The 144179-nt window shown below is 36.3% G+C and overlaps 4 protein-coding genes and 1 long non-coding RNA gene across 13 annotated transcripts; 2 read left to right on the top strand and 3 right to left on the bottom strand.

The window, feature by feature from the left end:
* Positions 1–19231: 19231 nt before the first annotated feature.
* LOC107624553 (cation/H(+) antiporter 15-like) lies at positions 19232–24068 on the bottom strand. 2 transcript variants are annotated; one of them, XM_088510283.1, is made up of 4 exons: positions 23928–24068; positions 22113–23114; positions 20464–20792; positions 19232–20200 (listed from the first exon to the last, which is right to left on the bottom strand). In XM_088510283.1, the coding sequence occupies exons 2-4, from the start codon at positions 23046–23048 to the stop codon at positions 19297–19299; spliced, it is 2169 nt and encodes a 722-aa protein (XP_088366409.1). In that variant the 5' UTR covers positions 23049–23114; positions 23928–24068; the 3' UTR covers positions 19232–19296. The 2 variants fall into 2 exon arrangements, with proteins under 2 accessions (XP_088366409.1, XP_088366406.1); XM_088510280.1 differs by lacking the exon at positions 23928–24068 and adding an exon at positions 23328–23907.
* A 706-nt stretch (positions 24069–24774) lies between these two features.
* Positions 24775–25775, bottom strand: LOC107621835 (Heavy metal transport/detoxification superfamily protein). Its single transcript, XM_016323823.3, has 3 exons — positions 25648–25775; positions 25465–25540; positions 24775–25145 (listed from the first exon to the last, which is right to left on the bottom strand). Exons 1-3 carry the CDS (start codon positions 25654–25656, stop codon positions 25003–25005), a joined length of 228 nt encoding a protein of 75 aa, XP_016179309.1. The 5' UTR covers positions 25657–25775; the 3' UTR covers positions 24775–25002.
* A 13990-nt stretch (positions 25776–39765) lies between these two features.
* LOC107624391 (staphylococcal-like nuclease CAN1) lies at positions 39766–42331 on the top strand. Of its 2 annotated transcripts, none has more exons than XM_016326890.3 (9): positions 39766–39998; positions 40165–40220; positions 40311–40425; positions 40527–40622; positions 41185–41372; positions 41467–41523; positions 41606–41765; positions 41876–41944; positions 42029–42331. In XM_016326890.3, the coding sequence occupies exons 1-9, from the start codon at positions 39900–39902 to the stop codon at positions 42155–42157; spliced, it is 969 nt and encodes a 322-aa protein (XP_016182376.1). In that variant the 5' UTR covers positions 39766–39899; the 3' UTR covers positions 42158–42331. The 2 variants fall into 2 exon arrangements, with proteins under 2 accessions (XP_016182376.1, XP_088363288.1); XM_088507162.1 differs by having other exon boundaries at positions 39786–39998; positions 41585–41765.
* On the bottom strand, positions 40565–45312 carry LOC107622875 (uncharacterized). Of its 3 annotated transcripts, XR_001616291.2 has the most exons (5): positions 44934–45312; positions 44447–44516; positions 44292–44366; positions 43373–43443; positions 42437–42757 (listed from the first exon to the last, which is right to left on the bottom strand). XR_001616291.2 is itself a non-coding variant. In XM_021114288.2 (4 exons), exons 1-3 carry the CDS (start codon positions 45204–45206, stop codon positions 44305–44307), a joined length of 405 nt encoding a protein of 134 aa, XP_020969947.1. In that variant the 5' UTR covers positions 45207–45312; the 3' UTR covers positions 40565–40780; positions 44292–44304. The 3 variants fall into 3 exon arrangements, 2 of the variants coding, with proteins under 2 accessions (XP_020969947.1, XP_016180424.1); XM_021114288.2 differs by lacking the exons at positions 42437–42757; positions 43373–43443 and adding an exon at positions 40565–40780; XM_016324938.2 differs by lacking the exon at positions 43373–43443.
* A 5225-nt stretch (positions 45313–50537) lies between these two features.
* LOC110268298 (uncharacterized) lies at positions 50538–116404 on the top strand. Of its 5 annotated transcripts, XR_015907024.1 has the most exons (5): positions 50538–50988; positions 51102–51257; positions 53622–55456; positions 55570–55725; positions 58130–58490. It is a non-coding gene; the product is annotated as an uncharacterized LOC110268298 (long non-coding RNA). The 5 variants fall into 5 exon arrangements; XR_015907025.1 differs by lacking the exon at positions 58130–58490 and adding an exon at positions 116343–116404 and having other exon boundaries at positions 53622–55725; XR_015907022.1 differs by lacking the exon at positions 58130–58490 and adding an exon at positions 73027–73393 and having other exon boundaries at positions 53622–55725.
* The last annotated feature ends 27775 nt before the right edge of the window (positions 116405–144179 follow it).

Below are 144179 nucleotides of genomic sequence, written 5' to 3'. Positions count from 1 at the left end.
TTTCAGGTATCCCTAAGTCCCAATACTCTCTAGACCTGCTCACACCCTTGCTGACTTAGGCATCAGAGTGTCTTTGCAGGGACCACCCCCATTCGTTCATACTCACAAGTCGGACGGAGGCCCCCAAGGCGTAGACCCGCTCGAAGGCTTCCATCCTCAGACGATTGGGCCAACCCAGCGAGTTCAGCCCAACAATCTCCGGTTACCCATCGTAACATTGGCGCCGTTGCCGGGGACCCGAGAGATCAACCAATGATGGCGGACAGATCCCCTGAAGAGGGTCATGTAGAGACGAATTCCGAACAAGAGAATCTGGACACCGGAAATAATGACGTGGACCTAACCCTCCACCAGGGAACCAACGATCAACACAGAGAGGGTACCTCTGGAGTCAAAAATTCGAAGGTGAATTCCTCAGAAGGGCACGAATCGGAGAAGGACGGACAGTCCCATGCAACTGAACTTATGGGATTAATCCATGTCCACCAAAGCCGCCTGGAACAATTGGAACAGGAACGGGAGCGACAAAGGGAGACCGAAAAGAACCTAAAAGAGGAGATGGAACGGCGAAAAGAGTTGGAAAGAAAACTCTTGAAGTTAGAATCCTCCCTCAAAGGTCGGAACTCCCGCGACGATCGAGAAGAGTCGCCCCTAGGAGGGGAGGACCCCTTCAGTGAGGATATAATGAGGGCAAAAGTTCCGAGGAACTTCAAAAGCCCCGATATGGACCTCTATGACGGAACCACAGATCCGAAGCATCACCTAAGCAATTTCAAAAGTCGGATGTATCTGACTGATGCCTCCGACGCTACGCGATGCAAAGCTTTCCCGGCTACCCTGTCGAAAGCAGCGATGAAGTGGTTCGACAGCCTCCCCCCGAGGTCAGTCACCAGTTTTGAAGACCTCTCAAGGAAGTTCTTGATGAGGTTCTCTATTCAGAAGGACAAAATAAAACATGCGCCAAGTCTCCTGGAATAAAGCAGGAGGTCGGAGAATCCTTACGAGCCTACATGGAAAGGTTCAACAAAGCATGTTTAGAAATCCAAGACCTGCCCACCGAGGCAGTCATTATGGGGTTAGTCAATGGGTTTAGAGAAGGTCCCTTCTCACAGTCCATATCTAAAAGACACCCCACCTCCTTAAGTGATGTACAGGAAAGAGCTGAAAAGTACATCAACATGGAGGAAAATGCTAGACTGAGAGATTCGAGTTGGCGACCTGGGCATCTCCCCTCAACAAAAGAGAGGGAGAGAGAGCCCAAGAAGAAGGAAGAACTCGGTCTCGATAGACCAAGGAAATATCACTCTTATACTCCTCTAAAGGTTTCCATAGTGGATGTATACAGAGAGATTTGCAATACTAAAAGGTTGCCACCTCCCAGGCCCATTAAAAATAAAAAAGGGGGGAGTCGCAGCGACTACTGTGAGTACCATAAAATATATTGTCACTCGACAAATGACTGTTACGACCTTAAAAATGTGATAGAAAAGCTGGCTAGAGAAGGCCGGCTCGACAGATATCTCATAGAAAGGTCGGACGGTCATGGGAAGAGAAAGCGAGACGATATGGATAGAAGAGACCCACCACCGCAGACTCCGGAGAGACATATCCATATGATCTCAGGAGGATTCGCAGCAGGGGGACTCACCAAGTACTCTCGCAAAAGACATCTCAAGCGAGTCTACCAGGTCGGAGGAGAGTCATCCGACCTCCCCACCATTTCATTCACAAGAGAAGATGGGCAAGGAATAATCCCTGGGCATGATGACCCAGTGGTAATTACTATGATCCTAGCCAATGCCCATCTCCACAGAACCCTAGTAGATCAAGGGAGCTCAGCGGACATCCTTTTCAAGCCCGCTTTTGACAAACTAGGGTTGGATGAGAAAGAATTAAGAGCCTACCCCGACACCTTGTACGGACTAGGCGACACACCAATAAGACCACTAGGATTTCTACCCCTACACACTACCTTTGGAAAAGGGAAAAAATCCAAAACTCTGAGTATAGACTTCATAGTCATCGACGTAGGGTCAGCATATAATGCTTTGATCGGCAGAGCTACCCTTAATCGACTCGGAGTGGTGGTGTCAACTCCGCACCTTTGCATGAAATTCCCGACCCCAGCAGGAATAGCAACGGTGAGGGGAGATTAGAAGTTGGCAAGAAAGTGCTACAATGAAAGTCTGAACCTGAGGGGAAAAGGCAAAGAAGTCCACACCATAGAGCTCGGCGGTGCAAGGGCCCGAGAAGAGCTGCGACCACAGCCGGGAGGAAAAACTGAGGAAATACAACTCGGCAAAGAGGAAGGAAAAAACACCAACATAGGAGCCAACCTAGGGGAAACCCTAAAGCAAGGGTTGATTAAGCTCCTAAGAGACAATTCCGACCTCTTTGCCTGGAAAGCCTACGACATGCCCGGGATAGACCCCGAGCTTATGTCCCACAAGCTCTCGGTATACCCAGGGTCCCGACCTGTACAACAGAGAAGACGCAAGCTCGGCCCAGAACGAGCCCTAGCAGTGGAAGAGCAAGTGCAGGCACTCCTAGAAGCCGGCTTCATCAGAGAAGTCAAATATCCAACATGGCTAGCAAATGTAGTTCTAGTAAAAAAGCAAAACGGCAAATGGAGAATGTGTGTCGACTACACCGACTTAAATAAGGCATGTCCCAAGGACCCTTATCCACTCCCAAGTATTGATACCCTTGTAGACTCTAGCTCAGGGTAACAATACTTGTCGTTCATGGATGCCTACTCGGGATATAACCAAATCCCGATGCATGAGCCAGACCAGGAGAAAACATCATTCATCACGCACAGAGCAAATTTTTGCTATGTGGTCATGCCATTTGGATTAAAAAATGCGGGAGCCACATACTAAGGCTGATGAACAAAGTGTTTGCTCCCCACCTTGGGAGCTTAATGGAAGTCTATGTAGACGATATGCTGGTGAAAACCAAGAAAGAGGCCGACCTCTTAACAGACCTCTCGCTAGTATTTGACACCATAAGGTCACACGGGATGAGGCTAAAGCCCACAAAGTGTACCTTCGCGGTGGAAGCTGGAAAATTTCTAGGGTTTATGCTGACACAAAGGGGGATCGAAGCAAATCCCGATAAGTGTAGAGCTATCCTGGAAATGAAAAGCCCGACTTGCTTAAGAGAGGTCCAGCAGCTAAACGGCCGACTTGCAGCCCTCTCCAGATTCTTGGCAGGATCGGCACTAAAATCCCTTCCACTGTTCTCCTTATAGAGAAAGGGATGTCCGTTCGAGTGGACTCCTGAATGCGAAGAAGCGTTCCAGGAGTTCAAAAGATTCTTGAGTCAACCTCCAATTCTGACCCGACCTGTAGTTGGAGAAGACCTCGTCCTATACTTATCTGTAGCAGACAAGGTTGTCGCGTCAGCCCTGATAAGAGAAGACGAGGTCGGTCAGCATCCAGTGTATTTCATCAGCAAAGTTCTACAAGGCCCCGAGCTAAGGTACCACAAACTAGAGAAGTTTGCCTACTCCTTAGTGGTAGCCTCACGAAGGCTACGGCCTTACTTTCAAGCTCATACAATAAGAGTCCGCACGAACCAACCCATGAAACAAATCCTCCAAAAGACGGATGTTGCAGGGAGAATGATTCTGTGGGAAATAGAGCTCTCCGAGTTCGACTTGAGGTATGAAACTCGGACGGCAATTAAAGCCCAATGACTTACCGACTTCATAGCAGAATATGCAGGAGATGAAGAGAATAAGCCAACTACATGGGAACTCTATGTAGACGGATCCTCAAATAAGACAGGAAGCGGTGCAGGCATAATACTAGTGGACGAAAGGGGAACCCAAATAGAGGTTTCCCTCAAATTTGAATTCCCAGCTTCAAATAATCAGGCAGAATATGAGGCCCTGATTGCTGGGTTGAAGCTGGCAGAAGAAGTCGGTGCTACAAAAGTGATGGTATATAGCGACTCCCAAGTGGTGACCTCCCAGATAAGTGGAGAGTATCAAGCAAAAGACCCAAATATGAAGAGGTACTTGGAAAAAACTCTGGAGCATCTTGGGCACTTTGCGGAAACCGAGATCAAACATATAACTCAGGATCTAAATAGCAGAGCAGATGCCCTATCCAAGTTAGCAAGTACCAAGCCAGGAGGGAATAACAAAAGCCTGATCCAGGAAACTCTCCAGGAACCCTCAGCGGTAAAAACAGAGGAAAAGCAAGTGGTCCTTGAGGTAACCGGATTAAACCTTGGATGGATGAACCCCTTGGACGAATATATGAAATTCGACATCCTCCCCAAGGAGGAAAAAGAGGCTAAGAAAATCCGGAGGGAAGCACAACACTACACTCTGGTGAAAAATATCCTCTATAGAAGAGGAATATCAACACCATTGTTAAAGTGCGTACCGACCTCGAGAACCACTGAGGTATTAGAGGAGGTCCACAGTGGGATCTGCAGAAATCATCTCGGAGCCAGGTCGCTTGCCAGGAAAGTAATCTGAGCTGGATTCTATTGGCCGACCTTGCAGAGAGATGCCAGGGAATTTGTGAAAAAATGTCAACCATGCCAAATGCATACAAACTTCCACGTGGCTCCCCCTGAGAAACTAATCAGTATAACTTCCCCATGGCCCTTTGCAAAATGGGGGATGGACCTGTTAGGCCCTTTCCCCCAGGCCCCGGGACAAGTCAAATACTTGATTGTGGGAATAGACTACTTCACAAAATGGATAGAAGCAGAACCACTAACATCCATCACAGCCCAGAGAAGTCGAAGGTTCCTCTACAGAAATATTATCACAAGGTATGGGATACCATATTCCATCACTACAGATAATGGAACCCAGTTCACCGACTCTACCTTCAGAAGCCTGGTGGCCAGTATGAAGATTAAACACCACTTCACCTCGGTGGAGCATCCGCAAGCAAATGGACAAGCCGAGGCAGCCAACAAAGTCATACTGGCAGGGCTGAAGAAAAGGCTACAAGATGCAAAAGGAGCCTGGGCTGAGGAGCTCCCACAAGTGTTATGGGCTTACAGGACAACGCCCCAATCCGCAACTAGAGAAACGCCCTTCCGATTAGTCTATGGCGTAGAAGCCATGATACCAATAGAAATCAGCGAACAAAGTCCAAGGGTGATTCTCCATGATGAGATCGGAAACATACAGGGGCACAAAGAGGAGCTCGATTTGCTCTCCGAAGTCCGAGAAGAAGCCCAGATAAGAAAAGCAGCGCTGAAGCAAAGGATGACTACAAGATACAACAAAAAAGTCATTCGAAGAACCTTCACCCCAAATGACTTGGTCTTGATCAGAAACGACATTGGAGTTAACAAATCAGGGGAAGGAAAGCTCGCTGCTAATTGGAAGGGACCATACAAAGTCAATGAGGTCTTAGGAAAAGGTTATTATAAAGTGACCAACCTGAATGGCACCGAGTTACCAAGGTCGTGGCATGCTTGTAATATGAAAAGGTACTACAGTTAAAAGTAAACTCTACCCCCTGATGTACTCTTTTCCCAACTTCACGACTTTTTCCCAAAAGTAAAAGGGTTTTTTCTGGAGAAGGGTTTTTAACGAGGCATCATAGTAGAGGCTAAGGGAAAATAGGCTGTCAAAAACCCTTAGTAGCAATAAGGTACCTCCCCAATAAATAAAGATCTTTTTTTATTTTACAAATATCTCTTATAAATTCCTTCTAGTTTTCTCTTTCTACGAAACGCGTCGACTTAAGCTCGACAAAACGTGAAAATCCCATGAACCGACCTAGATGGTCGTAAGGATAAAACGACGAGGTACAAGTCGGCGTAAAGAGGTTATAAAAGTTGATCGTGAGAAACTCGGAGAAATTCCGACTCATAAGTCGAAATGAAAAACCGAGTAAGAAACAAAAACGCATCGCAAAAATAACCTAAGTCATAGGAACTCAATAAAACACAAAAGTTGATTATAAGGAATAGCAAAAGAGATCGAAAAAACCTATTAAAACATAAGTACTGTCCTGGAGTCCTTAGAGAAAAGGAACCCAAAAGGACAGACAGCCAGGAAAAAGGTTTTCAAAACAGAAAAGATCAAGGGGACTCCGAAAAAGCAAAATCAGAAAAGCATGCACACATAAGGTAACTTAAACCCTTATCCAAAAAAAGGGTATTTATTTTGTTAATTTAAACCCTTATTAAAAAAGGGTATTTCAAAAAAGTGTTTTGTTTACGGCCTTGAAAGTCCAGAAGAAATTGTTCAATCACCACCAACACAAACAAAGAAAGAGTTTAAAAAAGGGGGGACCCACAGGCCGGGCCCCCATATAGCCAATAAAGTTATTTTTTCGGAAAAGGAGTAGACGGATCACCACCAGAGCCAGGAAGAGTAGTCGGAAAGGGGTGGTGACCCTCTACAGCTTGCACTTTGAAAAAATAATTTTTGAAGTCATGGAAAGATTCATCAAAAAGGGTGAAGACCCTCCGACCTTGTATGGTCCGGAAGGACACCCATTGTTGTTTATTATTTTGCCCACTGAAGGGCTTAGTCATATGGAAGAGAAAAAAGAAAATCCTCAGGGAAGTCGGAAAGTCTAAAGCATGGCTGACAAATTGATAAATTTTCAGAAAACCTCAGATATTGGGATGAAGCTGGGTAGGTGCAACACGGCAGTGGCGTAAAACATCAATCTCAAAGTCAGAAAAGGGAAGGAAAACGCCCAGGCGGGTAAGCATGCTCTCATACATGAAAAAGAAATGAGGGGCTGCCTCCGAAGCCCTCCTAAAACAGACCCGGTCTTCTGGACCCGGGGCAAGTAGTTCATACTTTGGCTCATCCTCATCAGAGGTGCAGAGCCGGTTGCGAGTGCGAAGATCAGTAAGAAAATCAGTGTCGACCCAAGGTTCCTCCCCCAGGACTGTGACATCAACCCACTGATCAAGATTTTCAACAGAAGACATTTTCTTTCTTTGGAAAAAGGGTTGGTAAAACCTACAAAAGGAAAAAAGAAAATAAAATAAAAAACACGGTCTCTAAGGGGGAAGTACGAAATCAAACAGAGGTCTATGGATCAACCTATCCATCTAAAAAATAAAAGCATGCAAACAGAAAGCATGTCGTTAAAGGAAAAGAAGAAAAATCTAACCTTTATCTGAGATTAAGGTTGGAGAAGATGAAAGCCTTCAAATGCAAGAATACTGCACGAAGGGATGAAGAGAAAATTTGAAAAATTGCAGAAACGAAACAATGAAAGAGAGGGAAAGTATTTATAAACACGTTAGGGGCATAATGGTAAAAACAGGCAGTCATTAATGGATGCACCGTTACCAAGGTAATTAATACCTACGCGAACCTCTAACGGACGCGACGTTCGATTAGACGTAACTGTGAAAATCAAAAGTCACGAAAAGTCACGTCGGTTGCGCAAAATCACGTCGGTTCCCTCATAGGTCGGCTACGACCCCGAGTAGAATACTCGAACCCAATCCTAAAAGAGAAATTGGGCTCGAGTAGGGGCACTGTTCATACCCTGGCCCAACGTTAAGGCCCAGGATCCAAGTAAAAGGCCCAACCCAAAGGAGTTGAGCCTCACACTACACAAACCAGATGCCACGAAGTTGGCTATCTTCACGACTTGCTCTAAAGAAGTCGGTACGAGGATCAGCTGGCAGATAAACCCTCCCTCAAGAGGATAACTGCCCCTAGAATCTCTCTAACCACTTCCAAGAGCCATATCTCAACCACCCTAAGATAAAGGGACGGTTATTCCCCTTAAAAAGTGGCACTACTTCAACGGTGGTTATTGGTTCACCACTATAAATACACTGACATCTCTCAGGTATCCCTAAGTCCCAATACTCTCTAGACCTGCTCACACCCTTGCTGACTTAGGCATCGGAGTGTCTTTGCAGGTACCACCCCCATTTGTTCATACTCACAAGTCGGACGGAGGCCCCCAAGGCGCAGACCCGCTCGAAGGCTTCCATCCTCAGACGATTGGGCCAACCCAGGGAGTCCAGCCCAACAATCTCCGGTTACCCATCGTAACATATATATATCTATATAGTGAATTTAAAAAATAAACATCGTTAAGTAATTAAGATTTTTTTTTGAAATAAATAATAAAAAAGAAATAAATGTTATAAACCATATTCTTTCATAAGTAACCCTTTTAAGTTGTAGGTTATGTTTGGCATGGTTTATTTGTATATCATTTAAATTGGCGTTGTTTTTATAATGATCATTTATTCTTAATAATTGTTAGAGTTTTTGATACCTTACAATAATTATCTATAAAGAAGAAACATATATATTCTGAAAAAGTAATTAAATAAATTTATTCTTTTTGCCCTATTTTTATATTAAAAAAATTTTGTTCGGTCCTTTTTTAACTATTATCATGTTATTATAACTGGTAAATAATATTAGAAAAAAATCTTTAAAAATAGAAATAACGATGACACTTTGAATAATTAATTCAATAGAATTAAACTTAAATGAATAAGATGATTTAATTAATTATACAGATAATAGTATATTTATAAATATTAATAATAAAAATAGTCTTACTAATGTAAATGACCAATACAATAATTATATAAAAAAATAAATAATTACATAATTGCATAATTTTTAAGATCCTATATGATTGAATTTAATGGACAAATTCAAAAATACATATACGATAATGTCCTAATATTTTAGCATACTATAAATCATACTATAATTTTATATATCATATTATAACGTTAAGTCAGCTCCTTAAACACATAAAGTACACATGATAAAAGAGAATATTACAAAACAAAATTATAGTAAGTGTTACGGTGGGTAACATGAGATTAGTGGGCTGGACGGCGTTGGTTGGCCCAAACGTATGAAAGGGGAGGATTTCAAGTGGATCTGCAACTCGGTGCCCTCCGTCCGACTTGTGTGTGCGAAAGAATGGGGGGTGGTACCTGCAAAGACACTCCAATGCTTAAGTCAGCAAGGGTGTGAGCAGGTCTAGAGAGTATTGGGACTTAGAGATACCTGAAGGGTGTCAGTGTATTTATAGTGGTGATCCAATAACCACCGTTGGAGTAGTGTCACTTTTCTAGGGTGTTAACCGTCCCTTTATCTTAGGGAAGTTAAGATATGACTCGTGGAAGTGGTTAGAGAGATTCTAGGGGCAGTTACTCATTCAAATGAGTGCTTATCTGCCAGCTAACCCTCGTTCCCGACTTCTTTAGAGCAAGTTGAGACGAGTACCGACTTCGTAGTGGCTGATCTGGTGAAAGGTGAGGTCAACCCTTTGGGTTGGGCCTTTTTACTTGGATCCTGGGCCTTAATCGTTGGGCCAGGATATGAACAGTGCCCCTACTCGAGCCCAATTTCTCTTTAAGATTTGGGTTCAAGTATACTACTCGGGGTTGTGACCGACGTGATGTTTCGAAACCGACGTGACTTTTGTGACCTTTTGGTTCTGACAGTTACGTCTAATCAAGCGTCGTGTCCGTTAGGGATGTGCGTAGGGATTGATGGTCTTGGTAACGGTGCATTTTCATTAATGACTGCCCCATTTTTACTATTGTGCCCCTAACGTACTTATAAATACTTTCCCTTTCTTTTATTGTTTCGTTTCTGCGATTTTTCAAATTTTCCCTTCATTCGTTCGTGCTGCATTTTTGCATTTTCGAAGGCTTTCGTTTTCTCCAACCCTCATTTTCGGATAAAGGTTAGTTCCTTTTGTAACATGCTTTTCTATTTGCATGCCTTCATTTTGTAGATAGGTTGGTTTGTAGACTTCAGTTCCGTATTTCCTCCTTTAGAGACTGTGTTTTTGATTTTCCTTTTCTTTTTCCCTTGTAGGTTTTTTTGCTACCTTTTTAAGAAAAAGAAATGGCTTCCGTAGATATCCTTTCTCAATGGGTTGATGTCACGGTCCTAGGGGAGGAACCCTCGGTCGATACTGAGTTTATCACCAACCTTCGCACTCACCACAAAATTTGTACTTCTGGGGATGACGAGCCGAAGTATGAATTGGTAGTCCTGGGTCCTGAAGACCGGGTTTGCTTTGGGAGGGTCAATGAGGCGGCCCCTCATTTTTTCTTTATGTATGAGTGTATGATCACCCGTTTGGGTGTTTTTCTTCCTTTTTCAAACTTTGAGATATCTGTTTTGCATCACTGCCGAGTTGCCCCTACCCAGCTTCACCCCAACTCTTGGGGTTTTTTGAAAATTTATCAATTTATTAGCCAAGCTTTGGAGTTCTCGACTTCTTTGAAGATTTTTTTCTATCTCTTCCATATGACCAAACCCTTCAGTGGGCTAAACAATAAGCAACAATGGGTGTCTTTCCGAGCTATACAGGGTCGGAGAGTTTTTACCCTTTTTGACGAATCCTTCCATGACTTTAAAAATTATTTTTTCAAAGTTCAAGCCGTAGAGGGTCACCATCCCTTTTTTTCTGGATGATAATTCTTCTCCCCGATTTCCTTTATACTGGCTGGAGGCCTCCCCCTGCGAGAAATATGGTCTGGATGACCTGGATGAGGTAGAAGCAGCCATTGTGGAGTTCCTCCGAGAAGTGTGGGGGAGGGCCCCATACTTGGACACAAAAAAGTTTCTCCAGGGGTCTCCGACCTTTGTCCAGGCACAGCTAGGTAGCTTTTATTTGTTTGTTAGATTTCCGACTTGTCTGACTGACCTTTCCGACTTGTCTGATCTATCTGTTATTGTCTTTTCAGAGATGGCAAAGGCAAACGCTCAGGAGTCTTACCAAAGGGTCCAGGAGGCTAAAGCAAGGTCTCGCGCCAGGACTGGTGGTGCCAGGGCGGTTATCTCTCCTCCTCCTCCTCCTCGGAACGTTGGGACTCCCTCTCAGCCCATCGTGATTTCTTCTTCAACTTTCTCTCAGCCGCCCCCCTCTGCCCGACCTTCTCCTGAGCCAGAGAATAAGAAGCACAAGACCTTAGAGTCTGGCTCTTCTGGTGAGGTGAAGGCGGATGCTCTTGCATTCGTCCGAAAGAACATCTACCCCCAAGCTCGTATAAGCATGGATGATGTGTCTGTTCGTCACCACCTTACCACTCTGGTTGAAGAGAGTCTCAAGGCGGCGAGGGTTTGTGGCAAACTCTTGGATATTTTTGAGAAGACTCCTCTCAGCTCTTTAGGAATGACCTCGAGGGTCGAGGAGCTGGAAGGAAGGCTTCGTATATATCAAGAGCATGAGAGGGAGTTGAAGGAGGAAGTCGCCAAGCTGAAGGAGGAGAGAGATAACCTCCGGGAGAAGGGGAGAAAGTTGCAAGCCCAATGCAACATGGAGGTGAACTTGAGGAAAACAGCGCAGGGCAGCTATCAAAAGTTATTTGAAGATCTTGTGGCTGTAAAGAATGATCTGCTGAATTCTCGGAAGGCCTATGCCGAGTTGGAGGACTCTATCGCTGATGGCGCCGAGGAGGCTTGGAGGGTCTTTAAGGAGCAGGTCGGAGTCATTGCTCCTGACTTGGACCTTTCTCCTTTAGATCCCGACAAAGTCGTCATCGACGGTGCCGTTGTGGATCCTTCTACCCCTGTGATTGTTTCCGAGTCAGAATTGAAGACTCGGGGGCAGAGGATCATAGAGTCCCATCCTCGTCCTAAGGACGCTCTGAGCTCTTCTACTGTTCCTCCGACTTCCTCTCCTATGGATGCCTCTCTTCCTGGTCCTGGCGGCGTTCTTCCTGACTCTGGTGGTGGTGATCCGTCTACTCTTCTTCCTAAAAAGTAATTTGTTGGCTATTTTGGGGCCCGGCCTGTGGGTCCCCCCTTTTTTAAACTCTTTATTTATTTTTATTAGTGTTTGAACAATTTTTTGGCCTTTTAAGGCCGTAAATAAAACACTTTATAATACCCTTTTTCATAGGGGTTTTAATGCTAAAAAATAAGTACCCCCTTTTTTGGATAAGGGTTTAAGTTACCTTATGCGTGCATGCTTTTCTGATTTGCGATTTTTTCGAATTCCCCTTGATTTTTTCTGAAAGAACCTTTTCTTTGGCTTGTCTGCCTTTCTGAACCTTTTCGTTTTAAGGATCTTTAGGATAGCCTTTTAATCTTTTCTTTGGTTTTTTCCTATCTCTCTTTTGTTATTCCTAGTACTCAATTTCGTTTCATTGAGCTTTTATGACTTAGGTTATTTTTGCGATTCGTTTTCTGTTTCTACTCGGTCTTTTCATTCCAGCTTGTGAGTTGGAACGTTTCCAAGTTTCTTACGATCACCTTTTATAACCTCTTTACACCGACTTATACCTCGTCGTTTTATCCTGACGACCATCTAGGTCGGTTCATGGGATTTTCACGTTTTGTCGAGCTTAAGTCGGCGCGTTTCGTAGAAAGAGAAAAACAACAAAGGAATTTAAGAGATATTTGTAAGATAAAAGGATCTTTATTAATTGGGGAGGTACTTTATTGCTACTAAGGGTTTTTGACAGTCTATTTCCCTTAGCCTCTACTATGATGCCTCATTAAAAACCCTTCTCCAGAAAAAACCCTTTGGTTTTGGGAAAAAATCATGAAGTTGGGAAAAGAGTACATCAGGGAGTAGAGTTCGCTTTTAGCTATAGTACCTTTTCATATTACACGCATGCCACGACCTTGGTAACTCGGTGCCGTCCAAGTCGGTTACTTTATAATAGCCCTTTCCTAAGACCTCATTGATTTTGTATGGTCCTTTCCAGTTTGCAGCGAGCTTTCCTTCTCCTGATTTGTTGACTCCAATGTCGTTTCTGATCAAGACTAAGTCGCTTAGGGTGAATGTTCTTCGGATGACTTTTTTGTTGTATCTTGTAGCCATCCTTTGCTTCAACGCTGCTTCTCTTATCTGGGCTTCTTCTCGGACTTCGGGGAGCAAGTCGAGCTCCTCTTTGTGCCCCTGTATATTTCCGATCTCGTCATGGAAAATCACTCTTGGGCTTTGCTCGTTGACTTCTATTGGGATCATGGCTTCTACGCCATAAACTAGTCGGAAGGGTGTTTCTCCAGTGGCGGATTGGGGGGTTGTCCTGTAAGCCCATAGCACTTGTGGGAGCTCTTCGGCCCAGGCTCCTTTTGCATCTTGTAATCTTTTCTTTAGCCCTGCCAATATGACTTTGTTGGCTACCTCGGCTTGCCCATTAGCTTGCGGGTGTTCCACCGAGGTGAACTGGTGCTTAATTTTCATACTGGCTACTAGGCTTCTAAAGGTAGAGTCGGTGAACTGGGTTCCATTATCTGTAGTAATGGAATAGGGTATCCCATACCTTGTGATGATATTTTTGTAGAGGAACCTCCGACTTCTTTGTGCGGTGATGGTGGCCAATGGTTCTGCTTCTATCCATTTTGTGAAATAATCTATTCCCACGATCAGGTATCTGACTTGTCTTGGCGCCTGGGGAAAAGGACCTAACAAATCCATTCCCCATTTTGCAAAAGGCCATGGAGAAGTGATACTGATGAGTTCCTCCGGGGGAGCCACGTGGAAATTTGCATGCACCTAACATGGTTGGCACTTTTTCACAAATTCCGTGGCATCTTTTTGCAAGGTCGGCCAGTAGAATCCAGCTCGGATCACTTTTCTGGCTAGTGACTTTGCTCCGAGATGATTTCCGCAGATCCCACTATGGACTTCTTCCAACACTTCGGTGGTTTTTGAGGTCGGTACACACTTTAATAATGGTGTTGATATCCCCCTTCTGTAGAGGATATTTCTCACCAAAGTGTAATGTTGTGCTTCCCTTCGGATCTTCTTAGCCTCTTTCTCCTCCTTGGGGAGGATGTCAAATTTCATGTATTCGACCAAGGGGTTCATCCAACCGAGGTTTAATCCGACTATCTCAAGGACCTCTTGTTTGTCTTATACCTTTACCACGGAGGGTTCCCGGAGAGTTTCTTGGATCAGGCTTCTGTTATTCCCTCCTGGCTTGGTACTTGCTAACTTGGATAGGACGTCTGCTCTGCTATTTAGATCCCGAGTTATGTGTTTGACCTCGGTTTCTGCAAAGTGCCCAAGGTGTTCCAGAGTTTTTTCCAAGTACCTTTTCATATTTGGGTCCTTTTCCTGATACTCTCCACTTATCTGGGAGGTCACCACTTGCGAGTCGCTGTATATCATCACTTTTGTAGCACCGACTTCTTCTGCCAGCTTCAACCCAGCAATCAAGGCTTCGTACTCTGCCTGATTATTTGAAACTGGGAATTCAAATTTGAGAGAGACCTCTATCTGGGTTCCTCTTTCATCCACCAGTATTATGCCTGCACCGCTTCCTGTTTTGTTTGAGGATCCATCTACATAGAGTTCCCATGTAGTTGGTTTCTCCTCTTGGTCTCCTGCATATTCTGTGATGAAGTCGGTGAGGCATTGGGCTTTAATCGCCATCCGAGTTTCATACTTCAAGTCGAACTCGGAGAGTTCTATTGCCCACTGAACCATTCTCCCTGCAACATCCGTCTTTTGGAGAATTTGCTTCATGGGTTGGTTCGTGCGAACTCGTATTGTGTGAGCTTGAAAGTAAGGCTGTAGCCTTCGTGAGGCTACTACTAAGGAGTAGGCAAACTTCTCTAGTTTGTGGTACCTTAGCTCAGGGCCTTGTAGGACTTTACTGATGAAATATACTGGGTGCTGTCCGACCTCGTCTTCTCTTATCAGGGCCGACGAGACGGCATTGTCTACTACAGATAAGTATAGGACGAGGTCTTCCCCAGCTATAGGTCGGGTCAGAGTAGGAGGTTGGCTCAAGAATCTTTTGAACTCTTGGAACGCCTCCTCGCATTCCGGAGTCCATTCGAATTGACATCCCTTTCTCAATAAGGAGAATAGTGGAAGGGATTTTAGTGCTGATCCTGCCAAGAATCTGGAGAGGGCTGCAAGTCGGCCGTTCAGCTGCTGGACCTCTCTTAAACAGGTCGGGCTTTTCATCTCCAGGATAGCTCTACACTTGTCGGGATTAGCTTCAATCCCTCTTTGTGTTAGCATAAACCCTAGGAATTTTCCTGCCTCTACTGCGAAGGCACACTTTGAGGGATTTAGTCTCATCCCGTGTAACCTTATGGTGTCGAAGACTTGTGAGAGGTCTGCCAAGAGATTGACTTCTTTCTTGGTCTTTACCAGCATGTCGTCGACGTATACTTCCATTAGGCTTCCAAGGTGAGAGGCAAACACCTTATTCATCAGCCTCTGGTATGTGGCCCCTGCATTCTTTAATCCAAACGGCATGACCACGTAGCAAAAATTAGCTCTGGGCGTGATGAATGATGTTTTCTCCTGATCTGGCTCATACATCGGGATTTGGTTATACCCCGAGTAGGCGTCCATGAATGACAAGTATTGATACCCCGAGCTGGAGTCTACCAGGGTGTCAATACTTGGCAGTGGATAAGGGTCCTTGGGACAGGCCTTATTTAAGTCGGTATAGTCGACACACATTCTCCATTTACCATTTTGTTTTTTGACTAGCACTACATTGGCTAGCCACGTTGGGTACTTGACTTCTCTGATGAAGTCGGCTTCTAGGAGCGCTTGTACTTGCTCTTCTACTATTAGGCTCGTTCTGGGCCGAGCTTGCGTCTTCTTTGTTGTACAGGTCGGGACCTCGGATAAACCGAGAGCTTATGGGACATGAGCTCGGGGTCTATCCCAGGTATGTCGGAGGCCTTCCAGGCGAAGAGATCGGAATTATCTCTTAGGAGCTTAGTCAACCCTTGTTTTAGGGTTTCCCCTAGGTTGGCCCCTATGTGGGTATTTTTTCCCTCCTCTTCGCCGACCTGTATCTCCTCGGTTTTTCCTCCCGGTTGTGGACGCAGCTCCTCTTTGGCACTTCTGCCTCCGAGCTCTACTGTGTGAACTTCTCTGCCTTTTCCTCTCAGGTTTAGGCTTTCATTGTAGCATTTCCTTGCCAATTTCTGATCTCCCCTTACCGTTGCTATCCCCGCTAAGGTCGGGAATTTCATACAAAGGTGAGGAGTGGATACCACCGCTCCGAGTCGATTAAGGGTAGCTCTGCCAATTAAAGCGTTATATGCTGACCCTACATCGATGACTATGAAGTCTATGCTCAGAGTTTTTGATTTTTCCCCTTTTCCAAAGGTGGTGTGGAGGGGCAAAAATCCTAGTGGCTTTATTGGCGTGTCGCCTAGTCCGTATAAGGTGTCGGGGTAGGCTCTTAATTCTTTCTCATCCAACCCTAGTTTGTCGAAAGCGGGCTTAAAAAGAATGTCCGCTGAGCTTCCTTGGTCTACTAGGGTTCTGTGGAGATGAGCATTTGCTAGGATCATAGTTATTACCACTGGATCATCGTGTCCAGGTATTATTCCTTGCCCATCTTCTTTTGTGAATGAAATGGTTGGGAGGTCAGATGACTCTCCTCTGACTTGGTAGACTCTCTTGAGGTGTCTTTTGCGAAAGGATTTGGTGAGTCCCCCTCCCGCGAACCCCCCTGAGATCATATGGATATGTCTCTCTGGAGTCTGCGGTGGTGGGTCTCTTCTGTCCATATCATCTCGCTTTCTCTTCCCATGACTGTCCGACCTTTCTATGAGATATCTGTCAAGCCGACCTTCCCTCGCCAGCTTTTCTATCACATTTTTGAGGTCGTAGCAATCGTTTGTGGAGTGACCATATATTTTATGGTACTCACAGTAGTCGCTGCGGCTCCCCCCTTTTTTATTTTTAATAGGTTTGGGGGGTGGCAGCCTTTCGGTGTTACAAATCTCTGTGTATACATCCACTATAGAAACTTTCAGAGGAGTATAAGAGTGATATTTTCTTGGTCTATCGAGACCGAGTTCTTCCTTCTTCTTGGTTTCCCTCTCTCTCTCTTTTGTTGAGGGAGGGTGCCCAGGTCGCCAACTCAGGTCTCTTAACTTAGCATTTTCCTCCATGTTGATGTACTTTTCAGCTCTTTCCTGTACATCACTTAGAGAGATGGGATGTCTTTTGGATATGGACTGTGAGAAGGGACCTTCTCTGAGCCCATTGACTAACCCCATTATGACTGCCTCGGTGGGCAGGTCTTGAATCTCTAAACATGCTTTGTTGAACCTTTCCATATAGGCTCGTAAGGATTCTCCGACCTCCTGTTTTATTCCCAGGAGGCTTGGTGCATGTTTTACTTTGTCTTTCTGGATAGAGAACCTCATCAAGAATTTCATTGAGAGGTCTTCAAAACTGGTAACCGACCTCGGGGGGAGGCTGTCGAACCACTTCATCGCTGCTTTTGACAAGGTTGTCGGAAAAGCTTTGCATCGCGTAGCATCAGAAGCGTCAGCCAGATACATCCGACTTTTAAAGTTGCTCAGATGATGCTTTGGATCAGTGGTTCCATCGTAGAGGTCCATATCGGGGCTTCTAAAGTTTCTCGGAACTTTTGCCCTCATTATGTCCTCACTAAAAGGATCTTCCCCTCCTAGGGGCGACTCTTCTCTACTATCACGGGAGTTCCGACCTTTGAGGGAGGATTCTAGCTTTAAGAGTTTTTTCTCTAACTCTTTTCGTCGATCCATCTCCTCTCTTAAGTGCTTTTCTATCTCCCTTTGTTGCTCCCGTTCCTGTTCTAGTTGTTCCAAACGACTCTGGTGGACATGGACTAATCCCATAAGCTCAGTTGCATGGGACTGTCCGTCCTTCTCTGACTCACGGCCTTCTGAGGAATTCACCTTCGGGGTTTTGACTCCAGAGGTTCCTTCTTTGTGTTGATCGTTGGTTTCCTGATGGAGGGTTAGGTCCGCGTCATTATTTCCGGTATCCATATTCTCTTGTTCAGAATCTGTTTCCACATGACCCTCCTCGGGGGATCTGTCCGCCATCACTGGTTGATCTCTCGGGTCCCCGGCAACGGCGCCAATATTACGGTGGGTAACCGGAGATTAGTGGGCTGGACGGCGTTGGTTGGCCCAAACGTATGAAAGGGGAGGATTTCAAGTGGATCTGCAACTCGGTGCCCTCCGTCCGACTTGTGTGTGCGAAAGAATGGGGGTGGTACCTGCAAAGACACTCCAATGCTTAAGTCAGCAAGGGTGTGAGCAGGTCTAGAGAGTATTGGGACTTAGAGATACCTGAAGGGTGTCAGTGTATTTATAGTGGTGATCCAATAACCACCGTTGGAGTAGTGCCACTTTTCTAGGGTGTTAACCGTCCCTTTATCTTAGGGAAGTTAAGATATGACTCGTGGAAGTGGTTAGAGAGATTCTAGGGGCAGTTACTCATTCAAATGAGTGCTTATCTGCCAGCTAACCCTCGTTCCCGACTTCTTTAGAGCAAGTTGAGACGAGTACCGACTTCGTAGTGGCTGATCTGGTGAAAGGTGAGGTCAACCCTTTGGGTTGGGCCTTTTTACTTGGACCCTGGGCCTTAATCGTTGGGTCAGGATATGAATAGTAAGATTATTTAAAAATACCGTAAAAAAGACATATCTTTTGTTAATCAAAAGTTAGAAGAAAAAAAATATGTGCCTAATAATGAACAACTAAAATAGACAAAAATCTTTAAAAAATATAAAAAAAATGAAATGTATAAGTAATGATAAAAGAAATAAAAATTAAATAAATTACAAAAATTGTACCCTAAACACAAGAGAGAGAAAGAGAGAGAAAAGAGAAGGAATGAGTAAAAAATATATTATGATTTCGTATAAATAGATGATATTGAAAAAAATAAACTAATTAAATTAATTCATGTATTTTGTTATCATATTTATTATTTACTAAAATAATTTGATATTTACTCCAATCAAATCAAATCAAATAATTAATATAATTAACTAAATTAATTAATTGGTATAATTAATTGTGAAATTTGAATGTCTAATCGAATTAATTGATTGATATCATTAATTAGTTATAATTGATTTACTTTATAGAATTAAAAAAAATAAATCGAGAAACATTCTCAGAAGCATGCCACGTCAGCTCCATCATTAAGTGAAGAAATCCGATTTTTATATAATAGAATAGATAGATAGATAGATAAAAAAATTTTAATGTCTGATATTTTTAATTTTTATCATTGAATTTACTGTGGAATATTGTTAGTATTATCTATTGAATAGTATAAATTATAAAAAAATTACTTTTAGTATTTCCATTGTGTGATAAATTCTTATCTGAACCTCAATGTTTCGCGACATGAATTAGACTGGTTTATTGGCGATTTCCGATTAACTCGGTGGAACTAGTAAGTTCGAATCCGGTCTCACAACAATGCTTAATATATAAGTGGAAACCTCAACAAAGGAAGACGGAGAAAACGAGAGAGAAAAAAAAAAAGGTCGGAAGACTCAAATTTCTTTACACTATAATATACAAAGCAATATAATTTACAAAACTTGTTTGTTTTCTCATCTGTCCACTACTGAAATAGAACAAGAAGCTCTATTGACCTCATCATGAGGAAGAACAACATCAGGTACCATCATCATTTGATCCTTTTGAGGTGGCATAGGATTCACATTAGTGTTCTTAATAACCCTTCCTCTTACCCTCTGTTGTTGCACCACAAGCAACGAAGCCTTTGTCACAAAATCCTGTGAAGCTAACATGTCCCCAATTGTCCCTAACTCGGGACACTCGCTCCATTGATCATGCCCTTGAAGCAGAACAGATTCAGGGTGTTCTCTTCCAACCATCACAAGGTCAAAATAGTCAATTATCCTTCTTATACAAGAACTCATCTCTATCCCATCTTTAACCACTTCATCCATCACTTCAAAGTGGCGGTTCCCTGCATTATAGTATCTGTACTCATCCACAAGGTCGCTGTCACGCTTCCTCTCCTTCGAATTCTCCTCTCCGAAGAGCAGGAATCGGACTAACGTCACGTGGACTATCTCGTGCCGGGCCATTCTTGAGCTGTAAGCAAGCGCCTCCGCGTCGTCCGCGCCGCCGATGAAGAACACGGCGACGTGGTATGTTGTCCTAGAGACTAAGAGTGATGAGGATCCGCACAAGATTCCCCTGTCAATGAGGATTCCAACTGAGCATGGCGCTTTTTCGAGGACTCGGTTGTTCATAATCTGCATTGCTCTGTTAATCACTTCAACTGTTCCATCTATCTCATAACGCTTGTGAAATGGCACGATTAGAATGTGGGCTCTTTTGTCAAGTGCTATTCTGCAGACATCATCGTGCATTGTGTCCAAGTTTGAGATCGATGAGAAGGACTCAACTGTTGCATAACCTTCGTTCTGTTGTGCATATTGCTTCAATGCATTGTCTATTTGAGTTGAGCTGCATGGTTCTGACCTACGTTGTGTAAATCCAAATATAAATATTAAATATGCTTCGGTTATGCATCACATGTAACTATAATAATTTTATGGTAAAAAAATTTAACAAGTCTAATACAATAACTTGAAATGATAAATGACCAGTTTTAACCAGTAAAAAAACGAGGAAATACAAAATTGTATCCCAAATTCCGATCACATTTTCAAAAAAGTTTTGTATAGAAACAAGTTTATTGGTGAATAGAAACAAAGTATTTGTGTCATAAGTGCAGTGCTAACCTCAATGTTTCATGTTCTTGGTGAGCAACAAGAAGAGGCCTTGATCTTCCAAGAAGTTCTATTAGGATTAATGCTATGACTCCAACCATGCTCTCTCCGCTTGCATAGGAAGCTTCTAGAATGTTCATCAGTGTAGGGATGTTTTCGTTGTTGTGAATGCAGATCATGACTCGAAGCTCCGAATCTCGCCTTGTGTGCTGAATTGTGCATCTTCCTAAGGCATGGTATTGTTCTGAAGGATTATATAACATCTTTAGAAGCGGTGATATGATAGCATTTACAATCAAAATGAATACCACCATCAAAGAGAACTCTTGCTCCGTTAATAACTGTCATATAGAGAAGAGTTATATTATGTTAATGAATTAAAATTAAACAATCGCTATACATTCAAGTACTATTTTCTCTATTCTTTAAGTGATATGAGAATTTGTTCTGTGGAATTATGAGAATTCACCTATTTTGAGACTAAATGAAACAAAGGAAAATGTTATTTATAAATTAAGGATTAAAGCAACTCCAATAGAATATTTTTGGGGTTTTAAATATGTCAGCTATAGAAAGTCGTTTTTAAATTTCACTTTATATTAGAGATCATTAATAAAATAAGATCGATTTCAGTATAGAGATGCAATTTTATTTTAGTAGAGAATCAATTAAATTTTATTATTTTATATAAATTTTAAATTAAAACAATACTACATGTCTAGTAAATATTATTATTTTTTGTCAGTACTTAGCCAGTAATAATTTATATCCATATTTACAAAATTTTTATACACAAGAAACATATAATTTATATTTATATTTACCAAAGTTTGCACACATGAATCAATACAGTTTGAACTCATATTTTTCAGAGTTTGCATACATGAATTAGTAAAATTTATTTGTTAAAGACAATTTAGTGTTTGTACTGATCAAATAATAACAAAAAATACTAAAAATTACTTATCCCAATTTTTTTAAAAAATTAAATTGAAACCAAACATTAGAATGACAAATTTTGTATTTAGTCTCAAATTATTTTTTATAACTATTAGAATAATAGCATGACTTACATTGTAGTTTGTAGTTAGTAGTTAATAATTAATAGATAGTTGGTAGGTACTTATGATAGTAGTTGCCATATATATGTTGGATCTTGTATCATATCAAACACAATTTCAATACACACAAATGTCTTCTTTAGATCTCTATTTTTCTAACTTATTATTGGTTGATTTGTGTGTACTGAAATTGTGTTTGATATGATACAAGATACAACATATATATAGTGATACTGACTACTATTAAAAATATCTACTAATCTATTACTACCAATTGCTAACTATAAAGTACATCAGACTATTGTTCTAGTAATGATATTTAGTTCAATAAATATTGATGTAGCATTTTGAAGAACCCAAAATAAAATAGAATTAAAATCGAGTATGGAGAATGTTCTTAATGTTTTATGTGGAGATATCTAATCTATAACCATTTATTATAATATAGTTTCTACACATTTTTTATTTCTTCCAATTTCTATATTCTTGAACTCAATAAGCGTTTCAAATAGACACCAAATCAAGTGTGTAAAAAAGATAGAGTTGAAAAGAAAGAATGATTACATAAACAATATCCTAATCCAGAAAGAATGCACATACCTTGCTACCCTTCCACATATTGTAAAGGGTAAGTTCTGCTATGCCTCTTGCATTCAGAATGAGCCCAATCATACAACACTCTTTCATGCTCATATTACTACTATAATACCCTGGCAACATAACAGCAACAATCTTTGCAATGGAAGCCACAAAAACTACAACACCAACAATCCAAAAGGACTGGAAGCTTATCTTGAACACATTAGTTTTCAATCCACTAACAGCAAGGTAGATTGGATAAAAGAATCCAAGACATATAGTCTCCATTTTAGTTATCAAAGTGGTTCCCATGGGCGGCCCTTCGGGGATTGCCAAGCCGAAGAGTATAGGCCCCATGATGAAATGCTGGCCGATAAGTTCGCTGAGGAATCCGGCGATCAGAACAAAGATAAAGATACAAACAATGTACAATTCGTCGACCGGCTTCCCTTCTGATCGCCTCAGCATCCAGATGACGGCCGGCCTCATGACATAAATGATGAGGACTACCAATGCAGCTATGGACAGAATTATCCAAAGAAAGGACACAATGGTGCCACCCTTGTTCTGCATTATTGCAAACATTAGAACTGTCAATGAGAAGCCAACAATGTCGGCCGACATAGCCGAGGACATAGCTAGCCGGCCTATGTCCGTGTTAAGGATCTTGAGCTCTGTCAAGAGGACGGAGACCACTATGAAGACGGTCATGGCTTGTGACATGGCTATGACTGGTAGAGCTTCTGAGAGGCTTTTGTCCATAGAAATATAGTTCTTTAATAGAAATGATAATCCACCTGGGATTACCAATGTGATGAAGAATGTGGAGAGACCAATCGCTATGGCTTGTTTCTCTGTCCTTAACATTGTTGCAATGTCCATCTTCACCGTTACTATGAAGAAGAAGAACATTAGGCCAAAAGATGCAAGTGTTTCAAGCACCATGGCACCTTTCATTGGGAACAAAGCATTTGCTAGTGATTTCTTTTGTCCCAATACTGATGGCCCAAATATCACTCCACCCTGTTAATAACCATGATTTTATTTTGTTAAATTGAAGTTAGATTGCTATAGAGAATTTCTTTATTTTTGTAGAAACAATTGAATGGTACGTGGACTCTACCTAATTATAGTCTCTATCCAAATCAATGATGAATAAGTAAAGAGTCAACATGGTGTTTCATACATAATATTTAATGAATGATGATGGAACAAAGTTCATGAATGAAAGCTTACAAGAATCTGTGAAACAAGGGATGATTGTCCTAATGGCTTGAGACAAACCTCAATCACTTGTGATAGCATGGTGATTAAAGAAACCTGAACAAATAGAAGAGAAGTTGGAGAATCTAGAGGGTTGCCTAAGTGCCAAACATCCTTGTGACCATAGCTGTGTGGATTTTGACACACCATTATTGTCCTATTCACCTCCATGCATATATGTAATAATCCAAAGAGCAATTGGTGAATGTGGGAAGAACCTAAAAGAAAAGATTAGAAAAACACAGTTTTTCTTGTTGAAAGTACATTTTTTTTTTCTTGTCAAGTGTTTGAAATGTAGAGGAGGGACTTAGAGGCTAGCCTTGTATTTTGGGGTTAACAAATTTTAACGGTTTGCCTTCAAGTGAGGTGGTTATAGCATCCACTCACTCATCCTATTTATATTTGCATAATATTTGACACGAGACCTTTTAGCAAATCCACAAAATTATGCGTACTGGAGAAAATATATGAGCAAGGAAATCCATCGTAGTCAATAATGTCAACGTTTTATTAAAATCAAATCTAATACTTATTATTGGTTATACAGAGCAAAAACATGATATGCTTACTTACTTGACTAGTGTTGACGCCGAAACTGATGCATAATGACGTGTAACTATAACCTCAATTGCAGTATGGATGAGGATACGTAATCCGAGGCAGTTTCAAGATAAGGATGTGAATTTAGCTTTGCTAGGATCTGTTTCTATGTTTTTTTCTTTGTTTTCTTTTTTTCATCTTCTTTTAATATTTATAGAAATATTATTCGTCATCAAAATTTTATTGATTTTAGTTATTATTTAGTTATTAATTCAATTTTTTAATTTAATAATTTAACAACATATTTTATTCTCTATTTTTAAATATTAATGACCAATTAATAACAAAAACAAAAAATATTGATGACCTTTTAGTATTTTTTTAATATTTAAACTATTATTGTTGTTGTTTTGCCGAATATCATTTTTAATAGTCAATGTTAATGTGTTTTAAGTACTCCTAATACAAAGTCACATTAATTTCATCACTTGAATTATTATTTTGTTTTTAATATTACCATCGACAACTAAAGCAACCAGATATTTATCACTCTTCACAACTCACAAAAGATCTAAGTACCACTTTCTCTATTCTTGTTAATAAAAACTAAAAAAATACTCTGATTGCTACTCAAGTAAACATTTCAAATTACTGCATGAAAACTAATTATCCATCTCTTGCGCACTTTCTTTCTCATTTCAAACCTCGCCCAACTCTAAAAGTCCTCTGTAACAGACTATAGTAACACAAATAGCTGGCACAATTGATAGAGAATAAACTCAAGTCCTACAAATAAATTCAAGTTCACTTTCTTTTTAAATTCTTTTATAAGTACTCCTAAATCCTAATACAAAGTCACATCCCTGGCAAAATCTACCAGTGAAAAAAAAAGCGTAAAAGTACACTGGTAATATAAGCAAAGAAAGTTCAACAAAATACAAAACTGAAGTAGATATAACACTATATTCGTATATACGTTATATAATCTCACATCCATCATATATAATATAGCTACATATAGCGCAGTAAGTTATAGTAGAAGTACTATTACTATTAATATATTTTGTGCAGAAAAGGAAATAATTAAACTAGTTTGGTAGACTCAACTTCACTTGTTGGTTTTAGTATCATCTTCCCAAACAGCAGCATTCTTCCCAATCTTGTGAAGAACTCTGATCACTTCTTCTCTTGTAACGTTCCCCGTAACAGTTACCTTGTTCATCTCCGTGTCCACATTATACGTTTCAATATCTGATAATGATAACACCAAAGTATAGTTTTAGAACAAATGTCCTTTTCGATCCTTGATCATTTATGGAAAATTCTTAATTAGTTTCAACTATCCAAATACTTGGTCAAAGTAATTTCTGCTCTGAACGAAGCAGATCATTATTTACAAGAGATTACTTAAATGATTAAGAATGGTCAAGGATTTTCGAATTGTGTATGAGCATTTTTATCTTTGGAACAAATGATTAATGTAATTAATTGTAAGAAATTTATTAAAGTATATCAATTAAATGATTAATGTATAGTTTGGTCTATTTATAGTATGGAAAAATTAACAAACCTTCAATTTTCTTGATGGCCTTGAGGATCTTCTTGATGCACTCGTCACAGTGCAAACCAACTTTCAACTCCACCACCTGATTATGACAACAAAAATTTTGATTAATCGTTCAATTGATGAAGAAAATCTAAACAATAAATTATCGAATAGCATGCTAGAATTATTGTGGTTTTTGGCTCTTACATTTGCCATTTTGATTGAGGAAGAGTGTTAGAAAGCTGAATTGGTGTCTTAAAGCTTCAACAGAGAGGAAAGGTAACTGAGAAAGAGGAAGGGAAAAAGAAAAGTAGGGTCGTTTTTGGAACCGCGTGAAATGGATCAAGTATTTATATATGCAAGATGGAATTGGATTCTTTTCATCTTTCGTGAATTAAGGAAGCTTTTACTTTGTGCAAGAGAAAAAAGGTAAAACTTTATTCTTAATTTAAAGACTCTGGTTGACAAGCATGATATATCTGACAGGGATTTGGCCTCCAAACACTATTTATTTCTTTTTTCAATTTGATATTGTTCGTTGAAATAAAGTTCAAGAGGCAGTGAGATGGATACCAATGATTGTTCTATTAGAATTCATGATAAATTTGGATCTTCGAATCATCGAATGTGTTATTAGATATACAATAAAGATTATTTATCTTGGTATCAACTACAATCATGTGGAGGATTTAAAATAAAAATAAAAATTTTAGCTACCCATATTAACCTTCATGGTAAAAAAAAAGAAATTATTAGTATCATATCTAAATAATGATACATTTTTGCTATAAAATCTACAAAATTAATAAATAATTAGTCAATAAATTAATTACTATTTAAAAAAATAAAAAATTAAATTTTATAGTTTAATAAAATAAAAATAATTAAAATACGAATTTTAACACTAATTTCAAAAGTTTTGGTCCAAAATTAAGTTAAATAGACCAAAACAGTTAGACCAGGCCAAAATCGAGCCAAGGCCCAACATACAAATATTCAATTCAGCTCCCCTTCCTCTCATAATCTGAAAATCACGTTGAAGAGAGGGGGAAGAACAAGAAAAACACCTAAACCCTCACTCCAATTTCTATCCCTCATAACTTTTGATTTGGAGCTCCGATCGCCGCATTGTTTGTGACCACGTAACCACCGCGTCGAGCTCTACAAAACCCACCAAACAATTTGGTAGGTAAGTCTCAATTTCTCACCCAGCTGCTCACCCCCTTATTTTCAAAAATCTTGAACAATGGTATTGAGATTTAGTTGAATTTTGGTGTTTAGGATCAAACTAGCATAGTGGACTTGCCAAGTCTTGTCCCAAATTCCCGTTGACAATGTGAAAAATCTCTAACTCTTATGAATCATTAATAACTATGAATCCTAAGTAGATTTTTAGTAATATTGTTGGTATTAGATTAAATTATGAGTCTTTGGATCAAGTTGGTGGTATTGGAAAGTTGAATTTGAACCTTGGTGGCTGGGAGTTCGCGTTCGGTGTGGAGTTGGAGTGTCGGAGCTTGTGGAACGGTAAAATTTGAGGCGTCTTTGGCTTAGGGAGGAATCGGTCAATGTATGATTTTGTTTTTCGTAGATAATATATAATATTGCGTGAAAACTTAGGCTAATTGAACGTAGGATAAGTTGAACTAAGTGAAATTGTAAGGTTTAGCAAGCTTTGGTGAAAACGTTGTGTTGTGATAAAAATGAGTAGATTATGGACAATTGTTGATGGTTGTAATTGAATCGAAGATTTTGAGTGTGTTGATGAGGTTTGTATGTAATGATGATGAGAATGTGGTGAATCATTGTTTTTGATGAGGTCTGATGATGATTATGAGTAGTGATAATAATAGATTGATGATTTGTGAATAAAGTGGTATGACTAGGAATTTCTTGGATAAAAATTGATGGAATTGGATAGTGGTATGTTGAGAAAGGGGTAAAAAGGGTTTGGAATTGTTTTGGAAGAAATTTGGTGTTGTTTTGAGGAGTAAAATAAGGGTTTGAAATTAAGATTTTGAAAAGAATAGAATTTTGATGTTTTGTTAAAAAGTGAATTTTGACCAACTCTGCTGAGCCATAACTCGGCTTTCGGATCCCTAATTTATGTCAAACTTATTTAGAATGAAATTTGGTCCGTGAAGTTTATGCCATTCAAATATTGGATAAAAAATTATTTAAAACGAGAAAGTTATGCCCGTGCGAAGTTTGGTGCAAAAATATGATTTTCTGCAACTTAGTCATTTTGATGAAAAAGTGGGACATGCGTACGCGAGAACCTGCATGTGACACGGGAATTTGGCATTGTCCAGACATCTTGCATACGCGGAGCAAGGCCTGCGTTTGCAGAATCCAATTTTGAAAGCTCGCATATGCGAGAGTACGCACGCGACACAAGCACTCTCCCTGTTTTACAATCTCGCGTACGCGGACATAGTCTCGCGTACGCGAGCCTCCTATTTTAGCCAAAAATGATATTTTCAAGTGTTAAGTCAATCTTCTATCTTTCCAAACCTTTTTAACATCGGTTTAAAATCCATTAACAAGTCTTTAAGCTTTCGAAAAATGGTGGGCATATTGAAGAAGTTAAATGGAAGGTTGACAAGAGATGGAGAAGTGAATAGTTGAGTGGTAAGTGATGCGGAATTTAAAGTCCATAAACTAACCGGCAAGTGCATCGGGTGGTACCAAGTAATACCTTACGTGAGTAAGGGTCGATCCCACGAGGATTGATGGATTAAGCAACAATAGTATTTGATAAGCTTAGTTAGACAAACAGAAAATAGTATTTGAATATTCAAAGAGCATTAAAAAGTAAATTCAAAGTTGAAGACAGGCAAGTGAATAGGTGAGGAATAAAATATAGAGAAAGCAGTTAAGGCTTCAGAGTTATCTATTTTTCTGGATTAACTTTTCTTACTAACTATTTTAATTATGTAGGATTTAATTTATGGCAAACTATATGTGACTAGACCCTAATTTCTTAGACCTTTCTAGTCTTCTCTAAAATTCATTAACTGCTAATTCCTTGGTCAATTAATTCCAATTAGAAGCTACATGATCAAATTCCAGTTTATATGCCACAAAAATTCTAATTACCCAAAAATAAAAGGATTATATGTCATGTATCCCGTTAAATCCAGATAATTAAAATTTAGGAGAATATGATTTCAAGCTGTTGTTCAAGTAAAGGGCTTTTCCAAGTTTTACAAGAACTCAATTAGAAAGAGGATCATACTTCCGTTCCACCAAAATTCATAAAATAAAGAGCGAAAATAATTCTTAAATTATAAATCCATACATAAATTAAAATAGAAAAAGTAATAAAATCAATCCATACAAATAGACAGAGCTCCTAACCTTAACAATGGAGGATTAGTTGCTCAAGGTTCAGAGTGAAAATAAGGATTGTAAATTGTAAATTGGAATAATGTTGTGGTCCTGGAATCCCACCTGTTAACTAATGTTGGGATCCTTTTTATAACTAATCCTAATAAATTTAAAATTCAAATTTCTAAAACTAAAATCATATCTTTTCCTAAAAAATAATATTTGAATTTAAATTTGAATTAATTAACAAGTCTTCAGTTGATGGGTGGGGACCACATGTTTTGTTCATTCTGCAGCTTCTAATCTGTGTTTTCTGGGCTGAAAACTGAGTTAGAACAGCTCAGAAATCGCCGAGCGATTTCTGCGTTTTCTGCATGTGGCGCATGTCACGCGTACGCGTCAGTCACGCGTACGCGTCGATGGTCTTTTTCGCGAGTCAAGCGGACGCGTCGGTTACCCGTACGCGTCGATGGTCTTTTTCGCGAGTCACGCGGACGCGTCAGTCACGCGCACGCGTCGCCATGGATACTTCCAAATCACGCGCACGCATCAGGCACGCGTGCGCGTCGCTCCTCGCTGCCATTTCCTTTGATTCTTGTGCTGCAGAAACTCCATCAAATCCAGCCGAATGCTACCTAAAATAAACAGTATTGTACAAAACTCAAAATAGCATCCATTGTGGCTAACATATAATTAATTCTTAATTAAACTCAACAAATTACATGCAAATTCACTAGGAAAAAATAGGAAAGATGCTCACGCATCAGTAAGGCAATAAAGTGATAAATGATAACTGATCTATAACTAATAGCAATGATGATAATGTTGAATGAGTTGAGATGAAATGAGATTGATATTGACATTGATGATTTATGATTGAATGATCACATGATTTATGTATTTAAAGATTTTTGAGACATTTACTGACTCTCTGTACGTAGATCTGACCGGACACTTTAACTGCCTAGGTTCTAGCATGGGCATGTACATATATGTGAATTGAGCTTGGGGTATTGTCTCTCCCATATCAGCTTGGGATTCTTTCCATGGATAATTTTGAGTTTGGGGATGTGCATATAGAGGGACTGTCCACGGTTAGCTACCAGGACATGTCGGGCTGGCTACGTAGCCGACAGATGAGACTCATCAGTCATAGGGCAAGCATACATCATATGCATTTGTATGTTTTGATTGAGTGTGCATTATCTTGAATTGCCTAATTGTTTACTTATGTCTAATTGCTATTTTTCTAATTGTCGTACATGTACTCTATATGTGTTTGCTTTGTCTATATTGCTTATATTTGCAATTGAAAGACCCCTCATATGGCGGAGGCGTGACGAGGGTGGTTCCATCAGTGTTTCAGAGAGCTGGAAGAGGTAAAAGTGAAGTGGTGTGTTAGAATTAGATTCGACAATTTACCTAATTTGTAGTTTAGTTTATTTCTTAAATTTAATTTTTGAGTGCCAGAATTCTAGGATTGTCTCTGACTTTTCCGAGACCTTATATATTATATACGTTGGTACTTTTACCATACTGAGAACCTTTAGTTCTCATTCCATACATATGTTGTCGTTTTTCAAATGTAGGTCGAGATGCACCTCGCCGAGCGTCTGGAGTTCCTCTGCAAGCGAAGTTGGATATTTTTGGATATAAATATATATTTTATGTTTTGTCCTTCCTAGAGGCGACTTGGAAAAACAAGTTGTTAGTTTTCTGTTTTGGGATATCTTGATATTATATATATGTATGTAATTATACTCTGGCCAACTTTAGCTTCGCAGGTCAAGTCTGAAACTTGATATTCTGTTATTTTGGTACTCTATTCTATAGATATTCATGTCTTATCATTTTTTGTTTATCCAGTTTTTCGTCTTCGAGTGTTATGCGCTTTTTCTTTTTGGGATTTTTGCTTAAACTTTTCTTCAAGGCTCCTAGTTATGAATTCTTTCAATTATATCTACGTATATATATTTTATTTTAGAGGTCGTAATACCTCACCACCTCTGTTTTACGACTTAAGTGTAAAGCTCTGTGTGGTAGGGTGTTACATTATAGTATCAGAGCAGTTCAAACTTTTTTAACACCTGTTTAAAATCCGTTAACAAGTCTTCAAACTTTAGAAAAAGAGTGGGCGTGTTGAAGAAGTTAAATAGAAGGTTGAGAAGAGATTGAGAAGTGAATGGTTGAGTGGTTAAGGCAATGAATTGATAAATGATAACTGATCTATAACTAATAGCAATGATGATAATGTTGAATGAGTTGAAATGAAATGAGATTGATATTGATATTGACATTGATGATTTATGATTGAATGATCACATGATTTATGTGTTTAAAGATTTTTTAGACATTCGTTGATCCTCTATACGTAAAATATGACCGGGTACTTTAATTCTCCGGGTTCTCCCATGGGCATGCACATATATATATGAATTGAATTTGAGGTGTTGTCTCCCACATGTCAGCTTGGGATTCTTTCCATGGATAATTTTGAACTTGGGGATGCGCGTACAGAGAAACTGTCCACGGTTAGCTAGCAGGACATGTCGGGCTGGCTATGTAACCGACAGATAAGACTCATCAGGCATAGGGCAAACATATATTATATACATTTGTATGTTTTGATTGAGTGTGCATTATCTTGGATTGCCTAATTGTTTACTTATTTCTAATTGCTATTTGCCTAATTGTCGTACTTGTACTCTATATGTGTTTGCTTTGTCTGTATTGCTTGTATTTGCAATTGAGAGACCCCTCGTATAGCGGAGACATGACGAGAGTAGTTCCAATGGTGTTTCGGAGGGTTGGAGGAGGTAAAAGTGAAGTGTTGTCTTAGGATTAAATTCAGAATTTGAGAAACTTACATAGTTTACCTAATTTGTGGTTTAATTTATTCCTTAAGTTTAATTTCTGAGTGTCGGAGTTCTAGGATTGCCTCTACCTTTTTCGAGACTTTATATATTATATACGTTAGCACCTTTACCATGCTGAGAACCGGTGTTATCGTTTTTCAGATGCAGGTCGAGATGCACCTCGCTGAGCATCTGAAATTCCTCTGCAAGCGAAGTTGGATGTTTTTGAGATTAATGTATTTTGTTTTATGTGTTGTATATATGTATATAGATTCTCCTATGCTTATATTTTATGTTTTGTCCCTCCTAGAGGCAACTAGGAGAAACAGGTTATTAGTTTTCTGTTGTGGGATATTTTGGTATTATATATGTATGTAATTATACGCCGGCCGACCTTAACTTCACAGGTCAAGTCTGGAGCTAGATATTCTGTTATTTTAGTACTCTATTCTATAGATATTCATGTCTTATCCTTTTCTACTTATCCAGTTTTTCATCTTCGAGTGTTATGTGCTTTTTTTTTTTTTGCAGTTTTTGATTAAACTTTTCTTCAAGGTTCCTAGTTACAAATTCTTTCAGTTATATCCACGTATATATTTTTTATTTTATAGGTCGTAATACCTCACCACCTCTGTTTTACGACTTAAACATAAAATTTTATGTGGTAAAATATTACATCTACAACCTTCAACATTTTGTCTCATTGTTTTTTCCTTTCCTTTCTTTTATTTACTTGCATTGTTTTATTTTCTTAATTTTTTAAGTCACTACGATTCATTTTTAAATATATTTTGTCTATGGTAGGAACGAGATAAATGTATAACTATCTCGTTGTTAGTGAAGACATGATGCATAATAAAATTATTCAATTTTAATATTTATATTAAATTTTTTTTGTAGCTCACCTCACCTAGTAAATTATACTATTATGATACTTTATGTATTCGTTTATCTTTATAATCAAAAAATATTTTTAATACAAATATGATTGTTTTTCTTCCTCATTTTTAATTTGCTCCTTATATAGATATGAGTAATGAGCATTTAATTGATCAAAAATATTATTTATACATTAAAATTAGTCACTAAAATTAGTTATTATATATTTATTTAAAAATATACATATTGTTTAATTTATTTTTAATATGTAATTTATATTATAACATATATTTTATATTAATGACTGATTTTGATAGCTAATTTTAGTATATATGTAGCATAGTTGTTAATTGATATACCTTGTTTATTATATCTAGATTTGATAAATCTTCTTGGATGTGTGTGTTAAAGTTTGATAATTGAGTTGTTATCAATGAAGTTTATATGAACAAAAATACCTAATAATTCGATGTCTTTCAAACACACTCATATTGTGATCATGGAAGAAATATACTATGCTATTGTCTAAAAAATATGTATATAATTTTAACAGATTATAAGTATTTAAAAGAAGAGAAATGTGGCTAAGTAACTATAACTTAAATGATATAGTCTCTCTATTTTTATTTAGAGATTTTAATTTTAAGTCTCACTCCTAACTTTGGAAAAAAAAAAAAAAAAGAAATGCTATTCATCCTTTAAACCGCCTTTAAATCTAATCATTTAATTATAATAATTTTTTAATCACTAATTTTTCGATTTTTTAAGAAATCGTATCTATTGAGATTTAGTTTAACTTTTATATCTCTTAGTTCTCTTTTATTTTTGAACTTTCTACATTATTAAGTTTTTATTAGTTATTTTATCTTGGAACGTTAAAAACATATTTTAAAAAAAATACTCCAAACCAATTAAATACAGACCACTATCTTCTTATATGCACTTGGCTTTATAGAATTCTATTTTTATTTATTTATTTATTTTGTTAAATATTATTAGATATACGTCTAAATAATAAATAAAGTATTTTTAAAACACATATAAAAAATACATATAATATAATTTTTCTGGTAAAATTAAGTAAACACATTTAAAATAATAAATAACAAACTAAATACTTTGTAAAAACACATCTAAAATTATCAAAAATCATAAAAAGATGGATATTATCAAGCATAAAGATAACAGTTACTTTGTTTATTTAGCTATGATAGTTTTAAAATCATTCTTACAAGAACGAAGCTTTCTCCCTTAAATACAAACAAAAGCGTTATTTATAGTTTTTTAGTGGTGTCTTTCGAAAAAAAAAAAGATTTGATTTATGGTATAATTTTTAATTATATTCAAGATAATTCAAAATAATAAATAATAAATACAATATTTTAAAACACATTCGAAAATACATATAATATAAATTTCTTTGGTAAAATTATGTAAACACATATAAAATTATCAAAAATCATAAAAAGATGAATGTGAAGATAGCAGTTACTATGTTTATTTAGCTATAATAGCTTCAGAGTCATTCTTACAAAAATAAAACTTTCTCGCTCAAATACAAATAAAAACATATATTAGAAAAATAGAATCTTTAACTAGAAGAGGTGGAGAAGACGAAGAGCGCGTTATACATCCAAATTCTGGCAAAAGATTGGAGCACGGCACAGATGGGAGGAGCCAAGGATGGAAAAGAGTGCGGCGTAACGGAGGAGTACAACGAGGGAAGAGCGCGGGGCGGGTGAGGAGTGCTTCAACAGAGGAGGAGTGTGAGATACTGCTGATCTAGATTTTACGAATGGGTGAAAGGTTTAATTGAGTGTGTTTTGAGATATTTAAGGGGATGTTTTTGGGATGTGTTAAGGTTTAAAATTGAATAGTTGGATTGTAGTTTTACTTAAACATTTTTTGAATTTGTATTTTAAATTAAAAAATATTAATTCTATTTGGATGTGTTTGTGTTTAATTTTTTAAATTAATGTAATAAAAGGTTGTTTAAAGGATAAATTTAAAAGATATCTAATCGTATTATTAAAAGAATGATTTTACATGGATCTCGTATTGGGAATAAGTAGTATGACCATAATTCAATCAATCATGTGTCAAATAATTTGTTATTGTTATTATATTAAAATATTAATATAATAAAGTCCTTGATTAAATTTAGAGATTTATCATTGTGATAGTGCTCATAATATTGAGAGATAAATCTTTTATAATTTAATCTAAATTATTCTTGGTTATAGGATTATTAAAAAGAGACATTAATAATCCGAAAAGATCAATATATATAGTGGTCTTCATTGGATGAAGATTAATAGATCTCATTTATTAAATTATATATATAGATAGTGCATATAGAGATATGACAATTGAACTGACTCAATTTAAGAATTCCTAATAGTTATAATTACCGCATATTTGTTAATAGGATATTCTTAAGATGAACATAGTAATAGAGTTTTCTTTTGGCATGCGACTGTCATAATAATTAACAATGTATTTATTATACTTTGATTCTGGATACCTAATACCGTAGGATGCTGGTTGAATGGACATTTGGTATGATTTAAATACTTGTAGAATTAATGATTAGTCAATAAAGAATCTGTCAACTCTCGATAAAGAGTTTGAGCTCTATAATTATAATGATTGAAATAAATAAAACTTTGGCCAAGGGGATTGAATGAATAAAGAAATGAGTTTTTTAGGTCATTCACAGTTCATTATAATAATGGTAACAAGTTAGAGTTTGACAATTAAACCATACTTTAAGGGTTAACCAAGAGCTGAAAAGATGGAAAAAATTATACTTTATTCTTCTCAGGTTCTTAGTAAAAATATATTACTTTATACTATCAGGTCATTGAGAAGTGTTGGTAGACGTCAATTTTGATTAGTAAATTTAGTATGACTAAATTATCATCCGCTTAATATTGAATCTATGGGGTCACACACTAACGTATGTTCTAATCTTTGCTGTAAAATTATTTTGATTTGATCAAATAAATTATTGTATTAATTCAAATGGAATATTATTGTATTCTTTACTAGCACCAAGAATATAATAATAGTATGATAATTGAGAATACTAAATGAGATTTGAGAGTTATTAGTTATTCTATTTCTAAATTTGAATTCTAAGTTTTGATGAGATCTTAACTGATTCTGTTTTAAATTGTTATGATATGATTCATAAAATTTGAAAGATTCAAATTTGAAGCTAGTAACAAATCTCATACTATATATATGTATGCCAAGAATAGAGAAAATACATGAAAAGAGTTGCAAAGAGTTTCTCAATTTAGATCAGATATCCATTGGTCAAGGAGTTGACCACAAAAGTTAGTCTCAGTATGGATATGCATAGAGTCTTCGTACAATTGAAGAATAAAATTTCTACTAAAGTGTCCAAAAAAATTTAGATCTGATAAGAAATTAATGGGCCTTAGCGGTTTTAATTAAAATAGATAAGGATTATTCAGTAAAGGGCACACCCAAAAGAACATAGTGAAAACACAAAGGATAGATAAATGGGGTATTTTTCCTACTAGACCTCTAAGCAACATGTTCTTAGCAACCTAGGTCACCGAAAAGGTTTTTCTTACTAGACCTTCAAAGAACCTGTCCTTGACAACCTAGATCAGAAGGATGAAAATTGAATCACTCAATCTTCTCCATGCAACAAGTAAAGCAAATCACTCACTTCACTTAATCACACTAAAAAAAACGTGCATAAAGCACTAAGGAAATTTTATTCATCAAAGTTGTGTAAATTATCTCACCAAAAGTGTTTAAATAGCCCCCTAACAAACTAGCTAAAAAGATAAGATAAGATAACTTAACTTAAATCTCCTAAAGATAAGATAACTAATTTAAATCAGATTTGATTTTATTGGATTAAATTAGATTTGATTTAAATTTTAAATTTCTAAAGATATGATAGCTAATTTAAATCAAACTTGATCTTATCAGATTAAATCAGATTTGATTTAAATTTAAAATACCTAAAATTACTACTCAGCAAACTAAAAGTAAATCAAATCTTTCAACAAATTCTAACAGCAAAATAAATTAAAATAAAGGCCTAATAATTTCGAAAATTAATAATAAATTATGCCTCTCATTAAATTTCAAAAATATTGTTGGGCTTCTTGTTATCCTGCCTTACTCCAATGGTCTTATGAGTTGTCATTTCAGCACCTCCCGAAATCTTGGTCTTCTTGATATCCAAGACCGGCATGGTACAATTCCTCATTTCTTCTAGTATTCAAATCTTTGAACGTGACGAGATTATCATTCTGCCCTTTAGCTTTAAAATGACAAAAATGTCCTCCTGACCACGTATTAAGATCTAATCTATATATTATTTGAATAAAGTTTAAATAAAAAATAGATTTTTAGTATTATTTTTTTTTTCGACTGTATGTTATAAACACATAGCAATCCTTCATCTCGTCCTTACCATATAGCTATACATGTATCTCATTCTCACTATAGATGAGATATGTTTAAAAATAGGAAAAAGTTTGGTAACCAAAAATTTTCAGCTATAATTAGCCAAAATTTTCCATAATTCACTTCATTTATATCATTTAATATCAGTTTTATTTTTTATCCCACTCTCTTATCATTCTACTTATCACCGTTCTTATCAAATTTACTTATTAATGATATTAATTATAAAATCATATCCCTTTTTATTAGGCATTATTGTAATCAATACTTAATATTCCTTTTTATAATTTGATTTTTATATATAAAAATACAATAAATATTAATAATAGTTATATTTAAGAACGGTAATTATAATATCAATTACATTAAATAATTACAATTAATTCTTTGTCTAGTATTTATCATCAATTATTGGAGATATGAAACATGAAACCTATCCTAATATATACTTTATGTTAATTTAATAATATTCATTAAAAAATCACAAGAATAACACCATTGCAAGTACAATAGTGTATAAGCCAAGAAATTTTACAAGAAATTATTTTTATCATTGTAATTTGTATGGAAATTGATTTCGACCTTAATATAGTACCTGTGGTAGAAGGTGCTGAAGAATTTGAATAACAGACGAACACATCCGATGAAATTGTTGCTAGTCAATCAATTTCTGAGAATATGAAAAACTACACTAGCTCTGATGAGGTATGGTAATAGCACGGATTATTTTTTATGTATTTTTTAGCACTTTAATTATATGCGTAACATTCTTGATCATTATATGTTTGCTATTTATGTCTAGAAAAATAAATTTTTTTATTATTTTTGTTATATTTTTTTATTTTTAGAAATAGTTTTATGAAAATAGAAGCATTTAAAATTATTTTCGTAACATGTGAACGATATACTTTCACTTTTGATTTATTTTTACATCTTTTTGTCAAATTTTTATTTGTAGTATCCTTAATTATATCTTTGGATCTCTTATTAGCAAAAACCTAATTTTTATAGAGACTAAAAACTGGAAAACCAATAATTATTTTAGAAGAATGTTTTATATACCATTTTATATATGTTTCAAATGTACACCTTTAATTTTTTTAAATAATTTTATGATGTTGATCGCTAAAATAAGAAGCATTTTTTTTAATATTTAAACTTTCTTTTGGTAATTGGTATTTAAATCTTCTGATTTTGCTCACTAATTTTTTTTAGTTATATGCATAATATTCGTGTAAAGTTTATGCTTTACGCAATCAATAAGTTTATACGAATAACATCCATAATTACATGAAGTTAACATCCACATTGACATACATAATAAAACGAAATTAGCACCTAAAATTACAGTATTGTGTTTTATTTGTTATACTTGATAGTGAAATTAGCCACTTTTTGTATAGTTAACCTTTATGGTAGAAGGTGCTGACGAAGAATTTGAATAACAGATAGACTCATCCGACGAGGTTATTGCCAGTCAACCAATTTTTGAGAATATGAAAAATCACACTAGTTTTGATAAGGTATGGTAATAAACTGGTTTTTTTTTTGTTTTTTTATGTGTATTTATAATTACATTGTACTACAATGTTCATACACATAACATTCATACGTTTATATACATAACATCTATAATTACATACAACTAACATCTAAAAATTAAATTCATGTTTATTAGATATCACAACCATACACGTATCATTTTTTAGTTATTGCATAAGTAACTATTAAGTTAACACAAATATTTTTAAATTTTATCATAATTGAATTTAAAAAAATGTCAAAATCTTAAATTAATTTATTCAATTGATAAATTTACTAATGTCATCCATAAATTTATCCACATAACATCTATAATTTCATATTAATAACATCCATAATTTATACTCATAATATTCATAATTTCATACCTATGATGTCTATAATTAATAAATTTTTATAATTAATATTATCAAATTTTAAACTATACGTTTTATTATATTTTTCAAATTATTTCATATGTGCACTAGTAGGTCGTGATTTTAATTATTTTAATATATTTTTTTAATATTCATATGTATGCTTATTTATTGATTTTAATATGACGAGTTAATAATTATTTTTAAAAAATTATTTTTAAATTTTTGTTTATATTTTATATTTTATTTTTTATTTTTTAATAGTCTATATGTAAAATATAAGTTGTATAGTAGAAGTTGTTAAAATTTTTTAATTATTTAACTTTCATAATTTTTGCAAAGAATTATTGTATTTAATGGATAATAATGTGATTGAGAGATGTTAGAGATTTGATTTGAGAGAATCTGAAATTGATTTTGAAAAGAACATTAATGACTCTAAATATGCAGCAAAATGATAGGTGATAAAGAGGATAAATGATAAGGAAGATGTATATCACTTACTTATCAAGAAAATAAAAATTTTTACATGACATTTCTATATTGTAATTATTTTTTGGCTACCTAGCATTATCCTAAAAATAATGGTAGTCTCTTATTTAGTCGGTAGATTATATACGTAATTAGTTTTTTTTACTTATAGTCCTCACTAAGGATGAGATACGTTTGCAAAGAAATTGTCTTGTCTAAGGACGTGATAAGTAATAAGATATAAAAACATGATTTTTTTAACACGTCTCTATATTTATAATTTTTATATTTATTTTATTTGTTTAAAAAAATCCTAGTTTTAACCTAATTTATTTCAAATGAATTTAAAATCAAATTCAAAACTTTGAAATAAATCTAGTAAAATACTAATATTGAATCCTAATGTAATAATTAAAACCGATCCATGTACAGTACTAGTGGCCTAGTCCCAGTCAAAAGCAAAAGAAAGCAAAGGAAGCAACCAAGATCTTCTCTTCCTTCATTATCTGTTTCCTGTGCCTTCAGGCTTTCACCTGCTTTTAAAAAATTGTGAGCTTCCCATAGTTCAAGCATGGAAAATGCTGGCGACTATGACTCACTTGAGTCTGCCACCACCTTAGGTGTATCAGCACTTGCTCATGATCTCCTTCACTTTGGTGTTACCTCTCAGGTATATATACTTATGCTTCCCTATTTCGATGATGCATTGAGCCATTGATGCTTACAGAATATGCACTAGGAATTACTTGATGCAACTACGTTTTATTTTCTAGCACAAGTTTTTGAGATATCTCAGTTTGTTTATTTGTTTGCTTTTATTCCTTTAATGTCGTTAGGTCCCAGAAAGGTTAAGCAATCATGTTGTGTCCCCAAAAACAGATCAGGCTAAATGGTATTGACTATAAAAGGTTAACCGTTGACTTATAAACAATTCATGCAGTTTCTGTATTATTTTACAATATTTTTGGACAAAACTGTGAAGGTATAGAAAATTGTTAGATTCTTGCAAAGAAGCAAAACCCCTTCCCACCACATCTGAAGAAGCATCCACACTTGTCACTCACACCTTGAGGAAGTATCAAAAGGCAGATGTTGAGGTTTGCATCACTTATAATTACAAACTTTTTCTGAGGTTTGACACTATTTTTATTTTTTAATAAAAGAAAATTTTGTTTGATATGTCTGTTTACATTTATAGGGATTATTAGCATTCTATGGTCTTCCCCAACCACAAGATGAAGTCAAATCCCCTTCTATTACCAATGGAGTAAAATTTGAAATGCACACCTTGCCGGTAAGAATTACATTTCAATTCAGTCCATTAAATTAAAGGCAAATTATGTGGTCAGGTGACATTACATATAGTACCTCCTTCTAAAAGAAGTTATTCTAACTTGTTTATCCGGACTTGATGATGTCCTCACTAGTTTGATCCGCTCTGAGTGGAGGAACCTGCAAGAGACTCCGACTTTTCAAGAGGATGTCATTAATACAAATAGTTGAATCCCTTAAACTTTGTTAGGTCTTTTATTTATAGCTCATGCTAGGTCCTAGTACTATTTAGAAGTTAATGTCAAATTTTATAAAATTCAAATATACCAAGTATCATATAACTTAAGGAATAGATCTTTTCAATTGACATGTGAGAGAAATAGTTGAATGGTAAAATATCACACTTGACTAGATCAATTGAAAAATAAAATTGAGAAAATCGACTTCTTGTAACTTCTATAATATTAGAGATGCCATACCTAATATTGCCTTACTTCAAGGGAAATTGGTCTGCTTTATCCTTAAATCTAAATCATGTGTAAAATCATGATGAAAACGTGGTAGTTATATATCAATGGATCTAGGTTGATGCAAAAGAAGTGGAAGATGGTGATGGTATAACAGTTTATGTTAGCACAGAAGATCCCAGGGAATCACCATGTGTCCCTCCCAACGTGCTCACCGCATCATTGCGAAGATCGGAAGCCTGTGCTCTGAGGAACCATGCAGAGGCTGATGCATTCCATAGAGAGATTATCGATTCCGGATATAGGTTATCACACCACTAACTCACTCCTACTGAATGTGTTTCTAACCTTAGATAAAATTAGTATATTTCTAATGCAGTTTGTTGCTTTATGATTTAGGGTTCTTAATATTCAAAATGAGGAAATCCTGGCTAGAAAGTATCGAATTCGACTAAGGTAACATCAAATGCTGTAGTACAATTTGGACGCTATGGCTAATTTAAATCCATTGAATTAGCATTGTGTGTGAACAAAACAGGGGAATTGATGCACCGGAAAGTTCAATGCGATATGGAAAGGTAGCTAAAAAGGAACTAAGAAATGCTGTTCAAGGTAAATCTTTGAGGATCCTTGTTTATGGAGAAGATCGCTACGGTCGTTGTGTGAGTGATGTTTACTATAATGGAGTTTTTGTGCAGGTAATAAATTTATAAACTTCTATGTGAATCATTCTAGTTCTAGCTCTGTGATTGTAATACTCTATGCAGCTTAGTAACAATTATTTATGTTCGTGATTTATTATAATAAGGAATTGATGCTAAAGAAGGGTTTAGCATGGCACTATAAAGCCTATGACAAACGAGAAGAACTGAAAACAGTTAGTGCTCAGCTACTGTTTAAATTTCCTTCCAAAATTTCATTATTCATCAGAACCAATTATTTGATTTGGTTTTCCTTGTAGTGGGAAAGAGAAGCTAGAGAAAGGCGAGTTGGATTATGGGCTTTGTCAAATCCTGAGAAGCCATGGGACTGGAGAAAGGACAGAAGAGAAGCAGAAGCTAAAAGCATCAATTTTATCAAATCCACTTGATAAACTCAAATAGAAGGACTCTTTCTTTCCATGTTATGTTAACGAATTACATGTATTTGGAGCAACTATATTTTAACAAAATTATGTACTATTTAAAAACTTGATTAAGAAAACCACGTTTATAAACCATTTCTTAAAGATCAAGTAGTATTTCCTTTATCAAGCATTTTGAGACAAGTACTCTAAGATATTATGAAGTACTTAAAAACGTAGGGTAATTGGGTTGCACTGCTAAATTTGGATGTATTTGAAACAAGTAGTTGAACATTTCCTCTTCACTGGGCTGACAAATGAAAGCAATAATGTTTATTGAGTGCAGTTCAGTACCACCAGATACAAAAAGGGAAAAAAAAAAAGAAAAAAAAAGGGGGGGGGGGTGTTAAGGATACAATTGTGTTTAGGAAAAAGATATAAAAATAAGGTTTAGGGTTTAGGACTACAATTACAATTGTGAGGATTAACATAGATACTTACAATTTGAAAGAAATTGAGGCAAGAGTTATTTAAGAAATGGGACATGCAATAAAATATATAAAAATAAGCTGTGTATACACTGTATATCAGAATACCAAAATGTCTCATGTTGTTGACATCATATCACTGCAAAAATAAGAAGAATCCCATGTTAGAAGGGAAAACAGAAGGTTAAAAATGATCCTAATAGGCAAATGCTGCTGGTAGTTTCGAAGTAGCCCAAGAAAAGGCAACAGAAATAAATCCAATCATGATCTAAAGTCCCCTAGTTTCTAATTGGCAGACCTTGACTTAAGAACAACCATAAAGCATGTGAACCAGTTAATTTTGTAACCAATCAAAGCCTAACAATGATTATGGATTTGTTATTGTCAGATCAAGTGCTTATACTAGGCCAAAACTTATACTTGTTAGTAATGGTGCAATTTTATTTCTCTAATAGTTTCTCAGAACAGCATCTAGAATTCTAGCATAAGGCTACACCCATTACAGGCGCTATATGTCAACATGTTAACCCTGGATGGGATGTTATGCTCATCAAACATTAAAAGTGAAATTGGGTTAAATTAAAACCAACAGCTCTCATTAGCAATTATATATTTATATGTCATGGACTAATGGTGGTGGATGCCTCACACAAGATCATTCATAACATTCCATGAAGTAGGTAGACATACTCTAAAATGGTTCCAGTTAGGGCTCATAAATGCTGCAACTAGAAACATTATACATTGTGTCTACCTTCTTATTTATTCCTTTGTTTTGGACTTCTGGTGATGTCATTGTGACCATCTTGTAGCAATTATTGGTGCCTTGGCAGTAACAAAGACAATGCAATATATGAAGCAGATGGGACCAAAATAAAATCAGATTAGTGTTATTAAACTCATGAACATCGAAAGAGGAAGAACAACTAATCCAATCAATGCCTAGAAAGAAAGTGCAACTGCCTTCTTAACCTCGTCTGTCCAACACATTCAGGCAGTATCATTCGGAACAAGGATGAGCAAAATTCAAAGGAAGTCTAGAGCTGGGAACTAGCATCTATTTTGGATGTCTCATGTAAGTGAATTAATTTTTACCCATAGGCAAAACAACAAAAGGATCACCTAAAAGAATAAAATAAAATTGATTTCTAAAAGGATATAACATTTGAAGTCTCAACATGCAACTGCATCAATCTTCCTTGTTACATTCAACACAACCATGCTGGTTAGAATTTAGTATTCAGCATTGCCAAATAAGTTTGTCATAAGCAAGAGAAATTTGCAAAGAGACTCACTGCAAGAGATACTTTCATTGTGATAGAAGATGTGTAATTAATACATGGAGGACTGTGAATTAGAACTCAATATGCAGTTTTCAGGAAGAATACAAGACTGCTCTGGTCATTAATAAGCTATACAATAAGGCTTACACTCTTGACATTTTGGTTTAAGTTATATAACACCTTGAAAATGGACCACACAACAACATAACTAAGAAGATACAACAATAAAGTAGATTACTGATTGTCAGTTAACATGGTTTGACTAAATTTTGGGATGCTATAGTGAATATGCACTAGATATGGTGACAATAAGCTATCACAGCATATGCTTTATCATTGTAAAATTGAAACTCATCCCATAACTCGTAATTAATGAAGTTAAATCATTACCTTGTATTACAAATTAACGACAAGATTTCGTTTTGACCTCCGGTTCACATGAATCTGAATCACTTGCTCTGTAACCTATACATTAACAAAGCAGAGATCTCCAATGAGGAAATATAACCGTGCAATATCTCAATTCACAAGGGATGCTGAATTACCTGGACGCTTTTTGTTCACTTTCCAAACTGAGCTCCGAATTCTGGATACTCTACTAATCCAATCATACCCCTATGGACAAAGTTCCAAGTGTGGAACAGTATAAATCATAAATCATAAACCATAAGTCAGGGAATAACAAACAAATATACATATTCAAGTTCAATTAACTGCAGGCATGCAACTTGATTGCCAATTGTGCAACACTCTGAAGCCATATGATGTAATCTCGACTTCAAATTCAAAACTTATGCAATTTTTTTCCAAAGAAAAAAATAACAGAAACGAAAATATGAACATTCTAGTAAAAAAAAATTCATGCAATTTGTACATCTTCCAAGTTATGGAACCTACACTCAATCACAGCTTCATTTCCAATTTCTAAAAGCTAGGCTTCACTAACAACAATTACACAATAACCGCTTAGAAGGTGAGTCTAATTGTGCCGTTATAGTAGAATCAATTAAAGAAATAAAATTAGAAGTGAACCTTCTTCGGATTTCTAGGAACGCCATAGCCACTGTAATACATCTGTCCAACGAGAACCTGCATGGCGGCGTCGCCAGCCTTGGCCTCCTGGAGTGTCTCATGGAACCACCGCCTTGCACAGTCGGCAACCACCGCGGCGAGGGGCGTCCGTTGGTGCTCCTTAGTGGGAGATTGAGACGGGGATGGTTTGGGCGGTTGCGTCAGCCTTGGGCGTTGCGACTTTACAGATGACACAATCCGAAGAGGAGAAAAAGATTGAAATGATTTCCCCATCGCAGAGGAGAAAAAGAGAGTGACGGTTGCGACTGACTTTTGTTTTTCTAATTATTATTATTGATATTTGTTGTTCTATGGAAAAAGGTTAGGTTCAGTTCTGCAAAGTAGCGTGTTGGTCTCAACTATCTTTGGAACTAACCTTACTCTCTTAGAGCCCGTTTGGGAAGTAGCATAAGTTACTTTTTTTTACTTTTAGATTATGAAAAGTCATAATCTGCGTGTTTGGCACCATTTTAAAAAAAAGTTTTTAACTTTTCGAAAAGTTAATTTACAGCTTTTTGAAGAAGTAGAAATAGATGACTTCTCGACTTTTTGATAAGTCATTCTACCACTTTTTTTTTTAAATTAATTTCAAAACAAAAAAAAATTTACTCTGTGAAAAATAATTGACTCTTCACCACTATTTTCACTCAAGGTCTGCTAGAAGCATTGGCCTTCCACCATCATTCCACCATCATTCTCATGCAATGTTCCAAACCTCACTATCATTTTCACGTAATGATTCATCTGATGAAAGTATTGATCCTCTACCACCATTTTCATTTTCAGACAATATTGCATCTGAAGAACAACCTACTGCATATATTCCTTCTAAGTATTTTTTTATCATTTTATCACTCTATTTTTTATTATTAAATTTGTATTTAACTGTGGTATGAAATTTTAGTTTTAATTTTATTTTTTTCACATGTGATTTTATAGCTTGCTATTATTTTCATAGTTAATTATAGCAAGTTCTTGATCTCAATAAAGGAGAAGGGAGTTCTAATAGGAGTAAAATAAAAAACAACAACAAAATATACATTGACACATTTTATAGTTATTTTTTATTTTCACCTACCATATCATACACAATATTAGTGATTAGATTAGGTAAAATCAACATTCAATATTGGAAAATATTTGTTATTATCGTTATTTTAATATTCATCCTCTTTTGTAAAAAAAAAAATTATTTTTTGAGTTATTTATCCAAACACTACAACTTCAAAATAAGTACTTTTATAACTAAAAATCCAAACACAAAATAACTTATTTATAAGCTACTATTAATAAAAGTCATTATGCTTTAAACTCTTTTTCCAAAAAAACTTATTTAAGTTATTTAAGTTATTTAATAGTCTGATTTTTAATTTAGATTCTTAGACCATCTTTAATCATTCCAATTTTTATTTATATCTCATTTATTATAAAAAAAATAACTAAATTAGTTTTTGCGTCATAAATAATAAATAAAAACTCAAAGTATTTTTTTTATTAAAAAGAACTAACTTTAATTATTATTGTAATTTTAATTAATTAATTAATTAAAATATTTAAAATTAATATAATTATTTTTATAATAATATTATTTAAATTTATAAATTTAAAAATAATTTACTATTAAAATATATGAATATTAAAAAAATTTATATATAACAATAATACACAATATATAATTTAAAATTACACTAATTTGTAAAATTACTTAATACAAAAAAAATATAATTAAACTCTATCGTTGACGACAATCATTATAAAATTGTCATATGTGTTTAATCAAGTCCTCTTTCAGTTGTCTATACCGCTGTCTATTTGAATTGTCTCTTGCAACGGCTAATTTTAATAAAGTGGTTAGCATTTTAAACTTTAAAAGTAAAAATAACCAACCCAACCAAAAATTATTTTATAACGTGTAAAAATTAAATTTTTTTTAGAGTAAAGTATCGTTTTTGTCCCCAACGTTTGGGGTAAGTTCTATTTGTGTCCCTAACGTTTAAATCGTCCTATTTGTATCCTTAACGTTTATAAAAGTGATTCAATGTTATCCCACTATCAATTATACTAACAAATCAGATTATATTTTTCAATTATTCTCAATTAGGTCTCACTTGGATGTGTTCGATTTTAATATTAGACCCACTATTTGTATTTAGATTCAATTATGTCCCCAGAAAAGTGAATTATGTAAATGTTGTAGGAATTAGTTTCAACATTTGATGAGCTATTTTTCGGAGTAGATCATCGATTATATTCCAAATATTTGTATTCTAACTTCAAGAAGAGTTTTTTAAAACTCAAACTAGAGCGCTCATGATGTGTAATTGATGGCAGGATAACATTGAATCACTTTTACAAACGTTAGAAATACAAATAGGACGATTTAAACGTTAGGGATACAAATAGGATTTACCCCAAATGTTGGGGACAAAAACGATACTTTACTCATTTTTTTAATATAAACAAATTTAATTAATTATAATTTAATATAATAATATAACTATTGTTCAATATTAATTATGATATAAATAATTAATATAAATCATTAATTAAATAAAAATTTAATTATTTAGTCTAATTAATTATTATAATTATTAATAAATTAATTATAATTTAATTATTTAATTAATTATTATTTAAATAATTAATATAAATTATTAATTAAATAAAAATATAATTATTTAATATAATTAATTATTATAATTATTATTGAATTAATTATTATTTAATTATTTAATATAATTATTTATTTAATTAAGATTTTATATAATTATTTATTTTTATAATAACTTGCCAAGTGACAAGTTATTATTGGACACTATGAGTCTCCATTCAGAGGGACTCTCTCATTTCAAAAACTGTGCAGGAGCTTCTTCTATCTTCTTTCCAACGATAAGTTCCTGCTTCTATCCAAAATAGGGTATCAACTTCTTACCCGTTGGAGTTGCTTTTAGACCATTTCTAGTAGGAAACTCATTTCAGTCCCTATTTATAGTCCACTTGTCATAAATAGTTACTCCACATCAATATTTTTGTCATAAACAGTAATTAAGAACTCAAACCATCTCTCTTTTCTCCGTTAGAAGGAATTAACTTTAGTTCCTATTGTGGTCCCACTTAATTAATTAATTAAAATACTTAAAATTATGTAAATATTTTTTTAATAATATTATATAAATTTATAAATTTAAAAATAATTCACTATTAAAAGATATGAATATTAAAAAAAAATTCATATATAACAATAATACACAATATATAATTCGAAATTACACTAATTTGTAAAATTATTTTGTAAGGTATAAAAATTAAATTTATTTTTTAATATAAATAAATTTAATTAATTATAAATTAATATAATAATATAAATAATATTCAATATTAATTATGATATAAATAATTAATAAAAATTATTAATTAAATAGAAATTTAATTATTTAATCTAATTAGTTATTATAATTATTAATAAATTAATTATGATTGAGTTATTTAATTAATTATTATTTAAATAATTAATATAAATTATTTATTAAATAGAAATATAATTATTTAATATAATTAATTATTATAATTATTACTGAATTAATTATTATTTAATTATTTAATATAATTAAAATTTTATATAATTATTTATTTTTATAATAATTGGCAAGTTATTATTGGATACTATGAGTCCTTATTCAGAGGAACTCTCTTTTTTTAAAAGCTGTATAAGAATTCCCTTTATCTTTTCTCCAATGATAAGTTTATGCTTATGTGCAGTGGCGGAACCAGAAATTTCATAAGAGAGGCCAATTAAATATAAATATAACAAAAATTTAATAAAATATGATTTGTAGCATATATATCAAAAAAATAATTATATTATATAAAAGTCAATATTCAACTACATACTTTAAGATTTTGATATTTTTAAACTTGTTCGACGATGCTTCATGGAACTAAAATCATCAATTATCATCTCTGAAGTGAATTTTGAAGCAATTTCCTTTTCAATATATACAATCTGCTAAAAATTCATCTTCCATCTTGTTTCGAAGCCTTGTTTTAATAATCTTCATAGCTGAAAAGGCCCGTTCAGTTGTTGCTGTTGTCACAGGAAGAGTCAAAACAAGACGAATTAATCTATCAATTAAAGGATATATATTTGATTTTCCTGTCTCTGTCAATTTTTGACACAATTCAGCAAGAGTAGACAAATTCTGAAAATCTGGAGCTTTAACCACATCAAGTTCATAATGTTGTAACTCATAATCCAATTGAATCTTTTCTTGCTCAGAAAAATCTAAAGAATAGAAATTCTTTACAAGATTGCATATGTTGCAAACACTGAATAACTTGAAACCAAATTTGCGGACGCTTTCCGGGATCACGCATCAATGTATCAATATTAACTTGATCTATTTCAGTCCTTGTTATTTTGGAAGCAGGGGGTTGAATATCTTGCTCAACAAGTTGTGTCACAGGTTGTTCAATAATATTTTGAACATTACTCAAAGAATCTGAAGCTGAATTTTGTTCATCATATATTCTCTCTTTTCTCTTGAAAAATGAGTGAATTGTTTTCATCTTTGACATTTTTAACTTAACTTAAACTATCTAACAAAAAAAAAACAAAAATAATTGCATACATATTATTTTCTAAAAAAAAAATATTAAACCTATTGAGCAATAACAAATAATTTTAGAAACACAAATATATAATAACCAAAAATAAAATTATTGATTTACCTGATTATTTTTTTGTTCTAAGTATCACCAAAAAATAATTCTATTGAGTTTTGTCCTCACTTCAATCTTTGAACACTGTCCATTATAAAAAAAATAAATTAATTATTTTAAATAAATAATATAAATAATACTTGACATTGTTATTAACTTAAAAAAAAAATAAAATATACCTCTTTAAATCTTTGTTGTGCATTCAATGGTTAATATTTTGCTGTTCACTTCTCTTCAATGGTTTTTCTTCATATGTCTTGTTTTAGTATGGAAGGAAAATTAGAATGAGAAGAGTAGAAGACCAAAAGTTTGGGAACCACTAAAAGAGAGAGAAGAGTGGCGTTGATGCCTCTGATGGTTTGAAACAAATATTTGAAAAAAATACTAGGTTACTTTAATTAATAGTATGGGCTTGGGCTAGTATAATAGAACCATTTTTATTAATTATTAGAATAGGCTATTTGTTAACAAGAGCAACAATAATTCAAATATCCAATACATAGTGCAGTTTTTAGTTATTTTAATTTATAAAATTTTGTAACTTATATTTTTTTAATATTATATATAAAAAAATTTAATATTATTAATTATTACTATTTGTCTATTTACTATTTTTTTTAAAAAATTTTGGGGGGGACCATGGCCACCTTAGGTCCCCCCGTGGATCCGCCACTGCTTATGTGAGAAATAGGGACTCAACTTCTTGCCCATTATAACACCCCAATTCTCCATAGAGTTATTCTTAGAAATTCTGTGATGAGAAATTCGATAAATATCTGAGAATCACCTCATTATAAAATAATAAGGTGGATTTAGACATGATAAATAAAAAGAACAATATAGATATATCATTAGGTTTAGTTAACTATGAACCAACACGCATTAAACCGCTTTCTTTCTCTTGGTTCAGCCGAACCGGAATCAAAAGCCCATCATCAGGAGAAATTAACTATGATTAGCCTTAATTTTCTTACTTCTTCTTCCTCTGATGACCGAACCTGAGAAGGATCCCCAACCCCAGTTCCACCTCTTGGTTACCTCTTCCATTAAATGCTCATCCTTATGTGTCTTATTGAGAAGAAACCAACGAAACCTCTGCACTGCCTCATCCCACCTCCTCTTCCTCTATCTAATAAACCCAGTGCTTTTCATCCTCTTCAAAATTAAAACACGCACAAATGGAAGAAAGAACAGAGGAAAGAATGAAATGAAGCTGAGGGAGAAGGAAGGAGCCATCAACAGCAAGAAGATAGACTGCATTCCTCATCATTCTGAATCTTTGAAGTATCCTTACTGGGTGAGAACCGGCAACTCTGTTTCTCTTCTTCTTCTTCAAATTCAAAGAAAGAAATTCTCTTCTTTCCTCTTGTTCCATTTCTGCCATTCTAATTTCAATTTCTGCTAGAACAGTGGTAACCATAAGTAAAAGAGGAGTGAGAACTCTCTCTTGCTCAAACTTGAACCGGCCACTTGTTCGTAGGGAGAGTGACCGAAGCTTCAATTTCGTATGGTTAGGATCTCTAATTCAAGGAAGAAGCACAAACAGAATTTTGAACTTCAAAAGAGGTAAGGGTTTGAGTGTTTAGAAGGATATGTTTGTGACTGATTGATGGTGCTGTTGGTGAATTGTAGGCTTGATAATGTTATTTGGGGTTTTAAGTTGTTATGTGCAGAATTTACTTGAAGGCTAAAGGCCATGTTTTATGATTGAATTAGTTGGTAGTATAAGTTGTTGTGCTTGAGATGGGTTCTGTTATAACTAACCCAGTTGGATGATGATGAATGATGATTTATTATGTGAATGAACGATAGAAAGTACATGTGGAAATTCTGTTTTTAACATGATGCAGAAAAATGAATGTTCACTTGTGTATAAGCACTTGAAAACTTGGAAAATATTGACTCTGGATTTTTGGGACTGCGCTAATCACTCTAGCAACTTTGGTTAGTCACAAGAAAGTTGGAATTATGGTTTTAGGGGAGTTTTAGGTTTAAATATAAGATTTGGTATGTGAGGTTGTTGGAATTACTTGATGCAGAATTTCTGCATATTTGGCAGTGACTTAAAATAAATTCTGGTAATAGTCCGGACCACCTTTTTGGATAAAATTATTTTTTTGTAAAACTTAGGTGTGTCTTGAATGTGCCATAAAAATTTCAAGGGATTTGGCCAAGTAGTTTAAAAGATATGAATTTTTGAAAACAGTAGCTGCTACATAATTTTTCTGGTTTCCTGGTTCTGCAACATCGATTTCAAACCACTGGAACTTATGTTTTACGTAACATTTTAAGTTGCTACCAAAGAGGTTTTGAAGATCTGTATCTTCACTTTAATTGAGTACAAATTTCATATTCATATCTATTTTGTAGACTTAATTAAGTCACTTGGAAGCTGGGTTGCTTGCTGGAAATTCTGAACTGATTTATGAAAGCAGGGCATTACTTCCAATTGAGAATTAATTAATCAAATGAAGTGATATGAACTTAAAAAATGTTTGTTCTGAAACTTAGGAAAGTTGAGTGTAATCTACCCAAAATTTAGAAGTAACGGATTATAATTGAAATTATTATGGATTTTATGAAAACGCTGCTGCTTGCTGTTTTTCTGAATCTTTACAAGTGCAGTAGCAGAATTTTAAAACCTTGTATAAAATTCAATTCTGGTCCAAATGCGGTAAAATCTAATTCAAAGTAAAGGTTAGGATCTCTAGAATTACTTTGATAAGAGAGATAGTCCGTGCGTAGGCTTTCACAACATAAAAACCACATAACAAGACAGCAAGGTGCTGTTCCTACAAACCTAGAATAACAGTCTCGGTTTTTCCTCAATAGCTGGAGATAGACTGCCCAGAAAAATATAATTTCTAGACCTTTAGAAACTTGAGTTTAATACGAACATGTGGACATAAAATTTGTGCGAGTCTGAGTTCGTTTGTGATATTAATCGTTAGATAGAAAATCGGTCGCCAAAAGGGTATTAGGCTAAACAAGCTAAGAAGTGAATAAGAATGCAAGTTACCCCTAGGAAGGTTAAAGTTAAAAGGGTGATGCGGAGGTATGCTTAGTAATATGGTGATGTGGAGGTATGCTTAGTTATGTGGTGATGCGGAAGTATGTAAATTTATGAGGTGATGCGGAGGCATGATGAAAAGACAGGAAATAAGAAACAATGAATGAAAAGGATAGTTGAATGTTATTTGTTTGACTGGGCCTTTGTGCCAAACTGCTAATGCATAAGTGCCCGCCTGACTGATAGCCTAAGATTGCTAATGCGGAAATGTCTGCCTAATTGATAGCATATTGTATGTTGAATGGGCCTTTGTGCCAAATTGCTAATGCAGGAATGTTCGCCTAATTGATAGCACTGTTTCTTACTGTGATACACATTATTATGATGAGGCCTAATTGACACGGGTAACCGTGATGCCAAGGTGTCTAATTGACACAGTAAAGAAACCATATTCGGGGTTCGCTCCGAGTAACGTCGGGTTGCGGGTAGACAACCGACGCATGAGCTCATGGCCTGCACTAGGAACAGGCATGCATCATAAATTGTTTGCACATTTGATTGTGTTTGTTTACTGTTCATTCCTTCTGCGATGTGCATCTGCTTCTTGTTAATTCTCTATTTTCTGATTCTTGTCTATATATTAATATTATGACGTAACTTTCTCAAAGCTTAGAATAAGGTAATAGAGTTAGGAATAATAATTATAGAGAATAGCGTGAGAACGACATTCATCCCAAAGAAAGATGCCAAGAAAGAGTTATGTCAGAGCCCACGATACGGAAGTAGCCGAGAGACTTAGTAAACGAGTTATTACGATAGAGCCAAAACTCTAGGTTTCACGAGAGAGATGCGCTTTCACGATGTCACCTTACTGGGAACCATATAGGTTCTCACCCCTTCCTTTTTTCCTTCCCCCACAGATGAGAGATCCAGACTTGATCGCTGTCACAGGAGTTATATTCAGAGAGGTACCAGAGGAGCACGTGTTGTCGGACTCTGCAGGAGAAGCTCGAAACTAGTCTTGAGCTGATGGTTGCAAACTTGTGCCTCGACGGTGGAATGAATGTACGATAGATGGTATTCATTCCTTAGACTTTGCTTTCCCTCACTTTTGTAGCATTTTTGAGGGATAGGACTTGATATTTCCTTTTCTTTTAGCCCGGGTACCAGCTTAGGGGTTTTCTATATGAACTAGGTATCTGGAAAGTTGTTAGTTGTATATAAGTCTATATATATATATATATATATATAAGTGTGTCAAGTTTGTATGAATGCTTTTCTGTGATCTTATTGCTAAATTTAATTTTGCTGTTAGTTTGGTATTTATTTTATATTGTATATCTCTGAAGATGTTCATGGTTTTGTTAATAGGTTTGTTAAAACAACTATATGATAAAAATAAGTTGACATATGCGATCCCGTTAGTACGAAAGGCTCATATGTAGTAAATATTATCAAGTCTAGAATTTTAAAGGGCTACCGGGAAGTAACACCCGATGACTGGCAGTGATCCGGACCTGTCGGAAATTGGGTTGTTACAACTTGGTATCAGAGCAGTTCGTTCCTAATAGAGCCTGGGAATGGACTGACTATACTTCATTGCATACTCTGCTTTTTGTTTTCTCATGCTATTAGGGTATCTTCATTGATGCATTCAGCATGATCGTCTGCGAGCGCTTGTTCAGGAATTATTCATACTTGACCTGATATGTTAAGGCTGATTACCTTGATGTTGATTGTTGGGAATGAATAAGACCTAAATGATTGTGAGTGGATGAATTTATCGATATAGGATTTCTCGCAACACCTGCGATTATCAGATAGACCGCGATCATGAAACTTTTAAACGCCGATGACCACATTTGTGTGGCATGCTACTGCTGTATTAGAAGTACGGTTGATTGTTAAACGTTGGGATATAAATAGTACGAGAATGGTAACGATAAATCCAAGACGGCCCGATGTGGGTGATGCACAGTGCAAGCACGGTGACACGAAGTACGAATGTGGAGAATTTCCATCGATTTTGCTTACGAACACCTTTAGGATCAAACCTTTTCTTGCGTAAGATAGTTGTTGAGATAGTTAAGATAGGGTCTTCTGTGGTTTTATAACCTTTAAGATATACTCGAAGTTTCGAGGGCGAAACTTTTTGTAAGGTGGGTGGGATATAACACCCCAATTCTCCATAGAGTTATTCTCAGAAATTCTGTGATGAGAAATTCGATAAATATCTGAGAATCACCTCATTATAAAATAATAAGGTGGATTTAAACTTGATAAGTAAAAAGAACAGTATAGATATATCATTAGGTTTAGTTAACTATGAACCAACACGCATTAAACCGCTTTCTTTCTCTTGGTTCAGCCGAACCGGAATCAAAAGCCCATCATCAGGAGAAATTAACTATGATTAGCCTTAATTTTCTTACTTCTTCTTCCTCTGATGACCGAACCTGAGAAGGATCCCCAACCCCAGTTCCACCTCTTGGTTACCTCTTCCATTAAATGCTCATCCTTATGTGTCTTACTGAGAAGAAACCAACGAAACCTCTGCACTGCCTCATCCCACCTCCTCTTCTTCTATCTAATGAACCCAGTGCTTTTCATCCTCTTCAAAATTAAAACACGCACAAATGGAAGAAAGAACAGAGGAAAGAATGAAATGAATCTGAGGGAGAAGGAAGGAGCCATCAACAGCAAGAAGATAGACTGCATTCCTCATCATTCTGAATCTTTGAAGTATCCTTGCTGGGTGAGAACCGGCAACTCTGTTTCTCTTCTTCTTCTTCAAATTCAAAGAAAGAAATTCTCTTCTTTTCTCTTGTTCCATTTCTGCCATTCTAATTTCAATTTCTGCTAGAACAGTGGTAACCATAAGTAAAAGAGGAGTGAGAACTCTCTCTTGCTCAAACTTGAACCGGCCACTTGTTCGTAGGGGGAGTGACCGAAGCTTCAATTTCGTATGGTTAGGATCTCTAATTCAAGGAAGAAGCACAAACAGAATTTTGAACTTCAAAAGAGGTAAGGGTTCGAGTGTTTAGAAGGATATGTTTGTGACTGATTGATGGTGCTGTTGGTGAATTGTAGGCTTGATAATGTTATTTGGGGTTTTAAGTTGCTATGTGCAGAATTTACTTGAAGGCTAAAGGCCATGTTTTATGATTGAATTAGTTGGTAGTATAAGTTGTTATGCTTGAGATGGGTTCTGTTATAACTAACCCAGTTGGATGATGATGAATGATGATTTATTATGTGAATGAACGATAGAAAGTACATGTGGAAATTCTGTTTTTAACATGATGCAGAAAAATGAATGTTCACTTGTGTATAAGCACTTGAAAACTTGGAAAATATTGACTCTGGATTTTTGGGATTGCGCTAATCACTCTAGCAACTTTGGTTAGTCACAAGAAAGTTGGAATTATGGTTTTAGGGGAGTTTTAGGTTTAAATATAAGATTTGGTATGTGAGGTTGTTGGAATTACTTGATGCAGAATTTCTGCATATTTGGCAGTGACTTAAAATAAATTCTGGTAATAGTCCGGACCACCTTTTTGGATAAAATTATTTTTTTGTAAAACTTAGGTGTGTCTTGAATGTGCCATAAAAATTTCAAGGGATTTGGCCAAGTGGTTTAAAAGATATGAATTTTTGAAAACAATAGCTGCTACAGAATTTTTCTGGTTTCCTGGTTCTGCAACATCGATTTCAAACCACTGGAACTTATGTTTTACGTAACATTTTAAGTTGCTACTAAAGGGGTTTTGAAGATCTGCATCTTTACTTTAATTGAGTACAAATTTCATGTTCATATCTATTTTGTAGACTTAATTAAGTCACTTGGAAGTTGGGTTGCTTGCTGGAAATTCTGAACTGATTTATGAAAGTAGGGCATTACTTCCAATTGAGAATTAATTAATCAAATGAAGTGATATGAACTTAAAACTTGTTTGTTCTAAAACTTAGGAAATTTGAGTGTAATCTACCCAAAATTTAGAAGTAACGGATTATAATTGAAATTATTATGGATTTTATGAAAACGCTGCTGCTTGCTATTTTTCTGAATCTTTACATGTGCAGTAGCAGAATTTTAAAACCTTGTATAAAATTCAATTCTGGTCCAAATGCGGTAAAATCTAATTCAAAGTAAAGGTTAGGATCTCTAGAATTACTTTGATAAGAGAGATAGTCCGTGCGTAGGCTTTCACAACATAAAAACCACATAACAAGACAGCAAGGTGCTGTTCCTACAAACCTAGAATAACAGTCTCGGTTTTTCCTCAATAGCTAGAGATAGACTGCCCAGAAAAATATGATTTCTAGACCTTTAGAAACTTGAGTTTAATACGAACATGTGGACATAAAATTTGTGCGAGTCCGAGTCCGTTTGTGATATTAATCGTTAGATAGAAAACCGGTCGCCAAAAGGGTATTAGGCTAAACAAGCTAAGAAGTGAATAAGAATGCAAGTTACCCCTAGGAAGGTTAAAGTTAAAAGGGTGATGCGGAGGTATGCTTAGTAATATGGTGATGTGGAGGTATGCTTAGTTATGTGGTGATGCGGAGGTATGTAAATTTATGAGGTGATGCGGAGGCATGATGAAAAGACAGGAAATAAGAAACAATGAATGAAAAGGATAGTTGAATGTTATTTGTTTGACTGGGCCTTTGTGCCAAACTGCTAATGCAGAAGTGCCCGCCTGACTGATAGCCTAAGATTGCTAATGCGGAAATGTCTGCCTAATTGATAGCATATTGTATGTTGAATGGGCCTTTGTGCCAAATTGCTAATGCGAAAGGGCCCGCCTAACGGATAGCCTGAGATTGCTAATGCGGGAATGTTTGCCTAATTGATAGCACTGTTTCTTACTGTGATACACATTATTATGATAAGGCCTAATTGACACGGGTAACCGTGATGCCAAGGTGTCTAATTGACACAGTAAAGAAACCATATTCGGGGTTCGCTCCGAGTAACGTCGGGTTGCGGGTAGACAACCGACGCATGAGCTCATGGCATGCACTAGGAACAGGCATGCATCATAAATTGTTTGCACATTTGATTGTGTTTGTTTACTGTTCATTCCTTCTGCGATGTGCATTTGCTTCTTGTTAATTCTCTATTTTCTGATTCTTGTCTATATATTAATATTATGACGTAACTTTCTCAAAGCTTAGAATAACGTAATAAATTTAGGAATAATAATCATAGAGAATAGCGTGAGAACGGCATTCATCCCAAAGAAAGATGCCAAGAAAGAGTTATGTCAGAGCCCATGATACGGAAGTAGCCGAGAGACTTAGTAAACGAGTTATTACGATAGAGCCAAAACTCTAGGTTTCACGAGAGAGATGCGCTTTCACGATGTCACCTTACTGGGAACCATATAGGTTCTCACCCCTTCCTTTTTTTCTTCCCCCACAGATGAGAGATCCAGACTTGATCGCTGTCACAGGAGTTATATTCAGAGAGGTACCAGAGGAGCACGTGTTGTCGGACTCTGCAGGAGATGCTCGAAACTAGTCTTGAGCTGATGGTTGCAAACTTGTGCCTCGACGGTGGAAAGAATGTACGATAGATGGTATTCATTCCTTAGACTTTGCTTTCCCTCACTTCTGTAGCATTTTTGAGGGATAGGACTTGATATTTCCTTTTCTTTTAGCCCGGGTACCAGCTTAGGGATTTTCTATATGAACTAGGTATCTGGAAAGTTGTCAGTTGTATATATATATATAAGCGTGTCAAGTTTGTATGAACGCTTTTCTGTGATCTTATTGCTAAATTTAATTTTACTGTTAATTTGGTATTTATTTTATATTGTATATCTCTGAAGATGTTCATGGTTTTGTTAATAGGTTTGTTAAAACAACTATATGATAAAAATAAGTTGACATACGCGATCCGTTAGTACGAAAGGCTCATATGTATTAAATATTATCAAGTCTAGAATTTTAAAGGGCTACCGGGAAGTAACACCCGACGACTGGCAGTGATCCGGACCTGTCGAAAATTGGGTTGTTACACCCATTGGAGGTGCTCTTAGAGCACCTTCAACGACTGGGTTCCCATTTAACTTTTTCTGACATGTGACGGAACCTACCGTTGAAACATAGAGAGATAGAGTCTCTACACATAGTTTAAGAAGAGAGAATCTCCATTCAAAGGGACTCATATTAACCAATAATAACTTGTCACTTGGCAAGTTATTATAAAAATAAATAATTATAATAAATAATTATATCTCTATTTAAATAATAATTTATATTAATTATTTAAATAATAATTAATTAAATAATTAAATTATATTTAATTAGATTAAATAATTAAATTTTTATTTAATTAATAATTTATATTAATTATTTATGTCATAATTAATATTGAATATTATTTATATTATTTTATTAAATTATAATTAATTAAATTTACTTACATTAAAAAATAAATTTAATTTTTACACCTTACAAAATAATTTTTGGTTGGGTTGGTTATTTTTATTTTTAAAATTTAAAATGCTAACCACATTATTAAAATTAGTCGTTGCAAAATTAGCCGTTAAAAACTAGCCGTTACTATGTTATCGTTATTGTTAATAAATTAATATCTTATTACTTTATATATACCACTTACATACACTTCTATTCTCACACTTTCTTCTACTCTTCTTCATCTTCTTCCAAGTTTACGAAATCAAAGTTCTGCTGATATTATTTTTTATTCGAAAAAATGGATCCAAACCAACTCAACTCTTTTTTCAATTATTTACAAAATTTTTCTCAAACTCCAAATACCCAACAATCTCAAACCTTAAACTCTCAAGTTTCAAATCAAAACTTCACACTACTAAATACATTTCAAAATCCAAATTCACAAAATCTTCCTAATTTCAATTTTCAAGCTCTTTATAATAATCAATTTCCTATATTCCAACCACAAAATCATAATTCACAGACACCACATTTTCCATTTTCATCCATATTTAACCCCTCTATCGGAAATGTTACTCCAACATCTTTGCCGTTTCTAACTCAATTTAGTGCATCAAGACATAACTCATCTGGTGTTGGTAGCTCTTTTAATCCATCCTCTCAGACTCCGATACAATCTAGTCTAAATTCGCAATATTCAGATTTTGCCAACTCTCGTGGATTAGATGCTATCGACCTCAATGATGATGATATTGAAGATCGGAGGCAAGATAATATTCAACACTGGCATTAGAAAGAGGATGAGATGCTGATCAGTGCATGGTTAAATGTTTCAACTGACCCTATAGTTGGTACCGATCAAAAGGGAGAAATATTTTGGAGTCAAATTCACAGCTACTGTGTAGAATTTTACTCCGACATGACAAGGGAGGTAGTTGCATGTAAGAAACGATGGTATAAGATCAACAAGGCTATTGCACGATTTGCTGGTTGCTGCGATCAAGCTAGTTGAAACATAAGGAGTGGTTCGAACGCTGATGATATAAAGGAGTTGGCCTATAGACTTTATTCCACAAATTAATGTCAAAAATTCACTTTTGAGAGGCATTGGAATATGCTTCATTTGGAGCAAAAATGGAGAAGTCAACTACCTACACAGAGTGGAGGCTCAAAGAGAACTAAGGTTAGTGCAACTGGAGCATACTCATCCTCATCAAACCCAGATACATTGTTGGCAGACGAACCCAGTGTGGACTCTCCCGTTCTCCCATAAAGATCAAAGAAGAGCAAGCGAAAAGGTAAGGGAAAAGTACAAATATCTGAAGATCTTAGCGAAAAGAAATCATCAGTTGTTAAAAAACTATCTCTCATGGAAGATATTAAGAATGTTAGAGAAAAGAAACTAATGGATAGGAAAAAAGAAAGAGAAGAGGAGAGAGCACATAAGCAAAGATTATGGCAATAAAGGAGAAGGAGTTACAAATTCAAGCGGCAATGAAAGAACAAGAATTACAAACTCAAGCAGCAATGAAAGAACAAGAATTACAAACTCAGAGGTATATTAAAGAAATGGAGATAAATGCAAAAGAAAGGGAAATGGAAAGGATGGCTAAGGAAAGGGAAAGGGAAATGGATATGCAAATACTTAATGTTGATACGTCTACAATGAGTGAAAAACGACGAGCTTTTCATGAGATTACATGTGAGAAAATAATTGCGAAGTGGTTTACTTAATAGTTCCTTGTATTCGTAGAGTTACGTAGTATGTTCTTATTTTTATTGTATATTACTGGTATGTGATGTAGTCTGTTTTATTCATTTCTGATATAACTTTTCAAATTAGTCCATATTATTGTGCCGTTATTGTTCATGAAAGTGACTGTTAAGTAGCCGTTGCAAAACTAGCCGTTAAGTAGCCATTGCAAAACTATCTGTTAAGTAGCCGTTGTAAAACTAGCCATTGAGAAGTAGGTACTTGTTGCAGACACACTTATAAATATCAACTATCAATGATTCTGCAACTCCATTTCAACTTTTGTTTCTCACCTCGAAAGAGTACTAAAAATTACATTTCAAGATATGGCTAGAATTTTGATGATATGTTTAATGAGGCTTTGTATGGCAAAAGAAAACGGCAAGATAACACACTCATAGATAATTAGATCGATGAGTGTTTATTCGAAGATTCAGAAGAAGAGGATATCGATATATAGAAGCTCTATCCCAACTCTTCGTAGATGGATCAACAGAGATCGAGAAGTAGGACATGATCGTCTTTTCCAAGATTACTTTGCAGATGAACCGGTGTATAATGCTGACATTTTTCGACGGAGATTTCGAATAAGAGGACATGTGATCCTTCAGATAGTAGACGCTCTCTCAAATATTTATCTGTATTTCCAATAGAAGGTTGATGCAACTGGAAAAAGATGCTTGTCACCACTTCAAAAATGCACCCTGTGATACGGATGTTAGCATATGGTGTAGCAGGTGATGCTTTTGATGATTATGTGTGCATAGGTGAGAGCACTACAATTGAATGCTTGGAAAAATTTTTTGATGGTGTCATTTCGGTGTTCGAGGATGAATACTTGCGAAAACCAAATCCAAATGATGTACGACGCCTGCTATAAAAGGCGGAGGGTTGTGGCTTTCCCGGCATGTTGTGTACCATTGACTGCATGCATTGGTAATGAAAAAATTGTCCAAAGGCGTGGAAAGGTATGTACATGAGTGGTTATCGTGGGATTGAAACCATAGTACTTGAGGTTGTAGCATCTTCGGACCTTTGGATATGGCATGCGTTCTTTGGAGTTTCTGGTTCAAATAACGATATTAATGTGTTAGATCATTCTCCAGTGTTCGATGATATTCTAAATGACCGTGCTCCGGAGGTAAATTATACTATTAATGGTAATAATTATACTATGGGATACTATTTTAGCAGATGGTATTTATCCTGAATGGGTCACATTTGTCAAATCAATCTCAAAGCCACAAGGGGAGAAATGCAAGTTATTTTCACAATACCAAGAAGGGAAAAGAAAAGATGTGGAACGAGTATTCGGAGTGTTGCAAGCACGCTTTGCAATTATACGTGGTCCAGCTCTCTTTTGAAAAAAGAAGAAGGTTGCCAACATAACGAGAGCTTGTATTATATTACATAATATGATTGTTGAGGATGAAAGAGACACTTATGCAGGAAATTTTGCTCAAGGCTTAGAGTATGACAATGTCGAAAATGGCTTATCACAACCTCAGTTGGGAGAGGAAGATTTTGCACCATACAATCAATTTTTCCAAAGAAATGCCCAACTTCGAAATAGGCAGTAGCATAGACAATTGAAAGAGGAATTGATTGAACACATATGGCAATTTCACAATGCTTGTCGTCAACTATAGAGCTTAATTATGGTTTTCTTTGTATTAAGTAATTTTACAAATTAGTGTAATCCCGAATTATATATTGTGTATTATTGTTACATATGAATTTTTTTAATATTAATATCTTTTAATAGTAAATTATTTTTAAATTTATAAATTTAAATAATATTATTGAAAAAAATAATTACATTAATTTTAAATATTTTAATTAATTAATTAAATGGGACCATAACAAGGACTAAAGTTAGTTCCTCCTAATGGAAAAGAGAGAGATGCTTTGAGTTTTTATTTACTATTTATGACGCAAAAACTGATGTGGAGTTATTTTTTATGACAGTTGGACCATAAATAGGGACTGTGATGAGTTCCCTACTAGAGATGGTCTTAGATCATTTTATTATTATATCTAATGATATAGATTAAATACAAATTTATATATTTAATTTTATTAAATATTCTCTAATATTTAATATTTTTACAAATAAAGACTAGCGCAATAAAGACCAGCGCTAGCAGCAATTGCTAAGGTCTGAATCGAGACTACCCACAAACGCATGCAATTGATCGAGATTATCGCTCATCCTTACCCACGTCGCCTCTAAAATTTGTGATCTTCTTCTCGTATTTATATTCATCGACGTCGTGTAGTGTTCTCAAAGGAGGAGGTCTTCTTCATCAAAGCTGCTACACAGAGGTGGCAATGGGTAGAATAGGGTAGGATTTGAATCCAACCTTAACCTTACCCATTCTTAACCCGCGGGTATCTGACCCTATCCGCAGGTTATAAAAAAGATGCAACATTATTATATAACTTGGGTAGGGTAGGGTAAGGTTTGAATCTAACCTTAACCCGGGAGTGGATCCTCTCCAGTGGAAAAAAAACTGGATGGTATCCAGTGGAAGATCTCACCCTTCATTGCATTCTCTCTCTTATTTATTTCCGGTCCCACTTGTAGAATTAAAGGTGGGAGATTACACTTTATTCTCTCCAGTGACAAAAAAAATGGAGAAGATCCATTTCCCCTTAACCCTACCCGCAGGTTAAGAATATCTCAACCCTAACTTTACCCGTTTTTAACCCGCCGGTTACCAAAAAGATGTAACATTATTATATAACTTGATGATACTTTAAAATAGAATTGACTTTTATGTAAAAAAAAATGTATTAAATTATTAATTAATGATTTTTTTTGTGGCTAAGGATCTTTTGCATTTAGTGAGGGGTCTTTGGTTCAACATCCACTTGAAACATATTTTTATATAAATATATAACATATACATACATAGGGTGTGGGTTGGCCGGTAGGGTTGAGGCTTTACCCGAACCCCTATCCTACCCGCTGTGGATCGGATTGGCAACCTATCCGACCAGGTTAGGTATCCGCGGGTAGGGTGCATATTGCCACCCCTATCCACACATACATACATAGAGACACATACTTCCCACTTGAGACAGAAACTCAAAAAAAAAAAAAAAAAAAGAAATAAAACAAAGAAAAAAATATCCCCAAAAGAAAATGTTCTTAAGGGAAACCCAAGGCTTCTAGCCATTTCTCAAGCCATCAGAGTCGTTCCTCACTTCCTCAAACAAGATTTTCATTTTTGCTTTTTCTTTTTTCTTACAACATTTTTATTTTCATTTTTTAGAATAATAAAAAAGAAAAAATATATTCATTTGTTGCAATTTCTTTAATTTTTGAACCTTCTTCATCAACAAATATGTAGATATGGTTGTTTGGTTTCATAATATTTATATGTTTATTATATATTGCGCTCTTTTATTTTTAAATAATAGAAAAAAGAAGAATTTATAATAATATATATAATGGGAATACGAGAAATTTGGTATCCAATTCTTTTTTTCTATTTTACCCATATTTTTATAAACTAAAACTATATATTCAATCACGTTTTGTAAATTCTCCATTAATTGACGAGAGAGTTATGTAACTCCTTCACTTTCAATTGTGAAAGGAATTAAAATCAAACTACTCACTCTCAATCATGAAAAGGATTAAAATACTTATCTTTTAATAATATAAAAATTAAACATAATAAATATAAAAATTATTACCAAAATATTTTATTAATAGTAATTTAAAGATTATTAAAATATTTAAAATAATTATAATTATAAATATTTTTATAAGATAAATATTTAATAATAAATATAAATATTTTATTATTTTTAAAAACATCTACACAGAGAGTTAACATTATAATAGAAAAATATTTTATTAAGCATTTTGAATAATATCTTTATAGTTACAGGTAATATATAATGGGGATATGGGGAGTTTGATATCCAATTCTTTTTTCCTATTTTACCCCTATTTTTATAAACTAAAACTACGTACTCAGTTACGTTTTGTAAACTCTCCATTAACCGCGACGAGAGAGTTAAGTATCTTCTTCACTTTCAATCGTGAAAGGAATTAAAATCAAACTGCTCACTCTCATTCGTGAAAGAGATTAAAATACTTATCTTTTAATAATATAAAAATTAAACATAATAAATATAAAAATGATTACCAAAATATTTTATTAATAGTACTCTAAAGATAATTAAAATGTTTAAAATAATTATAATTATAAATATTTTTAAGAAATAAATATTTAATAATAAATATAAGCATTTTAATATAAGTATTTTATTATTTTTAAAAGTATCAACACAGAGAGTTAACATTATAATAGAAAAATATTTTATTAAGTATTTTGAGTAATATTTTTATAGTTACAGGTAATATATAATGGGGATATGGAGAGTTTGGTATCCAAAAGAGAGTTATCGGTTGGATTTATACTATTTCACCAATAAAAGGAGAAAAATTCTATTTGCGTATTCTGTTGTCAAATGTAAGAGGGCCAACTGGTTGGGATGACTTGCTAACCGTGAATGGTGTCCAATATTCGTCTTTTAAGCAATTCACTCAGCATCGAGGACGGTTAGAGAGTGACAGCAACATAAGAGCGTGTTTGGTTGAAGCATCTATTTCAAGAATGCTATGTGCTTTAAGAAGGTTGTGGGACGAGTATTTTCATATATAATGGATGACTATCCATCAACAAGTACTACAACATGCCATGAGTTGACAAATCGCATGCTCAGGGATTAAATAACATCTTCCTTCAACATGAAAAATATATTGCACAATATGATTTACCAGCTCTAACTTCAGACAACGACAATGACAACTTGATGCCTAGAATTATCCCAAAAGAGTTGTCCATCAAAGTACCTTAAGAATACATGTGCTCCATAGAAAGATTGAATCATGACCAGTTTGTAGTTTTCAAATGCATTATGAATACAGTTGATCAGAGAGAAAGTGGAGTGTTCTTCGTTAATGGGATAAGGGGAGTAGGCAAAACATTTCTTTAGAGGGCTATAATTGCAGATTTAAGAAGTAAAGGACATATTGTCTCAGTAACTACGTCATCTAGAATAGCTGCAACTTTATTGCCTGGGGTCAAACAACTTATTCTAGATTTAAAATTCCAATTAATGTAGAGCCATCCTCCATATGCAACATAAGTAAACAATCTGATCTCGCAAAACTAATTAGGCAAACAATAGCGAAATTTGGGATGAAGCACCAATAGCTAATAAAGAGACAATGTGAATCATTAGACCATACATTACGAGACGTATTAGAAAATAATAATCTATTCGGTGGAAAAGTGATGTGATGGGAGGAGATTTTTGCCAAATACTACTTGCTATGCTGAAAGGAAGTAAGTCGCAATTGATTTCAGGTTATATTGTTAAATTACATTTATGACATTCACCAAAATTCTCCACTTGCGACAAAATATGCGATCTCTTAATGATCATGATTTTGCGAAACATCTTATGCGCATAGAGGATGGAATTGAGCCTACCATATGTGAGGACTTGGTACAAATAGAAGAAAACATGGCAATACCATGGGAAGGTGAGGCATCATTACACAAACTAATAGAAGAAATCTTTCTAAATTTACAAGCTCATGAGTGGGATGCATCTTACATAGTGGAGAGAGCGATATTAAAACCCAAAAACAATGACGTACAGAACTCAATGATATAGAAGGAGATATCAATAATCTGTATCAACAAGAATATCTTAACTCAATCTCCACAGGTGGATTGCCACCTTATACATTGAAGGTAAAAAAAAGGTACTCCTTTGATGTTACTGAGAATCATAGATCCTAAGGCAGGCTTATGCAATGGCACAAGGTTACTGTGTCGAGGAACTTTTCAAAGCATGTTAGATGTGGAAATATTAACCGACCATCACTCTGGACAAAGAATTTTTTTGCCTCAGATAAAACACAAAACAACTGAGAACTCAGAATTACCCTTTGTGATTATTAGGAAGCAATTTCCTGTAATGTTGAGTTTTGCCATAACGATAAATAATCACAAGGACAAAATATTCCTAAGGTAGGAATCTATCTCCCTAAACATGTGTTCAGCCATGGTCAATTATATGTTGTTCTATCTCGAAGTGTTTCTCAGTCAACCACAAAACTCTTAGTCAAAGAAGAAAAAATAGATGAAAAAAGTGGACAATACACAAGGAATGTGGTGTTCAAAGAAATTTTGTTACCTACTCCTCAGGTAATTTATGTACTCAGGTAATTTATGTGCTTAGTTTAGTATCCAATTCTTTTCTCTATAATTAGTTCCAGAAAATGTTGACAGAAGAACGATATTACCATCGTCGTTTGTGGGAAGTCGTCGAGACATGACCCAACGATACGAGGATGGAATGGCTATTATTCTTAAAGAAGGTAAACCGAATATTTTTCTCACTATAACATGCAATCCATCATGGTCAGAAATAGCTTCGGAACTCAGTCCTACTCAAACTCCACAGGATCGTCCGAATCCAACAAGTAGGATTTTCAGAGCCAAATTTGAACAATTAAAGGAGGATGTTATTACCAAGGGTGTATTGGGAAAGGTGAAAAGTTATACTTATGTCACTGAGTTTCAGAAAGAGGATTTCCACATGTACATATGTTGCTAATCTTAGAAAACAATGACAAGTTGAGTGATCCTGACCAATATGATAGTTTGGTCCGAGCGAAAATACCATATAAAGAAGCAGAACCACATTTACATGAGGCAGTGCTAAGGCATATGGTTCATGGTCCTTGCGGAACACTTAATCAATCTTCACCATGCATGAAAAATGGTCAATGTAAACACAACTACCCAAAAGAGTTCGTAACAGAGACACGACGAGGTGATGACTCATATTCTCAATATAGGAGGCGATTTGATACTCCAGTCCCTATAAACCAAAATGTCACAATTGACAATAGATGGGTAGTTTCGTACAACCCTTGGCTATTACTGAAGTATGATTGTCATATCAATGTAAAGATATATAGCAGTATCAAGAGTATAAAGTGTCAATACAAGTATTGCTATAAGGGACCAGATCGTGTTGCAATGGAAGTTCACAGAAGTTCTCATTATGATGAGGTAAAACAGTTTATTGATGCAAGATGGATTGCCGCTCCAGAGCCATGCTGGAGAATATGTAAATTCAACCTTTACCGAATGTACCCATCAGTTGAAAGGTTGCAAGTTCATTTGTCAAATCAACATCAAGTGAGCTTATACGAGCACCAAACTATTTTTGAAATAGTTAATAATGACTAACAATCTAGACATCTTTTGTATAGGGAAAGCTTAGAATATTACAGTTGGCACAGCAAGGAAAAAGAATGGCATTGACGCAGGTCACAAAAGAGAGTTATCGATCGGATCTATACTGTTTCACCAACAGAAGAAGAAAAATTCTATTTGCATATTCTGTTGTCAAATGTAAGAGGACCAACTGGTTGAGATGATTTGCTAATGGTGAATGGTGTCTAATATTCATCCTTTAAGCAATCCGCTCAGCATCAAGGACTGTTAAAGAGTGATAGCAATATAAGATCATGTTTGGGAGGCATCCATTTTAAGAATGCCATGTGGTTTAAGAAAGTTGTTTGCCACCATCTTAATTTTTTGTGAGTCAACAGATGTAAGAAGATTGTGGGATGAATTTTTTTCATATATGGTGGATGATTATCCATCAACAAGCACTACAACATGCCATGGGTTGACAAATCGTTTGCTTAGGAATTTAAATGACATCTTCCTACAATATAGAAAATATATTGCACAATACGATTTACCAACTCTAACCTTGGACAATGACAATAACAACATGATGCCTAGGATTATTCAAGAAGAGATGTCCATCGAAGTTCTTCAAGAAGACATGTGTTCTATAGAAAGATTGAATCATGACTAGTCTATAGCTTTCAGGTGCATTATGAATACAATTGATCGGAGAGAAAGTGGAGTGTTCTTTGTTGATGGACCAGGAGGAGCAGGTAAAACATTTCTTTACAGAGCCATAATTGCAAACTTAAGAAGTAAAGGACATATTGTTTTGGTAACTGCGTCATCAGGAATAGCTGCAACTTTATTGCCTGTTGGTCGAACAACTCATTCTAGATTTAAGATCCCATTTAATGCAGAGCCATCCTCCATGTGCAATGTAAGTAAACAATTTGATTTCGCAAAACTGATTAGGCAAATGACATCGATATTTTGGGATGAAGCGCCAATGGCTAATAAAGAGACAATGGAATCATTAGACCGCACATTGTAAGACATATTAGAAAACAATAATCCATTTAGAGGAAAGGTGATGGTTATGGGAGGGGATTTTCGCCAAGTACACCTGTTGTGCTGAAAAGAAGTAAGTTGCAAATGATTTTAGCTTCTATTGTTAAATCACGTTTGTGGGCATTCACCAAAATTCTCCACTTACAACAAAATTTGAGCTCTCTTAATGATTATGATTTTGTTGAGTATCTTATGTGCATAGGGATGGGATTGAGCCTACCATATGTGAGGACTTGATACAAATAGAAGCACACATGGCAATATCAAGGAAAGGTGAGGCATCATTACACAAATTAATAGAAAAAACTTTTCCAAATTTGAAATCCATGGGTAGAATGCATCTTACATGGTGGAGAGAGCGATATTGACATCCAGAAACCATGATGTACAACAGCTCAATGATATAGTTATTAACCAATTTCCGGGAGACAAATGAATTTTAGCATCCTTTAATGAACTAGAAGGAGATACAAATAATCTGTATCAATAAGAATATCTTAACTCAATCTCCACAGGTGGATTGCCACCTCATACATGAAGGTAAAAAAAGGTGCTCCTTTGATGTTATTGAGAAACATAGATCCTAAGGAAGGCTTATGCAATGTCGCAAGGTTACTGTGTCGAGGAACTTTTCAAAATATGTTAGACGTGGAAATCTTAACAGGCCATCACTTTGGACAAAGCTTTTTCGCCTCGGATAAAACACAAAACAATTGAGAACTCAGGATTACCCTTTGTGCGTATTAGGAAGTAATTTCCTGTAAGGTTGAATTTTGCCTTAACGATAAATAAATCACAAGGGAAAACTATTCCTGAGGTAGGGATTTATCTCCCTAAACATGTGTTCAACCATGGTTAATTATACGTTGCTTTATCTTGAAGTGTCTCAGTCAACCACAAAAATCTTAGTCAAAGAAGGAGCAATAGATGAAAAAAGCGGATAATTCACAAAAAATGTGGTGTTCAAAGAAATTTTGTTACCTGAACCTCAAGTAATTTATGTGCTTAGCAAATACGTGAGTCTTTTTACAAGTATAATCCGTGTATTATGTAATTTTATCATTACAATATCAACATTAATGTTGGAATATATAGTTTTGTTCACTAATTTTAACAACTAATAACTAAGATTTTAACAGATAAATTGATATCAAAAGAGCTCATCAAGATATGTCAAGAGATAAAAGAAAAGAACTCGAACTTCTGCTTTACCCAACAAGTACACACTAACTAAGATTCACATAAATTATAAAAATTATATGATACATCATTGAAATATATTAATATTGATTTTTTAAGAAATTATGATATGCAATGTTTATATTTACTTTGAAAAAAATTCAAAAGTTTATTTCTTTAAATGTTGATATCAATTTCATAATTTTAGAAATAAAATGTTGATATCAATAAAAGGTAGAGATATGTCTTATTTGGGATGTATCATTATTTAATTCTAAAGTAATATATAAAATACTATTGAAATATATTGTGATACATATATGTAATAAATTACAGGAAGAATGATTCCAATCGTTATGGAGTATATAGAAGGATGAGCAATCTACAAGTTTTAATTGAATTCTTCTCTATAATAAGGAATCAATTTAATTGAATAAACTTAAAGTGTTTATATAGTTATTTTCATGGTAAAAAAAAACTGATAGTTTTTCAAGACGCAAGAAGTTATTGATAAGGAGATGTATGATGAATTACGAAGGATTTTTTCTAGGTACACAATCTTTATATTCTCCTATTTTTTTATTAATTATCTTATAGTTTGATATTTAAAAATGAAAAAAATAAGCATATTCATTTCTTTTGTCCTTCTACTATTTGTGAAAAAATGAAGGCCTCTTCAAATTTAAATCCATATTTTGGCCTACCACTTGAAAAAGATGAAGACAAACATAAAATATCCATGATATTTAAGCAAAATTAATCTTTTGTAAATAACTAACATGCATTTTGGTTTATATATACTCTTTTTAAATTAGGATAACATTTTTGTTGTTATTTTTTGAACTATATCTTTTTCCAATAATATATACATATCTTTATTGTGTGCTTTTATAATTTAGCATTTTAAAGGTTTTTTTTGGTAATTTTAATTTCAACAAAATATCATATAATTAAGGTTATGTTAAATTTGAAATGGTAAAAATACTTATCTGACAAATTTAAAAGGTGAATAACATATTAACAAAAAAATTAATTTGTTAAATAAAATAGAAAAGCAGCTGAACAGGCACGACAGTGCCTGTTGAGCCGCTAGTAAAGTGAATGAGATTATTATTATTATTATTATTATTTTGCAATTTGCAGAAATATTTAAGGACATAATGACGTTATTGTTGGATCAGTATCAATTGAAATTGCTCCTTCCTTAGAAGTTTGAAATTGATGATGTGCCACACAAAAGATCAATAAAATGACATGCATGAGATCAACTATAAGTTAATAGAATAAATCTAGCCATGGAACAAGAAAGGTCAATAAATAATCTTGTATTTTTTCTTAATGCAATATATTTGTTGAAACTTATGGTTGATGAGTAGGGCATAGTTGATGTTAATTATAGTGAGTGAGTGAAGGATTGTTGAGAAACTTTTTTTTAATAACTAATTGGTGTTAAAAATACATTCATGTGAACAATCATAGCTCTTTAAAAAGAGTTAATTAATGATAATAATTGAACTTACTTAACAGGGTAAATATATAAATCATTTAGTATCATGTCAGTTTTTACTCAGTTTAATCTCAAGTATGGCATATATTGTCCTATTTTATGCATCGAATAGCTTGTATTCGCTCATTTATTTTGTTTGTATGCTTACAGTAAAATGATTGTAAAACTAATGAAAAAAAGCAAAGAAAATCTGCTCATACATGAAAAATAATGTTAGCACTGTGGTTAGGATAACGATAAAGAAAATGTAGTTTTACAAAAATTGAGTGAGAAAAATTGTATTAAAAATTTGTATGTGTAGGGAGGTAGTTGTGATAATATAATATGTGCTTGTATAATAACAAAATTGTCATAGTTCTTTCTAAAGAGTTCATTAATGAGAATAATGAAACCTCTTTATTTATGAGTGAAGGGTGTTCTCTTTATATGGTAACTTGATTGATTTTAATAGTTAATTCATGTCTTCATGAAAAGCCCTAGAAATATTCCTAATTATTTTTAAATTTAGCTTATAAAAAAATTTAGAGTTGGTTTAAACTTACTAAATGGCTCAAATATGATGAAGATAGTATATATTAGCTCAAATAAGTAATATACACACATATATACATTAAGTCAAGTTATGAGCCAACGAGTTAAATCAGTCTTTATTCAAGTTTTATTCACTAATATATGGATCCAATTTCTTAAACTATTAATAAGTTGAGTTCAAAGGAACTCACGGATGTAGTTCCATTAAATTAAACTTATGAGTTAGCGGATCCAATTTCTTAAACTATTAATAAGTTGAGTTCAAAGGAGCTCACGGATGTAGTTCCATTAAATTAAACTTATGAGTTAGCCAAATTTGTCAGAATAAAGTTGTTAAAGTAGTTTGATATTTTATAGTAGAGTAAAATATTTTTTATATATGTGAGTTGAATTTATATTTGAGATTAAAGTAAAAAAGAGAAGTTACAATATTCGTAAGATATACTATTCAAACTATTATTACAGTGGAATAAGGTCTGTTTAAATTATTGTTATATTTTTTTATTATTAGCTAACAATGTAATTGTTACATTTTTAACTAATAATTTTTTATTAGATAAAAAGTTATTAATTGAAAAAGAATAATAAGTAATTTTCAAATTATGATAATATAGGAAAAGAAGGGAGTGCCACTAAACAGTGACAAAATTCAACATATCTTCAATGGAGAGAAAGAAAGTAACTCAAGGAAGCTTAACAAGACATAGCACCATGGAGTTCTTGCACGAACTTGTTAGATTCAGAAACTACATTGGCTGTGGAGACTACTTCCTTTTTTAAAATGAAGTGGTTGTAGCAGCTAATAGAGTAAGCTTACAGTGCAATCCAACTTCCACAACCACCCTATTTTTTATTTCAATTTTCTAAATTTAAAATTTGACATTTAGAGTAATGTCTAGGTATTTTCAAAAATTGAATGCTCATGAATGTGATAGCAAGTTTCTATATTTGACATTGAATTAAATGTGTATTGAATGACTTTATTACCACATTCCTTTTCCTATTTTTGATGAGTGATAAAATCTTGGGATACCTCAATTAATTTCACTCGATCTGTTTCCTGTAATTGTTCCTTTATAAAATCCATAGTGGTTAGCCATTTGTAAACCTTTTTCGTTGTCAACCAACCTAACGTTGTCGACAATACGTTTTACAATTTCAATGGCCGTTGCAAAGGATGTCACTGCAGTTGCACCTTATTTGGTCACAAATTCTAAGTAAATAAATTTACTTTTCATTGATTCAATATTCATTTTACGTATACTGCCAGTTAATTTTGAAAATATTTGGTTGCAAATTTGAAGTTAATCCCTTTATGCGTATCATTTTACCTTTTCACCTAGACGACCTCAGATCTAAAATTTTGTAGATTCTTAGGAAAAATACGATCCAAACCATCACCTTCAGCACTAACTTGCTTTTCTTGTTCATCCTCAATCTTGAAATATTTGATTAGGTTCATAACAGTGTCTCGAACAAGGTAGAATCTTTTCTGCCTTCGACTAACGACATAGGACAGTTTCCGACACCAATCCATCAAGCATCCATATTGACTCAATATTATAGAGTCCCAAGTAACGCCACTTGAATCGAAAGTGCTTGTCTTTGGCATTCTTCGACCACCTTACCAAACTCTTCAACCATTTCAAACCACTTCTACTCAAACACACTAATCTCATAATCTCCTAGGATACACTTCTTAAACATAGATGTGAATTTTGGGTTTTCAACCTTACTTGTAGCATTCCAAATGAGGTGCCAAGCACATAATCTATGATGTACATTTGGAAATACTGTCTCAATTGCAAACTTCATTGATGAGGCACCATCTGTAATCACAGATACAGGTGCTTTTTCCTTCATGGCTGCCAATAGTTGTTGTAATAACCATATGTAGACATCCTTACTCTCATCGGTAACTAGAGCACTTCTAAATACTACTGTTTGGTTGTGATGATTCACACCGAAAAACACTACACCGGACACAAGTACTTGTTCTTCTTGTATGTCGCATCAAAGGCAAGCACATTTCCAAATATTTCATAATCTAATTGGCTTATTCCATCACACCAAATTAGAGCTCGCAATACCCCTTTAGCATCAACTATGTGCTCATAATAGAGGCATGGATCTTCAGCTTTCTGGTTTTTGAGGTATTGTAATGCTGCTCTAGCATCACCTAGGACATGACGCCTTTGCCTAGCAATCTCATTATACATATCCCTTAGGGTGTGTGTGGTTCAAAGATTAAATTTTATTACCAGGAATGTCATTCCTAGGAATATAACGCCTAGGAATAAGATTACTTGAAATATAAGATACCTATGTTTGGTTATAAAATTTCATGTTTTAAAATGTTATGTAATAATCTAGGAATAAATAAATTTTTGTTTGGTTGAGTTTAAATTTCTTGGTCATATTATGTAATATGTCAAAATTACTTACTCATTCAAATTAAAATATTAATGACTAAAAATTAAATATAAAGCTAATTAAATATTATTATTTTTTTACATTGATTTTTTTAATTTACAAAATATCTCTAATAATAAATTTACTAAAATACCCCTAAAAATAAATATGTTTAGCTAAAATTATTATTGATTCTAATTTTTTTAGAATTTACTAAAATATCCCTAATATCAAATATCTTTAGCTAAATTGTTTATTGATTCTAATTTTTTTAAATTTACTAAAATACCCTTAATATTAAATATGTTCAAATAAAATTATTATTGATTCTATTTTTTTTAAATTTACTTAAATACCCCCAATATCAAATATGTTTAACTAAAATTATTATTAATTCTAAATTTTTTTAAATTACTAAAATATTCCTAATATCAAATATGTTCAACTAAAATTATTATTGATTCTAATTTTTTTAAAATTTACTTAAATACCCCCAATATCAAATATGTTTAACTAAAATTATTATTGATTCTAATTTTTTTAAATTTATTAAAATACCCCCAATATCAAATATCTATAGTTAAATTATTATTGATTCTAAATTTTACTTAATAAAAATATGTTTAATTAAAATTATTTCTTTTTTACATTTTGAATTTACAAAAATACTTCTAATAAAAAATTTACTAAAATACCCTTAATAAAAATATGTTTAATTAAAATTATTATCGATTCTAATCTTTTTAAATTTACTAAAATACCCTTAATAAAAAATATTTTTAATTAAAATTAACATTATCACAATTAAATTTACTAAAAAAACATTACTATTATCCAAATGAAAGTTACAAAGAAGTCTCAAAAGTAAAAAATTACTTGCACTAATAAGCATACATGCACAACTCTTATATAAGAACACAAATACATCAACAAAATGAAATCAATGTTACAACAGACAGCCTCACACATAGAAAAATGATTACAATTATCGAGCGTGATGTCTTCTCCTCCATTGGTTCCACATTTCTTGTGCAAGTTGATCCTCCATCTACCCCAAGCATCATTTGTCTCAATATAGTGGATCGTCTTACCATCTACTCCAAGTATATTTTGATCTTCTATCTCATCAATAGGATCCACAACCATCACTCTTCTAATATGATTATGCAAAAGGCAACAAGCAGTTATAATTCTTCCTTGAGTCTTAATAGGATAAAATGATCTTCCTCTTAAAATTTCCCATCTTGCTTTCAATACTCCAAATGCCCTTTCAATGACATTTCTAGCTTGTGAGTGTTTCATATTAAAAAACTCTTGAGCTGTACTGGGTTGATTATGTGGATTAAACTCACTCAAATGATATTTTTGTCCTCTATAAGGTGCCAAAAATCCTTCACAATTCATGTATCCAGCATCACATAAGTAGTAATGACCTAGTGTGATATATAAAATTGAACAAATTTAATGAAAGATCAAATAGACTTTGATAACATACTAAAGTCTCAATAAAAAATACTTTGGGGAACACTAAACCCATTGTAAAATAGTGCATCTCGGAATACCCTAGAATTCGCAGCTGAACCCTCCCAACCCGCCAGTACATAGATAAATTGCATATCGGGAGCAACCACTCCAAGCACATTGGTTGTTATGTCACTTTTTCTGTTTCGATATCTAGGCTTATTAGCCTCAAGGACATTGACTTTGATATGAGTACCATCTAAGGCTCCTAGACAATTCTAAAATCCAGAAAAAGAGATCAATTAACTCAATTCTAAAGCACACAAAGCATACTAGGTTTAATAACATTAGCAAGATAAATTACCTTGAACCATTTCCATCTTTCATCCATTCTATCTTGGATAAATGATTGATGTTTCTTCAGTAAGAGATTATGACATCTCAAAATAGCAAGCAATACATCATTAAAATCGCATACTAATTGTTTCTTCAGATCTCACAAATTGTCTCTTTATTACTCTAATTTTGACGTCATGTGCTATAATATGTAAAAACATGGGAACCATTTCTTCCACACCCATATTCCTACTTGGTTCTAACCTTCCAACCCTTTTAAGCATATTACACAATGCATGAAAGGCACATCTATCCATTCTTCTGTTTTCTATACATGCTAGATCACTAAAATAAATAATCCTATCGACACTAATATCCCTTATTACTTGCCTACTGTAACTATCATTCCATTTTCTTTTCTTTTTTCCAATTGCAATATAATCAAAACATAGCAAATTATCAACAACTTAACTATAAGGTCATTCATTAATTCGAAACGTAAAATCAAGCAGGCAATAACTCTCATCTTCTGTTTGGGATCCATTCTGTAAAAAAAAAAACATTAAAATATTTAGCTAGAAGACTTTACTATTTATTTATTCTATGTAAACTTTTTTCTATCATTTAATAAAAAATAACTAATCAAATTAGCAGGTAATTTATTCAATATCCATTTTTTAATAAATCAACCAAAAAATACTATTGAAGTTATTCAATATATTCCACAAATCCTATTAAAATAAAGCATAGAACATAATGATATCATTAAATAGAACAAGTCATCACAAACATCTCAGAACATAGTGATATAAAAGGCCATTGCATAAGCCCCAAAAGAAACACACCCATTGCATAAAAGGTTAACAAGGAAATAAAACATGTTTTCTTTTTTTACTTTTCTTTTTCCAAGTCCAAAAAATAGTTAACAATCCATGGAAAATTTTAGAAACTAGTAAGCACTACTGCATCATCAAAGACTACCTCCCTGTAACCAAAATCACTAAAGTGAAAAAGCAGAGCTGCGACAGTGCCAAAGCAAGCTGAGGCTGATTGATTAACATCATAAGTAACACAAAGCGAATCAATTGCTGTTAAGGAAGTAAAACTAGATCACTAACAAGTTTCTACAATGATTTATGACCAACACAGCAACACTCATATGTATGCCATTAGTTCAGTTCAAGCATATATATAATCACGGAATATCAATTAGAACACTATGGTGAAACCAACTCCACATTGAATATCCCAACCCTCACAATGAACAACATTATACATAAATTGGATAAGACCTAGATTAACCGTCCCCATTCCCCACAACAAAAAGACTTTACTTTATGCAACTTCTAAGGTCTAGAACTTAATCCACACAAAAATCTGTGCAGTTAAATTAAGAAGTTCTGCAAATCCAAAACCAAATCAAGAATGATCAATTAATTGAAACAAAATTTTATTGAGTAGTACAAAATATAGCATAGAAATAAAAAACAAGAAAATAGAAACAAAAGAAAAGGACCAGTGCCATAATTGAGTGGCTGAAAAGTATGAAGATGATGCAGACAACACAAGAATTCTTCCAAAGGAGTCAGACCTTACAATACGAGGTTGTTGAAATTTGTTGTGGACTTAACAACTATGAAATGAACAGTAGTGTCACCTTAGGAATAGAGAATGTGAGGGGCTTGTGGCTTTGGAGGGAATACTATGTTTGAAGATAAAGGGAAGAAGTGTTGAAGAATGAGTGAAAGTGAGTGTTTGAGATTTGGAAGCAATGTTTGCATGAAGTGTGTTGTGGTGTGAGGGAATTCATAGAAGAAGATGTGTATACATGTAACAGGATAGCATACAAATGTAAGATCAAAGAAAGTAAGGGGAAGAGAGGTTGAAGGAATAGAACCTGGTGGAGGACCAACTTGACATTGCTCTATGATTTTCACTACTGTGTCATCATGATTCACCTTGTTAGCCATGGAGATTTTGTGGATTGTGGTTAATTATTTTTGAAGAACTCAAGATTCAATATATGGTTAAGTATATAGAAAAGAAATCCAAGAAAGACAAAAAGACTTGCACAGACCTTAGATAATGCAGTCATACAAAATATTCCTTAGATAATGCAGCCAAACAACAGACACAGAGCTTTATAATAATAATAAAACCACAAATACTAATAAAATTCTAGCGAGTAATCTCCAATACCAGGATAAATTTTCTGCATAAAATTTATTGAAAGAAATTATAATTAAAAATGGAGATAAAGCATATATCAAGTTTCAATCCAATTCATCACTAATATTTTATCTATCAACAATTCATCACTGGTATTTTTATATGAAATGTGTAACAAAAGAATTAAGGATACTATAATCAATGAGGTCAGAATTGAAACTAAAATCACATTCCAATTCCAAACAAATTAAAAAAAAAATTAAAGATAACAATTCCAATTCCAAACAAATTAAAAATTGAAATCACATTCCAATTCCAAGTACATACATAAGGTTGAAAAAACCTAGAACAGACCTAGAACAATTGTTTAGATGAATTGAAATGAATCTAGAAAATTGTTTCAATTCCAATTTCATTGAAACAATAAAACACATTCCAATTCCAATTCCAAGTACATTCCAATTCCAATATTTCAAACCTAGAACAAACTGTGCTTGAAAAAGATCAACAGGAACCGAAAGATGCGAGGAGGGAGAGAGGCGAAGGAGACGACACGAACAGGAAGCATAACTCGAGCAGACACGGAGGTGAGAGATGCGCGAGCAACTAAGCTCAGACGAAGGAGAGAGGCCAGACGCGAGCACGAACACGAACGCGAATGCGAACACGAACGAAGGTGAGATGTGATGATAAACACGAACGCGAACGATTGATAGTGAATCTTCCTTCTAGAATAAGGAGCTCGGTGGTCATGCAAATCCAGATCAGCGGCGAGGCAGCGCCGACGTCGGTGGAGCCTCCATGAATTTGGAGAAAAAATTGGCTAGGGTTTGGTTTTCATGGAGGAGTTGTTCTGCTAGGGTTTGGTTTTTTGTGAAATAAGGAGTGAAAAATCTGAAGAAAGAGGGTTACAGTTGAAGGGCATTTTAGTCTTTTTACATTGTTATACACATTCTATTCCCATTGGAATTAAAGATAACCATGGAGAAGATGGGAATTAAATTGGTGGTAATTGAATTCCTTGGAATAAAATATACCCAGGAATAATTTTTTAAACCTTGAACCAGACATGGGATCCCATCTCAAAATTACTGGGAATACACTTGTATTCCCTCCAACCACACACACCCTTAAGGTATAATTAACATTCTCATAACCACCTGCTTGATTAGCTAACATAGCATATATATGGTGTAAAACCCAGTTAATTAATATATAATTAACCTATAAATCAAAATTTATTTAAGAAAATTATAAATGTAATTTTTATGATTTAATATGATAGAGCTCACTAAAATGAGAATATCGACATCAATTTTAAAGAATTCGGCCCAAGATTAGGCCGAACAGGCCAAACCAGTCAAATTGGGCCCAAACTGAACACATGGGCCCAACCCACTCAGTTAATAAAGTGATTTCAGCTCCTTATCTCCCAATTTTTGCATGTTGAACATGTTGAAACAACCATGGGAGAAGGAAGGAGAAGGAAACCCTTGGTTTGATTTAAAGTGCCATAACCTTTTATCCGGAGCTCCAATCGCCGCACTGTTTGCGGCCACGCGACCGCGGTGTCAAGCTCTATAAAGCCCATAACTTTATTCAAGAGGTAAGCTATGATTTCATTCCAGTTTTTCCAGCCCTTGAGTTCAAAAATATGGAGCAAAAATGTTGAGATTTTGAGTTCTTTGATGTTATAAGGTCAATTAGCTTGAACGAAAGGCTTAATCTTGCCTCTTTGATCCTTAGGTGTGGTAAGAATTCTCAACCCTTGTGGAATTCTCGGTTTATGGTATATGGGTATTAAGTTTCTATGTTTAAATGTGATATTATGGATTAGGTAGTGTGTATATGTATATTGGAGCTTGACTGAGGTTTTGGAAAACTTTGAAGTGGAGCTATATGCTGGAAAATCTGTTGGTGAGGTGTTGAGGCCTTGAAAGTTGAGGAAAAGTGGAATTGGAAGTGTTCTGGGTTGAGCGGAGAATCGGTCAATGTATGGTTTTAGTTTCCTGTATCTAAAATGTAATGTACTGTGAAAATTTAGGCTAGAGACCCTAAGATAGGAATTGAATTGTTGATGTGGCTGATTGGTTGGTATAGATTGTATTATTATGTATGTGGTTAGTGATGTTGGAAGTTGTAGCTTGATTGTGTGATGTGATTAACTTAATATCATGTTGGAGGCTAAATGGACGTGGTAATTGATATGAGTAATTGATGATGCTTGTTGTGTATTATTGAACTTGGAAAGATTAGATATTGTTGGATTGAATGAGGAAGCTTAGGATAGGAGTTGAAATATGATTGGTGATTAATTGAGAAAGCGTGAAAATATGCAAGTATGTCGGAGATGCATATATGAGTAATGAATAAATATAGTAAATGAATCATGATAGAAAATGTTGAGTGTGAGTTCGCTTGTATTTTTTCTCTGGTTGTAAGGGTGACAGGGCATCGATATCCTCTAATGGTGACAGGACACAGATACCTTCTAATGGTTTTAGGGCACGGATACCCTCTAATGGTGACAGGGTACGAATACCCTCTAATGGTATTAACATGCAACAGAGAGACTGTGTCCGGGTTAGCTACTGGACATGTCGGGTTGGCTTGATAACCGACGGATGAGACTCATCAGCCACTAGGACAGGCATGTATCGTATACATCATGTGTATTTGTTTGTTTTCTTTGGTTTGCATTCTTGGGTTTGCCTCATTGATATTCATGTTTAATTACTATGTGTTCTGTTAACTGTATCTGTGAACTACCTGTGTTTGCTTTGTCTGTTTTGTTTGTCAGTGTAATTCTACTGGTGTTTGGGATGATTGTGGAAAAGGGGGGAATAGTCGAGACTTTTAGTTAGAGTTTAGTTAGAATTAAGAACCTTAGAGGACCACCTTGATTATGGCTTTCGTCTTTAAATCTCCTAAGTTTTATAATCTGAGTGTCGGTATTCTAGGATTGCCTTCGGCTTTCCCAGGACATTATATGTTAGATATGTGGGCACCGTTACCATGTTGAGACATCTGGTTCTCACCCATACGGATTTTATGCTTTTCAGATGCAGGATGTGAGGCTCCTCGTTGAGGCATGCTGGAAGCTTCGTGAGTGTTGCGCTTTTCATTTTACCGATTTTGTTTTACCCTTTTCTTCAAAGGCTCCTAGTTAACAATCTTTTTCAATATTATATATATATATAATTTTATTTTTAGAGGTCGTAATACCTCACCACCTCTATCTTATGACTTAAGCATAAGATTCTATATGGTAGGGTGTTACATTATGGTATCAGAGCAGTTCGTTCCTGTAGAGCCTAAGGGATGGACTAACTATGCTTCTGTGCAATCTTTGTGTATATGTTTATGTGCTATTAAGATATCTGACTATCTGACTAATATAACTGGCATAAACGCTCATGGGCATGCATTTGAGTCTTTGAAGCACTAGACTTTAGATATTAAGACCGATCACCTTAATATCAATTGTTCGGTGTGGGCAAGACCCAAATGGCATCTCGTGGATGCGAGCAAGGTTATCCGGTTGATTCTTATGGCCATTCTGGAGAAGATGGATTCCATTACGTGAGCTACTATTAAGAGGATGATACATTCGAAATGGGAACGGTGATGAAGGCGGTAATGGACCTGATGGAGATCGACAGTTTCGAGAGTGAGGTATTCAGATTGTTCTCCCTTCTACTTTCTTGAGTAACTAGAATTTTCGATGGCAAAAATTTTTGTTAGGTGGGTAGAATGTAAAACTCGGTTAATTAATATATCATTAAAACGAGAATTTTGACACCAATTTTAAAGAATTCGGCCCAAGATTGGGCCGAACGGGCCAAATTGGTCGAACTGGGCACAAACCGAACCCATGGGCCCAACCTACTCACTTAATAAAGTGAGTTCAGATCCTTCTCTCCCCATTTTTCCATGCTGAGTGGTGCACGAAATTGGAAATTACAATTCTTCACAAATTCGCACAACTAACCAGCAAGTGCACTGGGTCGTCCAAGTAATACCTTACGTGAGTAAGGGTCGATCCCACGGAGATTGTTGGTTTGAAGCAAGCTATGGTTATCTTGCAACCCTTAGTCAGGATATTAATTTGTGGTTATTAATTGACTTGCAAATGAACAAGAGAGCATGAATTAAAGGTTACTTGTTATGCAGTAAATGAGAATATGTTGGAGTTTTGGAGATGCTTTGTCTTTTGAATCTCTGCTCTCTCCCTATCTTCTTCTTCACGCACGCACGTCCCTCCTATGGCAAGCTGTGTGTTGGTGGTTCACCGTTGTCAATGGCTACCATCCTTCCTCTTAGTGAAAATGGTCCAGATGCGTTGTCACCGCACGACTAATCATCTGTAGGTTCTCGATCATACCGGAATAGGATTTGCTATCCTTTTGCGTCTGTCACTACGCCCAGCACTCGCGAGTTTGAAGCTCGTCACAGTTATCCAATCCCAGAATCCTACTCGGAATACCACATACAAGGTTTAGACTTTCCGGATTCTCAAGGATGCTGCCAATGGATTCTAGCTTATACCACGGAGATCCCGATTAAAGAATCTAAGAGATACTCATTCAATCTAATGTAGAACGGAAGTGGTTGTCAGGCACACGTTCATAGGTTGAGAATGGTGATGAGTGTCACGGATTATCACATTCATCATAATGAGGCGCGAATGAATATCTTAGATAGGAACAAGCGTGATTGAATAGAAAACAGAAATACTTGCATTAATTCATCGAGACACAGCAGAGCTCCTCACCCCCAACAATGGAGTTTAGAGACTCATGCCGTCAAAGAGTACAAAGTTCAGATCTAAAAATGTCATGATCTCCTAAATAAATCTCTAAAAGTTGTTTAAATACTAAACTAGTAACCTAGGTTTACAGAAAATGAGTAAACTATGATAGATAGTGCAGAAATCCACTTCTGGGGCCCACTTGGTGTGTGCTGGGGCTGAGAGTAAAGCTTCTCACGTGCCTGGGCTGTTTTGGGCGTTCAACGCCAGGCTGTAACCTGTTTCTGGCGTTGAACTCCAACTTGTAACGTGTTTCTGGCGCTGGACGCCAGACTGCAACATGGAACTGGTGTTAAACGCCAGTTTACATCGTCTATCCTTGAGCAAAGTATTGACTATTATATATTTCTGGAAAGCCCTGGATGTCTACTTTCCAACGCAATTAGAAGTGGATCAATTGGACTCTTGTAGCTCCAGAAATTCCATTCCGAGTGCAGAGAGGTCAAGATCCAACAGCATCAGCAGTCCTTTTTCAGCATGAATCAGATTTTTGCTCAGCTCCCTCAATTTCAGCCAAAAAATACCTGAAATTACAGAAAAACACATAAACTCATAGTAAAGTCCAGAAATATGAATTTTGCCTAGAAACTAATGAAAATAAACTAAAAACTAACTAAAACATACTAAAAACTATATGAAATTAACCCCAAAAAGCGTATAAAATATCCGCTCATCACAACACCAAACTTAAACTGTTGCTTGTCCCCAAGCAACTAGACAAATAAAATAGAATACAAATAAGTCAAAAAGCAATAATATCTCAGAGTTTTTGAGTGAAGCTCAGATTCTAATTAAATGAGCGGGACTAGTAGCTTTTTGCTTCCGAACAGTTTTGGCATCTCACTTTATCCATTGAAGCTCAGAATGATTGGCATCTATAGGAACTTAGAATTCAGATAGTGTTATTGATTCTCCTAGTTTAGTATGTTGATTCTTGAACACAACTACTTTTATGAGTCTTGGCCGTGGCCCTAAGCACTTTGTTTTCCAGTATTACCACCGGATACATAAATGCCACAGACACATAATTGGGTGAACCTTTTCAGATTGTGACTCAGCTTTGCTAAAGTCCCCAATTAGAGGTGTCCAGGGTTCTTAAGCACACTCTTCTTTTTGCTTTGAACCTTGACTTTAACCGCTCAGTCTCAAGTTTTCACTTGACACCTTCACGCCACAAGCACATGGTTAGGGACAGCTTGGTTTAGCCGCTTAGACTAGGATTTGATTCCCTTAGGCCCTCCTATCCACTGATGCTCAAAGCCTTGGATCCTTTTTATTACCCTTGCCTTTTGGTTTTAAGGGTTATTGGCTTTTTCTGCTTGCTCTCTTTTTTTTTTTTGCAAGCTTTGTATTCACTGCTTTTTCTTGCTTCAAGAATCATTTTTATGATTTTTCAGATTACCAATAACATGTCTCATGTTTATCATTCTTTCAAGAGCCAACATATTTAACATTCCAGAACATCAAATTCCAAAGACATATGCACTGTTCAAGCATTCATTCAGAAGGCAAAAAGCATTGCCACCACATGTAATTAATCAAAATTTCTTGTATTAAAAACTCAAAAAATATTGCCTCCTTATCCTAAATAAAATCTTCTATTTTATTCATGTTTAATGATGATGAGAAAAATAAATTATAGCTTAATTGGAGATAAAATAACTACTAATTACTACTATAACTACTAAGGTAGAACTCAAATAAGAACATTTATCACAGAGTTAAGGCTAAGATTAGGGCTCAACAACCTTGAGTTTGGGATGTGGATGTTCCTCTAGTCTGTGGAGTGCTTGGTCCTTCAAGAGATAACTTCTGACGCTTCAGTTCCTTTAAGTCACGCCCTTGCTCTTCTTGTTCCTTGAGCAGTTTGCAGAGCATACTGTTTTGATTTTGCTGTTCTTCCTTTATTTGGTCCATAGATTCTTGCAACTTGGTAACAGATGCTTCAAGCTGTTCCCAATATTCAAATTGAGGGACTTCTGGGAGGAATTCTTGCGCCCTCCTCTTGGTGGGGTCATCCTGCATTTGATGTTTTTCCATTGTGATTTTAGTGATTGGTTGCTCCACTGAGATATACTCTGTTATTCCCATCTTTACTCCAGCATCTTTGCAGAGCATAGAGATTAAGCTTGGATAAGCCAACCTGGCATCCTTGGAGTTCTTGTTAGCAAGTATGTAAAATTCAGATGGGATCAGTTGATGAACTTCTACTTCTTTTCCCAACATAATGCAATGGATCATCACTGCTCTTTTAACAGTGACTTCAGAACGGTTGCTTGTGGGCAATATAGAACGCCCAATGAAGTCCAGCCAACCTCTGGCGACTGGTTTGAGATCTTCTCTCTTGAGTTGATTTGGGACACCCTTGCTGCTGGTGGTCCACCTGGCTCCAGGGACGCATATATCCTCTAGAATCTTATCCAGGCCCTTGTTTATTCTCATCATTCTCCTATTGAAGGAGTCTGGGTCATCTTTCAGCTGAGGTAGCTTAAAGATCTCCCTGATTTTGTTAGGGTGGATGTGAACAATCTTTCCTCTGACCAAAGTTCGATAGTCATAGAGGGCAGTTCTAGATATTCTCTGCCTGTCTGTTTGCCATAGATTAGCGTAGAATTCCTGAACCATATTCCTTCCCACTTTTGTTTCAGGATTAGCTAGGACTTCCCAGTTCCTGTTTCGAATCTGCTCTTGGATCTCCAGATATTCATCTTCTTTCAGATCGAACTTGACTTCCGGGATCACTGATCTTAGACCCATTATTTTGTAGTAATGGTCTGAATGTTCTTTGGTTAAGAACCTCCCTTGATTCCAAAGTGGTTTTGGAATGCTCTCTTTCTTGCCTCTTGGAGTGGGTTGTTTTCCTTTAGGAGCCATGATCTTAGTGGGTATGGTTTAGTGATCACGGATAAACACACCAAACTTAGAGGTTTGCTTGTCCTCAAGCAAAAGAAAAGAAAGGAGATGGGTAGAAGGAGAGCTTGTGTCGAATGGTGGATGAGAGGGGGGGCCGAATGTGGTTTTAAAAAGGGAAGGGGTGGGATTTTCGAAAATATTAAAAAGATAAGATAGAAGATATGATTTAAAAAAATATGATATGAAAAGATGTGATTTAAAATTGAAAAGATATGAAAGATATTTGAAAAAGATGAATTTGGATTTTGAAAAGGATAATGTGGAGATTTGAAAAAGATATTGATAGGTTGAAAAGATTTTAGAAGGGAAAGAGATAGATTTGTTTTGGAAAATTTAAAAAAGAGTTGGATTGAAAAGAATTCGTGTTTATGGATTAAGATACATTTGATATTTTTTTTAAAGTAGGATTTTTAGAAACTAGGGTTCTTAGAAATCAGGGTTTGTAACATGTTTATGCAAGAAATCATGAATTGCAACATGAAAATTAAAATTAAAATGAAAAATATGAAGTAAAAACGAATTTACCTCCTCCCCACCATCCTGGCGTTAAACGTCCAAATGCTGCATGTTTTGGGCGTTTAACGCCCAATTGCTGCTTCTCCTGGGCGTTCAACGCCCAGCTGCTGCTTCTTTCTGGCGTTGAACACCAGGAACTCCTTTGTCACTGGGCATTTTTCTGCCAGGACGCTGTAAATCTGGCGTTAAACGCCCAGAAGGAGCTTCTTTCTGGCGTTTAACACCCAGATAGCTATCCTTACTGGCGTTCAACTCCCAGTGGATGCTTCTTTTGGGCGTTGAACGCCCAAAACAGACTTTTACTGGCGTTTTCTTGCCAGTGAGCTCTCTTTCTCTGTTTTGTGTATTGAATCCTTCTGTAACCCTGTAGACTTATGTAATTGACTCTACCTTAGTATCAATGAACTTTATATAAACAAATAAAATCAAGAATAGGGCAAAATGCTAGAGGAAGTGATGCCAATGGCTGGGTTGCCTCCCAGCAAGCACTTCTTTATTGTCTTTAGCTGGACCTTGCTGAGCTTTTTAATCTAGCCTCAGCCTTGAGCATTCTTGCTCAACATTACCTTCAAGATAATGCTTGATTCTCTGTCCATTAACAATGAACTTCCTATCAGAGTCAATGTCTTGAAGCTCCACATAACCATATGGTGATACACTTGTAATCACATATGGTCCCCTCCACCGGGACTTCAGTTTCCCAGGGAATAGCTTGAGCCTAGAGTTAAACAACAGAACCTTTTGTCCTGGTTCAAAGATTCTAGAAGATAGCTTTCTGTCATGCCATCTTTTTGATTTCTCTTTATAAAGCTTAGCATTTTCGAAAGCAGTGAATCTGAATTCCTCTAGCTCATTCAGCTGGAGCAGTCTCTTTTCTCCAGCCAGTTTGGCATCAAAGTTTAGGAATCTGGTTGCCCAGTAGGCCTTATGTTCCAGTTCCACGGGCAGGTGACAAGCCTTACCATACACAAGTTGGTACGGAGAGGTCCCTATAGGAGTCTTGTATGCTGTTCTGTAAGCCCACAGAGCATCATCCAAGCTTCGTGCCCAATCCTTTCTACGGGTACTTACAGTCTGTTCCAGGATTCTTTTCAGTTCTCTGTTAGAAACCTCAGCTTGCCCATTTGTCTGTGGATGACATGGAGTCGCCACCTTGTGGTGAATCCCATACCGGACCATGGCAGAGTAAAGCTGTTTGTTATAGAAGTGAGTGCCCCATCACTGATTAGTACCCTAGGGACACCAAATCTGTTAAATATATGTTTCTAGAGGAATTTCAGTACTGTTTTAGTATCATTGGTGGGTGTGGCAATGGCCTCTACCCATTTTGATACATAGTCAACTACCACCAGAATATAAGTGTTTGAGTATGATGGTGGGAAAGGCCCCATGAAATCAATTCCCCATACGTCAAACAACTCAATCTCCAAGATTCCTTGTTGAGGCATGGCGTAACTATGAGGCAAATTACCAGCTCTCTGGCAACTGACACAGTTACGTACAAACTCTCAGGAATCTCTGTAGAGTGTAGGCCAGTAGAAACCACATTGGAGGACCTTGGTGGCTGTTCGCTCACCTCCGAAATGGCCTCCATATTGTGATCCATGGCAATTCCATAGGATCCTCTGTGCTTCTTCTCTAGGCACACACCTACGTATTATTCCGTCTGCACATCTCTTAAAGAGATAGGGTTCATCCTACAAGTAGTACTTTGCATCAGAAATTAATTTTTTCTTTTGTTGCCTTCTGTATGCCTTGGGTATGAACCTTGCAGCTTTATAGTTTGCAATGTCTGCAAACCATGGTGTTTCCTGAATGGCGAACAAATGCTCATCCGGAAAGGTTTCAGAGATCTCAATAGAGGGGGAGGACGCCCCTTCCACTGGTTTTATCCGGGACAGATGATTAGCCACTTGGTTCTCTGTCCCTTTTCTATCTCTTATTTCTATATCAAACTCTTGCAGAAGCAGCACCCATCTTATGAGCCTGGGTTTTGAATCCTGCTTTGTGAGTAGATATTTAAGAGCAGCATGGTCAGTGTACACAATCACTTTTGATCCTACTAAGTATGATCTAAACTTGTCAATGGCATAGACCACTGCAAGCAATTCCTTTTCTGTGGTTGTGTAATTTTTCTGGGCATCATTTAAAACACGACTAGCATAATAAATGACATGTAGAAGCTTGTCATTCCTCTGCCACAGTACTGCACCAATGGCGTGATCACTGGCATCAGACATTAATTTGAATGGCAATGTCCAGTCTGGTGCAGAGATAACTGGTGCTGTGACCAGCTTAGCTTTCAGAGTTTCAAACGCACTGCAGGCACTCTATGTCAAACAAAAATGGCGTGTCAGCAGCTAGCAGGTTGCTTAGAGGTTTTGCAATTTTTGAAAAATCCTTTATAAACCTCCTATAGAATCCTACATGCCCCAGAAAGCTTCTGATTGCCTTAATATTGGCAGGTGGTGGTAATTTTTCAATTACCTCTATTTTAGCTTGATCCACCTCTATTCCCTTGTTTGAAATTTTATGCCTAAGGACAATCCCTTCAGTCACCATAAAGTGACATTTTTCCCAGTTTAAAACCAGGTTGGTCTCTTGGCATCTTTTCAAAACAAATGTCAGGTGATTAAGACAGGAGCTGAATAAGTCTCCATATACTGAGAAGTCATCCATGAAGACTTCCAGAAATTTTTCCACCATATCAGAGAAAATAGAGAGCATGCATCTCTGAAAGGTTGCAGGCGCATTACACAGCCCAAATGGCATCCTTCTGTAAGCAAATACTCCAGATGGACATGTGAATGCTATTTTCTCTTGATCCTGGGGATCTACTGCAATTTGGTTGTAGCCTGAATAACCGTCCAAAAAGCAGTAATAATCATGACCTGCTAGTCTCTCTAGCATCTGGTCTATGAATGGTAAAGGGAAATGATCCTTCCTGGTGGCTGTATTGAGCCTTCTGTAGTCAATACACATGCGCCACCCTGTAACTGTTCTTGTAGGAACCAGTTCATTTTTTTCATTATGAACCATTGTCATGCCTCCCTTTTTGGGGACAACTTGGACAGGGCTCACCCAGGGGCTATCAGAAATAGGATAAATAATCCCAGCCTCCAGTAATTTGGTGACCTCTTTCTGCACCACTTCCTTCATGGCTGGATTTAGCCGCCTCTGTGGTTGAATTACTGGCTTAGCATTATCCTCCAATAAGATCTTGTGCATGCATCTAGCTGGGCTTATGCCCTTAAGGTCACTTATGGACCACCCAAGAGCTATCTTGTGTGTCCTTAGCACTTGAATTAGTGCTTCCTCTTCCTGTGGATTTAAAGCAGAGCTTATGATCACTGAAAAAGTATCATCTTCTCCCAGAAATGCATATTTCAGGGATGGTGGTAATGGTTTGAGCTCGGGTTTAGGAGGTTTTTCCTTTTCCTGAGGAAATTTCAGAGACTCTTTCAATTCCTCTGAATCCTATAGATCAGGTGGAACATCTTTAAAGATGTTTTCCAGCTCTGATTCGAGACTCTCAGCCATGTTGATCTCTTCCACCAAGGAGTCAATAAGATCAACTTTCATGCAGTCTTTTGGTGTGTCTGGATGCTGCATGGCATTGACAACATTCAACTTAAACTCGTCCTCATTGACTCTCAGGGTTATTTCCCCCTGTTGGACATCAATGAGAGTTCGTCCAGTTGCTAGGAAAGGTCTTCCTAGAATGAGAGTAGCACTCTTGTGCTCCTCCATCTCCAGCACTACAAAGTCAGTGGGAAAGGCGAATGGCCCAACCCTGACAATCATGTCCTCAATCACGCCTGATGGGTATTTAATGGAGCCATCAGCAAGTTGGAGACATATCCGGGTTGGTTTAACTTCTTCAGTTAAACCAAGCTTTCTGATAGTGGATGCAGGTATTAGGTTGATGCTTTTCCCAAGATCACATAATGCTGTCTTGGTGCAATTACCCTCTAATATGCATGGTATCAGAAAGCTTCCAGGATCTTTAAGCTTTTCAGGGAAGCTTTTCAGAATGACTGCACTGCATTCTTCAGTGAGGAGAACTTTTTCAGTTTCTCTCCAATCCTTCTTATGACTTAAGATCTCTTTCATGAACTTGGCATAAGACGGTATTTGCTCAAATGCCTCTGCAAACGGAATCTTTATTTCAAGAGTCCTGAGATAATCTGCAAAGCGAGAAAATTGCTTATCCTGCTCCTCTTGGCGGAGTTTTTGAGGATACGGTATCTTGGCTTTATATTCCTCAACCTTGGTTGCTGCAGGTTTATTTCCTACAGAAGTGGTTGAAGAAGCCTTTTTAGAGGGGTTATCATCAGCACTTGTGTGTGTCTGATCCCTCACTGGCATTTGAGTGCCAGGGTTGGAAGCTGGAGTGACGTTAGATGCCAATTCCTCATCTGCTCCTGGCGTCTGAACGCCAGAGCTGTGCTTCCTTTGGGCGTTCAACGCCAGTTCCTTGCTTGTCTCTGGCGTTGAACGCCAGTCCTGAGCATGGTTTGGGCGTTCAGCACCAGTCTTCCACCCAATCTCTGGCGTTTTAGCGCCAGAATTATTTCTCTCCGGGCTCTTACTGTCCTCGGATGGATTTTGGGTGGTTTGCTCATGTCTTGGCTTCCTGCTACCTTGAGGTGGGGTATTTAATGTCTTTCCACTTCTTAATTGAACTGCTTGGCATTCTTCTGTTATTTGTTTTGACAGCTGCTGCTTTGTTTGCTTTAATTGTACTTCCATATTTATATTAGCCATCCTTGTCTCTTGTAGTTTATCCTTGAATTCGGCTAACTGCTTTGTTAGAAAATCCAATTGCTGATTGAATTCAGCAGCTTGTTCTACAAGACTGAGTTCAGCAGTTACTGTTTTAGCCTCTTCTTTCATGGAAGGGTCACTGCTTAGATACAGATGTTGATTTATGGCAACTGTATCAATGAGCTCTTGAGCTTCTTCAATTGTCTTTCTCATGTGGATAGATCCGCCAGCTGAGTAATCTAGAGAGATCTGAGCTCTTTCTGTAAGTCCATAATAAAAGATGTCTAACTAAACCCACTCTGAAAACATTTCAGAGGGGCATTTTCTTAGCATCTCTCTATATCTCTCCCAGGCATCATAAAGAGATTCATTATCTCCTTGTTTAAAGCCTTGGATGTCCAGCCTTAGCTGTGTCATCCGTTTTGGAGGAAAGTATTGATTCAAAAATTTTTCTGTCAGCTGTTTCCATGTCCTTATGCTGGCCTTAGGTTGGTTATTTAACCACCTCTTAGCTTGATCTTTTACAGCAAATGGAAACAGTAATAGTCTGTAGACATTCTGATCTATTTCTTTATCATGTACTGTGTTAGCAATCTGTAGAAACTGTGCCAGAAACTCTGTAGGTTCTTCCTGTGGAAGACCGGAATACTGGCAACTTTGCTGCACTATGATAATGAGCTGAGGATTCAACTCAAAGCTACTGACTCCAATGGAGGGTATACAGATGCTACTCCCATATGAAGCAGTAGAGGGGTTAGAATATGACCCTAGAGTCCTCCTGGACTGTTCATTTCCACTTAGATCCATGATGGAGAAAGGGAGATGATGTAAAATAAAAAAAATTATTTTTATTTATTTATTTATTTATTTATTTCGAAAATAAAATAAATTAAAATAAAATAAATAAAAATGGGTGAAGATTTTCGAAAAATGGAGAGAGAGAGAGAGAAAAAAATGGTTAGGAAGTTTTGAAAAAGATATGGTTGAAAGGATTTGATTTGAAAAAAATATTTTAAATTTAAAAAAAAAATCTGAATTTTAAAAGTAAATTTCGAAAATTTGCTTTAAAATAGAGAGAAAAGATATTTTTGAATTTAAAGAGGAAAGAGAAAAACAATAAGATATCACAAGATTTAAAATTTTTAGATCTAATGCTCCTTGTTTTCGAAGATTTTGGAGGGAAAATACCAAGGAACACCAAACTTAAAAATTTTAAGATCAAGACACAAGGAAAACTCAAGAATACTTTGAAGACTCACAAGAACACAAGAACATGAAGAAAGAACACCAAACTTAAAATTTTTAGAAAACCAAACTAAAATTTTCGAAAACCAAAGAAAAATCAACAAGAAAACACCAAACTTAAAGTTTGGCACAAGATTTAATAGAAAAATTATTTTTAAAAAAGAAGATTTTGAAAAAAATATACTCAATTACCAAGAACATAGACCAACGCTTTAGCCAATTGGGCAGTAAATGTAACACTTGTTTTGAAGAAGTATTTTTTATAACTAAGAAATTTTTTTTTTGAAAACTAATGTTTTGAAAAGGCACACGAAAAAAATAAGAAAAGGAACAGAACAAGAAAAACTAAAAACTAATAAAGAAAAATAATATTTTTGAAATTTTTTTTTGAAAAGAATATAAAAGACTCTGGCCCAAAAGACAAAATTTTTCTAATCTAAGCAACAGGATTCACCGTCAGTTGTTCAAACTCAAACAATCCCCGGTAACGGCGCCAAAAACTTGGTGCACGAAATTGAAAATTACAATTCTTCACGAATTCGCACAACTAACCAGCAAGTGCACTGGGTCGTCCAAGTAATACCTTACGTGAGTAAGGGTCGATCCCACGGAGATTGTTGGTTTGAAGCAAGCTATGGTTATTTTGCAACCCTTAGTCAGGATATTAATTTGTGGTTATTAATTGACTTGCAAATGAACAACAGAGCATGAATTAAAGATTACTTGTTATGCAGTAAATGAGAATATGTTGGAGTTTTGGAGATGCTTTGTCTTTTGAATCTCTGCTCTCTCCCTATCTTCTTCTTCACGCACGCACGTCCCTCCTATGGCAAGCTGTGTGTTGATGGTTCACCGTTGTCAATGGCTACCATCCTTCCTCTCAGTAAAAATGGTCCAGATGCACTGTCACCGCACGGCTAATCATCTGTAGGTTCTCGATCATACCGGAATAGGATTTGCTATCCTTTTACGTCTGTCACTACGTCCAGCACTCGCGAGTTTGAAGCTCGTCACAGTCATCTAATCCCAGAATCCTACTCGGAATACCACAGACAAGGTTTAGACTTTTCGGATTCTCAAGGATGTTGCCAATGGATTCTAGCTTATACCACGGAGATTCCGATTAAGGAATCTAAGAGATACTCATTCAATCTAATGTAGAACGGAAGTAGTTGTCAGGCACACGTTCATAGGTTGAGAATGGTGATGAGTGTCACGGATTATCACATTCATCATAATGAGGCGCGAATGAATATCTTAGATAGGAACAAGCGTGATTGAATAGAAAACAGAAATACTTGCATTAATTCATCGAGACACAGCAGAGCTCCTCACCCCCAACAATGGAGTTTAGAGACTCATGCCATCAAAGAGTACAAAGTTCAGATCTAAAAATGTCATGATCTCCTAAATAAATCTCTAAAAGTTGTTTAAATACTAAACTAGTAACCTAGGTTTATAGAAAATAAGTAAACTTTGATAGATAGTGCAAAAATCTACTTCTGGGGCCCACTTGGTGTGTGCTGGGACTGAGACTAAAGCTTCTCACGTGCCTGGGCTATTTTGGGCATTCAACGCCAGGCTGTAACCTGTTTCTGGCGTTGAACTCCAACTTGTAACGTGTTTCTGGCATTGGACGCCAGACTGCAACATGGAACTGGCGTTGAACGCCGGTTTACATCGTCTATCCTTGAGCAAAATATGGACTATTATATATTTCTGGAAAGCCCTGGATGTCTACTTTCCAACGCAATTGGAAGCGTGTTAATTGGACTTCTGTAGCTCCAGAAATTCCATTCCGAGTGCAGAGAGGTCAGGATCCAACAACATCAGCAGTCCTTTTTCAGCATGAATCAGATTTTTGCTCAGCTCCCTCAATTTCAGCCAGAAAATACCTGAAATTATAGAAAAATACACAAACTCATAGTAAAGTCCAGAAATATGAATTTTGCCTAGAAACTAATGAAAATAAACTAAAAACTAACTAAAACATACTAAAAACTATATGAAATTAACCCCAAAAAGCGTATAAAATATCCGCTCATCACTGAACACGTTGAAACAGCCATGGGAGAAGGAAGGAGAAGCAAACCCTTGGTTTGATTCAAAGTGCCATAACTTTTTATCCGAAGCTCCGATTGCCGCACTATTTGCGGCCACGCGACTGCGGCGCTGAGCTCTACAAAGCCGATAACTTTATTCAAGAGGTAATCCATGATTCATTCCAGGTTTTTCCAGCCCTTGAATTCGAAAATCTTGAGCAAAAATATTGAGATTTTGAGTTCTTTGATGTTATAGGGTCCAATTAGCTTGAAGAGAAGGCTTAATCTTGCCTCTTTGATCTTTGGATGTGGTAAGAATTCTCAACCCTTGGGGAATTCTTGGTTTATGGTATATGGGTATTAAGTTGCTATGTTTAAATGTGATATTATGGATTAGGTAGTGTGTATATGTATTGGAACTTGATTGAGGTTTTGGAAAGCTTTGAAGTGGAGCTATATGCTGGAAAATTTGTTGGTGAGGTGTTGAGGCCTTGAAAGTTCAGGAAAAGTGGAATTGGAAGTGTTTTGGGTTGAGCAGAGAATCGGCTAAGGTATGGTTTCGGTTTCCTGTATCTAAAATGTAATGTACTGCGAAAACTTAGGCTAGAGATCCTAGGATAAGAATTGAATTATTGATCTGGTTGATTGGTTGGTATGGATTGTATTATTATGTATGTGGTTAGTGATGTTAGATGTTGTAGCTTGATTGTGTGATCTGATTAACTTGATATCATGTTGGGGGCTAAGTGGACGTGGTAATTGATATGAGTAATTGATAATGCTTGTTGTGTATTATTGAACTTGGAAAGATTAGATATTGTTAGATTGAATGAGGAAGCTTAGGATAGGAGTTGAAATACAATTGGTGATTAATTGAGAAAGCATGAAAATATGGCAAGTATGCCAGAGATGCATATATGAGTAAGGAAAAAATATGGTAAATGAATCATGATGGAAAATATTGAGTGTGAGTTCGCTTGTATGTTCTCTCTGGTTGTAAGGGTGACAGGGCACCGATACCCTCTAATGGTGACAGGGCACGGATACCCTCTAATGGTTACAGGGCACGGATACCCTCTAATGGTGACAGGGTACAGATACCCTCTAATGGTATTAACGTGCAACAGAGAGACTGTGTCCGGGTAGATATCGGACATGTCGGGTTGGCTTGATAACCGATGGATGAGACTCATCAGCCACTAGGATAGGCATGCATCATATACATCATGTGTATTTGTTTGTTTGCTTTGGTTTGCATTTTTGGGTTTGCCTAATTGATATTCATTTTAATTGCTATATGTTCTGTTTGTTGTATCTGTAAACTACCTGTGTTTGCTTTGTCTGTTTTGTTTGTCTGTATAATTCTACTGGTGTTTGGGAGGATTGTGGAAAAAGGGGGAATAGTTGAGACTTTTAGTTAGAGTTTAGTTAGAATTAAGAACCTTAGAGGACCACCTTGATTATGGATTTCGTCTTTAAATATTCTAAGTTTTATAATCTGAGTGTCTGCATTCTAGGATTGCCTTTGGCTTTTCCTAGGACATTATATGTTAGATATGTGGGCACTGTTACCATGCTGAGAACCTCTGGTTCTCACCCATGCGGATTTTATGCTTTTCAAATGTAGGACGTGAGGCTCTTCGCTGAGGCATGCTGGAAGCTTCGTGAGTGTTGTACTTTTCGTTTTATCGATTTTGTTTTACCCTTTTCTTCAAAGGCTCCTAGTTAACAACCTTTTTCAATATTTATAATTTTATTTTTAGAGGTCGTAATACCTCACCACCTCTGTCTTATGACTTAAGCATAAGATTCTATGTGGTAGGGTGTTACAAATGGGCTGTGCTAATGCCTGTGGTGCACAAATTGTGAATCACACTTTTCACAACTCGTACCACTGACCAGCAAGTGCACTGGGTCGTCCAAGTAATACCTCACGTGAGTAAGGGTCGAATCCCACGGAGATTTTTGGTTTGAAGCAATCTATGGTTATCTTGTAAATCTTAGTCAGGAAGTCAATTATGTTTATCAGTTGAATTGCGAATAAACAAGAGAGCATGGATTAAAGGTTACTTGTTGTGCAGTAATGGAGAATATGTTGGAGTTTTGGAGATGCTTTGCCTTCTGAATCTCTGCTTTCCTCTGTCTTCTTGTTCACGCACGCACGTCCTCCTATGGCAAGCTGTATGCAGGGGTTCACCGTCGTCAATGGCTACATCCCATCCTCTCAGTGAAGAATATGCTCACATGCTCTGTCACAGCACGGCTAATCATCTGTCGGTTCTCGATCATACTGGAATAGGATTCTTCGTCCTTTTGCGTCTGTCACTAACGCCCAGCACTCGCAAGTTTAAAGCTCGTCACAGTCATTCAATCATTGAATCCTACTCGGAATACCACAGACAAGGTTTAGACTTTCCGGATTCTCATGAATGCTGCCATCAGTTCTAGCTTATACCACGAAGATTCTAATTAAGAGATCTAAGAGATACTCATTCAATCGGATATAGAACGGAGGTGGTTGTCAGGCACACGTTCATAGTTTGAGGAAGGTGATGAGTGTCACAGATCATCACCTCCATCACATTTAAGCGCGAATGAACATCTTAGATAGGAACAAGCGTGTTTGAATGGAAAACAGAAATACTTGCATTAATTCATCGAGACACAGCAGAGCTCCTCACCCCCAACAATGGAGTTTAGAGACTCATGCCGTCAAAGAATACAAAGTTTTGATCTAAAATGTCATGAGATACAAAATAAGTCTCTAAAAGTTGTTTTTATACTAAACTAGTAGCCTAGGTTTACAAAAAGTGAGTACACTATGACAGATGGTGCAGAGATCCACTTCTGGGGCCCACTTGGTATGTGCTGGGGCTGAGACTTAAGCAATTCACGTGCATAAGGCCATTTTGGGCGTTCAACGCCAGGTTTGGATCCATTTCTGGTGTTGAACTCCAACTTTTAATCCTTTTCTGGCGCTGGACGCCAAAATTGGGCAGAGAACTGGCGTTGAACGCCAGTTTATGTCATCTATCCTTGAGCAAAGTATGGACTATTATATATTGCTGGAAAGCCCTAGATGTCTACTTTCCAACGCAATTGGAAGCACGCTATTTCGAGTTCTGTAGCTCCAGAAAATCCACTTTGAGTGCAGGGAGGTCAGAATCCAACAGCATCAGCAGTCCTTTTTCAGCCTGAATCAGAAATTTGCTCAGCTCCCTCAATTTCAGCCAGAAAAATACCTGAAATTACAGAAAAACACACAACTCATAGTAAAGTCCAGAAATATGAATTTTTCCTAAAAACTAATGGAAATAAACTAAAAACTAACTAAAACATACTAAAAACTATATGAAATTAACCCCAAAAGCGTATAAAATATCTGCTCATCACAACACCAAACTTAAACTGTTGCTTGTCCTCAAGCAACTAGACAAATAAAATAGAAGACTAATAAGTTGAGAAGCAATAATATCTCAGAGTTTTTGAGTGAAGCTCAGATTCTAATTAGATGAGCGGGACTAGTAGCTTTTTGCTTCTGAACAGTTTTGGCATCTCACTTTATCCATTGAAGCTCAGAGTGATTGGCATCTATAGGAACTTAGAATTCAGATAGTGTTATTGATTCTCCTATTTCAGTGTGATGATTCTTGAACACAGCTATTTTATGAGTCTTGGCCGTGGCCCTAAGTACTTTGTTTTCCAGTATTACCACCGGATACATAAATGCCACAGACACATAATTGGGTGAACCTTTTCAGATTGTGGCTCAGCTTTGCTAAAGCCCCCAATTAGAGGTGTCCAGGGTTCTTAAGCACACTCTTCTTTTTGCTTTGGACCTTGACTTTAACCGCTCAGTCTCAAGTTCTCACTTGACACCTACACGCCACAAGCACATGGTTAGGGACAGCTTGGTTTAGCCGCTTAGACCAGGATTTTATTCCTTTAGGCCCTCCTATCCACTGATGCTCAAAGCCTTGGGATCCTTTTTATTTTCCCTTGCCTTTTGGTTTTAAGGGTTATTGGCTTTTTGCTCTTGCCTCTTGGTTTTAAGAGCTTTTGGCTTTTTCTGCTTGCTTTTTCTTTTTCTTTCTATTTTATTTTTTTCGCCTATTTTATTATATATATATAATTTTTTTTCTGCAAGCTTTGTTCTTTGCTGCTTTTTCTTGCTTCAAGAATCATTTTTATGATTTTTCAGATTATCAATAACATGTCTCATGTTCATCATTCTTTCAAGAGCCAACATATTTAACAGTCTTAAACAACAAATTCAAAAGACATATGCACTGTTCAAGCATTCATTCAGAAGACAGAAAGCATTGCCACCACATGTTACTAATTAGAATTTTTCTTATTAAAAACTCGAAATTTTATTGCCTCTTATTCAAAAGATCTACTATTTTATTCATGTTTGCTCATGATGAGAAAAATAGACTATAACTTAATTGGGGATAAAATCAAAATAGACACTAATTACTACTAATGATCATGTAATGAAGACACAAACATAGATAAGCACTTAACATAGAGAAAACGAAAGACAGAGAAAGTAAGAACAAGGAACGAGTCCACCTTAGTGATGATGGCATTTCCTTCTTGAGGAACCAATGATGTTCTTGAGCTCTTTTATGTCTCTTCCTTGCCTTTGTGGCTTGATTCCTAATGATTTTTGGTATTTCTATCCTCAGTTGCTTCCAATAATTATGTGGAGGGAAGTGCATCCCCTGAGGTATCTCAGGGATCTCTTGATTTGTAGCCACATGTTCTACTACTGAGCTATAGATCCTTCACATAATTGTTTTACCACACCAAACTTAGAATTTTGCTCGCCCTCGAGCAAAAGAAGAAGGAATAGATGAAGAAGAAGATGTGGAAAAAAAAAACTAGGATTATGAGGAGGGAAGGTGGGGATCCTGTGGGGTCCATAGATCTTGAAATGATCCTGTGAGGTCCACAGATCTTGAGGTGTCAAGGCATTTACATCCCTGCACCAATTTAGGCATGCAAAATGCCCTTGCACACAACTCTGGGCGTTCAGCGCCAGGTTGGTGCCCATTTTGGGCGTTCAACGCCCATTTGCTAGCCATTTCTGGCGTTGAACGCCAAAACCATGCTTGTTCTGGGCGTTCAGCGCCAGAACCATGCTCTGTTCTGGCGTTGAACGCCAGACAGGTGCTTCCTCCAGGGTGTGATTTTTCTTCTGCTGTTTTTGATTCCGTTTTCAATTTTTAATATTTATTTTGTGACTCCACATGATCATGAACCTAATAAAACATGAAAAACCATGAAAATAAATAAAAATTGGGTTGCCTCCCAACAAGCGCTTCTTTAATGTCCTTTGCTGGACCTTGCTGAGCTTTTAATCTAGCTTCAACCTTGAGCACTCTTGCTCAACATTGCCTTCAAGATAGTGCTTGATTCTCTGTCCATTAACAATGAACTTCTTGTCAGAGTCAATATCTTGAAGCTCTACATAACCATATGGTGATACGCTTGTAATCACGTATGGTCCCCTCCACCGGGATTTCAATTTCCCGGGGAATAGCCTGAGTCTAGAGTTGAACAGCAGAACCTTCTGTCCTGGTTCAAAGATTCTAGATGACAGCTTTCTGTCATGCCACTTTTTTTATTTCTCTTTATAAAGCTTGGCATTTTCGAAAGCTGTGAATCTGAACTCCTCTAGCTCATTTAGCTGGAGCAATCTTTTTTCTCCTGCTAATTTGGCATCAAAGTTTAGGAATCTAATTGCCCAGTAGGCCTTATGTTCCAGTTCCACGGGCAGGTGACATGCCTTACCATACACTAGTTGGTATGGAGAGGTCTCTATAGGGGTCTTGAATGCTGTTCTGTAAGCCCACAGAGCATCATCCAAGCTCCGTGCCCAATCCTTTCTACGGGTATTTACTGTCCGTTCTAGGATTCTCTTTAATTCTCTGTTAGAGACTTCAGCTTGCCCATTAGTTTGCAGATGATATGGAGTAGCCACCTTGTGGCGAATCCCATACCAAACCAAGGCAGAGTAAAGCTGTTTATTGCAGAAGTGGGTGCCCCCATCACTGATGAGTACTCTAGGGACACCGAACCTGCTAAAGATATGTTTCTGGAGGAACTTCAGCACCGTTTTAGTATCATTGGTGGGTGTGGCAATGGCCTCAACCCATTTTGATACATAATCAACTGCCACCACAATATAAGTGTTTGAGTATGATGGTGGGAAAGGTCCCATGAAGTCAATTCCCCATACGTTAAACAACTCAATCTCCAAGATTCCTTGTTGAGGCATGGCGTAACCATGAGGCAGATTGCCAGCTCTTTGGCAACTGTCACAGTTACGCACAAACTCTCGGGAATCTTTATAGAGTGTGGGCCAATAGAAGCCACATTGGAGGACCTTGGTGGCTGTTCGCTCACCTCCGAAATGGCCTCCATATTGTGATCCATGGCAGTGCCATAGGATCCTCTGTGCTTCTTCTCTAGGCACACACCTACGGATTATTCCGTCTGCACATCTCTTAAAGAGATAGGGTTCATCCCATAAGTAGTACTTTGCATCAGTAATTAATTTCTTCTTTTGTATCCTGTTGTACTCCTTGGGTATGAACCTTGCAGCTTTATAGTTTGCAATATCGGCAAACCATGGTGTTTCCTGAATGGCAAATAAATGCTCATCCGGAAAAGTCTCAGAGATCTCAAGAGAGGGGAGGGGCGTCCCTTCTACTGGCTCTATCCGGGATAGATGATCAGCTACTTGGTTCTCTGTCCCTTTTCTGTCTCTTATTTCTATATCAAACTCTTGCAGAAGCAACACCCATCTGATGAGCCTGGGTTTTGAATCTTGCTTTGTGAGTAGATATTTAAGAGCAGCATGATCAGTATACACAATCACTTTTTGATCCTACTAAGTATGATCTGAGCTTGTCAATGGCGTAAACCACTGCAAGTAATTCTTTTTCTGTGGTTGTGTAATTTTTCTGGGCATCATTTAAAATGCGACTAGCGTAATAAATGACATGCAGAAGCTTGTCATGCCTCTGTCCCAATACTGCATCAATGGCGTGATCACTGGCATCACACATTAGCTCAAATGGTAACGTCCAGTCTGGTGCAGAAATGACTGGTGCTGTGACCAGCTTAGCTTTCAGCATTTCGAACGCCTGCAGGCACTCTGTGTCAAACACAAATGGCGTGTCGGCAGCTAGCAGATTGCTTAGAGGTTTTGCGATTTTTGAAAAATCCTTTATAAACCTCCTATAGAATCCTGCGTGCCCCAGAAAGCTTCTGATTGCCTTAACATTGGCAGGTGGTGGTAATTTTTCAATTACCTCTATTTTTGCTTGATCCACCTCTATTCCCTTGTTTGAAATTTTATGCCCAAGAACAATCCCTTCAGTCACCATGAAGTGACATTTTTCCCAGTTTAAAACTAGGTTGGTTTCTTGGCATCTTTTCAGAACAAGTTTCAGGTGATCAAGACAGGAGCTGAATGAGTCTCCATATACTGAGAAGTCATCCATGAAGACTTCCAGAAATTTTTCCACCATATCAGAGAAAATAGAGAGCATGCATCTCTGGAAGGTTGCAGGCGCATTACACAGCCCAAATGGCATCCTTCTATAAGCAAACACTCCAGATGGACATGTGAATGCTGTTTTCTCTTGATCTTGAGGATCTACTGCAATCTGGTTATAGCCTGAGTAGCCGTCCAAAAAGCAGTAATAATCATGACCTGCTAGTCTTTCTAGCATCTGGTCTATGAATGGTAAAGGAAAATGATCCTTTCTGGTGGCTGTATTGAGCCTTCTGTAGTCAATACACATGCGCCACCCTGTAACTGTTCTTGTAGGAACCAGTTCATTTTTTTCATTATGAATCACTGTCATGCCTCCCTTTTTTGGGACGACTTGGACAGGGCTCACCCAGGGGCTATCAGAAATAGGATAAATAATCCCAGCCTCTAGTAATTTGGTGACCTCTTTCTGCACCACTTCCTTCATGGCTGGATTTAGCCGCCTCTGTGGTTGAACCACTGGTTTGGCATTATCCTCCAATAAGATTTTGTGCATGCATCTAGCTGGGCTTATGCCCTTAAGGTCACCTATGGACCACCCAAGAGCTGTCTTGTGTGTCCTTAGCACTTGAATAAGTGCCTCCTCTTCCTGTGAATTTAAAGCAGAGCTTATGATCACTGGAAAAGTGTCACCTTCTCCCAGAAATGCATATTTCAAGGATGGTGGTAATGGCTTGAGCTCGGGTTTAGGAGGTTTTTTTTCTTCCAGAAAAATTTTCAGAGGCTCTTTCATGTCCTCTGAATCCTCTAAATCAGGCTGAACATCTTTGAAGATGTTTTCCAACTCTGATTCGAGACTCTCAGCCATGTTGATCTCTTCTACCAAAGAGTCAATAAGATCGACTTTCATGCAGTCTTTTGATGTGTCAGGATGCTGCATGGCTTTGACAGCGTTCAACTTAAACTCATCATCATTGACTCTCAGGGTTATTTCCCCCTGTTGGACGTCAATGAGGGATCGTCTAGTTGCTAGGAAGGGTCTTCCTAGAATGAGAGTAGCACTCTTGTGCTCCTCCATTTCCAACACAACAAAGTCAGTGGGAAAGGCGAATGGCCCAACTCTGACAATCATGTCTTCAATCACGCCTGATGGGTATTTAGTGGAGCCATCAGCAAGTTGGAGACATATTCGGGTCGGTTTAACTTCGGCAGTTAAGCCAAGCTTTCTGATAGTGGATGCAGGTATTAAGTTGATGCTTGCCCCAAGATCGCATAAGGCTGTTTTGGTGCAATTACCTTCTAATATGCATGGTATCAGAAAACTCCCAGGGTCTTTAAGCTTTTCAGGAAAGCTCTTCAGAATGACTGCACTGCATTCTTCAGTGAGGAGAACTCTTTCTGTTTCTCTCCAATCTTTTTTATGACTCAAGATTTCTTTCATGAACTTGGCATAAGAAGGTATTTGCTCGAGTGCTTCTGCAAATGGAATCTTTATTTCAAGAGTCCTGAGATAGTCTGCAAAGTGAGCAAATTGCTTATCCTGTTCCTCTTTCCGGAGTTTTTGAGGATAAGGTATCTTGGCTTTATATTCCTCAATCGTAGTTGCTGCAGGTTTATTGCCTACAGAAGTGGTTGAAGAAGCCTTTTTAGAGGGGTTGTTATCAGCATTTGTGTGTGTCTGATCCCTCACTGGCAATTGAGTGCCAGAGTTAGAAACTGGAGTGACGTTAGACGCCAACTCCTTGTCTATTCCTGGCGTCTGAACGCCAGAATTGTGCCCATTTTGGGCGTTCAGCGCCAGATCTTGTCCAGTTTGGGCGTTCAACGCCAGATCCTTGCCCATTTCTGGCGTTGAACGCCAGTTTTGCCTTGTTTCTGGCGTTGAACGCCAGTTTTGGGCATGGTCTGGGCATTCAGCGCCAGCCTTCCACCAATTTTCTGGCGTTTTAGTGCCAGAATTATTTTTCCCTGGGCTCTTACTGTCCTCAGGTGAATTTTGTGTGGTTTGCTCATTCCTTAGCTTTTTGCTGCCTTGAGGTGGGATATTTAATGTTTTCCCACTTCTTAATTGAACTGCTTGGCATTCTTCTGTTATTTGTCTTGATAGCTGCTGCTTTGTTTGCTTAAACTGTTCTTCCATATGTATATTAGCCATCCTTGTGTCTTGTAGTCTATCTTTGAATTCGGCTAATTGCTTTGTTAGGAAGTCCAATTGCTGATTGAATTCAGCAGCTTGTTTCACAGGACTGAGTTCAGCAGTTGCTGTTTTAACCTCTTCTTTCATGGAAGGGTCACTGCTTAGGTACAGATGCTGATTCCTGGCAACTGTATCAATGAGCTCTTGAGCCTCTTCAATTGTCTTTCTCATGTGGATAGATCCACCAGCTGAGTAATCTAGAGACATCTGAGCTCCTTCTGCAAGCCCATAGTAGAAGATGTCTAACTGAACCCACTCTGAAAACATTTCAGAGGGGCATTTTCTTAGCATCTCTCTGTATCTCTCCCAGGCATCATAAAGAGATTCATTATCTCCTTGTTTAAAGCTTTGGATGTCCAGCCTTAGCTGTGTCATCCGTTTTGGGGGAAAGTATTGATTCAGGAATTTTTCTGTCAGCTGTTTCCATGTCCTTATGCTGGCCTTAGGTTGGTTATTTAACCACCTCTTAGCTTGATCTTTTACAGCAAATGGAAACAGTAATAGTCTGTAGACATCCTGATCTATTTCTTTATCATGTACTGTGTCAGTAATCTGTAGAAACTGTGCCAGAAACTCTGTAGGTTCTTCCTGTGGAAGACCGGAATACTGGCAACTTTGCTGCACTATGATAATAAGCTGAGGATTCAACTCAAAGCTACTGACTCCAATGGAGGGTATGCAGATGCTACTCCCATATGAAGCAGTAGAGGGGTTAGAATATGACCCCAGAGTCTTCCTGGACTGTTCATTTCCACTTAGATCCATGATGGAGAAAGGGAGATGATGTAAAATAAAAAAAATTATTTTTATTTATTTATTTATTTATTTATTTCAAAAATGAAATAAATTAAAATAAAATAAATAAAAATGGTTAAAAATTTTCGAAAAAATGAGGAGAGAGAGAAGGTGGTTAGGAAGTTTTGAAAATGATATGATGATTTTTGAAAAAGGTTTTAAATTTTGGAGTAAAAATCTGAATTTTAAAGGTAATTTTCGAAAATTAGCTTTAAAACAGAGAGAAAAGATATTTTTGAATTTAAAGAGGAGAGAGAAAAACAATAAGATAGCACAGGATTCAAAATTTTTAGATCTAGTGCTCCTTGTTTTTGAAAATTTTGGAGAGAAAATACCAAGGAACACCAAACTTAAAATTTTTAAGATCAAGTCACAAGGAAAACTCAAGAACACTTTGAAGACTCACAAGAACACAAGAACATGAAGAAAGAACACCAAACTTAAAATTTTTAGAAAACCAAACCAAAATTTTCGAAAACCAAAGGGAAAATCAACAAGAAAACACCAAACTTAAAATTTGGCACAAAATTTAATAGAGAAATTATTATTTATGAAAAAGAAGATTTTGAAAAGAATATAAAAGATTCTAACCCAATTACCAAGAACACAGGCTAACGCTCTAGCCAAATGAGTTATGAATGTAACACTTGTTTTGAAGAAGTATTTTTTTGAAAACTAATGTTTTGAAAAGACACAAGAAAAATAAGAAAAATCACAAAACAAGAAAAACTAAAGATCAAACAAGAAACATTCAATAAAAATTACTTTTAGAAATTTTTTTTTTCTTTTTATTTTTTTGAAAGAGAAAATAAGGATTCTAAAATTTTAATAAAAAACAATAATAAGAGACTCTAAACCAAGAAAAAATTTTTCCTAATCTAAGCAACAAAATAAACCGTCAGTTGTCCAAACACGAACAATCCCCGGCAACGGCGCCAAAAACTTGGTGCACAAATTGTGAATCACACTTTTCACAACTCGTACCACTGACCAGCAAGTGCACTGGGTCGTCCAAGTAATACCTCACGTGAGTAAGGGTCGAATCCCACGGAGATTGTTGGTTTGAAGCAATCTATGGTTATCTTGTAAATCTTAGTCAGGAAGTCAATTATGTTTATCAGTTGAATTGCGAATAAACAAGAGAGCATGGATTAAAGGTTACTTGTTGTGCAGTAATGGAGAATATGTTGGAGTTTTGGAGATGCTTTGCCTTCTGAATCTCTGCTTTCCTCTGTCTTCTTGTTCACGCACGCACGTCCTCCTATGGCAAGCTGTATGTAGGGGTTCACCGTCGTCAATGGCTACATCCCATCCTCTCAGTGAAGAATATGCTCACATGCTCTGTCACAGCACGGCTAATCATCTGTCGGTTCTCGATCATACTGGAATAGGATTCTTCGTCCTTTTGCGTCTGTCACTAACACCCAGCACTCGCGAGTTTGAAGCTCGTCACAGTTATTCGATCATTGAATCCTACTCGGAATACCACAGACAAGGTTTAGACTTTCCGGATTCTCATGAATGCTGCCATCAGTTCTAGCTTATACCACGAAGATTCTAATTAAGAGATCTAAGAGATACTCATTCAATCGGATATAGAACGGAGGTGGTTGTCAGGCATACGTTCATAGTTTGAGGAAGGTGATGAGTGTCACAGATCATCACCTCCATCACATTTAAGCGCGAATGAACATCTTAGATAGGAACAAGCGTGTTTGAATGGAAAACAGAAATACTTGCATTAATTCATCGAGACACAGCAGAGCTCCTCACCCCCAACAATGGAGTTTAGAGACTCATGCCGTCAAAGAAAACAAAGTTTTGATCTAAAATATTATGAGATACAAAATAAGTCTCTAAAAGTTGTTTTTATACTAAACTAGTAGCCTAGGTTTACAAAGAGTGAGTAGACTATGACAGATGGTGCAGAGATCCACTTCTGGGGCCCACTTGGTATGTGCTGGGGCTGAGACTTAAGCAATTCACGTGCATAAGGCCATTTTGGGCGTTCAACGCCAGGTTTGGATCCATTTCTGGCGTTGAACTCCAACTTTTAATCCTTTTCTGGCGCTGAACGCCAGAATTGGGCAGAGAACTGGTGTTGAACGCCGGTTTACGTCGTCTATCCTTGAGCAAAGTATGGACTATTATATATTGCTGGAAAGCCCTAGATGTCTACTTTCTAAATCAATTGGAAGCACGCCATTTCGAGTTCTGTAGCTCTAGAAAATCTACTTTGAGTGCAGGGAGGTCAGAATCCAACAGCATCAGCAGTCCTTTTTCAGCCTGAATCAGAAATTTGCTCAGCTCCCTCAATTTCAGCCAGAAAAATACCTAAAATTACAGAAAAACACACAACTCATAGTAAAGTCCAGAAATATGAATTTTTCCTAAAAACTAATGGAAATAAACTAAAAACTAACTAAAACATACTAAAAACTATATGAAATTAACCCCAAAAAGCGTATAAAATATCCGCTCATCAGCCTGCATCCTTCATGTTATTCGTTTAACTAGCACTAGCTTCAACCATTTTTCTATCTGTAGGAAGGAAACCAACTAACCTAGGATCAAGGCAATCATGATTGTGCGATTCAACAAACAAAACCATATGTCATCTTCCAGTGTAAGCCACAAAATGAACTACAAACCTTGCCAGGCAACCACAATGAGTCTCAGATTTTGTGTAAGAACTGGGGTAAAACCATTTTAATAAAAATAATAATTCTAATGCCTGGAATAGATTCAAATTTTAGAAGTTTTAATTTGAAAATATAAAGGTGAAAATTGATTTCAATGAATTTTTCTGAGTTGAAAAATGTATCTTTTTCGAAAAGTTTTTGTAAAAAAGGCGTACTGGCGCTTAAGCTGGCAATACCGAGTCTAGTCTGTCTAGTACCACGTATTTTGGAAAAATAAGATTTTGAAAGTTGATTTATTGTATTGAAAGGATAAAAATAATTTAGAATTGAAAACCAGGCACTAATCTTAAAGGTTTAGGCACAAAGTGGGCCAAACGAACCAAAAACGCTACGCGGTTGGACCGGGCCCAAGGCCCAACATATATATGCTCATTTAATGAGCATTTCAGCCATTCTACTTTATTTTGAAGAAGGGGGCGCAGCTGAGAAGAGAGGAGAGGTGAAAGTTTGGTTACTATTCACATCCACCTTCCAGTGACCATAACTTGAGCTACGGAACTCTGATTGACGAGCTGTTTGCAGTCACCCGAAGCTCTCGTCAAGCTTTTCATTTATATCTAAGAAAATCTGGTAATAACTCGAATCTCAAGCTCCAGTTTCCAGCCCTAGATTTTTGCATTTTTGGGTTATGGTTTTTGAGTAGATTTTGTGATTTTGCTTGTTTAGGTGATCTCTAATAGCGGGTAATCGTTGAAAATTGCCCCAATTCTCTTTGGACAAGGTAAAGTTTCTCATAAACCCTTGTAGTGTTGTATGTTGTGGTTTCTAGGTTTTAATTTTGGTGATATATGTGTTGTTAGTTGAGCTTTGGTGCTTTTTGGAGTTGTCTTGGCTTTTTGGTGGTTTTGTGCATGGAGGATAATCGACCAAAGTATGGTTTCGGTTTTCTTTATGTAATATGTAATGTTTCTGGAAACTTAGGCTAGTGGACCATAAGATAGGATTGAATAATGTTGGTGTATGCCTAATTAATTATGAAATTATGTTGTATGATGAAGACTATTATAGGAAATGTTGGAATGTATAATATATGTTTATGATGCTTGTTGAAGGATTTTGATTATTATGGGTGTTAATGATATATTATGATGTAGGTTGATGTTGATGAGTGTGTATGTTGATTGTGGTAATGTTAATGTTTATAAGGATTGCTAATATTGAGGTTACTTGATGACTATTGTTGAAGGATGGGTGTTTTATGAGGATTTGTAGTGATTGTTGATGTTGTTGATGGTTGATGATGATTTTGAGTGTTTATGATGATTTCGGATGCTGATGATGATTTTGATTATTGGTTATTGTGGTTCATGTTGAAAGTAAATGAGTGAGGTATTTTGATGAATTGAATGGATTGATTGACGATAATAGAATGAAAGAATTGATAATTGTCGCATTGATTATTGTTGAGAATTTGAATGGTGGTATTAAGGAAATTGGATGCGATGTTAGGTTGAATTTAGAGTTGGATATGATTGAATGGTTGATGTGGTTTATATGATTGAATGGTTGATGTGGTTGAGAAATATTTGGTACTGATTCTTGAGTGAGTCTAGTATTTTGGGTTGTGAATAATTGGTTTTGAATCGAGAGATTTGGTGAAATTGAGTTTTAAGGTTTTTGGTAAAAACAGATTTTTGGTAAACTTTGACGGATCATAACTTGAGCCTTAGTTTTCAAAATTTATGGAAGTTTTCTTTAAATTAAAGTTCATTGAAAACTCTTTAAATGAATATAAATTTTGTAAGAAATGTAATTTTGTAGAGGAAGTTATGATCATTCAAATTTTGGTGTCAAAATCTAAATTCTGTGCATGCTGCAGAATTTGTGATTTCTGGTTTGTGTGCACACGCACAGCCTTGTGCGCATGCACACCCCTGTGAGTTTTTGAACCTGTGCGCACGTACACACAGGGGAAGGCTTGCTGTTGAGAGCGCTAGCACGACCTGTGTGCGCACACAACCAACGAAGTTTTGCAATCTGTGCGCACGCACAGCCCTGTGTGCACGCACAGCCCTGTGTGTACGCACACGTTGGAAGGTGCACTCTGTTGAGGGCGTTCGCACGCCTTGTGCGGATGAACAGAGTTGAAAATTTTACTACCTGTGCATACGCATATGCTTTGTTTTTATCCTAAAATCTTGTTTTTAACTGTTTCACCTTCCCAACAAGGTTGTAAACTTCTCTGACACCTATTTAAGATTCTTTGGCTTATTTTCGGGTACCAAAACATGGGAAAGGTTCTAGGAGATTTAATTTGGGTTTTACTTTGAAAAGTTAGAGAATGGAGGTTTAGGTTTCTGGTGTATTGATGATGAGTTTTGGTTGAGAGAGAAGGAAGAGTAGTGAACTTGGTGATTACTGACAACGAATTGAGAAACTGATGAAGTAACGAGTTCAGAATGAAAAGTTGATGATGGTTATGAAGAGTTGAGGACTCAGAAAAGAATGATGAAGTTGTTGAATGTTGAAAGTGTGTCAGACACTATATCCTTGGGTTAAGCATGATAATGTGCAGGGTACTATGTCCTTCAGAATGAATTATGATTAATAACCTTTTCTGCTGCAAGAGTGTGCTAGGTACTATATCCTTAGGTTATGCATGCGAGTATGCCCGGCACTATATCCGTGGGTCAATAGAGTGTGCCCGACACTATATCCGTGGGCGTGGCAGAAAGCTACATCCGAAAGGATGAGTCAGGTTTGCATTTATGGACCGACAAGTGATATCACGAGCCAATAGGATAGACATTCATCATATGCATCTCTTATGTGCTTGTTTGCTTTGATTACTTGAGTTTGCCTGATTGTATAACATGCCTACTTGCTTCTTGAGTTACTTGTTATATATGAATACTATCTGTGTTTTACTTGCTTGCATTAGCTGTGATTGTCTGGTGTTGAGGAGGATAGGAAGGCGATGGCGATGCGTTGCGTGGAGGGTAGGTTGGCGAAGGCTGTGAGATACATTGGTGTGGTTTAGTATTAGTTAGAGATTCCCTAAGTTAGATAACCTTGGTTTATGGTTTATGGTTTATGTTATTTAATTTGTCAAGGCGTGAATATTCTGTATCGATGTGAAGTTCTAGGATTGCTTTCGGCGTCCCGAAATCTTATATCTTACATTATTGGGCAATGTTACCATACTGAGAACCTCTGGTTCTCATACCATATTCTGTTATTGTTTTTCAGATGCAGGTCGCGACCCACCACGATGAGTTGCTTGACGGTGACTGAGCAGAGGATCTTTATCACGTTTTGGAGTCATTTGATTTATTTTTATTAGTACTCTCACTATATGTATTTATTTTTCCTAGAGGCTTACTTTGAGAGAGAGATACTGTATAAGCTGTTTTACTTTCAAAACTCTATATGCCTGTATTTAATTAGTCGGCCTAAACTCTGTAGGGTTAGACTAGTATCTTATGGTTATTATACTCTTATATAACTACATATATCTTGCTATCTCACATAGTGTATGTTATCTTTTACGCTTGTAGCTTCCTGTGAATGTTTTGCACTTTTCAAACTCTGTTGTTGAGTTTAATCTTTCATCGGGCTTCTAGAATATATTATTTCTTTCTACATAATATGTATAAGCCTTATAATTGTCGTAACCATTTATTAACCTTTGCTTTACGACATGAGGTAAGGCTTAGGGTAATTAGGGTGTTACATTTAGTGGTATTAGAGTGGTTCGTCCTCGTGAGCCTGAGGGATGGACCGATTGTGCTTCACTACATACTCTGTGTGTCTTTTTCTTTGATGGTATTAGGTTATCTACTTGATATTGCATAGAATGCTTGTTTGTGAGTGCCTGTTTGGGATAATTAAAGTACTAGGCCTTTTATATTGAGACTGATCACCTTGATATCGATTGTTTGGTGTAGACAGGAACCCTAATGGCCACTCACAGACGAGGTCATACACGTTCACGAGCTGAGAGTAGAAATGCGCAACCGGCCGATAACCATGCCGAGTTCATAGTGGCAATGGCGAATCTTGCAAATACCATGGAGGCGAATGCTGCTACGACTCTGCAAGTTGTGCAGAGGTTGGGTTAACCGGTGGGAAACGGGAACGGTAATGGAAATGGGAACGAAAATGGGGAAGGAGACGGTAATGACTTGGGAGGTGCTCCAATGACTTTGGCTTCGTTTTTGCCACCAAGTTTCAGAGGTTCCAATCCTACGGAAGTGGATAATTGGTTCCAGGCCATGGAGCATGCGTTACAAGCACAACATGTTCCAAACAACCAGTATGTGGAGTTTGCTGTGTATCAGCTTTTGGGAGAAGCTCAGTATTGGTGGCAAAGAGGGTGCCAGTTGCTGTGACTTCCGAATGCAGAAATCCCTTCGAATGTATTCCAAATAACTTTCTACAAGAAGTACTTTCCTGAATCTGCTAGGGAAGCGAAGGAGATGGAGCTTATGCAGCTGAAGCAAGGTTCCTTGTCTGTGGCAGACTATACTAGCCAATTTAAAGAGCTCGGTAGGTTCTCTAGGGCGTATCAGGGTGCCATGGAGAGCTATAAAAGTTGGAAGTGCATCAAGTATCAAAGGGGCTTGAAGGATAACATCATGACTGTTGTTGCTCCTTTGGAGATTCAGACCTTCTCCGATCTTGTGAACAAGGCGAGAGTGGTTGAGGAATATGCAAAGACGATAGCCTCGTCAAGGGACACTCATGGAGGAAACACTAATCGAGGATGTGGTGATTACCTTGGACCAAGGAGACAGAACTTTAATAGAAATGAACACACTCCTCAGCATCTTCGAGGACAAGGGGATTTTAGAAGAAACAACAATGCTCAGTTCCACATGGCAAAGGAAAATGGTCGATGCTATACTTGCAAATTGCCAAGGCACCTTGCTAGGAACTGCCGTTGAGGGAGGAACCGAGATGTGGGTAGGAGTCAGCAACCAGGCCGAGATTTCACTAGGGATGCAGGAGAGTCGACGGAATCGGATCCACTGATAAGAGTTAAGCACATAAAGTTGTTGTGATATGTTATTAGGACCCAATTGGCTTAGTTTTATCTTATGGAAGGTTGTCATAAGTTTGGTCGAACTTAGAAATTCGTTAGAGGGACCGATGGAGAAGAAGACTTTTGATGTACGTAGCTGAGTAATCCGGATTCTTAAATGAAGATGAGTCAGAGTGGACATGCTGGAATGGTTATCAGGCATGACAAGAAATCTTGTGGGCTCTCTGCATGGGTGATGGTGCGGTTCAGCACTAGTGGCAACAGAAGTACTAACTGACGCTTTTGCGGTTTTCAACTATGATTTTACGGTTTTAAGGTTTAGAATGTCTTTTAAAATATGTCGTGGAACTTTAGTTTAAATGAATTGGTTTTGAAGCTCAGTCGAAACTCTTAGTTTGAATAATATAGTTTACAGAAAAAGTGAGTTCCAAGATTTTCCTAATTTGTGATTTTGGTCTAACATTTGACTTATCAAAAAGGAATTCAAATTGAAAGGTTCTGATTTAAGGATTTAAATGAATTTAGAAAAATCATATTTTAAAGTGATTGATTTACAAATAAATCATTTTTGACTCTTTTGAGAAGGTTTTAACAATGGACTCATTTAGATTGAACTTGTTTTAAAGGTTTTGAAAAATATTACAAAATCGGTATTTGGTTTAAGGAAAATTTTTGGATTCAGAATGACGATAATCAGAGTGACGCAGTGGAAGACGAGAGAGAACATTGACACGGTGGGATGATAGTGAATGAGATGCTTTGGCAACTTCTTGGGTTGATAACGTTGATAGTAGAATGCTTCGTGAAGAATATATACATAAATATGTATATCGCGTGATTCGAATTTTCGAGGGCAAAGATTTTATTAGGAGGGGAGAATGTAAGAACTGGTGTTTTTCACGTAAAATCGTTTTAATAAAAATAATTGGAATAGATTCAAATTTTAGAAGTTTTAATTTGAAAATATAAAGGTGAAATTTGATTTCAATGAATTTTTCTGAGTTGGAAAATGTATATTTTTCAAAAAGTTTTTGTAAAAAAGGTGTACTGGAGCTTAAGCTGGCAATACCGGCTCTAGTCTGTCTACTACCGCGTATTTTGGGAAAATAAGATTTTGAAAGTTGATTTATTGTTTTGAAAGGATAAAAATAATTTAGAATTGAAAACCGGACACTAATCTTAAAGGTTTAGGCCCAAAGTGGGCATAACGAACTAAAAACACTACACGGTTGGACCGGGCCCAAGGCCCAACATATATATGCTCATTTAATGAGCATTTCAGTCCATTCCACTTCATTTTGAAGAAGGGGGCGCAGCTGAGAAGAGAGGAGAGGTGAAAGTTTGGTTACTACTCACATTCACCTTCCGGTGACCATAACTTGAGCTACGAAACTCTGATTGACGAGCCATTTGCGGTCACGCGAAGCTCTTGTCAAGCTCTTCATTTCTATCTAAGAAAATATGGTAAGAACTCAAATCTCAAGCTCCAGTTTCCAGCCCTAGATTTCTGCATTTTTGGGTTATGGTTTTTGAGTAGATTTTGTGGTTTTGCTTGTTTAGGTGATCTCTAGTAGCGGACAATTGTTGAAAATTACCCCAATCCTCTTTGGACAAGCTAAAGTTCCTCATAAACCCTTGTAGTGTTGTATGTTGTGGTTTCTAGGTTTTAATTGGTGATAAATGTGTTGTTAGTTGAGCTTTGGTACTTTTTGGAGTTGTCTTGGCTTTTTGGTGGTTTCGTGAGTGAAGGATAATCGGCCAAGGTATGGTTTTGATTTTCTTTATGTAATATGTAATGTTTCTAGAAACTTAGGCTAGTGGACTATAAGATAGGATTGAATGATGTTGGTGTATGCCTAATTAATTATGAAATTATGTTGTATGATGAAGAGGATTATAGGAAATGTTGGAATGTATAATATATGTTTATGATGCTTGTTGAAGGATATTGATGATTATGGGTGTTACTGATATATTATGATGTGGGTTGATGTTGATGAGTGTGTATGTTGATTGTAGTAATGTGAATGTTGATAAGGATGGGAGTTTTATGAGAATTTGTAGTGATTGTTGATGTTGTTGATGGTTGATGATGATTATGAGTGTTTTTGATGATCTCAGATGTTGATGATGATTTTGATTATTGGTTATTGTGATTCATGTTGAAAGTAAATGAGTGAGGTGTTTTGATGAATTGAATGGATTGATTGATGATAATAGAATGAAAGAATTGATACTTGTAGCATTGATTATTGTTGAGAATTTGAATGGTGGTATTAAGGAAATTGGATGTGATGTTAGGTTGAATTTAGAGTTGGATGAGGTGAGTATTAAATGGTTTATATGATTGAATGGTTGATATGGTTGAGAAATATTTGGTATGGATTCTTGAGTGAGTCTAGTATTTTGGGTTGTGAATAATTGGTTTTGAATTGAGAGATTTGGTGAATTTGAGTTTTAAGGTTTTTGGTAAAAATAGATTTTTTGGTAAACTTTGACGGATTATAAATTGAGCCTCAGTTTTCAAAATTTGTGGAAGTTTTCTTTAAATTAAAGTTCATTGAAAACTCTTTAAATGGATATAAATTTTGTAAGAAATGGAATTTTGTAGAGGAAGTTATGATCATTCAAATTTTGGTGTCAAAATCTAAATTCTGTGCATGCTGCAGAATTTGTGATTTCTGGTTTGTGTGCACACGCACAGCCTTGTGTGCATGCACACCCCTGTCAGTTTCTGAACCTGTGCGCATGCACACAAAGGGGAAGGCTGGCTGTTGAGAGCGATAGCACGACCTGTGTGCGCACCCAACCAATGAAGTTTTGCAATTTGTGCGCACACACATGTTGGAAGGTGCACTCTGTTGAGGGTGTTCGTAAGCCTTGTGTGGATGAACAGAGTTGAAAATTTTACTACCTGTGCGTACGCACACTGATAAGTGGATAATTTATACGCTTTTTGGCATTATTTTTAGTATGTTTTAGTTAGTTTTTATTATATTTTTATTAGTTTTTAAATAAAAATCACATTTCTAGACTTTACTATGAGTTTATGTGTTTTTCTGTGATTTCAGGTATTTTCTGGCTGAAATTGAGGGACCTGAGCAAAAATCTGATTCAGAGGCTGAAAAAGGACTGCAGATGCTGTTGGATTCTGACCTCCCTGCACTCGAAGTAGATTTTTGGGAGCTACAGAAGCCCAATTAGTGCGCTCTTAATTGCATTGGAAAGTAGACATCCTGGGCTTTCCAGCAATATATAATAGTCCATACTTTGCCCGAGATTTGATGGCCTAAACAGGTGTTCCAAGTCAGCATAAAAATTCTGGCGTCAAAACGCCATAACTGGCATGAAAGCTGGAGTTAAACGCCCAAACTGGCACAAAAGCTGGCGTTTAACTCCAAGAAAAGTCTCTACATATGAAAGCTTCAAAGCTCAGCCCAAGCACACACCAAGTGGGCCCAGAAGAAGATTTCTGCATTAATTACTTATCTCTGTAAACCCTAGGCTACTAGTTCTCTATAAATAGGATCTTTTGCTATTGTATTTTCATCTTGGTTCTTCTGGTTCCCTCTTTGGGGCCGAAGCCAATGACCACCATTATCACTTTTGTATTTTCAACGGTGGAGTTTCTACACACCATAGATTAAGATGTGGAGCTCTACTGTTCTTCATGAATTAATGCAAAGTACTATTGTTTTTCTATTCAACTCAAGCCTATTTCTTCTCTAAGATATACACTCGTTCTTCAACCTGAAGAAGGTGATGATCTGTGACACTCATCATCATTCTCACCTATGAACGTGTGCCTAACAACCACTTCCGTTCTACTTACAATAGCTTGAGTGCGTATCTCTTAGCCTCCTGGTTCATGACGCATGGTTGCCTCGCCTGACAACCGAGCCTTCCATTCCGTGAGATCAGAGTCTTTGTGGTATAGGCTAGAATCAATTGGAAGCATTCTTGAGATCCAGAAAGTCTAAACCTTTTTTGTGGTATTCCGAGTAGGATCTGGGAAGGAATGACTGTGACGAGCTTCAAACTCGCGAGTGTTGGACGTAGTGATAGACGCAAAAGGATCAATGGATCTTATTCCAACATGATCGAGAACTAACAGCTGATTAGCCATGCGGTGACAGTGCATTTGGACCATTTTCACTGAGAGGATGGGAGGTAGCCATTGACAACGGTGAAACCCAACATAAGCTTGCCATGGAAAGGAGTATGAATGATTGGATGAAGACAATAGGAAAGCAGAAGTTCAGAAGGAACAAAGCATCTTCATACGCTTATCTGAAATTCTCACCAATGAATTACATAAGTATCTCTATCTTATTTTATGTTTTATTCATCTTTTAGTTATCATCCTCCATAACCATTTGAATCCGCCTGACTGAGATTTACAGGATGACCATAGCTTGCTTCAAGCCGACAATCTCCGTGGGATCGACCCTTACTCACGTAAGGTTTATTACTTGTACGACCCAGTGCACTTGCTGGTTAGTTGTGCGGAGTTGTGATAAAGAGTTGAGATTACAATTGTGCGTACCAAGTTGTTGGCGCCATTGATGATCACAATTTCGTGCACCAAGTTTTTGGCGCCGTTGCCGGGGATTGTTCGAGTTTGGACAATTGACGGTTCATCTTGTTGCTTAGATTAGGTAATTTTATTTTATGTTTAAGCTTTTTACCTTTTATTTTGGAAAAAAAATTTCAAAAATACAAAAAAAAATTTCTATTCTGTTCTTCATAGTTTTTAAGAATGAATTCTAGAGTTTCATGATGATTTGTTGAAGTCTGGCTGGTTGTGAAACCATGTCTAAACTTTTGGACCGAGGTTTCAACTTATCATCACAAGAGCTTATTGTTTTCCATCAACTTTGCTATTGAAAGTAATGATCTGCTAAAGCTTGGCTGGCTAGTAAGCCATGTCTAATTCCTGGACCGGAGTTTTAGACTAACATTGTATGATTCCTGGAATTCTTATTAAAAATTTTGAATCCTTTCATTTTCTTTTCCAAATAACTTTCGAAAAATCACCAAAATTTTTTTTTTCAAATCTTAAAATAAAAAATATTTTATGTTTCTTGTTTGAGTCTAGTGTCTAATTTTAAGTTTGGTGTCAATTGCATTCTTCTAATTTTCAAAAATTACATGCATTATGTTCTTCATTAATCTTCAAGATGTTCTTGATGATTTCCTTGCTCTGATCTTTAAATTCTCTTGTTTTGTGTGTTTAGTTGTTTCTCATATGCATTCTCAATCTGTTGGTGTTTCTAATATGAAAATTTCTTAGTTTGGTGTCTTACATGCTTTGTTTATTTGATCTTAGTTTTCCATGATTCGTTTCATTTTGTTGTTTCTCATCATTAAAAAAAACTCAAAAAAAAATTTTCAAAATTATGTCTTCTCAAGTTAATAATACAGAAAATTGAAGATTCAGAACATGCAGCAAAGGAATTACACAGAAAAAGCTGGGCGTTCAAAACGCCCAGTGAAAAAGGAAAACTGGCGTTTAAATGCCAGCCAGGGTACCTGGCTGGGCGTTAAACGGCCAAAAGGGTAGTATTTTGGGCGTTAAACGCCAGAATGGATACCATTCTGGGCATTTAACGCCAGGATGGCACAAGAGGTAAGATTTTGTTTTTAATTCAAATCTTTTGCAAATTTTCATAATTTTTCAAAATCAAATCTTTTTCAAATCATATCTTTTCAATCATATCTTTTCAAAATTAATTTCTTTCCATTTTATATTTTTTTTCTATTTTCGAAAATCCTTGCTATAATTAATGATTTAATTCAAAATTTTCAAGTTGTTACTTGCCTATTAAGAAAGGATCAAATTTTAAATTCTAGAATCATATCTTCTAATTTCTTGTTAGTCAAGTAATCAACTTTAATTTTAAAACTTTCTTTTTTTTCATTTGATTTTCAATCATATCTTCTCCATCACATCTTTTTCAAAATAATTTTCAATCATATCTTTTTTATTTCTAATTTCAAAATCTTTTTCAAAATCACTTAACTACTTTCTCAAACTTTAATTTTCGAAAATCATCAATCAATTTTTCAAAATTTCTTTTAATTATTTCAAAATCTTTTTAATTTGTTTTCGAAAATTCTTCCCCCCTTCTCACATTTTTCTATTTAAGGGACTATCACTCTTCCTTAATGTGCAATTCAGACTACCTCTCTCTATAAGTTCGAATTCTCTCCTCTCTACCTCCTCCTTCTATTCTTCTTTTCCTCTGACATCTCAAGGAATCTCTATACTGTAACATAGAGGATTCCATACTTTCTTCTTCTCTCTCTTTCATAAGAGCAGGAGTAAGGACAAAGACATTCTTGTTGAGGCTGATCCTGAACCTGAAAGGACCTTGAAGAGAAAGCTAAGAGAAGCTAAAGTACAACTCTCTGTAGAGGACCTAATAGAGCTTTTCAAACAAGAAGAAGCCATGGCAGCCGAAAACAACAACAATGCCAACAATGCAAGGAAGGTGCTTGGTGACTTTACTGCACCTACTCCCGACTTCTATGGGAGAAGCATCTCAATCCCTGCCATTGGAGCAAACAACTTTGAGCTTAAACCTCAATTAGTTTCTCTAATGCAACAGAATTGCAAGTTTCATGGACTTCCATTAGAAGATCCTCATCAGTTCTTAGCTGAATTCTTGCAAATCTGTGACACTGTCAAGACCAATGGGGTTGACCCTGAGGTCTAAAAACTTATGCTCTTCCCTTTTGCTGTAAGAGATAGAGCTAGGATATGGTTGAATTTACAACCTAAGGAAAGCCTGAACTCTTGGGAAAAGCTAGTCAATGCCTTCTTGGCAAAGTTCTTTCCACCTCAAAAATTGAGTAAGCTTAGAGTAGAAGTCCAAACCTTCAGATAGAAGGAAGGTGAATCACTCTATGAAGCTTGGGAAAGATACAAGCAATTGATTAGAAGGTGTCCTTCTGACATGCTTTCAGAGTGGAGCATCATAGGTATCTTCTATGATGGTCTGTCTGAACTGTCCAAGATGTCATTGGACAGCTCTGCTGAAGGATCTCTTCATCTGAAGAAGACGCCTGCAGAAGCTCAGGAACTCATTGAAATGGTTTCAAATAACCAATTCATGTACACTTCTGAAAGGAATCTTGTGAATAATGGGACGAATCAGAAGAAAGGAGTTCTTGAGATCGACACTCTGAATGCCATATTGGCTCAAAACAAAATATTGACTCAGCAAGTCAATATGATTTCTTAGAGTCTGTCTGGAATGCAAGCAGCAACAGGCAGTACCAAAGAAGCTTCATCTGAAGAAAAAGCTTATGATCCTGAGAACCCAGCAATGGAAGAGGTGAATTACATGGGAGAACCCTATGGAAACACCTATAATCCTTCATGGAGAAATCACCTAAATCTCTCATGGAAGGACCAACAGAGGCCTCAACAAGGCTTCAACAACAGTAATGGTGGAAAAAATAGGTTTAACAATAGCAAGCCTTTTCCATCATCTTCTCAGCAACAGACAGAGAATTCTAAGCAGAGCCATTCTGACTTAGCAACCATAGTCTCTGATCTAATTAAAACCACTCAAAGTTTCATGAATGAAACAAGATCCTCCATTAGAAATTTGGAGGCACAAGTGGATCAGCTGAGTAAGAAAATTACTGAACTCCCTCCTAGTACTCTCCCAAGCAATACAGAAGAGAATCCAAAAAGAGAGTGCAAGGCCATCAACATTACCCACTCGGCCGAACTTGGAGAGGAGGAAGAGGCAGTGATTTTCACTGAGGAAGACCTCAATGGATGTCCACTGGCCTCCAAGAAGTTCCCTAATGAGGAACCATGGGAATCTGAGGCTCATACAAAGACCATAGAGATTCCATTGAATTTACTTCTGCCATTCATGAGCTCTGATGAGTATTCTTCCTCTAAAGAGGATGAAGATGTTACTGAAGAGCAAGTTGCTAAGTACCTTGGAGCAATCATGAAGTTAAATTCCAAGTTATTTGGTAATGAGACTTGGGAGGATGAACCCCCCTTGCTCACTAAAGAACTGGATGACTTGACTAGGCAGAGATTACCTCAGAAGAGACAGGATCCTGGAAAGTTCTCAATACCTTGTACCATAAGCACCATGACCTTTAAGAAGGCTCTGTGTGACCTAGGGTCAAGCATAAACCTCATGCCTCTCTCTGTAATGGAGAAGCTAGGGATCCTTGAGGTACAAGCTGCAAGAATCTCACTAGAAATGGTAGACAATTCAAGAAAATAGGCTTATGGACTTGTAGAGGATGTCTTGGTAAAGATTGAAGACCACTACATCCCTGTTGATTTCATAATCCTAGACACTGGAAAGTGTATGGATGAATCCATCATCCTTGGCAGACCCTTCCTAGCCATAGCAAAAGCTGTGATTGATGTTGACAGAGGAGAATTGGTCCTTCAAGTGAATGAGGACTCCCTTGTGTTTAAAGCTCAAGGATATCCCTCTGTAACCATGGAGAGGAAGCATGAAAAGCTTCACTCAGTGCAGAGTCAAATAGAGCCCCCACATTCAAACTCTAAGTTTGGTGTTGGGAGGCCATCATCATGCTCTGAGTATCTGTAAGGCTCCATGAGAGCCCACTGTCAAGCTACTGACATTAAAGAAGCGCTTGTTGGGAGGCAACCCAATTTTATTATATCTATTTATTTTCCATTGTTATTTTATATTTTATGTAGGTTAATGATCATGTGAAGTCACAAAAACAACCGAAAAAGCAAAAACAGAATGAAAAATAGTATTAAAAATAGCACACCCTGGAGGAGAAGCTTACTGGCATTTAAACGCCAGTAAGGGTAGCAGAATGGGCGTTAAACACCCAGTCTGGCACCATTCTGGGCGTTTAATGCCAGAAATGGGCACAGAGCTGGCGTTAAATGCCAGAAAGGAGAGAAAAGCTGGCGTTAAATGCCAGAAATAGGCAGCAACCTGGCATTTAACGCCAGGATTAGCAATCATGGGGGCGTTTACACGCCACATGGTGCAGGGATGAGAAATCCTTGACACCTCAGGATCTGTGGATCCTACAGGATCCCCACCTACTTCATCTCTCTCTCTCTCTTCTTCACACCACTCCATAACAACCTTCCCCAAATACCCTCCACCAATCACCTCAATACCTCTTCCCCACATACCCCTCACCTATCAAATCCTACCCTCTTCTCCATAATCTCTTCACAAATCCACATCCATCCATCATAAAACCCCACTTACCTCACCATTCAAATTCAAACCACTTTCCCTCCCAAACCCACCCATACATGGCCGAACCCTACTCCTCTCTCCACTCCTATATAAACCCATCTTCACTCCTTCATTTTCACACATCATACACACTACTTCTCCCCCTTGACCGAACCACAAAATCCCCTCTATCTCCTCCATTCTCTTCTTCTACTCTTTTCTTTCTTCTTTTGCTCGAGGACGAGAAAACCTTCTAAGTTTGGTGTGGTAAAAGCGTTGCTTTTTATTTTTCCATAACCATTTATGGCACCAAAGGCCAGAGAAACCTCTAGAAAGAAGAAAGGGAAGGCAAAAGCTTCCACCTCCGAGTCATGGGAGATGGAGATATTCATCTCAAGGGTGCATCAAGACCACTTCTATAAAGTTGTGGCCAAGAAAAAGGTGATCCCCGAGGTCCCTTTCAAGCTCAAAAAGGGTGAATATCCGGAGATCCGACATGAGATTCGAAGAAGAGGTTGGGAAATTCTCACCAACCCCATTCAACAAGTCGGGATCTTAATGGTTCAAGAGTTCTATGCCAATGCATGGATCACCAAGAACCATGATCAAAGTGTGAACCCGGACCCTAAGAATTGGCTTACAATGGTTCGGGGCAAATGCTTAGATTTCAGTCCAAAAAATGTAAGGTTGGCATTCAACTTGCCCATGATGCAAGGTAATGCATATCCTTACACTAGAAGGGTCAACTTTGATCAAAGGTTGGACCAAGTCCTCATAGACATTTGTGAAGAGGGCGCTCAATGGAAGAGAGATTCAAGAGGGAAGCCGGTTCAACTAAGAAGGCATGACCTCAAGCCTGTTGCTAGGGGATGGTTGGAGTTCATCCAACGCTCAATCATTCCCACTAGTAACCGGTCTGAAGTTACTATAGCCGGGCCATCATGATCCATAGCATCATGATTAGAGAGGAAGTAGAAGTTCATGAGGTTATATCCCTAGAACTCTACAAGGTGGCGGACAAGTCCTCTACTTTGGAAAGGTTAGCCTTCCCTCATCTCATTTGTCACCTCTGCAATTCAGCTGGAATTGACATAGAGGAAGACATCCTCATTGATGAGGACAAGCCCATCACTAAGAAAAGGATGGAGCAAACAAGAGATCCCACTCATGGACAGGAGCATGAGGAAATTCCTCATCATGAAGTCCCTGAGATGCCTCAAGGGATGCACTTTCCTCCGCAAAATTATTGGGAGCAAATTAACACCTCCCTAGGAGAATTGAGTTCCAATATGGGACAACTAAGGGTGGAGCACCAAGAGCATTCTATTTTCCTCCATAAAATTAGAGAAGACCAAAGAGTCATGAGGGAGGAGCAACAAAGGCAAGGAAGAGACATTGAGGAGCTCAAGCACTCTATAAGATCTTCAAGACGAAGAACAAGCCGCCATCACTAAGGTGGACCTGTTCTTTAATTTCCTTGTTCTTTATTTTTCTGTTTTTCAAAAATTATGCTTTAGGTTTATCTATGTTTGTGTCTTTATTACATGATCATTAGTGTCTTAGTGTCTATGTCTTAAAGCTATGAATGTCCTATGAATCCATCACCTCTCTTAAATAAAAAAATGTTTTCTGAAAAAGAAAAAGAAGTACATGAATTTTGAATTTTAAAACAGATTAATTATTTTGATGTGGTGGCAATACTTTTTGTTTTTCTGAATGAATGCTTGAACAGTGCATATTTTTGAATTTGTTGTCCATGAATATTAAAATTTTTGGCTCTTGAAAGAATAATGGAAAAGGAGAAATGTTATTGATAATCTGAAAAATCATAAAAATGATTCTTGAAGCAAGAAAAAGCAGTGAAAAGCTTGCAAAAAAAGAAAGAAAAAGAAAGAAAAGGAAAAAGCAAGCAGAAAAAGCCAATAGCCCTTTAAACCAAAAGGCAAGGGTGAAATAAAAAGGATCCAAGGCTTTGAGCATCAATGGATAGGAGGGCTCACAGGAAGAAAATTCTGGCCTAAGCGACTAACCCAAGCTGTCCCTAACCATGTGCTTGTGGCGTGAAGGTGTCAAGTGAAAGCTTGAGACTGAGCGGTTAAAGTCGTGGTCCAAAGCAAAAAGAGTGTGCTTAAGAGCTCTGGACACCTCTAATTGGGGGCTCTATCAAAGCTAAGTCACAATCTGAAAAGGTTCACCCAGTTATGTGTCTGTGGCATTTATGTATCCGGTGGTAATACTGGAAAACAAAATGCTTAGGGTCACGGCCAAGACTCATAAAGTAACTGTGTTCAAGAATCAACATATTGAACTAGGAGAATCAATAACACTATCTGAATTCTGAGTTCCTATAGATGCCAATCATTCTGAACTTCAAGGGATAAAGTGAGATGCCAAAACTGTTCAGAAGCAAAAAGCTAATAGCCCCGCTCATCTAATTAAGACTGATCTTCATAGATGTTTTTGGAATTCATTGTATATTATCTTCTTTTTATCCTACTTTGTTTTTGGTTGCTTGGGGACAAGCAACAATTTAAGTTTGGTGTTGTGATGAGCGGATAATTTATACGCTTTTTGGCATTATTTTTAGTACGTTTTTAGTATGTTTTAGTTTCTTTTTATTATATTTTTATTAGTTTTTAAATAAAAATCACATTTCTGGACTTTACTATGAGTTTGTGTGTTTTTCTGTGATTTCAGGTATTTTCTGGCTGAAATTGAGGGACCTGAGCAAAAATCTGATTCAGAGGCTGAAAAAGGACTGCAGATGCTGTTAGATTTTGACATCCCTGCACTCGAAATGGATTTTCTGGAGCTACAGAAGCCCAATTGGCGCGCTCTTAATTGCGTTGGAAAGTAGACATCCTGAGCTTTCCAGCAATATATAATAGTTCATACTTTTCCTGAGATTTAATGGCCCAAACCGGCGTTTCAAGTCAGCATAAAAATTCTGGCGTCAAAACGCCAGAACTTGCATGAAAGTTGGAGTTAAATGCCCAAACCGGCACAAAAGCTGGCGTTTAACTCCAAGAAAAGTCTCTACATGTGAAAGCTTCAAAGATCAGCCCAAGCACACACCAAGTGGGCCCGGAAGAAGATTTCTGCATAAATTACTTATCTCTGTAAACCCTAGGCTACTAGTTCTCTATAAATAGGACCTTTTGCTATTGTATTTTCATCTTGGTTCTTCTGGTTCCCTCTCTGGGGTCGAAGCCAATGACCACCATTATCACTTTTGTATTTTCAACGGTGGAGTTTCTACACACCATAGATTAAGGTGTGGAGCTCTGCTGTTCTTCATGAATTAATGCAAAGTACTATTGTTTTTCTATTCAACTCAAGCCTATTTCTTCTCTAAGATATACACTCGTTCTTCAATCTGAAGAAGGTGATGATCCGTGACACTCATCATCATTCTCACCTATGAAGGCGTGCCTGACAACCACTTCCGTTCTACTTACAATAGCTTGAGTGCGTATCTCTTAGCCTACTGGTTCATGACGCATGGTTGCCTCGCCTGACAACTGAGCCTTCCATTCCGTGAGATCAGAGTTTTCGTGGTATAGGCTAGAATCAATTGGCAGCATTCTTGAGATCTGATGAGATATTTTGATGAGAAACGAATTTCTACCAAAACACCCAAAACTAACCGGCAAGTGTACCGGGTCGTATCAAGTAATAAAAACTCACGGAAGTGAGGTCGATCCCACAGGGATTGAAGGATTGAGCAATTTTAGTTTAGTGGTTGATTTAGTCAAGCGAATCAAGTGTTGGTTGGGTGATTTGTGATTTGCAGAATGTAAATTGCATGAAATTAAAGAGAGCGGGAAAGTAAATTGCTGAAACTTAAAGGACAAGAAATTAAATGACAGAAACTTAAAGTGCAAGAAATGTAAATCGCAGAATCTTAAAGTGCAAGAAATGTAAATTGCTTGAAAAGTAAAGGGGATTGGGATGAGGATTTGCAGAATTTAAACAAGGGAAAACTAAATTGCATCAAACAGAAGAGGAAAAGGGAGTTGGGATTGAACCGGATCTTATAACAGCAAAGTAAATGAACAATGAAAGCATTAAACAGAGAATTGAAATGAGAATTTAGATCTCAGGACCCAGAGACTAGAAAACCAAGTCTAGATCTCAATGCCTTCCTAGATCCAACAAGAACAATAGCAAGGAAATTGTAAATTGCAAAGAGAATAGATGAAGTAAGTAACAGAAACGGAATTTCAATTAAGCAGTAAATAAACAGAGAGATCCAAGATTGAGATTGAAACAGAATTTCTTCAATTCTCCAATCCAAGATCCAAGACAAAAGTAAAATGAAATTGAAAGCAAATGAAAACAAGAAATTAAAGTTCACTCAGTGACAAAAGCTTCCCAAAAACTCTTATGAAAATTCTAAAAGGAAAGCTCTAAAAGAAAACTCTCCCCAAAAAGCTCTCTAAACAAATTGAATTCTATCCTATTTATACACTTTCCAAAATGATCTTCAAGCCTTGAGTTGGGCCTTTGTTCTTGGTGGAATTGGGTTGAAAGAGGCCTTGGTTGATTGCTCTTGAAGATTGAAGAAGAACCGAAGTGAACCAATTGAACCGGAAATGGAGTTAGCCAACGTTGGTCTTCAACGTTAGGGTCAAAGTTAGGGGTCTAACTTTGACCCTAACTTTTCATATCAGCAAACCACATTCTTCTGGTTTAGACGTTGGCGCCAACGTTAGGGGTCTAACTTTGACCCTAACGTTGGCCTTGCTTGGTGTGATTGGTGCCAACGTTAGCCTCCACGTTAGGGGGCTAACGTTGGCGCAAACGTTGCCTACTCCCCCATTGTGATTTAAGTGCCAACGTTAGCCTCCAAGTTAGGGGGCTAACGTTGGCGCAAACGTTGGTAGCCCAGGGAGAAACTCTCAAGTTCCAACGTTAGCCTCCAAGTTAGGGGGCTAACGTTGGAGCTAACGTTGGCTACTTCCAAAGAGTGATTCATATGCCCAACGTTAGCCTCCAAGTTAGGGGGCTAACGTTGGGGCTAACTTCATGCAACCCGGTTCAATTTTCACTTATTCCATTGTCCTCTCTTCACTCCTAGCCATTCCTCTTTGCTTCAACCTTTCTCCAAGCCTTCTTCACCTATCATTGATCAACCAAACTAATCAAAGTTTTGCTCAAAATCATGAGGTATTCAATCTTCCACAATATGCAACAAATATAGTTCAAAACCTCATGAAATGGCATGAATTCACATATGGTTGGTTCAATCAAGGGAAACATGAAAATCTACTCAATCAGCTTGCTTGTAGCTTAAGAAAGTGCATAATTCTAATGAAAACAAAAGAAAAAGACTAGCTAAAATGGGCTAAGATGACTTGTCATCACAACACCAAACTTAAAGCTTGCTTGTCCCCAAGCAAGAAATAGATTTATGCTCCAAGGTTCTTTCAATTAAGATGGATTGAGGAACACTTGTAAAGTGCAGTGAGTGAAGTGATCAAGTATCAGTGGGATAAATTCTAAATCATATGCTTATGCAAGGGTTTCAGTGCTCACTAGTCCTTACATATTGGGAGTCGTAGGTCTTAGGATTTTCATCCAAATGGTACCATGGAGATCTCTTTATGTGTAATCACCTTGAAGCAGCTTATAGTTTCTGTGCCTTGGTCTCGACTCTAAGTATCATGTCTCAAAGCGGCTCTTTAGATAAGCTTTCAATCAATACTCCTAAACCAGTTGGTTTTAAGGTATTAGGTGTTAAAGCACCCCTAAGGATTTACTTGCTCAAGCCTCTTTCCTTGACACACTTCAACCACAAGCATTTTACTAGGCTAACAACTCTTTGAGTCATTGTTTCTTCTTTCTTTTCTGCCTAGTAATTGATGCTCAGAGCCTTGGACCATGTTCTTTTTGTTTTTGTATTTTCTTTTCTTTCTTTTGTTTTGTTTGCTGCTTCTTGGATCAATAGATTTTTGAGAATCTCCACAATACTTCTTTGAACTTCATGTCCCGCCTATGAGCTCCCATGCAAGTTTTCACAAGCATGCAACCTCAGTACAAAATCGTATAACCAGAACCACCACTTCTCCTAATCTTTTGCTTGCCTCAAAATTGTTTAATTCCTCAATCCTTCTTTTCAAAGAACTTTCATGTGATGCATTTCTTGGAAATTGAGTGCAAACAAGTTTTGAAGATAAGAATGTTGTGAATGATCAAACATCTTGCTTATTGAATTATAAAGAAAGAAATTATACTATGTATGCAGGCAGGGGTAAATAGAAAAGAAACTATACTATGCAGACAGGCAGGGTAGATCAGGATACAATCCAACTCTCAATCACAGCAATATTTAATGCAAAACAATGACTTAACAATACAACCTGTTGAAGTTTACTTTCTTTCCTTCTTCTCATCATCATCATTGCTGGCCTTCATGTTCATCTTTTGTTTCTTTGGTTGATGATGCTTAATCCTTCCAACAGTTTGTATGGACCTCTGCAATGATATTGAAAGTTGCTTGTTCCCCAAGCACTTGAAAAATGGTTAGCTTGCATGATTTATTTGTGGCTTTTGTACTTACTTTGGTGTGGGCACACCAAACTTAGTACCTTGCCAATGCATTAGATTAACCATGTGTAAAACTCTTTTTCTTTTTCAAAAATGACAAAACTGAAAACTAGGAAACAGCAGAATAGTTAACTAGTTTATACAACATGCTTGAAGCCAGCATTATGCAGAAATTGAGAATGTGTTTTATGATGGGATTTTGGTGAAACACCAAACTTAGAATCTTTCATTCTCCCTTAGATTGTTTTGGTGTGCAACACCAAACTTAGCTTCTTGCAATATAGATAAAACTAATTAACCTTTTTATTAAAATAGCTATGAAAAGAAAACTACCTCAGGTTGGGTTGCCTCCCAACAAAGCGCTTCTTTATTGTCACTAGCTTGACATCCTTCATTCTTTGATCATGGAGGCTGAAAATCATAGTGCCTCAGCTTTTCTCCTCTCACTATGGACTTCCTTACTGTCTCCTCCATTTCTTGGTGCCCTTCTTCAGAAATTCCAGAGATGGAGAACTCTCTCTTAGTTCATGTCATACAACCAAAACAGCAAAGATGCACAGAGCATTCTGTAGCTTGAGTGCAGTGGGGGTTAGTAGAGACAAAGTCTCAAACAGTTAGTGTGCAAGTCAAAAATTAAAGAAACAGAAAAGAAAAAAAATGCTTGATCTAGATCACCACCTCACTTAATCATTGTCAATCTATTCAATCCCCGGCAACGGCGCCAAAAACTTGATGAGATATTTTGATGAGAAACGAATTTCTACCAAAACACCCAAAACTAACCGGCAAGTGTACCGGGTCGTATCAAGTAATAAAAACTCACGGAAGTGAGGTCGATCCCACAGGGATTGAAGGATTGAGCAATTTTAGTTTAGTGGTTGATTTAGTCAAGCGAATCAAGTGTTGGTTGGGTGATTTGTGATTTGCAGAATGTAAATTGCATGAAATTAAAGAGAGCGGGAAAGTAAATTGCTGAAACTTAAAGGACAAGAAATTAAATGACAGAAACTTAAAGTGCAAGAAATGTAAATCGCAGAATCTTAAAGTGCAAGAAATGTAAATTGCTTGAAAAGTAAAGGGGATTGGGATGAGGATTTGCAGAATTTAAACAAGGGAAAACTAAATTGCATCAAACAGAAGAGGAAAAGGGAGTTGGGATTGAACCGGATCTTATAACAGCAAAGTAAATGAACAATGAAAGCATTAAACAGAGAATTGAAATGAGAATTTAGATCTCAGGACCCAGAGACTAGAAAACCAAGTCTAGATCTCAATGCCTTCCTAGATCCAACAAGAACAATAGCAAGGAAATTGTAAATTGCAAAGAGAATAGATGAAGTAAGTAACAGAAACGGAATTTCAATTAAGCAGTAAATAAACAGAGAGATCCAAGATTGAGATTGAAACAGAATTTCTTCAATTCTCCAATCCAAGATCCAAGACAAAAGTAAAATGAAATTGAAAGCAAATGAAAACAAGAAATTAAAGTTCACTCAGTGACAAAAGCTTCCCAAAAACTCTTATGAAAATTCTAAAAGGAAAGCTCTAAAAGAAAACTCTCCCCAAAAAGCTCTCTAAACAAATTGAATTCTATCCTATTTATACACTTTCCAAAATGATCTTCAAGCCTTGAGTTGGGCCTTTGTTCTTGGTGGAATTGGGTTGAAAGAGGCCTTGGTTGATTGCTCTTGAAGATTGAAGAAGAACCGAAGTGAACCAATTGAACCGGAAATGGAGTTAGCCAACGTTGGTCTTCAACGTTAGGGTCAAAGTTAGGGGTCTAACTTTGACCCTAACTTTTCATATCAGCAAACCACATTCTTCTGGTTTAGACGTTGGCGCCAACGTTAGGGGTCTAACTTTGACCCTAACGTTGGCCTTGCTTGGTGTGATTGGTGCCAACGTTAGCCTCCACGTTAGGGGGCTAACGTTGGCGCAAACGTTGCCTACTCCCCCATTGTGATTTAAGTGCCAACGTTAGCCTCCAAGTTAGGGGGCTAACGTTGGCGCAAACGTTGGTAGCCCAGGGAGAAACTCTCAAGTTCCAACGTTAGCCTCCAAGTTAGGGGGCTAACGTTGGAGCTAACGTTGGCTACTTCCAAAGAGTGATTCATATGCCCAACGTTAGCCTCCAAGTTAGGGGGCTAACGTTGGGGCTAACTTCATGCAACCCGGTTCAATTTTCACTTATTCCATTGTCCTCTCTTCACTCCTAGCCATTCCTCTTTGCTTCAACCTTTCTCCAAGCCTTCTTCACCTATCATTGATCAACCAAACTAATCAAAGTTTTGCTCAAAATCATGAGGTATTCAATCTTCCACAATATGCAACAAATATAGTTCAAAACCTCATGAAATGGCATGAATTCACATATGGTTGGTTCAATCAAGGGAAACATGAAAATCTACTCAATTAGCTTGCTTGTAGCTTAAGAAAGTGCATAATTCTAATGAAAACAAAAGAAAAAGACTAGCTAAAATGGGCTAAGATGACTTGTCATCAAGATCCAAGAAGTCTAAACCTTGTCTGTGGTATTCCGAGTATGATCTGGGAAGGAATGACTATGACGAGCTTCAAACTCGCGAGTGTTGGGCGTAGTGACAGACGCAAAAGGATTAATGGATCCTATTCCAACATGATCGAGAACCAACAGCTGATTAGCCGTGCGGTGACAGTGCATTTGGACCATTTTCATTGAGAGGACGGGAGGTAGCCATTGACAACGGTGAAACCCAACATAAGCTTGCCATGGAAAGGAGTATGAATGATTGGATGAAGACAATAGGAAAGCAGAAGTTCAGAAGGAACAAAGCATCTTCATACGCTTATCTAAAATTCTCACCAATGAATTACATAAGTATCTCTATCTTATTTTATGTTTTATTCATCTTTTAATTATCAATCCTCCATAACCATTTGAATCCGCCTGACTGAGATTTACAAGATGACCATAGCTTGCTTCAAGCCGACAATCTCCGTGGGATCGACCCTTACTCACGTAAGGTTTATTACTTGGACGACCCAGTGAACTTGCTGGTTAGTTGTGCAGAGTTATGATAAAGAGTTAAGATTACAATTGTGCGAACCAAGTTGTTGGCGCCATTGATGATCACAATTTCGTGCACCACACACCTCTATGCGTACGCACACATTTGAAAACTTTCTTGGGCTTGCGCGCGCACACCCTTATGTGTCGCACATGCCCTATTTTTCAACTAAAATCTTGTTTTTAACTATTTCACCTTCCCAACAAGGTTGTAAACTTCTATGACACCTATTTAAGATTCTTTGGTTTATTTTCGGGTACCAAAACATGGGAAAGGTTCTAGGAGATTTAATTTGGGTTTTACTTTGAAAAGTTAGAAAACGGAGGTTTAGGTTTCTGGTGTATTAATGATGGGTTTTGGTTGAGAGACAAGGAAGAGTAGTGAACTTGGTGATTACTGACAACGAATTGAGAAACTGATGAACTAACGAGTTCAGAATGGAAAGTTGATGATGGTTTTGATGAGTTGAGGACTCAGAAAAGAATGATGAACTTGTTGAATGTTGAAAGAGTGCCAGGCACTATATCTTTGGGTTAAGCATGATAGTGTGCAGAGTACTATGTCCCTGAAAATGAATTATAATTAATAACCTTTTCTGCTGCAAGAGTGTGCTAGGCACTATATCCTTGGATTACGCATGCGAGTGCCCGGAATTATATCCGTGGGTGAATAGAGTGTGCCTGGCACTATATCCGTGGGTCAATAGAGTGTTCCTAGCACTATATCCGTGGGCGTGGCAGAAAAGCTACATCCAAAAGGATGTGTCGGGTTGGCATTTATGGACCAACAAGTGATATCACGAGCCAATAGGATAGACATTCATCATATGCATCTTTTATGTGCTTGTTTGCTTTGATTACTTGAGTTTTCCTAATTGTATAACATGCATACTTGCTTCTTGAGTTACTTGTTATATATGAATACTATCTGTGCTTTACTTGCTTACATTATCTGTGATTGTCTGGTGTTGAGGAGGATATGAAGGCAATGGCGATGGGTCGCGTGGAGGGTAGTTGGCGAAGGCTGTGGGATACAGCGGTGTGGTTTAGTATTAGTTAGAGATTTCCTAGGTTAGATAACCCTGGTTTATGGTTTATGGTTTAAGTTATTTAATTTGTCAGGGCTTGAATATTCTGTATCGATGTGAAGTTCTAAGATTGGCTTCGGCGTCCCGGAACCTTATATCTTACATTATTGGGCACTGTTACCATACTAAGAACCTCCGGTTCTCATACCATATTCTGTTGTTGTTTTTCAGATGCAGGCCACGACCCACCACAGTGAGTTGCTTGACGGTAACAAAGCAGAGGATCTTTATCACGTTTTGGAGTCATTTGATTTATTTTTATTAGTACTCTCACTATATGTATTTATTTTGCCTAGAGGCTTACTTTGAGAGAGAGATACTATATAAGCTGTTTTACTTTCAAAACTCTGTATGTCTGTATTTAATTAGTCGGCCTAAACTTCGCAGGCTTAGACTAGTATCTTATGGTTATTATACTCTTATATAACTACATATATCTTGCTATCTCACATAGTGGATCTTATCTTTTACACTTGTAGTTTCGTGTGAACGTTTTGTGCTTTTCAAACTCTGTTGTTGAGCTTAATCCTTCGTCGGGCTTCTAGAATATATTATTTCTTTCTACATAATATGTATAAGCCTTAGAATTGTCATAACCCTTGATTAACCTTTGCTTTACGGCATGAGGTAAGGCTTAGGGTGATTAGGGTGTTACATTTTGGCTCTCTTTTTCTATTTTTCATATTATAATATTTCTCTGGTCGAAATCCTTCACGAGAGCACACAAACAATTGCTTCACATATTCTCCTTTCTATTTTCCAAGTCTTACTTTTTCTAGCACCAAAACCAACAGATTTTGCATAATGGTTATAGAAATCAAATGCTATATGAAGATTAGGAAAATGAAAATATTCCATCTTATGAGCACCTATGTTCAGAAAATCAACCATGTCAACATTTTTAATATCATCTATTCGATATACTTCATCCACCTTATGTGAAAAATCGTTTCCACAAAATATTGTTTGAAATTCTTGCTCTCTTAAATACTCAGAATTCACAGCTTCCTGCTCAATTTCATCTTGATACATTCCTTGAAATTTCTCTGTATAAATAAAGTATTCTAATAAACAAAGTGTAGAGACCACTAACATGAAAATAATAGCACTGTTCTGGTTCTATGATTTTTTTTTAATTTTTAAAATTCTAAAAAAAATTAGAAGAAAGCATTGAAGCTATAGAAGACAATCTCCCTTATGCTATTAAACACTAATATCGATAAAAAAAACAAAAGGAAGAGAAAGATTAATATGCAAGCAAGAAATATCGATAACTATGTGCAAGAAATAGATTTAAATCTGTGAAAAAATGAACAAAGAACCATTAATGTGGAAGGAAAAAGAAACTGTGATAAAACACAATATTCATGCATTAGAGAGGACTTACTAGTGGTCGCGCTTCTCTTGTGCCACCATCTGAACCGCCATCACTGCCTCCAGTAAAATCTGGGTGCTCCATATGAACCCTAAGAGGTTTCAGGTTTCTGTTGTCTTGTTATTTAGAAGAAGAAGAATTATTTTATTTGATATTTAAATTAGTCTTTAATATAGTTTTAAATGATACAATAAAGAATTAATGATATAATGATGAATAATCAATATTGAGTTATTATTGTAATAAAAAGAGATATAATACTGATGTTACAATAATAGGCTAAGGGTGCTTTTGCAAAAATAAAATTCAATTGTGTTAGACAAAGATTATGAAGGATGACCAACGTAAATACCACCAAAAGAAGCAGCCTTAGAAGACTGAACAAGCTCATCCTTGGAATACAAGGATTTTAACGAACAACAAATTTTTTATTTTTGTTTTTATTTTAATGTTAAATTTCAAGTGGTCCTGAACTTTCAATCGAGTCTCAATATCATCCATCAACTTACAATTGTCTTAATTTTGTTCTTGAATTTAACAAAAATGACTCATGGTCGTCCTAAGATATATTCTAACAAATATTCATGATTGGAGTGATGACATGTATGGAGAAAAGCCACATTGAACATCCAACGGCTATATTACGTAGCAATTGTAAGTTTGTAACTCAATTTAGTCCCTATTATGTGTTTATAACCCTAGTCCCAATTTGAGTTCCAAAAAGTATCATCCATCATTACAAGCCACTCTCTTTCTCATTTGCTGTTGTTAGGTGCATTTAGAAAGGGTGATGATGGTTGGCGACAGCAACATTGTTGGTAGCTCTAGCAATTGACGCTCTACAGGAAACTGTGGGAGGAGAAGCACCACAAACGACTTTGAGAGAGATGTGGATGTGGTAGCCGACCCGTCCTCAATTGGTCAAGAACGTGCAAATTCAAAGAGGCCATTTTATAGTTATCCAAACTACAATGTAAGTGCCTTTTGTTAATTTATGAAGCTGGTGTCATTGCTATTTCAATATATAACGTTTCTTTTCCGTGGCGTACAATGTGTTTGCAGAATGTTAAGAAGAATTTGTGTGGTCTTTTTATTTGGGCTGACAAAGTTCAGGAGGAAGAAGAATTTAGTGGTAAAGCAGATCCTAAATTTGAAAAAGAAGAATGGAGAATGAAATTTTCCTAAAAGATTGAAAGTTTGGAATCTAAAGTTAGGACTTTAAAGTTGGCATTTTTTTTGTTGTTGGTTATTATGTTTGTGATTGTAATCTTATTAGTTGTGTGTGTAGTATGGAAGTGGTTAAGTAACATATGGAGATTGTGTAATAAAAAAGTCTAAATGTGATGGTTGTGATGGTTGTACCTGTGAACAAATGAATAGAAGTGATTGTTAGTCTATTTTGTTATTTTTTTTAGTATCTTGTAATTTAAATATGAAAAAAAATTATGCTAAGTAATAGTAATAAAATCAAATATCCATTAATAACATTCATACTATGTAAAGTATATCCAAACTTGTATGTGAGAAAGTAGATACCATAAAAAAACATACTACACATCTAGAGTATTTAAAATAACAACCAAGAAAATGCAACTAATAAAACCAAAATGTCATAATTTTACAACCAAAAAAATCTCCTTTTTCAGAACTTTACATTTTGATTTTTTTGGTAGTTTGAATCTTGGAGTTGGTATAAATTGTAAAAAATTCCTTAGCCTAAGCTAATGCACCAATCATTAAATCAATAGAAACATTTGTTGGTGGTGGAGTACTTGAAACTGGAATAGTGGGTGGTGGAGTACTTGAAACATGAGCAATGGGTGTTAGATAAGTATTTGAAACTGGAATAGTGGTGGCTGGTGGAGTAATTGACACTGGTGTAGTGTTTGGTGGCTTAGGTTGTGCATTAACAGAGTGTCTTCTTTTAGGAGAAAACTTTGTTGGCCTTGCCCTGGGTTGTACATCACTTCATACAATCTATTAATAGTTATAGGAAAATGTCTAATGAGATACAAAAAGAGATATAAACCAACTTTAAAAGAGCTACATTAATGCCTATTGAGTGTCTTCATTTTCTAACACATTAGGTTGGCTCATATCAAGCTCAATCTCAGTTGCATTGCTTTCATTTTGAACTTTATTTGTAGTAGTTAGATGTTCATTGTCAGTACTTGCAGCACCTTTACCAAAGGTAGCAGCAGCAGTTGCAACCAAATGTTTAGCCTTTTTCTGTGAGTAGTTTCTTTTATTGTGACCTTTACCACCACAATGGCGACAAGAACCCTTCTTATATATCCTCTTCAGCTTGCCAGTCTTCTATTTCTTGCCTCTCATAGATCCTTCATCAGCATCATTTCTTTGTTTCTTCTTTTGTGCTCCTAACATCTTCTAAACTTGGGTGCCTGTGGACTATGGTCTATTATAGATGGACTTTTCCTATAATGCCTGGCTAGGAAGAGGGTTGATATGGAATGCATATGTGTCATTATATGCATCCATTGTCAACCACTTATAGCAAAAGTTTTCAGGGTGCTTACCTGCCATTGCTAATGCAGCACACACATGGACACAGGGCATTCATGTTTCAAATCAAAGAAATCAAAAGTAATTTAGTAAGCGTATTATTATACTAAATAAGCAAGTTACCACAAAATTCACAGGCATAAGTAATGCACAAGTACTATCCTTTGCACTCTCGTAGCTGTCCAAAGAATCAGAATATGATAACACCACTGTTTCAGGTTGCTTTTCCTTCACTTTCGTTGTATTTTTTCTCATATAACCTTTAGCTAATGCCCTGGTAATATAACTCTTTCCAGTGGTTGTACTAAACTATCTTTCTTCACTTCTTTCTTCAATGCAGCACCCTTTTTCTTTACCACCTTCTCATTGGTTACTGGTTTCTTCTTTAAGCTAATCTTGTGTTGGGATATTTTGCTGGGTTGTGAATTGGGTAATGGTATTGGAGTACATTTTGGAACAAGGACTAAACTAGTGGTTGGAAGGGGTACTTGAATAGGTTTTATACTTTGGTTGGGTAGAGCAGATGTGGCAGGCATGGAAACTAGATTAGGGATGGTAGGGGTTAGCTGTTGGGTGGAATTTGAAATTTCAATTGGTTCAAATTGGTTGATAGATGGGGTTGGAACTGAGATAGGAGGAATGGACCTAGAAGTTGACCCTATGCTTAGTAGAACTGGCTGAGTAGAGACTTCAATCACCACCTTCATACTTTTTTACCTGGTGGTTGTTCCAAATATACTAGAATAGAAACTTCATGCTCATAGTACACATGCACCAATCCGTTGTTTCTTTTAGCATGGAAGCACATCTCTAGAAGCTTAGCATTGGTATTGAGTTTTCTTAAACTAGTCTCTAATGGTCTGTTGGGAACTAGCCACCAACAACGTTCCACCTTATCATACCCAAGCTAGTTGTAGTAATCTCTGATGAAGAACACATCCAGTAGGTCTGGATCAAGTCTAGGCATTTCTGAGTTATGATCCCTAGAGTATGACATAACACCATCCACACTTGTCACAAAGAATCCCCTATGGTGATACATAATAGTGATTAAAACCATCTGTAAATAACAATTAATCATCAACATCATACTCTTCAAAACAAAAAAAATAACCAATTTAAGACATATACGATGAACCAACGAACAACGTACAATTAACCCAAACCCTAACACAAATTCACAGCCAAATCATAGATGCAAAAAAAAAGGACAAAGCAATGGATACTGACTTAACATTGTAGGAAAAAGAGAAACAACCATGATCACAACAAATAGAAATAGGATTCACAAGTTTCTATTCTCGTTTTCTTTATGTACCAAAGTGCTTCTTCCCAGACCACTACGTGTGTGATAGAGATGTGAAAATTTTGGTACAATTATCCTCTCCTTCAGAGCGAATGCCAGACAAAACCCTCTCAAAATGGTACCATGGAAGAAAATAAGGAGAAGAAGAGACTTCGTGAGACAGAGAGGAACAGTAACAACAACATATTAAAACCTCTCTAAATCCCCCAAACGACGTCGTTTCTACTCTATTTGGTGACAAAAATGAAATGGCGACATTTCACCAGTCCAGGATGGTTTTCAACATAGCCTCTGTCAGACAACGTCATCATTTCGTTATCGAAAAATACCTCAAGGACGACCGTGAGTCACTTTTTTTAAGTTCAGGGACAAAATTGAGACAATTGCAAGGTGAGGGACAATATTGATGTTCGATTGCAAGTTCATGGACCACTTTGAGATTTAACTTTTTATTTTATTATAAGGAGAAATATACATTTTTATTCTTAAAATTTTAAAAAAATTTCAAAAATACTGTTAATATTTAACAAAAGTATCTATATAAATCATATAATGCTTGTTAATTTATATTGTTTGATACAATGCATAAAATTAAATTTGAGACTCTGATATAAAATTTACAATGCAAACTTTCACAGTATTTTATGTGTAAGAAAGACTATTGAATTTTTTTTATTTTTTTTAAATGCTATTGAGTTAAAATAAAATTTGAAATCCAAGTCCGAATATCGAACTTGGAGTGGTTGAAGAGTAATATCAGGGTTCCCACTTCCTTAAGAGTAACTCTTCTTGGAGTAGCCATATCTTCAACACCTGTATTAGACAAGGAGGTGTCAAAGTATCAATAGAGGAATAAACGGTCCCTTCGTTGAATGAAGACTTATAATCAATCTCAGAAGGGGAAGGTGATTCGGTGAAAGCCGCTTCACTATCCACAAAATCCAATCGGCGCTGGGCTTGCTTAATGTGTAACAAGATTCTTTCAATTTATAGATGAAATGGGGCTAAGCTCGGTTCTGGCAATGACCATGTCATTCAACGTAGGATATATAGAGTTCATGCAATTACTACTAAAGAAAACAACTAAAGGAAAGTAACTACCAATTACTACTAAGTATAAATCCTAACTATTAACAAGAGCAAGGAAACAATCAAACAGTAACTATTCACATATGCACATATTAACACCAACCAATAATATGGCACACATATGCAAGTCCCCAGCAACGGTGCCAAAAACTCGATGAGGTTTAGATGTTGGTTTAGAATTTCACAAGTTTTCAAACTCAAGTGTGTTGCAAGTATAGTCTGAACCGGAAACTAACCCTCAATCGAAGTTTATAAAATGTCACAAAAGTCAAATCAATAACCAGAAATAGAATCTCGGGTTGTTTTTCCTAGGACTTGCAGTTGGATGCACATCATTGGTTAGAAAATTCGGGAGTTTTGAATACGAATGCAGAAAAAGTAAAGTAACTAAAAGTCAAAGAACAATTAGCGAATAAATTGCAACAAGTAAGAACAATATGCATGTAAACAATTATCTAGTAAGCATGCAATTAAGATGATAACAATAAAAAGGAAACAATACTAAGAACCAACGGATCTAAGCTAAAAGAGTTAAGAGGATAAAGTCAACGAAAGAGATGGCAATCAATTAATCAAAAAGGGCCTTGGCTAGGGGTGAGAAATCAGACTTCCTATCCTTGTTGTCAGCTACAAACATGGTAATTATTAAGAGTTATTCTCACTTCGTTATCATCTAACATCGAAGGAAAGTGATGAGCGGATAATTTAAACGCTTTTTGGCATTATTTTTACATAGTTTTTAGTATGATTTAGTTAGTTTTTAGTATATTTTTATTATTTTTTAAATAAAAATCACATTTCTGGACTTTACTATGAGTTTTTGTATTTTTATGTGATTTCAGGTATTTTCTGGCTAAAATTGAGGGACTTGAGCAAAAATCATATTCAGAGGTTGAGGAAGGACGGCAGATGCTGTTGGATTCTGACCTCCCTGCACTCAAAGTGAATTTTATGGAGCTATAGAACTCCAAATGGCGCGCTCTCAATTGCTTTGGAAAGTAGACATCCAGGGCTTTTCAGCAATATATAATAGTCTATACTTTGCTCAAGTTTAGATGACGCAAAGTGACATTCAACGCCAGTTTTCTGCCCTATTCTGGAGTTAAACGCCAGAAACAGGTTGCAAAGTGGAGTTAAACACCAGAAACAGGTTACAAACTGGCGTTCAACTCCAAGAGAAGCCTCTACACGTGTAAAGCTCAATGCTCATCAAGTGGGCCCCAGAAGTGGATTTCTGCATCATTTACTCATTTCTGTAAACCCTAGTAACTAGTCTAGTATAAATAGAACTTTTTACTATTGTATTTACAATCTTTGGATTATCTTTTGATCCTTTGATCATGTTCAGGGGGCTGGCCATTCGGCCATGCCTGGACCTTGTTCTTATGTATTTTCAACGGTAGAGTTTCTACACACCATAGATTAAGGTGTGCAGCTCTGCTGTTCCTCATGAATTAATGCAAAGTACTATTGTTTTTCTATTCAATTCAAGCTTATTCCTATTCTAAGATATTCATTCGCACCCAAGAACATGATGAATGTGATGATTATGTGATGCTCATCACCATTTTCACCTATGAACGCGTGCCTGACAACCACTTCCGTTCTACATGAAGATGAGATAGAATGAGTATCTCTTAGATATCTAATACAGGGGACCGAGTTTGAGATATTAGAGTCTTCGTGGTATAAGTTAGAACCCATGGACAGCCATTCCTAAGATCCGGAAAGTCTAAACCTTGTCTGTGGTATTCCAAGTAGGATCTGGGAAGGGATGGCTGTGACGAGCTTCAAACTCGCGAGTGCTGGGCGTAGTGACAGACGCAAAAGGATAGTAAATCCTATTCTAGTATGATCGAGAACCGACAGATGATTAGCCATGCAGTGACAGCACATTGGACCATTTTCACAGAGAGGACGGGATGTAGCCATTGACAACGGTGATGCCCAACATACAGCTTGCCATGGAAAGGAGTAGGAATGATTGGATGAAGACAGCAGGAAAGCAGAGGTTCAGGAGGAACAAAAGCATCTCTATACGCTTATCTGAAATTCTCACCAATGAATTACATAAGTTTCTCTATCTTTATTTTACGTTTTATTTATCTTTTAATTATCAAATCTCTAAAACCCTTTAAATCCGCCTGACTGATATTTACAAGGTGACCATAGCTTGCTTCAGGCCGACAATCTCCGTGGGATCGACCCTTACTCACGTAAGGTTTATTACTTGGATGACCTAGTACACTTGCTGGTTAGTTGTGCGAAGTTGTGACAAAGTGTGATTCACGTTTGAGAGCACCAAGTCTTTGGCGCCATTGTTGATGATCACAATTTCTTGCACCAAGTTTTTGGCGCCGTTGCCGGGGATTGTTCGAGTTTGGACAACTGATGGTTCATCTTGTTGCTCAGATTAGGTAATTTTATTTTATTTTAAAAAACTTTTTATTTTCGAAAAATTTTCAAAAAAATAAATTATTCTATGGCTTCAAAATTTTTAAGAATGAATTCTAGAGTTTCATGAAGCATGTTGAAGCCTGGCTGGCTGTAAAGCCATGTCTAACTCTTTTGGACCGAGGCTTCCACTCATCAGCACAGAAGCAAGTTGAATGAAGTATTAGTTGTTGTATGTCTGATGTGTATCCTGAAGCTTGGCTGGCCATTGGCCATGTCTAGTGTTTTGGACCGGAGCTTTTATTGAAAGCTTGCTGGCTAGTGAGTCATGTCTAATTCCTGGACCGGAGTTTTAGACTAACATTGCAAGATTCCTGGAATTCCTATTAAAAATCTTGAAATCCTTATTTTCTTTTTCCCAAAATAATTTTCAAAAAAAAAAAAACCAAAAAAATTAATAAAATTATAAAACCAAAAATAATTTTGTGTTTCTTGTTTGAGTCTAGTGTCAAGTCATAAGTTTGGTGTCCATTGCATGTTTATCTCTTTCTTGCATTTTTCGAAAATTCATGCATTATATTCTTCATGATCTTCAAGTTGTTCTTGATGAATTTCCTTGTTTGATCTTTGCATTTTCATGTTTTGCATCTTTTCTTGTTTTTCATATGCATTTTCAATTTGTTAGTGTCTAAAAATTAAAAATTTCTAAGATTGGTGTCTTGCATGTTTTCTTTTCTTAAAAATCTTTCAAAAATAAGTTCTTGGTGTTCATCTTGACATTCAAAGTGTTCTTGGTGTTCATCTTGACATTGATAGTGTTCTTGCATGCATCATTTGTTTTGATCCAAAATTTTCATGCATTAAGTCTTTTTGATGTTTTTCTCTTTCATCATAAAAAAATATCTTTCCCTTTTTCACTCATAAATCTTCAAAAATTTGAGTTGACTTTTTCAAAACTTTTTAAAAAATTTAGTTGTTTCTTATGAGTCAAATCAAATTTTCAATTTAAAAATTCTATCTTTTTCCAATCTTTTTCAAAAATCAAATATTTTTCATTTTTCTTTCATAATTTTTGAAAATTTCAAATTGATTTTCAAAATTTTTTCCTATTTTTATTTCATATTTTCGAAATTAATGCTAACAATTAATGTGATTGACTCAAAAAATTTTAAGTTTGTTACTTGCCTAGTAAGAAAGGTTCAATCTTTAAACTCTAGAATCATATCTTTTTAGTTTCTTGTTAGTCAAGTAATCAACTTTAACTTTCAAAATCAAACCTTTTTAAATTTCTTTTTTCCAAATCTTTTTCAAAATAAGTTTCAATCACATCTTTTTCAAAATCAATTTCAAAATCTTTTCTAACTTCTTATCTTTTCAAAATTGATTTTCAAAATCTTTTCCAAATTAATCCAATCTTTTTGTTTGATTCTCATCTTTTTCAAAACTACCTAACTAATTCTCTTTCTCTAATTTTCGAAAATCATCTTCCTCTTTTTCAAAATTCCTTTTTTTTAACTAATTGAATTAAATTTTAATTTAATTTCAATTTTCTTTTTTTATTTTTGAATTATAACTTTAATTTTAAATTAAAAACAAAAATATTTTTTTTCTTTTCAATGATTTTCGAAAATTCTTCTCCCTCATCTCCTTCTAATTATTTATTTATTTACTAATACTCCTCTTCATCTAAGAATTCGAACCCACTCCTCTCCCCTGTGTTTGGATTCTCATCTTTTCCTTCTTCTATTCTTATCTTCTTCTACTCACATAAAAAAATCTCTATACTGTGACATAGAGGATTCCATATTTTCTTTTCTATTCTCTTCTTTTTCATATGAGCAGGAACAAGGATAAGAACATTCTTGTTGAAGCTGATCCTGAACCTGAAACGACTCAGAAGAGGAAGCTAAGGGAAGCTAAAGCACAACTCTCTGGAGAAAATCTGACAGAAATTTTCGAAAAAGAAGGAGACATGGCCAAAAATAATAACAATGCAAGGAAGATGCTTGGTGACTTTACTGCACCAAATTCCAATTTACATGGAAGAAGCATCTCAATCCCTACCATTGGAGCAAACAATTTTGAGCTAAAGCCTCAATTAGTTTCTCTGATGCAACAGAACTGCAAGTTTCATGGACTTTCATCAGAAGATCCCTTTCAGTTCTTAACTGGATTCTTGCAGATCTGTGATACTGTTAAGACCAATGGGGTTGATCTCGAGGTCTACAGGCTTATGCTTTTCCCGTTTGCTGTAAGAGAAAGAGCTAGAATATGGTTGGACTCTCAACCTAAAGACAGCCTGAACTCTTGGAATAAGCTGGTC

Source organism: Arachis ipaensis, chromosome B10, assembly GCF_059453495.1.
Source record: "Arachis ipaensis isolate K30076 ecotype BB chromosome B10, ASM5945349v1, whole genome shotgun sequence".
Lineage (NCBI taxonomy): Eukaryota > Viridiplantae > Streptophyta > Magnoliopsida > Fabales > Fabaceae > Arachis > Arachis ipaensis.
The sequence above is the reverse complement of the archived record's forward strand: the minus strand, read 5'-3'. Positions and strand labels throughout refer to the sequence as shown.

Bases quoted from the DNA above. Each gene is read 5' to 3' on its own strand.
- LOC107624553 (XM_088510280.1), bottom strand. From the start codon at position 23,525: ATGGAGGTGAATAGGACAATAATGGTGTGTCAAAATCCACACAGCTAT. The intron at 23,115-23,327 runs GTAAGCTTTCAT...GGTTATTAACAG, and splicing joins CCCTTGTTTCACAGATTCTT to GGTGGAGTGATATTTGGGCC. The intron at 20,201-20,463 runs GTTAGCACTGCA...TACACAACGTAG, and splicing joins CAAGAACATGAAACATTGAG to GTCAGAACCATGCAGCTCAA.
- LOC107621835 (XM_016323823.3), bottom strand. The intron at 25,146-25,464 runs GTTTGTTAATTT...TATCATTATCAG, and splicing joins GGCCATCAAGAAAATTGAAG to ATATTGAAACGTATAATGTG.
- LOC107624391 (XM_088507162.1), top strand. From the start codon at position 39,900: ATGGAAAATGCTGGCGACTATGACTCACTTGAGTCTGCCACCACCTTA. The intron at 41,373-41,466 runs GTTATCACACCA...TTTATGATTTAG, and splicing joins ATTATCGATTCCGGATATAG to GGTTCTTAATATTCAAAATG. The intron at 41,524-41,584 runs GTAACATCAAAT...CCATTGAATTAG, and splicing joins AAGTATCGAATTCGACTAAG to CATTGTGTGTGAACAAAACA.
- LOC107622875 (XM_021114288.2), bottom strand. From the start codon at position 45,206: ATGGGGAAATCATTTCAATCTTTTTCTCCTCTTCGGATTGTGTCATCT. The intron at 44,517-44,933 runs GTTCACTTCTAA...CTTTGTCCATAG, and splicing joins TTCCTAGAAATCCGAAGAAG to GGGTATGATTGGATTAGTAG. The intron at 44,367-44,446 runs GTAATTCAGCAT...GTTAATGTATAG, and splicing joins AGTGAACAAAAAGCGTCCAG to GTTACAGAGCAAGTGATTCA.